Source organism: Daucus carota, chromosome 5 (genome assembly GCF_001625215.2).
Source record: "Daucus carota subsp. sativus chromosome 5, DH1 v3.0, whole genome shotgun sequence".
NCBI classification, from domain to species: Eukaryota; Viridiplantae; Streptophyta; class Magnoliopsida; order Apiales; family Apiaceae; genus Daucus; species Daucus carota.
The window spans coordinates 35692507-35836685 of record NC_030385.2 but is presented as its reverse complement, the minus strand read 5'-3'; the positions used below and the strand labels follow the sequence as shown (position 1 = coordinate 35836685).

At 34.3% G+C, this 144179-nt stretch overlaps 14 protein-coding genes and 4 long non-coding RNA genes across 27 annotated transcripts in view; 11 read left to right on the top strand and 7 right to left on the bottom strand.

Moving 5' to 3' along the window:
- The window catches only part of LOC108221671 (11S globulin seed storage protein Ana o 2.0101), a 1985-nt gene extending 4 nt beyond the window's left edge, over window positions 1–1981 (top strand). Inside the window, exons 1-4 of the mRNA XM_064094572.1 lie at window positions 1–553; window positions 659–882; window positions 959–1402; window positions 1487–1981. The exon at window positions 1–553 is cut by the window's left edge and continues 4 nt beyond it. Of these exons, the coding sequence (XP_063950642.1) occupies window positions 265–553; window positions 659–882; window positions 959–1402; window positions 1487–1891 (1362 nt within the window). The 5' untranslated portion in view covers window positions 1–264 and the 3' untranslated portion in view covers window positions 1892–1981. The remainder of the gene's footprint in view (window positions 554–658; window positions 883–958; window positions 1403–1486) is intronic.
- Window positions 1982–3015: 1034 nt separating this feature from the next.
- Window positions 3016–3920, bottom strand: LOC108222202 (uncharacterized). Its single transcript, XM_017396107.2, has 2 exons — window positions 3428–3920; window positions 3016–3351 (listed from the first exon to the last, which is right to left on the bottom strand). Exons 1-2 carry the CDS (start codon window positions 3644–3646, stop codon window positions 3172–3174), a joined length of 399 nt encoding a protein of 132 aa, XP_017251596.1. The 5' UTR covers window positions 3647–3920; the 3' UTR covers window positions 3016–3171.
- A 50-nt stretch (window positions 3921–3970) lies between these two features.
- LOC108222201 (11S globulin seed storage protein Ana o 2.0101) lies at window positions 3971–5849 on the top strand. The gene is made up of 4 exons (XM_017396106.2): window positions 3971–4409; window positions 4497–4738; window positions 4830–5258; window positions 5341–5849. Exons 1-4 carry the CDS (start codon window positions 4127–4129, stop codon window positions 5740–5742), a joined length of 1356 nt encoding a protein of 451 aa, XP_017251595.1. The 5' UTR covers window positions 3971–4126; the 3' UTR covers window positions 5743–5849.
- Window positions 5850–6791: 942 nt separating this feature from the next.
- LOC108223618 (pre-mRNA-splicing factor SLU7) lies at window positions 6792–11448 on the bottom strand. The gene is made up of 10 exons (XM_017397957.2): window positions 11181–11448; window positions 10668–10831; window positions 10463–10575; window positions 9303–9716; window positions 8950–9085; window positions 8546–8845; window positions 8234–8450; window positions 7490–7593; window positions 7174–7242; window positions 6792–7043 (listed from the first exon to the last, which is right to left on the bottom strand). Exons 1-10 carry the CDS (start codon window positions 11194–11196, stop codon window positions 6969–6971), a joined length of 1608 nt encoding a protein of 535 aa, XP_017253446.1. The 5' UTR covers window positions 11197–11448; the 3' UTR covers window positions 6792–6968.
- Window positions 11449–18077: 6629 nt separating this feature from the next.
- LOC108220609 (transcription factor MYB14) lies at window positions 18078–20052 on the bottom strand. Its single transcript, XM_017394417.2, has 3 exons — window positions 19765–20052; window positions 19548–19677; window positions 18078–18915 (listed from the first exon to the last, which is right to left on the bottom strand). The coding sequence occupies exons 1-3, from the start codon at window positions 19895–19897 to the stop codon at window positions 18414–18416; spliced, it is 765 nt and encodes a 254-aa protein (XP_017249906.1). The 5' UTR covers window positions 19898–20052; the 3' UTR covers window positions 18078–18413.
- A 34740-nt stretch (window positions 20053–54792) lies between these two features.
- LOC108219927 (actin-depolymerizing factor) lies at window positions 54793–58089 on the top strand. Its single transcript, XM_017393525.2, has 3 exons — window positions 54793–54986; window positions 56436–56701; window positions 57716–58089. The coding sequence occupies exons 1-3, from the start codon at window positions 54966–54968 to the stop codon at window positions 57864–57866; spliced, it is 438 nt and encodes a 145-aa protein (XP_017249014.1). The 5' UTR covers window positions 54793–54965; the 3' UTR covers window positions 57867–58089.
- A 2769-nt stretch (window positions 58090–60858) lies between these two features.
- LOC108221998 (ethylene-response factor C3) lies at window positions 60859–61941 on the bottom strand. The gene has a single exon (XM_017395873.2). The coding sequence runs from the start codon at window positions 61854–61856 to the stop codon at window positions 61200–61202; it is 657 nt and encodes a 218-aa protein (XP_017251362.1). The 5' UTR covers window positions 61857–61941; the 3' UTR covers window positions 60859–61199.
- A 7633-nt stretch (window positions 61942–69574) lies between these two features.
- On the bottom strand, window positions 69575–70302 carry LOC108222522 (ethylene-responsive transcription factor ERF096). The gene has a single exon (XM_017396438.2). It carries the CDS (start codon window positions 70153–70155, stop codon window positions 69757–69759), a length of 399 nt encoding a protein of 132 aa, XP_017251927.1. The 5' UTR covers window positions 70156–70302; the 3' UTR covers window positions 69575–69756.
- Window positions 70303–75911: 5609 nt separating this feature from the next.
- Window positions 75912–81467, bottom strand: LOC108220345 (dehydrodolichyl diphosphate synthase CPT3). 3 transcript variants are annotated; one of them, XM_017394084.2, is made up of 6 exons: window positions 81312–81467; window positions 80105–81019; window positions 79541–79993; window positions 77590–79338; window positions 77122–77488; window positions 75912–76243 (listed from the first exon to the last, which is right to left on the bottom strand). In XM_017394084.2, the coding sequence occupies exon 2, from the start codon at window positions 80987–80989 to the stop codon at window positions 80132–80134; it is 858 nt and encodes a 285-aa protein (XP_017249573.1). In that variant the 5' UTR covers window positions 80990–81019; window positions 81312–81467; the 3' UTR covers window positions 75912–76243; window positions 77122–77488; window positions 77590–79338; window positions 79541–79993; window positions 80105–80131. The 3 variants fall into 3 exon arrangements, with proteins under 3 accessions (XP_017249573.1, XP_063949482.1, XP_017249574.1); XM_064093412.1 differs by having other exon boundaries at window positions 77590–79993; XM_017394085.2 differs by having other exon boundaries at window positions 77590–79993; window positions 80124–81019.
- A 1027-nt stretch (window positions 81468–82494) lies between these two features.
- LOC108220967 (uncharacterized) lies at window positions 82495–90350 on the bottom strand. The gene is made up of 6 exons (XM_064092836.1): window positions 90214–90350; window positions 89814–89948; window positions 86530–86583; window positions 85196–85299; window positions 83496–83534; window positions 82495–82935 (listed from the first exon to the last, which is right to left on the bottom strand). The coding sequence occupies exons 2-6, from the start codon at window positions 89881–89883 to the stop codon at window positions 82795–82797; spliced, it is 408 nt and encodes a 135-aa protein (XP_063948906.1). The 5' UTR covers window positions 89884–89948; window positions 90214–90350; the 3' UTR covers window positions 82495–82794.
- A 1800-nt stretch (window positions 90351–92150) lies between these two features.
- LOC108222466 (RING-H2 finger protein ATL1) lies at window positions 92151–94020 on the top strand. Its single transcript, XM_017396387.2, has one exon. It carries the CDS (start codon window positions 92411–92413, stop codon window positions 93419–93421), a length of 1011 nt encoding a protein of 336 aa, XP_017251876.1. The 5' UTR covers window positions 92151–92410; the 3' UTR covers window positions 93422–94020.
- A 3032-nt stretch (window positions 94021–97052) lies between these two features.
- Window positions 97053–100386, top strand: LOC108223019 (uncharacterized). 2 transcript variants are annotated; one of them, XM_017397049.2, is made up of 5 exons: window positions 97053–97212; window positions 98527–98678; window positions 98936–99034; window positions 99119–99270; window positions 99852–100386. In XM_017397049.2, the coding sequence occupies exons 2-5, from the start codon at window positions 98529–98531 to the stop codon at window positions 100237–100239; spliced, it is 789 nt and encodes a 262-aa protein (XP_017252538.1). In that variant the 5' UTR covers window positions 97053–97212; window positions 98527–98528; the 3' UTR covers window positions 100240–100386. The 2 variants fall into 2 exon arrangements, with proteins under 2 accessions (XP_017252538.1, XP_063950675.1); XM_064094605.1 differs by having other exon boundaries at window positions 97075–97203.
- A 788-nt stretch (window positions 100387–101174) lies between these two features.
- LOC108223015 (protein TRIGALACTOSYLDIACYLGLYCEROL 1, chloroplastic) lies at window positions 101175–105648 on the top strand. The gene is made up of 3 exons (XM_017397046.2): window positions 101175–101347; window positions 103928–104114; window positions 104510–105648. Exons 2-3 carry the CDS (start codon window positions 104068–104070, stop codon window positions 105525–105527), a joined length of 1065 nt encoding a protein of 354 aa, XP_017252535.1. The 5' UTR covers window positions 101175–101347; window positions 103928–104067; the 3' UTR covers window positions 105528–105648.
- Window positions 105649–106398: 750 nt separating this feature from the next.
- LOC108223018 (uncharacterized) lies at window positions 106399–111987 on the top strand. 2 transcript variants are annotated; one of them, XR_010292040.1, is made up of 5 exons: window positions 106399–106798; window positions 107122–111000; window positions 111100–111146; window positions 111233–111345; window positions 111610–111987. It is a non-coding gene; the product is annotated as an uncharacterized LOC108223018 (long non-coding RNA). The 2 variants fall into 2 exon arrangements; XR_001807127.2 differs by having other exon boundaries at window positions 106399–111000.
- Window positions 111988–114345: 2358 nt separating this feature from the next.
- LOC108223016 (protein TRIGALACTOSYLDIACYLGLYCEROL 1, chloroplastic) lies at window positions 114346–115513 on the top strand (the record flags this gene model as incomplete). The annotated part of the gene is made up of 1 exon (XM_017397048.2): window positions 114346–115513. A coding segment is annotated over one exon (1047 nt), but the record flags the coding sequence as incomplete, so codon positions are not given.
- A 751-nt stretch (window positions 115514–116264) lies between these two features.
- LOC108222378 (uncharacterized) lies at window positions 116265–122786 on the top strand. Of its 4 annotated transcripts, none has more exons than XR_010292002.1 (6): window positions 116265–116664; window positions 116988–121347; window positions 121680–121748; window positions 121853–121899; window positions 122035–122148; window positions 122412–122786. It is a non-coding gene; the product is annotated as an uncharacterized LOC108222378 (long non-coding RNA). The 4 variants fall into 4 exon arrangements; XR_010292004.1 differs by having other exon boundaries at window positions 116265–117058; window positions 117159–121347; XR_010292003.1 differs by having other exon boundaries at window positions 116265–117205; window positions 117348–121347.
- Window positions 122787–134263: 11477 nt separating this feature from the next.
- On the top strand, window positions 134264–136037 carry LOC108222540 (uncharacterized). The gene is made up of 5 exons (XR_001806992.2): window positions 134264–134658; window positions 134989–135057; window positions 135157–135203; window positions 135283–135395; window positions 135660–136037. It is a non-coding gene; the product is annotated as an uncharacterized LOC108222540 (long non-coding RNA).
- Window positions 136038–136425: 388 nt separating this feature from the next.
- Window positions 136426–140618, top strand: LOC108224081 (uncharacterized). 3 transcript variants are annotated; one of them, XR_010292194.1, is made up of 3 exons: window positions 136685–137803; window positions 138984–139191; window positions 140288–140618. It is a non-coding gene; the product is annotated as an uncharacterized LOC108224081 (long non-coding RNA). The 3 variants fall into 3 exon arrangements; XR_010292193.1 differs by having other exon boundaries at window positions 136426–139158; XR_010292192.1 differs by having other exon boundaries at window positions 136426–139191.
- Window positions 140619–144179: the final 3561 nt, after the last annotated feature.

Sequence of the window (144179 nt, the reverse complement as noted above, 5' to 3'; positions counted from 1 at the left end):
ACTTGCATGCATTTTTGTAAGCTTCCTGTGGGAGTATTAAAAGGATAAGTACTGTAATTGATGCTAGCTTCATCAGCACTTGCTATGTGTAAAGAGCTTGTGCTCTGTATACATGCAGAATGCAACCTGTCCAGCATGCAGCCTATGATCTGTCATGTCCATGCACCCCTTTGGTCCTATAAATACCAAACGCCTTCTCTTCTCCACTTCACCTCAAAACAACACTAACAAATAGAGTTAGCTAGCTAGCTTCTTCTATTAGCCATGGCTCCTAAGTTGTCTTTGATTATCTTTACTTCTCTTCTGCTTCTCCATAGCTGCATTGCTTGGAGAAATGACTTGCAGGACCAACAAGACTGCAACTTTGAACGCCTGAATGCTCTAGAACCTACCTCCAGTATTGAGTCAGAAGGCGGCAGGACCGAGTTCTTTAACCCTGATCAAAAGCAGTTCAGGTGCGCTGGTGTGGCGTTTCTCAAACACACCATCCGACAAAAAGGCCTCTTTGTGCCCTCTTACGCAAATTCTGTACTCATGGTCTTTGTTGAACAAGGTAGTCTTGTTATATACTCATACATTGATGCATGTGTACATGTTCCTATAATTTTTGATAAATTGTACTAAGTACTAGATTAATAATTTGTATCTGCTGCTGCAGGCAAGGGAATTCTTGGACTTCTGCTGCCCGGTTGCTCCGAGACTTTCCAGTTACCTGATGATGGTGATTTGCACATGAGGGTACAAAGATTCAAGAAAGGCGATTTACTCATCATCCCAGCTGGAGTTTCACACTGGATTTACAACAATGGTGATCAGGAAATCCAGGCTGTTGTTATGTTTGACACCACCAACCGTGCAAATCAGCTTGACAACATTCCCCAGGTTAAATCAAGAACAAGACTTCAACATATCAATTCAACTACTGACTTATTACTGATTAATGTTTGCCCTGTTACAGAGATTTTTTATATTAGGAAATTCACAAGGACAGCAAGAACAAGGACAGCAAGAACAACCACTCATCCAACAATTCCAAGGGGACAGTGTCCTAAAAGGCTTTGATGTGAGGACTTTGGCGGATGCATTTAGGGTGAACCAAGAAGTGGCAAGTAAGCTTAAGGGCCAGAAGATCAAACAAGGTCACATTATTATAGTCGACAAGGAGCTTGAAGTCATAATACCCCAAAAGGAACAACAAGAAGAACAAAGCCAACAAGGGAGAGGGCAAGGCAACGGCTTGGAAGAAACCACCTGCTCGATGAGAATCAGGGAAAACCTTGATAAAATTGAGCGAGCAGATTTCTTCAATCCACAAGCCGGACACCTCATCTCCCTCAACAGCCACCATCTCCCCATCCTCGGGGACGTTAGACTTAGTGCTGAAAGAGGTTTTCTCCGCAAGGTGATTTCATAACTCCTGTTTTTTATTTCTTTGATAGCTGAACTCACATACGCTACTAACTACTGAGTTTACAATTTTGATCAGAATGCTATGGTGGCACCCCATTGGGTCTTGAATGCCCACACCATCATCTACCCGACGGATGGAGAAGCAAGAATCCAGATTGTAAACAACCAAGGCAAACAGGTGTTTGACGGGCGCCTAAAGAAAGGACAGATGGTGCTGGTGCCACAGAATTTCGCGGTGATGATCCAAGCAGGAAGTCAGGGATTCCGATGGGTGTCGTTCAAGACCAATGACAATGCCATGATGACTCCTATTGCAGGGAGGGGCTCAGTGTTCAGGGGACTACCAGTGAGTGTGTTGGCCAATATTCTCCAAATCTCAGAGGAGCAAGCATCGAATCTGAAATACAGCAATGCTGAGACTATTCTGTTCGCTCCACAACAACAATCTCGGGTTGAAGACTTAGTTAGAATGCTCATATAATGCTAGAAAATTCGGATTCGGATCCTTAAATGTAACATCATGCAAGACATAATACTTTTTAGTTTTGAATAAAACTACTAATGAAAAATTGATGAGAGTGTTCAGTTTTTCAGAAGTTGTCAATGTTTGTTGTTTAATTTAAAGTGTTGCAACACAGTTATTTTTGTTGGCTCTGCTATATATGCCTAGAATAAGAAAGACAATAAAATGGCACTTAATTGCCTTTTAGGCTATAAACTCTCTTTCAAACTACTAAACATAAATTTAAACCCCAACCAATACATTTAAAAATATTGGGAGGTTTGTGAGTCTCGAGAATGGATCCCGATGTGAGCCTTGACAACGTCTAGGTGGAGCCTGATGGACCGGGGTAGGCCTTAATGAGAAAGGGGTGGAGTAAAGTATCGGAGCTTGTTTAGAGCCACTCTGGGTCCTGTTCGTAGTCTTATTGAGGTTTTAGTGAGTCCGAGGTGGATTGAGTGAGATCGAAAGTGGATCCGTGATGACACCTAGGGATGGGTGATAACTAGGGGTTGGAATTTCGGGTAACAAGTCGTGTTCGTGTCAGCAATCGGATCGATTTCAGATCAAGCTAAAATCACTTAAAATTGAATAAAACTGAAAATTGAAGTTTTTAGAAATGAAATTCTAATTCCGGGTCATTTCGGGTCTATTTCGGATCAATCGGGTGATTTTCGGGTTAATTTCGGGTTTTGTCTCAATAAATCGGGTTGGGGGTTCAGGTCGTGTCTGATATTGCCGCCCATAACATATAATCCTAGTTTTTCGTGGTTTGTATTTAAGATTCGTATGTGATCATTAGCTTTTCTGTATATACACTCGAATACAAATACCGGTTGTGGGATCAGCATGGACCTCGAGATAACATAAATAATGTTTAAGTGAGATTTAGTAGGATAGAGATGGAGTTGGTAGAATCGAGGTTAGTAGAATCAAGATGGGTCTCGGTGAAACTCTACTGAATCTGGGTGGATTAAATTTGTATGATTTTTTCCCGTGAATAGAAACGCAATCAGTCTCTTCGTCTCTTGTAGAGTGTATGAATATTTTAGATAACGAAATTTTAGATCTAACGCTTCACTAAAGTAATAATACTGGGACTAAAAACTTTTACTTCAGCCAGATTATTATTATTACCGAACAGTCCATTTGAGACTGGTAACTAGAAAACATAACTGGCCCGGACTAAACATGTCAGTTAAACCCGAATTGACACAAACAAACAAAATAAAATAGAAAATCCCAACTTTGTGCTTCAACTAGGCCTCCTGATCGACTCCAGCACTGTTCCATTGCAGTTTCTCATACATGGCCCATTCCATAAGCACTTCTTCAACGTCCATCAATTCCATGTGTTCATCAGCAACTCTGCATGGCTCAGACACCCTCATGTAACATGGCTCCACCATTCTCAAAGCACTTGACTTTCCTTCAAATTCCTGTACACATGCAAAAACAGATTCAGGTCTTTCCTTAACAAGAATATCCTTATTAAATATACCTTCAAAACCTCACCTGATTTTCTGTTGAGATCAAGTCTTCTTCCATTAACTGGATGTTGACATTGTTGATAGAGCTTGAAAAGCTCTCCATCATAAGCTGAAGATCCATCATCCCCGAGATGAAATTCTCGTGGAAGCCTCTATAAGCTACTAAGGCAAGTTCTTGATTAAAATCGGTGAAATCCATATCGAGTGTTGGAAAGAAAGGCGGTGATATTGCTACAAATGTCATGAGTATGGAAACTCAAATGCAATATGAACCCATATCAAGAAACTCCCCTCATGCAAATCGTTTTCTTCTTTGCTTCTTCCAATTTTGTACCTATTCCTCTATGCAAGGCCACGTTTCACACTGATGCAAGCGGCTTTAATTAAAAGTTGCATGCAGTTTTGTATACCTTGGGCGCAGAGGATAAGGCCTAAAATTTCTTTTAAATAAAATGCGAAAAACAGGAAGATAAGTCTTCGAATTTCTGATACAAAAAATGGAAAATGGAGAAAGATAAGCATGGAGGGATGATGCTCATGTCATCGGAGACCATGTGTAAAGAAATTGTGCTTCATTCGCATGCAGAGTGCAACCTGGCATACATGCAACCTCTGATGTGTCAAGCCACAAGCACTATTTTGTGCTATAAATAAAGACATTTTCCTCTGGGAACTCCACCTCAACACAGAAGTAACAATTAGTGTTGGCTTCTTAGTACTAACCATGGGTTTTAAGTTGTGTCTGATATCCTTAATTTCTCTTATCTTTCTTCATGGATGCATTGCCACCAGGTTGCAGGACCAACAAGAATGCAATTTTGACCGTCTGACCGCTATGCAACCTGCCACCAGTATTGAAGCAGAGGGGGGTAAGACCGAGTTCTGGAGCCCGGATACTAAGCCGTTTAGGTGTGCTGGTGTGGCTTTCCTCAAACACACTATTCGACGTCAAGGCCTCCTTGTGCCTTCTTATGTTAACTCTGTGCTCATGGTCTTTGTCGAAGAAGGTACTGTAATAGAAATTCTTTTGTATGTGTGTCAATTTTTTGATAAATCATATGGATCAGATGATTAAATTTTATGTACTTTGCCAGGCAGGGGATTTTACGGAGTTGTGCTTCCCGGTTGTCCTGAGACTTTCCAATCACCTCAGGACCAAAAGGGCGAGAGAATGAGAGACAGGCATCAAAAGATCGAAAACTTCAAGAAGGGCGATGTGCTTATTTTCAAAGCTGGAATCACACACTGGATGTACAACAACGGTGATCAAGACATCAAACTTGTGGTCATGTTTGACACCACCAACAGAGCGAATCAGCTTGACAGTATTCCCCAAGTACGCGTATTTGTGTAAAATTTATACTTCATATTCATGGACTTATAACTAAACGGCCATATATACTAATTGATCACATCTACGGTCACAGAGATTTTATGTACTAGGAAATCCACAAGGACAAATGCAGGGACAGCAGCAACAACAACCCTTGATGCAGCAATTCCATGGGGACAGTATTCTCAAAGGCTTCGATGCAGAGTCTTTGTCAGCGGCATTCAAGGTGAACCAAGAGATGGGAAGGAGGGTTCGCGGAGAGAATGTCAAACAAGGCCACATCATCACAGTCCAGAAGGAGCTTCAAGTAGAAAGACCCCAAAAACAAAGCCAACCAGAAGATAGGCAAGACAACGGCATCGAAGAAACCAGCTGCTCTGAAAACCTCAGAATCAACATTGACAAGATGGACATAGCTGATATCTTCAACCCACAAGCTGGACAAATAACCTCTCTCAACAGCCACCATCTCCCCATCCTAAGCCAAGTCAAACTCAGCGCCGAAAGAGGCCTTCTCAGAAAGGTAATTACTAATTCATCTCAACTCCTAATAATATAAATTTTAAAATTAGTACACTGATCATTTGTGAATTCATAATGAGCAGAATGCTATGATGGCACCCCACTGGGTCTTAAACGCCCACACCATCATCTACTCGACGGATGGAGAGGCAAGAATCCAGATTGCAAACAACCAAGGGAAACAGGTGTTTGATGACCGGGTGCAGCAAGGACAGCTAGTGCTGGTGCCACAGAATTTCGCGGTGATGATCCAAGCAGGAAACCAGGGATTCCGATGGATTTCATTCAAGACAAATGACAATGCCATGATCACTCCAATTGCAGGCAGGAATTCAGTGTTCAGGGGGTTACCGGTGAGTATCTTGGCCAATATTCTGCAAATTTCAGAAGAGCAAGCATCAAAGCTCAAGTATAGCAACGCTGAGACTATTCTGTTCGTCCCCCCGCAACAACGTTCTCAGGGAGAAAGATTCACTAGCGCTTGAGAGAAGTCTTGAAGAGTTGTTTTGTGTTTTGTTTTGAATAAAGACATAAGCATGGTTGTGCTTATGATGTATCCGAGGTTAATACAGATAAGGGAGTTATATTTTTATCCTCGAACGTTAATTTGATGTTCTAATATGAACAACTTGAAACGAAAAAAATACTACGATTTAAGCTAGGATCAAAAATGAACTTTCAACAAACTTGCATGATCGAGCATTCATGCTACGGCCGCAGCGAGGGGTGAACACGGATTGGGTTGGCCGGATTGGGTTTGAATGGTTCGGTTTGTTCGGTCGAAATAAGGGGCGGGTTGGGTCAATTTGACAGGTTAATAGGTTTTTTTTCACCCCTAGCCGCAGCAAACGAACCAGAGCCGGGTCTGGTCTTTCCCGAACGGAGTCATAATTTTTCGACTCGAGCAGAATTTAACATTTTTCTTAAATAAATCAAATTGGTCCTTGGTTTCCAACTATGGAAGGCAATGTAACTCGATAATAAACGGAGTCGGACATGAATTTATTTCTAAATAATTCGAAATTAGATGAACTTAGTCAAGTTTAATATACTCAATTTTTTCGTTAATAATCTATAAATATCGTTTATTCAACCAATCATAATTCATTAAATATATAATCTTACAAGTAATTACAAATTAAATCTGATACTCATACTCAGTGCAACTGGATAACAAGTGGTTGGGTTTATTTTCTATCAGATAATAATTCAAATTTAATTCTTATTTATTCATATAATTTAGAATTCAAAATATACTCAAATTCATCTAAGCCATGTCTAGTTAAGACTGAACCAAACAAATAAAAACAGCAAGACTCAGAATCAATTAGTAACCAAACTAATCTTCAAGTTCAAGATCGTATTTGTTTAGCAAATATTAAGCAAACAAACAGAACCGAACTCATTTAAAGAAGCCAAACCCGAGATTGTGCAAAACAAACTTTTTAGCAGGCGAGGAAATGAAAAAAAAAAAAAAAAGATTATATACATATATATGGAAAAAAAACCAAAAGAAATATAGAGATGCATGCGGTTGAGAGAAATTCTAGAAAGATTAGATGTACAAAGTAGCTGCACTGTATATAGTTGCTTAACAATTAAACACAAAATAAAATCTGGAAGGCGAGTGGTTTTCATAACATGGGTTTTTATTTCTGTTTTCCCTCTCAGTACATCATAAACACCAGTTTCATAAACTGTCACACTGCAATCACATAAAGTTGTTCATTGGATCATCAGAATGGATCTTCTTCATCCTGTAGGCCTCCATATCCTCCTCAGTAACCTGTAAATAGCAAATATGTGAGGAATCATGACAGAATATAAAATTAATCAATTGGGAATTGTTCTCGTTTTTCATAAATAGAAGAAATACAACTTGACACGAGAAACAAAAGAGGGTGACGAATTCATACTTCATCATTCCACTTCACATTGTACTTGCGCTTCCTTTCATCTTTTTCTTCTCGCCTCCTGGCATCCTCCTGTAGAAAGTTCATTAGATTACTGTCAGTAAGATCATTCTAATCATATGACCACTACATACAAGACATAAAAGTTTAGTTATGAAGTCTCTGCAATAAGGGTTTACAAATATACAATGTTGGAAATTATTTGCGATTGTTCAGGTTCATCTTCAGGAATGTGAGTAACACATATGCAATTATAATTATATAGACAATACAAAGGGTATGATAATTATCATGTCACAAAGAAGTAAGCATATTATACCTTTTTGAGAGACTCTGATAATTTTGCTTGGTCTAGGACCAAATCATCTGGTATATCAGTTCCCCAAGTGGCAAATCGCTTCTCCTCAGCTGGGACATCTACCTCTGGTTGAACAAAACAATTTGTAAGTAAAAGTAATTTCAGTTGAAAAATGCAACTATAACAAATTCAAGTCAGCTTAGACACTGACGCATTACCAGATAAATACTCTGAAATAAAAAGAATGATCAATACTAAAACGTCCTAAAAGTAATAATGAAATCTTCAGAATTATTCACAAAAACCATTGTATAAACCAACTGATATGACGAACAGCAAAAAGCAACCCTCACATGAGAATAACTGAGGTAGCTGAGAGGCTAGAACTAAATCAACTGAAATGGATACTGCTTAGAAGATAGTTATACAAGACTTCTTAATCTCTCCATTCAGGGACATTCATGAACTGAGTTAAATTCAGATGGCAACTAATTGTTAACTAAATTTATACTTACAAGACTTCACCTTTACATTGAGCTCGTAAACTGAGAAGTTACGTACATTATAAAGCCTACCGCTTTGTTTATTTCCTAGAAAGGAGGGATATTAGTACCTATCATTTCCCAACACGAAGTGCTATAATATATGCACCAACTGAAGTGCTATAATTTTTACTTTTTGTTACAAAAGAAAATTACAAGCTGCATATAAACTTGGACAGCTGGCTTTATACGTGAGATATATAGGCTTGTACAAGATACTGACCTTCTGTAGCCTCTTTACGAGCAATATTGGCCTTCATGAGATCTGCTGCAGCTTCAGCAGCTTCAATTCCAGCTGCACCTGTACAATAGCTGTTTCGAATCGACTGTTTGCAGCACTTATATCCCCACTGGTGATTATTCCACCAGGAACCCCAAACAGTGGTATGGTTGTTGATGTAAACGTCTTCTTCATACTTGCTCTTTGGAAGGGCCATCTCCTGCATACATTATAAAGGTCTCAGAAATAAGACACAAACAAAAAAATATATCTTGCAATGTGATTTACAGATTAAACTATTAACATAAAACTAACCTGTCCTTTCACAATCCTACCAGCACGATCATATTCGACTTCTTTCTCACTTTGTCCTAGTAAGAGCTCCTTTGGAAGTGGATCTGCAGTAGCTGCATTACCATACTTCTCCATAATGGTATCCTTGACTTCAGATTTCAGCTTTTCTTTGTTTACTTTAAAATTTTTATACAACAGTTCGGCTTGTGATGGAGCTGCTTGCATGTGAACATCATTTCCTTTCTCAAAAGCCTCCCAAGCATGGATATTGAGCTGTTTGAACTCCAAAGCTTGACCACTTACTCTATTTTGATTATCACCCTATATTGCAAAGGCAACTTATAAGTAACATACACCGTAATAAAGTAACAAGGACTGAACTACGGAAGTAATAAAACTAATATGTCAAGTCCAAGTATACTCACAGCATAAAACTTCTCATTAGGATCCATATCTGGAAGAGGATCCTCACGCATGGATCGAGTCTTGGGATCATAGTGCGCAGAGTTAACATCCAGATTAAGAAGGTACTTAGCTGTATCTTCTCGAATACGGAGATTCCTGAAAACAATAAAAACTCATTGTAAGATCTTGAGTCAAAATAATAATAATAATTGTTGTTATTATTATTATAATATAATAACACTCATTGTAAGATCTTGAATCAAAATAATAATAATAATAATAATAATAACCAAAGAAATAATATATGGGCATGCAGTGCATGCTTTAGATTGCCAGGCAAAATTTAAATGGAAAAGTGAACGCGCAAACAAACCTGACAGTTCCAGTGCTTCCACCACCAGTGGTACGCACACGCTTCTCCACCTTAGCAAAATCCATCTGCTTACTTTCATCAACCTTTGCTTCGTCTACCCTCAAATCATCTTCATTCTCTTCATCATCGCTGACTCCGCCACTAACATCTTGGTTATTATTTTTCTCCTCTAATTTTTTAAGCTGCTGATCCTTCAAATATTTCTTTCTAGCCTCATCCCGAGCTTCATATCGTTCAATAACATGGGCATACGATGCTGCGTCATACCCGTTCCAGCGATCCCTTTTCCCATCATAATCAAGTTCAAAAGACTCTATTTTCTCGTCTGGGGCAATATTTTTGCTTGTCCATTTTGCTCCTAATTTGCGAGGCCTATCCATGCATGCCTTTGCATTATGTGTCATTGCTCCACAGCTGCAACAAGAAAATAGAAATTTAAAAAGACGTGTCAAAAAGTTAACAAAAATATTACTCCCTCCGTCCCCCTGAGTTGTATACATTGGGGGACGGGGACACGGCACGAACTTTAATGCTACTGTAAAGTGTAGTTGTGTAATTTATTTTTGAGATTTTTTTTTTCTGAATTAAAGTTTTCTGAATTAAAGTTTGGATGTTATATTTTTATTCAGAAAAAGAAAATCTCAAAAATAAGTTTAGGAACTATATTTTATAAGAGCATTGAAATGTGTGTCGAGCAGTTAAAAAGAAACGTATACAATTAAATGGGACAGAGGGAGTACTGGCAAGCATATAACTACTCGAGCCATGACAATACAAGTGCTCCCTAGTTTACCCTGATACAGACAATTAAGTGAACCATAACCTAATAGCAGACATGGCAGTTTCAAGAAGCCAAATTATATCAAGAACGACGAACTACGACACTTACCAGCACACACAGAACATGTATGCTTCATTTAACAACCCTAAAACAGCCTGCTACAGAAATGTTTTTTATAAACATATATGGAACAGATTGACAGTAAAGAAAGCCAAATCTGTCAGATATTAGGTTCTTGATGGTATCAGATCAATATAGAGGCATCAGGTAGAAGACAGGATGCTAACAAAACCAGAGAGAGAGAAGCTTGCAAATCTTACTCCACATTTTGAAACAAAGGATGCTAACAAAATCAGAGAGAGTAGGAGCTTTTACTTACTTCTCACATGCACCTTTCCTATACTTTTCAGCCTGAAATATTTTTGCTCCTCTGTCATACCAAGCTTTTGTATAATTCGGATCTGACTTCCATTTCCTTTGATGTTTCAAACTCTGAAGTACATTTTTTTTAAAAACACATTAAGTATTCTGCACTTCAATAGAAAAAATATATAGCTCAGAACATGAAGAGACAGATAACATACCGGTCTTTCAGCATTAAGATACCAAGGGGCAGAGGACATATACTGAGGAATATGAGGATTAATTTCTTTGCCATCCTCGTCCACCTCGGCAGGAGCAAGTCCAGCTTTACGTGCTTCTTCCAATTCCATCTGCTTCCTGTGATCCTCTCTGGACTTAAACGCCACTGCAAGAAAAATAGTGTAAAACACATCAATTCTATTACACACAGCAATCAAAAACATAAACAAACTCGACACAGTATTCACCCCAACAAGAACAAATCCAACTACATACAAGTTCAACAACCTGATCATCCATCTGACCCGATCAAAAACCTCGAACAAATTCACAAATTTAAACTTCCTAGTGATAAAATTCACAAACTTGACTCTGATAATTTTATATTCCATTAAACAATACTCCGCCAATTACAAATCCTGACTATCAACAACGCTATAAATATATAATTGGAAAAGCTAATTAGAGATATAAATAAGAAAATAAGTGAATAATATATGAGATTAGAGACATACTTGATGCGGTAGCCATTGTTCGCGAAACCCTAGAAACAGCAAAGCGTGAGGATTAGATCAATTCGATGCGGCCGCCTTCAATTTGATAAATTAATCTGGTCGAGGAGTTTTGGGGGATTGATCGGATATAAGAAAAACGAAATAGAAGATCTGAAATTCTAATGGACGTCTGATTATATCCCCGGGATACAGAGGCGGTATACGCTAAACTAGACCTCACGATGCTGCTGATGTTGGGTAATTTGGGTTTTCTTTCTTGGGGTAATATAGAATTTTTGTTCATTTATTTTTTATTTTTATTGATTAAATTGACTAATTTTTAATTAAAAATTACTATTTTATTATTTTTGAAAGGGTTTATCTAGTGTGTATGTGAAAAAAAAATTTACTCTTTCATTATTTTTGAAAGGGTTTGTGCGGTATGTATGTTTGGGAGGTTTTTATCGGTGTGGTGGTTGCACGGGTCCATCAATATAAACATATGACAGCCAATAAAAATGAGTCAAATTTATAAAATTCCGTGATTAGCATGTGTCTATGGACATACATTAGTAAAACCGATTTTGAAAAACTGAAAATTACATCTTAAAATAGATTAAAAGTTATTTCCGATGATATTTTTCTTTTCTTTTATTTTATCAATTGATAAATATTAATAATTTTCAGTCAAACTTTAGTCAATTTAACCGGCACAAAATCAAATGCAACTAAAAAGAGACGAAGGCGTACAAGCATATTTATTATAACTGTGATAAATGCAATCTGATTTTACTTGATACAGGTCGGTGAAATTACATTAGGACCCTCGCTAGTTTATTATTCTCTATAATAATTATTCCGTCACGTATTCCTTTTTTTTATTATTTTATGTTTAATTTTAATATATTTTTACTAAAAATAAAAAATCAATTAATTATAATAAAAGTCTAAACTAAGTTGATATCGAGAAATAGAACATATTTCTATTTCTGTTATAAACTCTAGGCTAGTTGATATTAGAGAATAGAATATGAAATATCAATAAGCCCAAATATAAGAGTTTAACGGGGAAGCCCATTTAAAATGATTTGAGATAAAGTGCACATATAAATAATTTTATGAAACAAGAACAATATCTTTGATCTTCGAAAACATTTCGCTAATCTTCACCTTTAACTGTAGGGGTGATCATCAAACCGCAAAAATCGCTCGCATGGTTTTTAAATTTTGTGGTGCGGTTGCGGTTTGAAATTTTGTCAAACCGCAAGGGCCGGTGCGAGTTGCGGTTTTGATTTTACAGAATGTGGTTAAAACCATACCGCACCGCATTTAATATTATATATATATATATATATATATATACTAATTATTTATATTATAGACATATATATTAATTTATCAACTAGACATTACCTATCAAGCTCATGTCTAAACCAGAGACACATTATGACATTACTCAACCCTACCTCTGCTAAGACATTTTACATTTTGTTAATCATGTTTATATTGAACAATAAATTCAAGCAGAAGGCCAGTGCCTCTGATCTGTTGTCTGGTGCTTCTGGTATGATTTTGTACTTATTTAGTGTCTGCAAATTTGCTTAAATGCAGTAGTTCAATTTATGTTAATTCATGATTTAAATTTAATTTTTTAACTTTTATTTTCTTCGAAGAATATTTGATTATTATCAAATTTTTAAAAACTATTTGAATGTATAAACCGCATAAACCGCACCGCAACCGCACCGCTTTTTTGTGATGCGGTTTACGTGGTTTTAACTCTTTGCGGTGCGGTTGCGGTTTGAGAAATTGACAAAACTGCACACACGGTTTGGTTTGCAGTTTTAGCCAAAAACCGCACCGCCCGCACCGTGATCACCCCTACCTTTAAGGTGAACTATCTATATAAGTATCTGACATGAACTTATATTGTAACAAATACTTATTTAACAGAAAGACATGTTTTTAGTAAGTATCTGACATGAACGTATATGATAACAAATATTTATTTAACAGAAAGACATGTTTTTAGTTATTTATATGATATGATTGTAGTTTGTTTTATGATTATAATGTATAGTCATAGACTCATAGTCCTATATCATTCTCATTTCATTTCATTATCATATTTTTCATTACTCAACACGTATTTTAAAACGTATATAAAATATAATTTCATAATTTATTTTCAAATAAAAATTTGCACATCATATTTTTATATAGAAAAAATTCAAAATAATTTTCCAACTATATCTTATAAAAATACTTAAATACGTGTTGATTCCGGTCCCCAACATAAACAATTAAGTGATGGGGGAAAACCTAAACAATTAGTTGATCATATATTTAGATTTAAGATGGATATAACCATGCTGCATCACGCAACCAACTTCAATAAAAACAACTGATTAAAGCTAGTAAAATTTGAATACAATTGTTGCTATTTTAAAAATTATATTAGAACAATGATTATATTACATGACTAAAATTATTATGTCACCAAGTTTTACGTAACATTGATCTTTGTCATTTTAACTTCAGCAATAATAAGCTGTATTTTGACTCATCCCAACAAAATATAATCACCCAGGCTGTTATAGTCAGCCGTCTATGCGGAATGCATATACAATACAGTAATAAATTATGCAAGTATGTGCACACACGCCAGTATATTCCTCGTATTCTCGGTAACAATGATTAAAATACACTATGCGAAGTGTATGTATCCGGACTTCATAAAAGAAATTACAGTTTGAACGGTATCTTACGAGTCAAATAATATGAATATTTTTACTTCGTGACATTTTATTAATAAAAATAGAATATTTAAAATTCTCTTCTAATAATGATCATATCCTGATTCAAAATTTGGATCACTGAGTAAGCACTATATATTGTTCCCAATTTATTTTAATTTTAAAACAATAAGTTTATTATTTATATAGTTTAGTTTATAAGATTTAAATTAATTTAGCATATTAACACTATCTGATTAATTATAATATATGACCAATAATAATAATAATATTTATATTTGAAAACAAAATTTATAATAATAAGAAAGACATTCATTCAAATTTAAAAAAGCGTACGTTAAATGTATAAATAAAAATTACAACATGCCAAAACGAACGAGAACGATACAGATGAACAAAAACTTTGGATTAGTAGGACATATTATATATGCTTTCTTCAACGTAATCAAAATATTATACATATTATGTTGGAATCCTTGAAGGCTCTATCTTTGTCCTCGTTTTGATGATTTTAAGATGTTGAATTCTGTCATCAGAATTCTTGGATGTAATTAGAATAATTAAAAATATCAGACCCAAAAATTTGATTATTTAACTGATGAAAATATATGATTTTTCATAAATTTTGAAATCGGTGAATATATATACATATATATATATATATACATATATATATATATATATATATATATATATATATGAGTGAGGTTCCAGAGAAAACCTACGTATGAAGAAAACTGAGAAAACCAGTATTAATTACGTACATTGTACGGTATTCCTTTTTTAAATGCAATCAGAATATATCCAAAATAGAAGGACAATCTTTGACAAAATCTTGTGAATATTTGCATATCTTTTATTTATGGCATTTCCAAAATTCTATTTTCTAGTATCAATTAATGTGACATACATTTCCAAAAATCAATCAATTACCATAAATTTTTGCACATATCATAATGAATATACTAACTTCTAATAAAGCACTTACCGGAATCAATTAAATTATAAATTTAGAAAACATAAGCTTTTACTAAATGTCATACTAATAAATACATTAAGATTCCATTATAGATTTTATTAATATTCTATCAAGTGTCATATGAGTGTTATTAAGATTCTACTAAGTAATTCGCTAATGACATTAGATTTCTGCTATTTAATATTCAATATATTTATTATATATTAAATTCTATTATATGATTCTTTTTTTTTGATGAATATTATATGATTCTTTAATTATATATTAAAATTGTAATAAGATTCTATTAACAATATAAAATTATTATAAGTTTCTAAATCATGTGGATGAGTTTATTTTATAGATACATTAAGATTCTAATAAAAACTTTCATAAGATGATTCGTTAGAACAATGGTTAAAGATTCGTTAGGAAAACAGGCAGAACACACTAAAAAAAATCTTGTATTATATATAATCAAACTAAAATTTGTGATAAAACTTTTAGCAGAATCTTAGTTTATATATTCAATAAGTTTGATAATAAAATTAATAATTAAAATAAATTAAATCACAAAATTAATAAAATTAGCTATAATTTATAATATGTTATATGTTAAACACTTAATAGAATCTTAATATTCTTAATATATATAGAAGATTCTCTAAAATATTTTATTATTTTTAGTAATAAATATTTGTATCGTGCAAGATTCTTTTTGAATATTTAATTTTTTTTATACAAATTATTCACCCTATAATATTCTTTGACTCTTCAAATATTTTCAAATTAATATTATTTTGAAGAATTACAAACTAATTAATGTTAAAGAATCCTAATTCAAAAATTATAATAATATTTAAAAGAACACTTCAAGAAACTTTCAAATGTTAAACGAATACTTAGTTCCCACTAGATTTCTCAAATATTTATTATTAGAAATAATAAAATATTTTAGAGAATCTTCAATATATATATTAATAATGTTAAGATTCTATTAAGTGTTTGACTTATAACATAATTAATAACGTTAAGATTCTATTACATTAATAATGTTAAGATTCTATTAAGTGTTTGATCTATAGCATAATTTAAATTTTAACTAATTTTATTAGTTTGATGATTTAATTTAATTTAATTATTAAGTTTATTATTAAACTTATTTAATAAATAAACTAAGATTCTGCTAAAGGTTTTATTATGAATTTTGATAGTTTGATTATATATGATACAAATATTTTTTTAATGTGTTCTACATGTGTTCCTAACGAATCTCTAACCATTGTTTTCACGAATCTTCTTATAATTTTTTTATTGGAATTTTAATGTATTTATAAAATATATTCATTCACATGATTTAGATACTTATGGTAATTTTATATTGTTAGTGTAATGTTATTATAATTTTAATAATATTGTTAAATATCTCCGATACGAGATTCTCCAATATATTCTATCATTCTAAATCAAGAATTTTTTTTAAATATGTATATACAAGATTCTCTGAGATATTCTGTTACAAATATTATATGTTAAATGTAAAGTAGTATTTTTTTAAGAAATATTTTCAAGGTGAATCTTTTAAAATTTGAAATTTGAAATTTGAAATTTGAAATTCGAATTGAATATACATTAAATGATTGATTGATTAAGATATGAAGAATCTATTTAAAGCTGGTATTAATGTGTGATTGATTTGTGATAAAACTTTTAGCAGAATCTTAGTTTATATATTCAATAAGTTTGATAATAAAATTAATAATTAAAATAAATTAAATCACAAAATTAATAAAATTAGCTATAATTTATAATATGTTATATGTTAAACACTTAATAGAATCTTAATATTCTTAATATATATAGAAGATTCTCTAAAATATTTTATTATTTTTAGTAATAAATATTTGTATCGTGCAAGATTCTTTTTGAATATTTAATTTTTTTTTATACAAATTATTCACCCTATAATATTCTTTGACTCTTCAAATATTTTCAAATTAATATTATTTTGAAGAATTACAAACTAATTAATGTTAAAGAATCCTAATTCAAAAATTATAATAATATTTAAAAGAACACTTCAAGAAACTTTCAAATGTTAAACGAATACTTAGTTCCCACTAGATTTTTCAAATATTTATTATTAGAAATAATAAAATATTTTAGAGAATCTTCAATATATATATTAATAATGTTAAGATTCTATTAAGTGTTTGACTTATAACATAATTAATAACGTTAAGATTCTATTACATTAATAATGTTAAGATTCTATTAAGTGTTTGATCTATAGCATAATTTAAATTTTAACTAATTTTATTAGTTTGATGATTTAATTTAATTTAATTATTAAGTTTATTATTAAACTTATTTAATAAATAAACTAAGATTCTGCTAAAGGTTTTATTATGAATTTTGATAGTTTGATTATATATGATACAAATATTTTTTTAATGTGTTCTACATGTGTTCCTAACGAATCTCTAACCATTGTTTTCACGAATCTTCTTATAATTTTTTTATTGGAATTTTAATGTATTTATAAAATATATTCATTCACATGATTTAGATACTTATGGTAATTTTATATTGTTAGTGTAATGTTATTATAATTTTAATAATATTGTTAAATATCTCCGATACGAGATTCTCCAATATATTCTATCATTCTAAATCAAGAATTTTTTTTAAATATGTATATACAAGATTCTCTGAGATATTCTGTTACAAATATTATATGTTAAATGTAAAGTAGTATTTTTTTAAGAAATATTTTCAAGGTGAATCTTTTAAAATTTGAAATTTGAAATTTGAAATTTGAAATTCGAATTGAATATACATTAAATGATTGATTGATTAAGATATGAAGAATCTATTTAAAGCTGGTATTAATGTGTGATTGATTTGGGATATATTTATGTTACAAAATTGCCCTGTATACGCTAGATTTGATTGACATGATTAATTATTACAATACAGTATATTATTAAATACGCATACGTGATCAACGGTGATTAGCAGGGTTTCTCGGTTTTCTTGATAAGCTGAGTTTTCTTAGGATCCTCCGCCTATATATATATATGTATGTATGAGAATTTTCAACTTAATCCACTACTAGAGCGCATTTTGTACAGCAATGATGTGAGGTCGGTGAAACAAATATGAACTTGCATGTGCTTGAATTATATTAAAATAGAAAATATATATAAACTTTAATTTTCACAAGTACTTATTATTTACGTGTATACAAATATATCAACGGAATTATTTGAGAAAAACAAGGCCAAATTACATGAGTATATATACAAATGTATGAGCACTTTTTTTTTGCTTAACGCCCGAGGCTTGCTTAATTAGATTGTATTGGTCTTTATCTACATTGGAATGTTGTACACTACACACCAAAACGGTAAGCCTATGGCTAGTAATAATCGGTAACAAGAAAAATAGAAAACCAGAAATATAATCACCTATGATTTCCAAAGTCGCTATTTAACTCCCATTACTCATCTACTCTAAAACGGCCGGAACATCTTTCATTTAAAATTCCGGTAGCGGCCCAGATGAATTTGTTAACATATCGTACCAGAAATTGTCCATGATATCCCTGTTCATGTGATCATTATCGAATTCCGGGAATTGAAGATGGAAGTCATCACCGTTAAATCCACTCGTAGCTGTACCACCATTATCCGCTAGAAACTCACTTGTGTCGCTGGAGTTCTCGCTCGAAAATACTTCGGACCAGAATGAATCATCGACTTCGAGAAAATCGGTCAAGGGTTCAGCACTCGTGTTATCTTCAGCACTACTGGTGGTCATTGATGATTGTTGTTGAGGGGAATTTTGCTGGGAAATATCATCCTTAACTTGAAATCTCGAAGGGGAGGTAAATTTCAGATCACTTGATTGTTCTGCATTATGGGATGTTGGGGCAGTAGTTTTTGGAACTTTGTTGATTCTCTTTTTTAGATGAGTGTGCCACACATTTTTAATCTCATTGTCTGTTCGTCCTGGTAAGCTTGCTGCAATTGCAGACCATCTGCATATCCAAGATAAAATATGATTAGTATATGTAAAATCAAATCAAACACATCCGGTATATATGAATTCTGACTTGTAAATATGGGCGAATTTTACCGAACTCGTAAAAGATCTGATTTCACATACATGTGGTATTTTTATACTACCACTGAAAATAATTGAATATACATCATGGAGGATCAATTTTTCAAAAGTTGTATCCATTCAGTCCCACTTGCCTTTGAAAATTTTAAAACTAGGGAAATTTGAGTGCCACCTTTTTGTGATGTCTTTGGTAACAAATTGAAAATTCTTACAATAATTACTCCCTCCGTCCCCTTTTATATGTCCATTTTGCTTTTCGAGGAGTCAAATTGATCAATTTTTGATTAAACATTACAAATTATCTATTTATTATTTTTAAAATCTGAAAGTTACATATTAAAGTAGACTAAATATACTTTCTAATGGTATAATTTTTAATATTTTTCACAATTATCTGATACATGTAAAATTCAGTCAAAATTCAGTCAATTTGACTGGTCAAAATCAAAATGAACATGTAAAAGGGGACGGAGGGAGTACAAATCTAGAAGCACAAGTCAATACAAGTCTCCTCGTATCTGTGCGTAAGTAGAGTTGTGTACACACCTGTTTCCAAGAACTTCATGCAAGTTGATGATAGTTTCCTCCTCCTCTTGACTGAAATTTCCTCGTTTTATGTCCGGCCGCAGATAATTTGTCCACCGAAGCCTACAACTCTTCCCGCATCTTAACAAACCTGATGATCAATATATCAAAAAATCAATAACCCGTGTATTGTAAAAGAAATGGCCAAGTATAGAGAAAAGTGAGCTTAATTAATTACCAGCTTGTTTAGGAAGAGCTCGCCAATTGTCATGGCCATGAAGAGTGACATGATTGATAAGAATCTGATCTTCGTCTCGAGTCCATGGACCTTTCTTCAGTCCCATCTTCTCGCAACAAGGAGCTCTCACCATTCTGAATATAGTTGTTTAGTTACTTTGTTGGTATGAAAATATATGAGTTGCGAAGAGAAGTGATGAGTTAAAAGCTTGAAATGAGATTGGGGAATAAGAATGTGGGTCGGTTTATATATAGATGAATAGAGAAGGGGGCAAGTGGTCCATTTCATAATACGCCAAGAAAAAAGAATGGGATTATAAATTTCAAAACACATGCACACTAGCGTCCGTCATTTCGAGGCAAGTTCAAACAGGTGAGCGAGCTGGAAAAGTCTACAATCTGACGTTGCTTTGCCAGTCAAACCAAACGTGTGTTTTTACTGGCTGGGAAGGGCAGTTCTCCCCTCGTGTACATGTTAGAGTCAAGATGGTTTATAGCTATTGCAATAATTTAGTGAAAAAAAGAGATTTGTGTTATTAAAATAAATTTTTTATTCCAGTGAGTTGATTTAAAATAATATTAAATGATCTATACTTAGTCAATTTTCAACCATCTTATAGATGAAATGAAACAAAAATTATTAAATTTGCTATTCTATCCATTCCCCCTTAATGCCTACGTGACAATTATAATTTTATCTTTTAACACCAAATATAACATCTTGTTTTTTTGCAACCAAGTCTAACATTTCATCAGAGTGTTTATTTTTTCATGGTTGTTATATTATAGATATGGTATCTCCGTTAGTTATATTATAGATATGGTATCTCCGTTAGTACCTAAATTATAAGATAAAATTATTACATTACATATAGTACAATAACTACATAAAAACATCTCCAATCGTGTTGGCCGAAAATGATTGGCTAAATTGAATATCTAAGATATTTGTAAAATTTACCGAACTTGTAACACATTTTATCTTGATGGTGATGACTATATTGATTGACTATATACTTATTATTTCAAATTATTATAAATATAATATATCATTTTAACTCAGGTCTAGAAGTCGATGATTAATCACCGATTAATCTATGTTCTGTAGCTCACTTAACTAATTAAATTTTCAATTAGTCCCGGATCAATTCAATTAATTTCCAATTAATTATTGTTCAATTACTTCACCGACAAAGTACGATTCCCGCTTTTCACCGCACTGTATTTTAATGATAATAAATAATGTACAATCTTACTATACTTGGCCAAACATAATTAACAAAGTAGATTAACTATATTTTTAGAGAAACGTAATGGCCGAAGTGAACAAAAATGTATATATTATCTATATTTTTGTTTATAATATTATTTATTAAATTTTAACTACATATATTTCCGAGGGGTGGAGATGCTATAACAACTTTAAATATGTCGCAATCCTAATTATGTCAATATTATAGTACCCATATGTACTCCGAATACTTTCAGTTAAAATTATAATCCCATTGCTATTCTGATAGTAAAATATTCAGTTACTCAGCATTCTCCGTATATTAGTTTCTTTAATGGTCAAAGAAAGAAGCCAATGCACTTGCCAAATTACAATAAACAAAAGGTGGTATCACGGACTGCAGCTTTATGGAGTATGCAATTTGAAGATTGATTTCACACGGGATGACAGGAATGACATTGTACACAGGAGAAATATATAAATGCGAAAACTTTTAACAAGGCAGAGAGAGTCAACATGGATTGACTGTGGTCATAATGTAATGCTCAAAAGCAACCCCGTTGTAATTGAGTTAAACATACTCCTCCTTACAAGTTGACGACAGAAGCTTGAGGCTGGTTGTATTTAAAGATTACAAAATGGAGGTGAACTATGTGTGGATGCGCGGCGGGTCTCACCGTAACTAGACGGAGGCTTAATCATTGTCGAGATATTAAAAAAATAATCCAAATTGTGTGTATTTCGAATTTAATTAATACCATTAAGGGGATGGTTGATTATTGAGCGTAAAAAATTAATATGTGATACAGAATGATTTTATCTCTAATAGTGTAAGATAAATAATTCATGTTAAAATTTCTCATTTACTCTAAAAAATATGTTATATCTGTAATTTATATTTTGTTTTATTAGTGTTGAATATCAGCCTAAGAAACCTTAGTCATACTCATGCATAACACTCACTTGTCCCGTTCTAACTCACGGGCCCATGTCAATTAATTTTTGGTATAGTTTGATGCGCTGTGATTCGTTATATATTGAGTCTAAACTCTAAAGCTTCTTGAAATTTACATGAACTTAGGTGATCAATTATGTGTTATTAAAAATAAATAAAATAGCCTAGACTTCGAGAATATTTGAATTCAACGTGGTAACCTAGCTTTTCGATAATTTCAAAATTCAATGGGTTAGAGCGTTAGAGGAGGTCTTTTTATGGATCTTATACTTATATTTAACACTTACCTCACTCTAAATAATGGGTTGAATAGTGGATTATGGGCGCCCATCTTTGAGGTATAAATTGCCTTCGTGTCCATTTTAAATTGTGAGAATATTGGGAGTGACTAGAGATGGCAATCGTTTCGTTCGTTTCGTGTATTTTCGTGTTTCGTGTACTCGAAGGTAAAATCCGTATCCATCCGTTATTGATTTCGTGTACCTAATTTGAAACCCGTATCCGATCTAAAACGTTTCGTGTACTTTTCGTGTATATTATATATAAAAATATTAATATAATTTTAATCAAAAAATAGTTTTAATATATATTCTTATATATAATTTTATTAAATATGAATGGTATATTTATGCTTGCATACAATCTTCTAAAAATTTGTTAATGTATCTCTGATATATATTTGCATATACATATATATATATATATATATATATATATATATATATATATATATATTACACAATTTTTTATATAATATATTATAACATATATATAATAAAAATTATGTACAAATATTTCGTGTACCCAAAATGAAAACCCATATCCGACACGAAATCTATCGTGTAATTTCGTGTTCGTGTTTCGTGTATCAAAAATCGAAACCCATATCCATTTTTTTCGTGTCGTTTCGTTTCGTGTTACGTGTTTCGTAACACGTGTACGTGTCAAATTGCCGGGCCTAGGGGTGGCAGGGGCTCGAACCCGAGACCTCCCGCAAACCTGGCTCTGGTATACCATGCAGAGAACTATTTCATCTAAAATCTTAAGGTGTTAGAGAAGGCCTTTATAGATCTTCTACTTATATTTAACATTTATAATTATAAATCATGCAAACTAAATAAGGGGTCGTTTGGTTCACGAGACGGTATGGGTTTGGAATCAGGAATCGGGTTAAGCTAGTATGGGGTTGAGGAATCATTCTTGATATCTTGTGTTTGGTTTAATACTGGAATGAAAATAAATAATTTATGTACTGGAATGAAAATAAATAATTAGTAATAACTAATATTACTAATTAATAGTAAATAAAAATAAGTATAACTTATTTCAGATTAAAAAAATATCATATTTAATTTATGTGTTTTGAGATTGTATTTAACTTTATAAATAAAAATGAATTAATAAAATTTTCATTTGATACCTCATACCCCTCTCTCATACCCACCTCCCCCCTAAGGTATCAAATCTGATTCCAGGTGGGTTTGAGGTATGGGTATCAGATTATAAAAATAGACAACCAAACACCAAGTATGGGTTTGGAATGAACAAAACCCATACCTGATACCAGAATCAGCTGAACCAAACGACCCCTAAGGTCTTTCTATTTTGTACGATAATAATAATATATAAAGATGATTGTCGAAATCAGAAATTAAAACTAATCGATTGATTTATCGATTCAGGATTTATTAGATATTTATTGGAGACTTTTGATCAAATCAGAATGTATCCAGTAAAATGATAAAATATATTTTAATTAATAATTAAAAATTTTTTAACAAATCGAAAATATTTAAAAAATTGTGCATAAATAAAAAGTAACCTAGTGACCGGGTTTGGACTTCATTTGAATTAACTACTTAATTCAATTATACAAACTGAAATATAATTCAAGGGTCAGTACTACTGTTACTGCAGCTGCAATACATACGACAACAAACCAGAGATGAAAAAGAATATCCAGTCCACCTCCAAAAATAAAACACTGAAAATTATAATATTCAAACATAGTCGCTTCTCGCTAGCTAGTTGCTATCTAGAACACATCGACTTCAGCAACTTGCAAATTTATTTGTAATTAGTGACCTGTCCAAGAGTTTGTAGAAATTACAATACTACGATATAACCATATAGTAAGCATAAGCAGGCTACAAGTTCTATGGATACAAGAAAATATTACTACTATAACTAATCAATTAGTAGTCTTTTAAGTGCACGCTTGCAGTGAAAATATTTCTCGTAGTATATTAATAAGGTCGTACCTGCTCTGCAATATTATTTGAATGTTGAAATATATAGTGTCCGTTTATTCGGTCAAAATAATATTATAGCATTAGAAAGTATAACTTCTGGCCAAGAAAATATTAAAAACTGAACTTGTAACTTTGCTTTTGGGTAAATAAGTTTCTAAGCTCACTTTGGAGTTTCAGATACGAGCTCTTATAAAAAGAATTAATTTTTTGCAACTATCCTTTGTCCCTAGGTCTCTCTGATCCGATAATTAATATTCAAAAAAAATCTTGGGATTTAATTCTCCATGATCCGACAATATATTTTAGCAAAAATAAATAAATAAAAAACTGATATTTTCTGATATTCTGATAATTACAAGAAGCTAACAATTCTCAACATTGCGCAGACATATATCCCTATCCGGCTATCCCCAAGCACCACATCCACAAGGAATGTAATATAATATATTTAATGCGCAAATATAACATGTGCATAAAAACCTAATTATTTATGCTGATTGTCAAATTTTGTAAATGATTTGCCACTACTTTCTACATAGCTTTCCATTATCTAATAATGATAATCTTGTAAGTGAAGTGTATTGAGACAATGTTTTGCAAAGGTCTGAGCTCATCAAGCTTGCTAATGCCTGCTTTACTTTGGAGATTTTGTGTGCCAAGAAGAAAAAAAGGAGGTGTACGATAGGGTCTCCCACTGCGATGAATCATCTATCATGCAAAAGGATAGCAGGATCTTACCGACATGGTCAACCAGATACGAATAACCCCACCTCTTATTTTCCGCTTCTGTTTTTATTGCTCGACTACTCTTAAAAATCTCCTTGTTTATACAGATAAACTGCGCCTCGCCTGAAGTGCTGGCTCAGTGGCTGGGCTCGACATAACTGTCCAGTATTAATACTCCAAAAGATATGCTCATTTGAATACTTGTTGGTTTCACACAACCTATTGTGATAGACCCACCTGGTGGGCCGGCTGTCGATGTATTCGAGGCGTAGAGTCAAGGGCAAATAAGTCCTTACAAAAGTCAGTGAGGGTAAAGGAGTAATTGAGCAGAGAACAGAGCTAGAAAGGGGAAAAGAGAGCACAGTAGGGTATCATCTGGGAATTGAATTATCTTGTTAGACGGGAGAGTCTGGCCTCTCGAAAGCCAGTGTTTACTTGTTTTGCTTTGTATTTCTATTCCCAGTACTATTATTAAGTAATATTCAGCAGAGTTTGTCTTGCATCTTGAGTAGTGTATTACAAGTGGTATCAGAGCCCTAGATCTATGGGGCCTCCGACGGTGACACAGCGTCTTGAGCAGTTGGAAGCTACGGCGGCGGAGAGTGAGGCTACTATGGCAGATCTGGTAGCTAAAGCGGTCGAAACCGCGGTGACGTCGATGAAACAAGCGTTGACTGAGATTTTGTTGGAGGGTCAAGCCATGGCGGCTAAGAAACAAGGCGATGAGTTGGAAGCCCTGTCGATGCGGTTAGAGGGGCGCATAAATCGTGCTCGGGAGCAACAAGAACACATGTTGAACATGCTCAGATCTGATCAACTTAAGTTTTACGCCGAGTTGAAGGCTCTAGACTCGGGGTTGAAGGCTAGTCGTGGTGAACTCGGAGGTAAGGGCGAAGGGGAGGATACCCCTTTAATGTCGACGGTGGGTCATCTTGCAAGTAGATCTGGCCAGATTCCGATAGGGGCTGAGGGCGGCAGTACAATGGGTCCTGTTGGGGGTAAGGGTTCTGGTGGTGGACCCGGAAATTGGCGCTACAGGAAACTGGACATGCCCATCTTTGATGGTACAGACCCTGATGGCTGGATCTTAAGGGTGGAAAGATATTTTACGTTTTACCGACTCAATGAAGAGGAAATGTTAGAGGACGTGGCGGTTGCTTTGGAGGGCGATGCTTTGAGGTGGTACCAGTGGGAGCAGAAACGAAGGCCTATCAGGCTCTGGGCAGATTTAAAGACATTCTTGCTCCGACAGTTCAGGCCCACGGAAGGAGGGTCGTTATATGAGCAATGGCTGGCCACGAGTCAAACGTCCACGGTAGGGGAGTATAAGAGGCGTTTTATTGAAACAGCAGCTCCATTGGAGCGAATTTCTGAACAGATTTTGCTGGGACAGTTCTTAAACGGGCTGAAGGAAGAAGTGAGGGTGGAGGTGAGGTTATTGAACCCGGTGAATTTGGAGCAAGCTATGGAACTTGCTGTTCGCGTGGAGGAGAAACAAAAAGCCTTGTCCACTCGAAAGCAGAGTTTAAGCACCATCAAAACCATATCTCCCCGTACGTACAGCAAAGGCAGCCAGTTTGGTTCAGTGTATTCGCAATTGCCCCCAACCAGCCCCACGACACACAAGAGTTGGGGATCAACACCTTCGGAGTCGCAAGCCTCAGTGTACTCGCCAAAATCTACCAGTAATAGTAATGTCACAAAGGTGCCTACAGAATTTCGGAGACTCACGGAGAAAGAGTTACAAGAGAAGAAGAGCAAGGGAATTTGTTTTCGGTGTGATGATAAGTGGACGATGGGCCACAGGTGTAGGCGAAAAGAATTGAGTGTTATTTTGATTGATGACGAGGAAGATGGCACAGATGAAGGCAGCACCGAACCCCCTTTGTCGCCAACAGAGGAATTGACTACCGAAGTGTCCCTGAATTCGGTAGTTGGGCTGTCGAACCCCAAAACAATGAAGATTCGAGGAACAATAGATGGTGCGGAAGTCATTGTCATGATTGACCCCGGTGCCACTCATAATTTTGTGGCATTATCGGTAGTGCAACGTTTGGGATTGACCGTGGAAGATTCAGGGGGTTTTGGAGTGTCCTTGGGGAATGGCGAGACGATTAAAGGAAGGGGCATTTGTAGGGGAGTTAACTTGGCACTAGAGGGTAAATTGATGTTGTGCGAAGATTTCTTACCACTGGAATTAGGAACATCCGATGTGATCTTAGGGGTGCAATGGTTGGAGACCTTGGGGCCGGTCACAACCAATTGAAAGACTCAAGTTATGAGGTTCCAACTACATGGCAGCCCAGTCATTTTAACAGGAGATTTGTCCCTAACAAGAGCCAAGGTGTCCTTGAAAACAATGTTGAAGAGCTTAAGGAAGGAGGGGCAGGGGTATTTAGTAGAATGTAATAGGCTGGACATGGTGCACTCACAGGAGGCATGCCAGATAGGGCAAATTCCCAGCAGTCTGGTGAATACGGTCCAACAATATAGTGAAGTATTTGCTGAACCAGCAGGGTTACCACCTAAGCGTGGCCACGAGCACTCCATTACACTAAAAGTAGGCAGCAATCCGGTTGGAGTTAGACCATACCGATACCCACAATGTCAGAAAGATGAAATCGAGAAACTCATAAAGGAAATGTTAGCCGCGGGTATTATTCAGCCATCCAAAAGCTCGTTCTCCAGCCCCGTTTTACTTGTGAAGAAGAAAGATGGATCTTGGCGCTTTTGTGTGGACTATCGGGCACTTAATAAGGAGACCATTCCTGATAAGTATCCTATCCCCATCATTGAGGAGTTAATTTGTAACATCTGGGATTATCCGTGTAATTATTTGAATGATTAATGAATATTATATGAATTTTATATGAATTTCTGTGAATTAATTGGTTCCTGTTCTATTAATTTAGTTATGTATTTTTGATTAAATTTGTGGAATATCAATTTTTATATGTTCAGTACAAAATATAGTTTATTTAGATATTTTCATATCGATTTATGTATTGTCAGATGATTTTATATTGGATTTACGGATTTAATTATGTATATTTCAATTAATTATTAATTATTTGGATTCTTCGAAAACCGTCAACCTACAACGGTACCGAGATTTTACTTCCCGAAAATTTCAACAAAATTCACCTTTAGCTTAATTTGACCATTCCGGACACTTTTCATGTTTTGACTTTTTCGATCCGGAGTACAGTTTGTTCTGGAGCCGGTCCGGCGGAGTTTTCGGTATTCGATAATTATCTGTTTGTCTCGATAAACGCGAAACTAGATATTTATGTTCATCCTTATCTTGTAATAATGACAGTGGGACCCGCATACTAATGACCGATTAAAAAGCCCCGTCTTGATGATTATCTCGAAAACCGGTACCGATTGGACCCGTTTTATTAGTATAAAGCTATTAAACATTGTATATTCATGCCATATATGATCAAAAGGGGTACTAATTATTCATAAGTATAAATATTCTTAACCGTACTTTATTTCATTACGAAAATCATAAAACTAGTTAAAACCGAGAAATTCCCGAGAGAGTTCTTCGTGTTCTTGAGATTCAAACGAGGATTTGGACGCGTTATCGGACTCGGATTTTGGCGTTCAAGGACTCAAATTGAAGGTTTTAACAAGTAGAATCATAATCCAACATCAGAATCAGTGCAGAATCATCAGGTGGGTTTGGATTTTGAGTTTTAAATTCGAATTAAATAAGCTTAAATTAGGGCTTTTTGATTTTGAAGTGGTTTATGTGTTTTGATGATTGTATGTTGTAGATAATGTTCTCCTGGTCATTTTGGTATATCATATGCTTGATTTGGAGTTCAATAACGTGTTCAATTTGAGGTTTAATCTTCGAAATTAGGAATTAGGGTTTATGAGTTCATATGAATAATTTTAATTCGATTTGGGAGTTTATTATATGGTGAATCTGGGTTGATTTTGAAGTCACCAACACGTTTAGGCTGTTGAAAGGAGTCGATTTCAGTATAGCATCGTGGTGGAGGAGGTCGAATCCGACCTCATCGGAATCTGGAAACAATCTCGCCGGCGGCGAGATTGTTCTTGATTTTTCCGGTCGATCCCGGCTGTGTCTGGTGAATTTGATTGCATGGATTAGTTGTGGAGGCTGAGTACTCCATATCTGCATCAGTTGGAGGCTGTTGGTGGCCGGAATCGCCACCTCCGGCGAAGTCAGGGGCGGCGACTGCAAATTTGCAGTTTAGCCCCTGAACTTTTGGAGGTGGTGAAGTCTAGCCACCCAAGTTGTATTTCTGTCATTTTAAACCCTGGAGTTTTCAAAGTTTGCAAATCAAACCTTGAACTTTTAAAATCTTTTAAAAGTTTTATTTATTTAATTTTAATTTCGAAAATCATTTATTTTAATTTCAAAAATTGTTTTTAATTATTTATTAATTCAAAAATAATTCTGATTTAATTTGTTAATTAATTTTAATTAATAATTAATTATTATAATTAGTCAATTAATTTAATTATTAATTGATTAATTGTTTTAATTAATTATTAATTGATTTTAATTGATTTATTAATTAGATTTAATTATTTTAAATAATCTTAAATGATTTTAAAATTCTGAAAAATAGTTTCGAGCTTTAAAATATTATTCTAAAATATGATTGAAGCTCGTTAATTGTTTTCAAATGATTTCGGACGTGATTTCGAGTATCCAAAATTGATTATTTATTTATAAAATGATTCTTTGACCCGTTTTAATTCCGAAAAATGTTTAAAAATTCTTAATAAATACCAGAAAAGTCTGTTTGACTTCAAACCTCTTTTGAAAAATATATTTTATTAAATATTTTATGTGATATGAGCTATGTGCTATCTGATTGATATGTTATGTGTTTACGTGATTGATATAAAATTGTGTTTGACATATCTTTTGATCCGTAAATCGGATTTGGGTGAAACGAAGGGTAGATAGAAGCTCGTTTCGAATAAAGGATGATAAGAATAGTATGAGATCATATATTGATAAAGAATTGTTGTGATTAGCAGAAGAAGCGAGACGTAGGAAGGGAAAGCAAGTGGTGATAGAGTAGTATAGCGAGCAAGCGTAGTTGAAACTTGAGATCAGCTATATAAGGCAAGTTCCCTCAGACTTTCCTTCAATTATATGTTGTATCTGTTGTGATTATTTAGTGAACTTTCTGATGAAGTCCTGTGACCTATTGAATTATCGCATGGATTATTTATCCTATTGATTCTTGAACCTTCAACCAAATTTCTTGAACTATTTTATGGATTATTTATCCTATTGATTCTTGAACCTTCAACCAGATTTCTTGAACTATATTATGGATTACTTACCTTATTGATTCTTGAACCTTTGACCGATTCTTTGATACCTGCTACGAAACTTATTTCAATTGTAAACCTTCCATCTTTAAAACTTCTAAATGATTACCATAACAACCTAATTTCATTTCAAAAATATACCCTCGATACCTCAACCAGTTATCAATCACTTTTATTTCAGACCGTAACCAGTTGAACGACCCCAAATAACATCTGTTATGACATATAACTTACAGTTGATTGATTCTTTCCATAAACTCCAGTTTCTTGGTCTTAACAGCATTCATTTATACTTGGATTCTTTTTGTGAACCTAGAACCCTCCTTCATGTAAACACGAAACTTTGACGTGCTTTGCCATCCTATAAGGCAATCTCTGATTCTTTGCTAAAACCATGAAGATAATTCTCATTTCTCCTTTGAGATCCATTTGAGACACTTTGAATAGTAGTTGCTTCTGCTTCAAAAATTTATTTATGATATTGATGTTCTTATTTTATTGAATAATATTGTTGATCATCTTGATTGTGATAGAATTGGATAGTTTTCTAAACTTGGACCAGATGAATGGTCAGACCAGATGAGTGGTCACTTTAGGCCAATGTGTGCCTTGGATCCAATAAACGAGCATGGTGGGACCTGCTCGGGGTTAGTGTCTGACTGATCAGCAGCCTAACCTTTGATTTTTAAAAATAAATTTAATATCCAATTCTAATCAATGTTCTAAAAACAAATCTTGGTATTGAGATTGATTCCTTGAGCCACTGGTTTCCTTCAGCTTATGATTAATATTTTAAATTGATATTGTTATACTTGCTGAGCTGGTTAGCTCACTCTTGCGGTATTTTATGTTCTTTCCAGTGAAGGCAGAGAAAGTTGGTAACGATGACCCTCAGGCTAGTAGTAAGGTCAGGATTCCAGGCTAGGAGATGAAGAGAGCTATCAGCAGCACCTGGCTTTTCATATATGTACTAGTTTGAATAACGAGACACAAATGACGTGTAAGCTTGTAAGATTTAAGTTTTTATTTTGGGATTTGGGTTTGTAATAATTAAAGTTGTGTTGTGGCTTGTTTTATACTTTAACCTGTTGCGATCCAAGGACAGTGAAGGGTCACTATATATATTATATCATTAATTACAGGTTTATGTTGAGATGTGGACCCCAAACTTCTGACCCGGGTTTGGAGGGCGCCACAGGTTGGTATCAGAGCGACAGGTTTTAAGTCAATGAAACAAGCCTAGATGGTTAGGTTGGGTAGAGGTTTAGGATTAGAAATGAGTGATAGATAGATAGAACGTGAGAGGTGAGTATTAGTGAGAAGTAGGCTCTTGTGCTATCAGGAATTCTTATAGGTGTTCTGTTATATTGATTTGCAGATATTTATGATGTCCGACCCTATCATTCCTCCATATTCACAACATTCAGACACCACAGTTAATGGACCCTCACCTCCTCAGAGACCTGAGCTTCGCCAGCCTGTTTCACCCTCTTTAGAGGATGTGTTGGCCGCAGCAGCAGTTGTTCCATCCAGAAAGATACCCTCGACTTATCATGCTAGGCCTTTTATACGTGGACCCCCACCCAGTACCCTTAGTTCCACCCGAGGTTCTTCTATCCACACTTCTTTCCGTCCTGCATCAGACCCTGTTCCTTATCATGAGTTTGAGGCGATGAGGATGGAGCGTCAGTACTTACTTGGGCAGGTCAGAGAGATGGAGCGTATCATACAGATGATGGACCCTAGTAGAGCTGAACGAGAGCTGAGGCAGAGGATTGTGGATGTAAGAATGAATGCGATGGCAAAGCTTAATATCGTGGCTGAGGGTTATGGTGACTTAGCAGACTGGGCTATTTGGATAATGAAAGAGTTGGACACATTTGGAGGTCCTACTTTTCCTGGGAGCTAAATGATAGTAGTTGTAGAGCGGAGGTGCCAGGTACATTAGTGTGTAGGGTGTAGTATGTATCAGGTCAGCAGATTTTGACATGTATGTATATAGACTAGCGGAGCTGACTAGATGACGGGTATGTGGTTGTGGTTGTCAGCAGATTTTGACATGTATATATAGACTAACCGAGCTGACTAGGTGATAGCCTTGTTGTTGCTGTTGTTGTACTTTACTTTTGACGAAGCGCTTGACGCTTGTATCTCCAGCACTGACTTATATATATCAGCATCTTGTATTTACAGTCTTGTCCTTTACTTTATCGCACTTGCTTTACTTTACTTTACTTTCAGTACCAATCATAAACTCTTGTGATAATATTGAACCCTTTTCTTTTATTGCTCTACATTCTGTAAAGAAGCATGCAATTTATTTAGTTAAACAATCTCAAAAATGTTTTCAAAAATGTATAATTCTGTTTTCTCAAAAACTTTTTATAAAAAAGAGAATTTGATTTAAAACGACTAAGTGAATTGTTTCTTCTTTACAGAATGCCTCCAACAAGACATACTCGTGCCAACAGTGATCCTGAAGGCACCAACAGTATCAATGATAACAATGATAACCAGAATGTCAACATAGGCCCAGTAGATCCTGCTGTGGCCCAACTAATTCAAATTTTGGCACAACAAACTGCTCATCTTACCCGACAACAGCAACATCAAGAGAATCCTAGGGTAACTTTTAAAACTTTTCAGGCAGTTAATCCTCCAGAGTTTAAGGGCTCAGCAGATCCCATTGCAGCCCAAACATGGTTAAAAGAAATGGAAAAGTGTTTTGAATTAGTTCCAGCAAGTGAAGATCAGAAAACAAAGTTTGCTAGTCATTACTTAAAGAATGAAGCAACGTATTGGTGGGAATCTGTGAAGAATATGGAAGGCACAGTTAAGATTACTTGGGAGAGGTTTAAGGAACTGTTCTTAGAAAAGTATTTTCCTAGGTTTCTTCAAGATCAAATGGAGTTGAACTTTTTAGAGCTGAAACAAGGAAATATGTCTGTGGTTGAATATGAGAATAAGTTTGCGGAATTGGCTAGGTTTGTGCCAACCTATGTAGAGACCGATAGGCAGAAAGCGAAGAGGTTCCAGCAAGGTCTGAAACCTTGGATTAGGAGCAAGTTAGCTATTTTGCAATTGGAGACTTATGCGGCAGTGGTTGAGAAGGCAATGATTGCGGAGGCTGAAAATGAGTTGTTTCAGAAGTCTAAAGAGGATAAGAAGAGAAAGCCAGACAATAGAGAAGGGCCATCCCATCAGGGGAGGTTCCAGAAGAAAGGGAAATTTCAAGCAGGAAGGAGTTCTAATTTTAAGAAACAGAATATAGGCAGTAGTGGACAAGGTGGTCATTTCATTATGGGAAATCAGGCTAATCAGCAGAGGTCTTCTATACCAGAATGCCAGATATGTGGCAAGAGACATGGAGGAGTGTGTAACAAGCCGAACATAGTGTGCTTTAAGTGCAACCAGAAAGGACATTATTCTAGAGAATGTCAGAACCCATCAGCGATAAGAGATCAGGGGAATAAGAGCTCGACAAGTAAAGCTCCAGCTATAGGATATGCATGTTTCAAATGTGGGAAGCAGGGACATATGGCTAGGGATTGCAAAACATCAGCTCCAGTTAGTAATGCACTTAGAATCATGGGAACTGTTCCAGAAGTGAATGAGCCTCCTAGGGCAAGAGTTTTTGATATGTCAGTGAAGGATGCTATTCAGGATGCCGATGTTGTGGCAGGTACGCTTAACGTAAACTCTTTAAATGCTAAGGTGTTAATTGATTCCGGAGCCACTAGATCATTTATTTCTCAAGCTTTTGTTGATAAGTTGAATTGTCCGGTTGAATTGTTGAATGAGGCTATGAATGTAGAGCTAGCTAATCAGGATCGTATTTCCGTTAATCAAGTTTGTCCTAATTGTGAAGTTGAGATTTTAGGAAGTAAATTTTGCGCTGACTTGATACCTTTCAAGTTGGGGGAATTTGATGTAATCTTAGGGATGGACTGGTTGTCTAAACATAGTGCGCAGATAGATTGTAAAAATAAGAAGGTAATGCTAAAGGCACCAGACGATAAGATAATAACGTTTAGAGGACAAAAGCAAGTGAAGAAGTTCTTAACCATGATGCAAGCAAAAAGGATGTTACGTCAAGGATGCGAAGCCTATATTGCTTATGTAATTGATAAAGGTCAGGAACCCGTAAAATTTGAAAATATTCCTGTAGTGAATGAATTTCCAGACGTGTTTCCGGATGAGTTACCAGGACTTCCCCCAGATAGAGAGATAGAATTTGCAATTGACTTAGCACCTGGAACGGAGCCAATATCCAAAGCCCCGTATAGGATGGCACCAGTAGAGATGAAAGAATTGGCAAAACAATTACAAGAGTTATTGGAAAAAGGAGTGATTAGACCTAGTGTATCCCCATGGGGAGCACCAGTGTTGTTTGTAAAGAAGAAAGATGGAAGTATGAGGTTATGCATAGATTACAGAGAGCTTAATAAGCTTACTATCAAGAATAGATATCCTTTACCCCGTATTGACGACTTGTTTGACCAGTTGAAAGGAGCAGAATATTTTTCTAAGATTGACCTTAGGTCAGGATACCATCAGCTCAAAATCAAATCTGAGGACATACCTAAGACAGCTTTTAGAACAAGGTACGGTCATTATGAATTTTTAGTGATCGCTTTTGGATTAACGAATGCACCAGCAGCTTTTATGGATTTAATGAATAGAGTCTTTAAGAAGTATTTGGACAAGTTTGTGATTGTTTTTATAGATGATATTCTGATATATTCTAAGACAGCTGAGGAGCATGCGGAACATTTAAGAACAGCCTTAGAGATACTAAGAAAGGAGAAGTTATATGCAAAGTTTTCTAAATGTGAATTTTGGCTACAAGAAGTTCAATTTCTAGGACACATAGTGAGTCGTGAGGGAATCAAGGTAGATCCAGCAAAGATTGAAGCTATAATGAATTGGGAAAGACCAAAGACCCCCACGGAGATCAGGAGTTTCTTGGGGTTAGCAGGTTATTATAGAAGGTTTGTACAGGATTTCTCAAGAATTGCAACCCCACTGACTAAGTTAACTAGAAAGAATGAAAAGTTCATATGGAATGAGAAGTGTGAGGAAAGTTTTCAGGAGTTGAAGAAGAGATTAGTGTCAGCACCAGTATTGTCCCTTCCAGATGATCAAGGAAATTTTGTGATTTATAGTGATGCCTCTTATAAAGGATTAGGATGTGTATTGATGCAGCATGATAAAGTTATTGCATATGCCTCTAGACAACTTAAACCTCATGAACAAAAGTACCCCACTCATGACCTGGAGTTGGCAGCTATTGTATTTGCATTAAAAATATGGAGACATTATTTGTACGGAGAAAAATGTGAGATTTATACAGATCATAAAAGTTTGAAGTATATCTTTACCCAGAAGGAGCTTAACATGAGACAAAGGAGATGGCTAGAGTTGATTAAGGATTATGATTGTACGATTAAGTATCATCCAGGAAAAGCCAACGTTGTAGCAGATGCTTTAAGTAGAAAGGAGAGGTTAAACGTATTGACTGTGCCAGAGGAGTTATATAGAGAGTTTCAGAAGTTGGAAATCGAGGTAAGAATTCATGAACCAACAAAGATGGCGGTGTATACCATGACCTTTCAACCAGAGCTATTAGAAAAGATTAAGAAGTGCCAGGAAGAGGTAATGGATCAGGATGTAAACAAGTTAGTAGGAGAAGAGTTATGTACACAGAAAGAAGATCAAGGGATTTTTAGATTTTCTTCCAGGATATGGATTCCCCCGGTGACAGAGTTAAAGAATGATATATTGCAGGAAGCACACAATTCCAAATATTCAATTCATCCAGGCAGCACTAAGATGTATAGAGATTTAAAGAAGAACTATTGGTGGCCAGACATGAAAAGAGAGATTGCAGAATGGGTGAGTAAATGCTATACGTGTCAAAGAGTGAAAGCAGAACACCAAAGACCAAGTGGATTATTGCAACCTTTAGAGATTCCAGAATGGAAGTGGGAACATATTGCTATGGATTTTATTGTAGGATTACCAAGGACCAAAGCAAACCATGATGCCATTTGGGTGATAGTGGACAGATTAACCAAGTCAGCTCATTTTCTTCCGATCAATGAGAGATTCTCTTTGGATAAATTAGTTCATATGTACTTGAAAGAGATTGTAGTTCGTCATGGAGTCCCCGTATCCATTGTATCAGATAGAGATCCACGATTTAATTCAAGATTTTGGAAAAGTTTTCAAGAATGCTTGGGCACCAAATTGAATATGAGTACGGCATATCATCCACAAACCGACGGCCAAAGTGAGAGAACTATTCAGACGATCGAGGACATGTTACGTGTTTGCACAATCGATTTCAAAGGCAGTTGGGACGAACATCTACCTTTAGTGGAGTTTGCATATAATAATAGTTATCATGCAAGTATTGGGATGCCTCCTTATGAAGCTCTTTACGGACGCAAATGTCGATCGCCAGTATATTGGGATGAAGTTGGAGAACGCAAGATACTTGGACCGGAATTAGTACAACAAACAAAGGAAGTCGTTGAAATTATTCAGAAACGACTAATTGCAGCACAGAGTCGTCAACGAAATTATGCAGATCAATTCCGGAAGAACGTAGAATTTGAAGACGGAGAAGCAGTGTTACTGAAGGTGTCACCATGGAAAGGATTGTCCAGATTCGGAAAGAAAGGCAAGCTAAGTCCCCGATACGTGGGGCCATTTGAAATCTTGAGGCGTGTAGGTAAAGTAGCATACGAATTGGCGTTACCCCCGCAAATGGAGCACATTCATAACGTCTTTCATGTATCGATGCTTAAGAAGTATAATCCAGATTCGAAACATGTGATAGAGTATGAGCCGGTAGAACTCGAGGCAGATTTATCGTATGTAGAAAGGCCAGTGGAAATTTTAGATAGAAAAGAGAAGGTGTTAAGAAACAAGGTAGTTAAGTTAGTAAGAGTATTGTGGAGAAACCCAAAAGTTGAAGAGTCAACCTGGGAATTAGAAAGTGATATGCGTGAGAAGTACCCTCATTTGTTCACCTAAGTGATTCTGAGGACAGAATCCTTTTAAGGGGGGAAGGATGTAACATCTGGGATTATCCGTGTAATTATTTGAATGATTAATGAATATTATATGAATTTTATATGAATTTCTGTGAATTAATTGGTTCCTGTTCTATTAATTTAGTTATGTATTTTTGATTAAATTTGTGGAATATCAATTTTTATATGTTCAGTACAAAATATAGTTTATTTAGATATTTTCATATCGATTTATGTATTGTCAGATGATTTTATATTGGATTTACGGATTTAATTATGTATATTTCAATTAATTATTAATTATTTGGATTCTTCGAAAACCGTCAACCTACAACGGTACCGAGATTTTACTTCCCGAAAATTTCAACAAAATTCACCTTTAGCTTAATTTGACCATTCCGGACACTTTTCATGTTTTGACTTTTTCGATCCGGAGTACAGTTTGTTCTGGAGCCGGTCCGGCGGAGTTTTCGGTATTCGATAATTATCTGTTTGTCTCGATAAACGCGAAACTAGATATTTATGTTCATCCTTATCTTGTAATAATGACAGTGGGACCCGCATACTAATGACCGATTAAAAAGCCCCGTCTTGATGATTATCTCGAAAACCGGTACCGATTGGACCCGTTTTATTAGTATAAAGCTATTAAACATTGTATTTTCATGCCATATATGATCCAAAGGGGTACTAATTATTCATAAGTATAAATATTCTTAACCGTACTTTATTTCATTACGAAAATCATAAAACTAGTTAAAACCGAGAAATTCCCGAGAGAGTTCTTCGTGTTCTTGAGATTCAAACGAGGATTTGGACGCGTTATCGGACTCGGATTTTGGCGTTCAAGGACTCAAATTGAAGGTTTTAACAAGTAGAATCATAATCCAACATCAGAATCAGTGCAGAATCATCAGGTGGGTTTGGATTTTGAGTTTTAAATTCGAATTAAATAAGCTTAAATTAGGGCTTTTTGATTTTGAAGTGGTTTATGTGTTTTGATGATTGTATGTTGTAGATAATGTTCTCCTGGTCATTTTGGTATATCATATGCTTGATTTGGAGTTCAATAACGTGTTCAATTTGAGGTTTAATCTTCGAAATTAGGAATTAGGGTTTATGAGTTCATATGAATAATTTTAATTCGATTTGGGAGTTTATTATATGGTGAATCTGGGTTGATTTTGAAGTCACCAACACGTTTAGGCTGTTGAAAGGAGTCGATTTCAGTATAGCATCGTGGTGGAGGAGGTCGAATCCGACCTCATCGGAATCTGGAAACAATCTCGCCGGCGGCGAGATTGTTCTTGATTTTTCCGGTCGATCCCGGCTGTGTCTGGTGAATTTGATTGCATGGATTAGTTGTGGAGGCTGAGTACTCCATATCTGCATCAGTTGGAGGCTGTTGGTGGCCGGAATCGCCACCTCCGGCGAAGTCAGGGGCGGCGACTGCAAATTTGCAGTTTAGCCCCTGAACTTTTGGAGGTGGTGAAGTCTAGCCACCCAAGTTGTATTTCTGTCATTTTAAACCCTGGAGTTTTCAAAGTTTGCAAATCAAACCTTGAACTTTTAAAATCTTTTAAAAGTTTTATTTATTTAATTTTAATTTCGAAAATCATTTATTTTAATTTCAAAAATTGTTTTTAATTATTTATTAATTCAAAAATAATTCTGATTTAATTTGTTAATTAATTTTAATTAATAATTAATTATTATAATTAGTCAATTAATTTAATTATTAATTGATTAATTGTTTTAATTAATTATTAATTGATTTTAATTGATTTATTAATTAGATTTAATTATTTTAAATAATCTTAAATGATTTTAAAATTCTGAAAAATAGTTTCGAGCTTTAAAATATTATTCTAAAATATGATTGAAGCTCGTTAATTGTTTTCAAATGATTTCGGACGTGATTTCGAGTATCCAAAATTGATTATTTATTTATAAAATGATTCTTTGACCCGTTTTAATTCCGAAAAATGTTTAAAAATTCTTAATAAATACCAGAAAAGTCTGTTTGACTTCAAACCTCTTTTGAAAAATATATTTTATTAAATATTTTATGTGATATGAGCTATGTGCTATCTGATTGATATGTTATGTGTTTACGTGATTGATATAAAATTGTGTTTGACATATCTTTTGATCCGTAAATCGGATTTGGGTGAAACGAAGGGTAGATAGAAGCTCGTTTCGAATAAAGGATGATAAGAATAGTATGAGATCATATATTGATAAAGAATTGTTGTGATTAGCAGAAGAAGCGAGACGTAGGAAGGGAAAGCAAGTGGTGATAGAGTAGTATAGCGAGCAAGCGTAGTTGAAACTTGAGATCAGCTATATAAGGCAAGTTCCCTCAGACTTTCCTTCAATTATATGTTGTATCTGTTGTGATTATTTAGTGAACTTTCTGATGAAGTCCTGTGACCTATTGAATTATCGCATGGATTATTTATCCTATTGATTCTTGAACCTTCAACCAAATTTCTTGAACTATTTTATGGATTATTTATCCTATTGATTCTTGAACCTTCAACCAGATTTCTTGAACTATATTATGGATTACTTACCTTATTGATTCTTGAACCTTTGACCGATTCTTTGATACCTGCTACGAAACTTATTTCAATTGTAAACCTTCCATCTTTAAAACTTCTAAATGATTACCATAACAACCTAATTTCATTTCAAAAATATACCCTCGATACCTCAACCAGTTATCAATCACTTTTATTTCAGACCGTAACCAGTTGAACGACCCCAAATAACATCTGTTATGACATATAACTTACAGTTGATTGATTCTTTCCATAAACTCCAGTTTCTTGGTCTTAACAGCATTCATTTATACTTGGATTCTTTTTGTGAACCTAGAACCCTCCTTCATGTAAACACGAAACTTTGACGTGCTTTGCCATCCTATAAGGCAATCTCTGATTCTTTGCTAAAACCATGAAGATAATTCTCATTTCTCCTTTGAGATCCATTTGAGACACTTTGAATAGTAGTTGCTTCTGCTTCAAAAATTTATTTATGATATTGATGTTCTTATTTTATTGAATAATATTGTTGATCATCTTGATTGTGATAGAATTGGATAGTTTTCTAAACTTGGACCAGATGAATGGTCAGACCAGATGAGTGGTCACTTTAGGCCAATGTGTGCCTTGGATCCAATAAACGAGCATGGTGGGACCTGCTCGGGGTTAGTGTCTGACTGATCAGCAGCCTAACCTTTGATTTTTAAAAATAAATTTAATATCCAATTCTAATCAATGTTCTAAAAACAAATCTTGGTATTGAGATTGATTCCTTGAGCCACTGGTTTCCTTCAGCTTATGATTAATATTTTAAATTGATATTGTTATACTTGCTGAGCTGGTTAGCTCACTCTTGCGGTATTTTATGTTCTTTCCAGTGAAGGCAGAGAAAGTTGGTAACGATGACCCTCAGGCTAGTAGTAAGGTCAGGATTCCAGGCTAGGAGATGAAGAGAGCTATCAGCAGCACCTGGCTTTTCATATATGTACTAGTTTGAATAACGAGACACAAATGACGTGTAAGCTTGTAAGATTTAAGTTTTTATTTTGGGATTTGGGTTTGTAATAATTAAAGTTGTGTTGTGGCTTGTTTTATACTTTAACCTGTTGCGATCCAAGGACAGTGAAGGGTCACTATATATATTATATCATTAATTACAGGTTTATGTTGAGATGTGGACCCCAAACTTCTGACCCGGGTTTGGAGGGCGCCACATAATTGATGAATTACACGGGGCCAAATTCTTCACTAAATTGGATTTGAAAGCGGGTTATCATCAAATCTTAGTGAAAGATGAGGATGTGCACAAAACGGCTTTTCGCACTCACGATGGCCACTACGAGTTTTTGGTCATGCCGTTTGGCCTTATGAATGCACCGGCAACATTTCAATCACTTATGAATGATGTATTCCGTCCCTACTTGCGGAAATTTGTGTTAGTCTTTTTTGACGACATTTTGATTTATAGCAAGACGGAGCAGTCCCATGTGGAGCATGTGCAGCAGGTCTTGGGCACTCTAGCTGATCACAAATTATACGCCAATTTCAAAAAGTGTGCGTTCGGGCAAGCCAACATCTCGTATTTAGGCCATCTGATTTCCGAAGAGGGAGTGAAAATGGATCCTGATAAGGTGCAAGCTATTGTAGAGTGGCCACAACCAACTAATTTGCGGGAGTTGAGGGGGTTTTTAGGCCTGACCGGGTATTACCGGAAGTTTGTGGCACATTATGCGCAGATTGCCTCGCCACTAACACAACAGCTCAGAAAAGATAGTTTTGGATGGACAGGGGAGGCTACTGAGGCATTTGAACAGCTAAAAAAGACCATGATTAACCCCCCAGTTCTGGTCCTTTCTGATTTTCAGCAAGATTTTGTGGTAGAAGCAGATGCTTCGGGGTATGGGCTGGGTGCAGTGCTAATGCAGGGGAATAAACCAGTGGCGTTTTTTAGCAAGTTGTTGGGTTTACAAGCGCGGCAGAAGTCCGTCTATGAGAAGGAATTGATGGCTATTTGCCTTGCGGTCATAAAATGGAAACACTACCTCCTGGGGCGTCGATTTGTGGTCAGAACAGATCAGCAAAGCTTGCGATATCTGTTGCAGCAGAGGGAGATTAACCCAGATTATCAGAAATGGGTGCGGAAGTTGTTGGGTTTTAATTTTGAAGTGCAGTTCAAACCGGGGGTCGCAAATCGCGTAGCCGACGCCTTATCCAGGAAGCAGAATGGAGAAGTGGAATTAGGGGAATTGATTTCGGTTAGTCAGATTGATTGGAAGAAATTAAATGAGGAGATTTCAGGCAGCTCAGAGTTGCAACAAATTAAAAAGTGTTTGGAACTCCAAGGAGCTGAATATGCAGGTTTTCGGTTACAGGATGGGGAGCTCTGGTACAAAGAACGAAGGGTTATTCCGAAGACTTCTTCCTTTATACCGTTATTGTTGACACATAATCATGATTCAGTAGTGGGTGGACATGCCGGGGAAGTCAAAACATACCTCCGGTTAGCTGCAGAATGGTATTGGTCGGGTATGCGAAAGACAGTTAGTAATTATGTGCGGCACTGCAGTGTTTGTCAGCAGCAAAAGGCCTTACAGCGATCTCCAGCTGGTCTCTTGCAACCACTGCCCATTCCGTCACAAGTGTGGGAAGACGTCACGATGGATTTCGTGGAAGGGTTACCGTTATCAAAGGGAGTCGATTCGATACTGGTGGTGGTAGACAGATTTTCGAAATATGGACATTTCATTGGATTGAGACATCCATTCACTGCGGCGACAGTTGCAGATAGGTTCATGCGGGAAGTGGTAAGGTTGCATGGGTTTCCTTCATCAATTGTATCTGACCGAGATCGGGTGTTTTTGAGTCACTTCTGGCAAGAGCTATTTCGTATCCATGGCACTACATTGAAAAGGAGCACCTCGTATCACCCACAAACAGATGGGCAGTCGGAGATAGTGAACAAAGGGGTGGAGTCCTACCTGAGGTGTTTCATTGCAGGGAAGCCAAAGACGTGGGCACAGTGGCTTCCGTGGGCTGAGTACTCATATAACACAGCTCCGCATATGTCCACTAAGTTGAGCCCGTTCCAAGTACTGTACGGTCGAGAACCTCCCAGGTTGATGAAGGTTAGTGGAGGTCAGACACAAGTGGACAGCCTGGAGGAATGGCTCCAAGAACGAAATTCTGTACTTGAGGATTTGCGTTTTAATTTGGTCCGAGCTCAACTTCGAATGAAACAGACTGCAGATGGCAAGCGAAGGGAGGAGCAATTTGATCCAGGAGAATGGGTGTATATTAAGTTACAGCCATACAGACAGATTTCCATTGCGAGACGTTCCAATGAGAAGTTGTCTGCACGCTTCTACGGGCCATTTGAGATCATTAAAAAGATTGGACAGGTTGCTTACAAGTTGGACTTGCCTCCAGATGCGAAAATCCATCCAGTTTTCCATGTTTCACAGTTAAAGAAACATGTAGGTGATGCACCTGTGATCCCCTCCATTCCACCACAATTGACTGCAGAATTGGAATTGCAAGTTGAGCCAGAAGCGGTGATCGCAGTTAGGAGGGTGTATGAGCAAGGAAGGGTAACTTTGGAAGTTCTGATTAAATGGGAAGGATTGTCACGTGAGGAGTCTACTTGGGAGGATGCTGAGCTACTTCATCAGAGGTTTCCGTTGTTTCACCTTGAGGACAAGGTGGGTCTTTGGGAGGCGGGAAATGTGATAGACCCACATGGTGGGCCGGCTGTCCAGATGTATTCGAGGCGTAGAGTCAAGGGCAAATAAGTCCTTACAAAAGTCAGTGAGGGTAAAGGAGTAATTGAGCAGAGAACAGAGCTAGAAAGGGGAAAAGAGAGCACAGTAGGGTATCATCTGGGAATTGAATTATCTTGTTAGACGGGAGAGTCTGGCCTCTCGAAAGCCAGTGTTTACTTGTTTTGCTTTGTATTTCTGTTCCCAGTACTATTATTAAGTAATATTTAGCAGAGTTTGTCTTGCATCTTGAGTAGTGTATTACACCTATGGTCAAATATATACTGTCGTACTATTAAAATTTGCAATATTCTTAATATAAACAATGTTTCACGGGCCATAAAGACGAAAAGTCTGGTTCAAAGATTCTCCTATTTTCTCGAGCAGTCAATTCTACTCTTTAGAGTAAGCCATTCATTTTTATACGATTTTTATTTTGTGATGTCCCTTCACCTTTATGCATTTCAAAAATAATAATTTTTAATAAAATATTAGAGCCGTTTGATTAGGCTTAAAATAAGTGACTTATTGCTTAAGATAAAGAAGTGGGTTATAAGTGATAAATTGGCTTCGACTTATAAGCTACCAGAAGTGTTTGGATACCGTGATTTATAAGTTACCAGAAGGTTTTTAACTGTTTGGATAACTAAATTTATAAGTTGGTATTAGTTTGGTATTTTGGTAATATAATAATTTGTTTCTTTTAAAAAATTAATTATAACTATAAAAGATCTTTTATTGTTAATACATAAAATATTTTACAAGTACAAAATTTTAAAAGATGCATTAAAAGAAAAAGAAAGTATAACCTTGGTCAATATATTAAATTATGTAAAAGAAAATTCTGTATAATTATGCCAACAGAATGCCTTCCATTGTAAAAACTATAATACAAGATATGCCGACAGATATATTTTCGGTACTACAAAAACTATGCAAGAACAGAAAAATTTTGTCATACATTTTGTAAAAATATAATAATACGAATTCAGGTATAATATATTTGCAAAAATCATTCAAGTTATATTTAGAATTTAATATACTGACCAGGAAAATATAATAGAAAAATTCAAATTATATTTAGAATCTGTCACCTATCTGGAATCAATAATGTCATAAGAAGCAGAAGTCGAGTCCTGAAAATAAGTTAGTTTCCTAACTTCTCTTGTTGGGCTTCTTTTGCTGGATTAAGCGTTTTTTTAAATTTGCCAAACGCACAGGCTAAAAGTGGAGGTGAGCAGGCTTTTAAGCCCATAAACCACTCTGCCAAACACTCGTATTATACTATCACATCCATACTTTTGTTGATTATCTTTATTTTATAACGACAAATCACTATTAGACTTAATGCTTTCTTTTACTATCTAAAATTTATTACTCCCTCCGTTCCTAAATAATAGTCGCTTTGACTTTTTGCACGTATTTTAAGGTGTAAAAAAAACATACTTCTACATATTATTTTTGAAATTTTCTTTTTCTGAATAAAAGTTTAACATCTCTATTTTTATTCAGAAAAAGAAAATTTTAAAAATAATATGTAGAAGTATGTTTTTTTTACACCTTAAAATACGTGCAAAAAGTCAAAGCGACTATTATTTAGGAACGGAGGGAGTATTAAATTATAAAATTTTACCATCACTTTATCTATTTTTCATCCTAACTATACTAATTTATTACCTACAGAATCATACCGTTAGCTGAAGTTTGCTCTTTGATCTCCGTGTTCCAAGTCAGCGTATTCGATTGGTTGAGACGACAGGGTGTGATTTACTCCCTCCTTCCCCTTAGTTATATACATCGGGAGACGGGAACGCGGCACGGACTTTAATACTCTTATTTTTAAGATTTTTCTTTTTTAAATAAAAGTTTGAATGATATATTTTTATTTAAAAAAAAATTTTAAGAACAAATTATAGAATTATATTATATTTTATAAAAATATTGAAGTGCGTGTAAACAATAAAAAAAATGTATAAAATTAAATAGGACAGAGCGAGTACTGGTGTAGGCTTATTTGGTGCCTATCGAGTTACGAGACGTTACATCAATAGTAGACCTTGCGTCATTTTGTACATGTATTCAAGTATTTTCATATCTGGTGTTTATGATCGTGGAACGTAAAACTCACGCCTTTGTGTTTTTTTATATAATTTTATAAATAAATATGACATTATTTACATTTACATGCAGATTCAATCATAATTTTAATTAAATATTTCTTCAGTTCCTCTAATAAAATATAAATAAATATTTATTTATATTTCTTTGGTCCCATCATACGTACTTTAAAGTATATATAATCTCTATAATTTCTTTTTGAACTTTTTCTAAATAATATTACAGTTTAGAAACATAAATATATTAATATTTTGTAGTATCCGCTAAAATCCAACACTAAATTTGTATGAGCGAGTGTCGCTATATCATGAACAATTAAATGCGAAGAATTGGGTTAGACACCGAAGAAAAAAAACAATGCAGAGAAGTCTATTTCTGATTATCCTTAATGACTACGAGAACTTAAGCTAGTAGATTCAGTGAACATAAAATTCAAACAAAGAATATTAGCAAGTTCAGTCTTTGTTGTACACACGGTCTCAACTTATGAACATTTATTTAAATTTCTGAAATCAAGTTTACACGGATGCATTTCAGGTTCAGGATTGCATGCATTTTTGATAGATTTAGAGAGAAAAACTGGAGAAAAGAAAAAGTGATATCATTTCTAACTAACTTGGAAGTTTGTTACAGACATAGACCACATATATACTACACAGAGTCAAAGCTAGTCAACTGCCACATTTGTACAGCTGTATACAGCTGATACAATCAACACCATACATAATATAACAGCTCAGTATTTATCTGTCCTTTCATTGCCTTGAATATACTTGCTTTATACTGTACTCTATTCATATTATCTAATACCACATTATAAACTTGAGCCTGCACAGCAGTCTCACTAGTGTCTTTATCAGCAATATTCCCCCCACAAGTTGGAGTTACACAAGGATTGTGTAAACCCAACTTGGAGCAGATAAACCAATGAGCAGTCCCTCCAAGAGCTTTAGTGAATATATCAGCCAGCTGGAATTTGGAAGCAATCTTCTGTGGCATGATGATCTTACTGTGTACCTTCTCTCTAACAAAATAACAATCCAGCTCTATGTGCTTAGTACGCGCATGCTGAACTGGATTCAAAGCTATATCAATGGCCGCCTGATTATCACAAAAGATTGAAACAACATAATCAGTAGAGATATTAAGATCAGCCAGTAAAGATTTCAACCACATAACTTCAGTTGTAACAGTAGCCAAGGCCCTATACTCAGCCTCTGTTGTGCTGAGAGAAGTGACACTTTGCTTCTTGGCTTGCCAAGAAATAAGTGCAGAACCAAGCTGCAAACAGTATCCTGTAACTGACCTTCCTGTGGAAGTACAACCCCCCCAATCACTGTCACAAAACCCTTGCAAAACAAGAGAATTATTGGACTGAAAAAACAGACCAAGACCTGCTGTACACTTCAAATATCTCAGCACCCGAAAAACAGCAGATAAATGTTTTTCTCTAGGTGCTTGCATGTACTGACTGAGTAAATGAACTGAGTAACTAATGTCAGGTCTAGTAAAAGTCAAATAGAGCATCTTGCCAACTAGACTTCTGTAAAGCAAAGGATTATCAATCAACCTCCCAGACTTGTCATTATCATACATTTTGACATGTTGATCCAAAGGTATGGATAAAGGTTTAGCATCTAATAGATTGGCAGATTGTAGCATATCCAGGATAAACTTCTTTTGACTGAGCATGATCCCATCAGAACTCCTAGAAACCTCCAACCCCAAATAATACTTGGCTTCTCCCAGATCTTTGATACTAAAGGCTGAGTGCAAAGCAGCCTTTAAAGTATCAATCAGACTAACATTGTTGCCAGTCAACAGGATATCATCTACATAAACCACTGCTAAAATATAACTGGACCCTTGCTTATGGATAAAAAGAGAATAGTCAGCTAAGGACTGATGAAAACCAAAATCAATAAGAAAGTCCTTAAGTTTGGTATTCCATTCTCTAGATGCTTGACGAAGCCCATATATCGACTTGACCAATCTACAAACCAAATTGGATATCCCAGAAACATTGTAACCCAAGGGAATGTCCATGTAAACCTCTTCATGGAGATTTCCATGTAGAAAGGCATTGTTAATGTCTAACTGAAAAACAGACCATCCTTTAATAGCTGTCACTGCAAAAACAGATTTAACAGTGACGCCCTTTGCCACAGGAGCAAACGTATCATGAAAATCAACACCTTCCTCTTGGGTGTACCCTTTTGCAACTAAACGTGCCTTAAAGCGCTCAACCTCTCCATTAGCATGATACTTGATCTTATAAACCCAACGACACCCTATAGTTTTCTTGCCAGGTGGCAAGGGAACTAAATCCCAAGTGTGATCGGCCTCCAAGGCATCCAATTCTTTATTCATGGCACTGACCCAATTAGGGTCCTTAACTGCCTGAGCAAAATTCTTAGGTTCTACTTGTTTAGAAATTTTGACAAGAAAGGCAGCATGATCTGGAGCCAAGGAATGAGTAGAAATATAATTCTGAATTGGATACTTGACAACATTGTTGGATGATGTGGGCACTACATAATCTGACCACCAAACAGGACGTGTAACAGCCCTAGTAGACTTTCTGGGAAGATCAACTGAGACATCATCAACCTCAGGAGTCAGATTGATCAAAGTGTCTAAATCAGGTGGAGATGTATTCCAGTCAGGAATGGAGTCAAGATGACCAGCTGATGAATTTTCTCCAGAGTGAACAGGAGAAGCACCATCTCCAGGTGAAACAGGAGATGAAGATCTATGTGTATTTTGAGGACTGGAAGTGAAAGACATATCAGCAGACATATCAGTAGACATATCAGTAGTCTCACCAGGCATGTCTGAAACTAAAGGCACATGTGGTGAAACAGGGAGATACAACCATTCTTGAACAAATGTAGCATCTGGAGACTGTGCCTTATCAATCTTAGACAAGAAAGGAAATGTTGTTTCATGAAAAACAACATGCCTAGATATAAACATTTGTTTTGTCTCCAAATTCAACAACTTGTATCCTTTATGATCAAAAGGATAACCCATAAAAACACATCTCAGTGCCCTGGGATCAAACTTATCAGTGTCATGTGTGGAGGCAAAACACAAGCACCCAAAAACCTTAAGCAAAGAATAATCTGGCACATCATTATAGAGACATTGAAAAGGAGTTTTGTAGTCAAGAATGGGACTAGGAAGTCTGTTGATAATATAAGAAGCTGTCAAGATGCACTCCCCCCAATACTTGATAGGTAAACCAGAATGAAATCTTAAAGATCGAGCAATATTCAAGATTTGCCTATGCTTCCTTTCCACTCTGCCATTCTGAGCAGGAGTGTTGACACAAGAAGCCTGCTGACATATGCCTTTGTCAAGCAAGTAAGAAACTAGAGTTTGATTAAAAAACTCTGTTCCATGATCACTTCTAAACGTTTTAACTGACTTGCCAAACTGTTGTTGGACATAAGAGAAAAAACGGAAGAGTTGAGCAGTAGCATGCTGTTTAGTTGGTAAAAGATAAGTCCAAACAGCTCTGGAGTGGTCATCCACTATGGTTAAAAAATACTTGCATCCAGTATGAGTCTCATGTCTGTAAGGGCCCCATAAGTCAACATGAATTAAGTCAAAGAGACCTGTGGCATGACTGGTGCTAACTGGAAAAGGCAAGTTGGTTTGTTTCGACAAAGGGTAAACTAGACATGCCTTTAGATTATCATCTACTAAGTGAGGTGCAACATGAGAGATTTTGTGCAAAACAGCAGTCGAGGCATGACCTAGTCTCATGTGCCACAGTGCACTATTAACTTGTTTCACACTGCTAGCAGACAGGGCTTTACAAGAGGTTGTTTTAGGAAGAAATATCCAAATGATAAAGACCATTGGTTAAAGACCCTGTAGCTGTTAAACCAACACTTGGTTTCATAAAAGTGCATTGATCCCCACAAAACTGAACACTACCCTGGTTGTCCTTAATCCACTTGGATACTGACAAAAGGTTATAGCTGAATCTAGGAACTAGTAAAACATTGAGCAACTTTAAATGTTCATGAATAACCACAGTGCCAGTGTGTGTAACAGGAAACAGTGTACCATCTGGTAAAGCAACAGTTATGTGACTAGACAGAGGTTGTATATCTAGGAAAAAATCTCTAGAACAACACATATGATCTGTTGCCCCTGTGTCAACCAACCAAGTGTATCTAGCTGTATCAGCTTTAACAAAATTGAGACTGGAAATACTGAGACTGGATCTAGCCATACCTGCTAGATGATCTTCAGGACTTGTCATGCCTTTATCTGTTCCAACAAACATGTTCATCATCTGTGTGAGCTGAGTAAGTTGCTGTTGCATCTGAGTAATGGAACCATCTGAAGTATCTGCATTAACATGATTAGCTTTAGAAGTAGCAGGAAAATTCTTGAAATGAGCAGAACCAGCAGATGTTTTCTCTCTTTTCTTCCAATTTGGCGGATAACCAATGAGTTTGTAACAATTTTCTCGTGTGTGACCTGTAAAGTTACAATAGGTACACTTAATGATTGGCTTGATGGAAGAAGTAGTTCCTGCAACTTGTTTAGAAGAGCTGTTTAACTTCTTCACCGGATCAGCAGACTGATTAGGTTCATTTGTGGAAGAGGCAAGATGAACCTGAGAATTAAGGATAGCAGCTGGAAATCCATGCCTAGCCTTTTCATCCTGTTTGACATATGAATATGCCTGAGAGAGAGTAGGAAGGGGATTCATCATAAGAATCTGGCCACGAATAGTGGTATTACTGTCATGTAATCCCATCAAAAACTGCAACAATTTACGTTTCTGTTCTCTCTCAACTGTGGTTTTGTGTGCACCACAAACACAATTCACAGATGGCTCAAGGACAGCATACTCATCCCAATATCCCTTGAGTTTATGGAAATAAACTTCTACAGATGTATTTCCTTGCTCCAAAGTGTGAATACTTCGCATCACCTGATAAATTCGATGGCCGTTAACACCAGAAAATCGCTCCTGTAACTCATACCAAACTTCTTTTGCAGATGTAACAAAATTAAGGCCATCACTAATATCCTCAGCCACAGAGTTCAAGATCCATGTGATAATCATATCGTTTACTCTCTCCCACTGTGCAAACAAAGGAGAATCTGTTTCTGGTTGAGGAAATGCGCCAGTAACCACAACAAACTTGTTACGAGCATTAAGAGCAATCTGCATTGAACGACTCCAAGGAGCATAATTCTCCGGTCCAATCAGTTTCTTAGCAATCAAAACAAGGCCTGGATGATCATTATTATGCAGAAACAACGGATGTGAATTGTTCTCAAACAAACTCCCCGTTGAATCAAAACATTGATCAGTACGATGTGTATCAGATGAAGTACCAGCTCCAGAAGGATTAGGATTAGGATTAGTACCTCGACCTTGCACAACATTTGCATAACTAAGAGGCAACATGACTGAGTTGTGAAATCTAGGGTTTCAATTCAGAATGAAAGCACAAATCGCAAACAAGTCTCAATTGCAAGCGAATTCTAATCACAGAGATTGAAAACAGGCAAAGTCGATCTCAATCGAACTTAAGCAATCTCTAATGATCTCAACAAAATCAATCGAAGCTTAACGAAACAACAATCCGTACAAAACAAGCAGAAAAACACAAATAGCAAACAAGGAATTGAAAGCACGAGAAGAAAGAACGAAGATACCGAGAAGAAAGACGATAAGAACAATCACAATCTATACAAATCAGCCATGGATGGCTCTGATACCATGATAGATTTAGAGAGAAAAACTGGAAAAAAGAAAAAGTGATATCATTTCTAACTAACTTGGAAGTTTGTTACAGACATAGACCACATATATACTACACAGAGTCAAACCTAGTCAACTGTCACATTTGTACAGCTGTATACAGCTGATACAATCAACACCATACAGAATATAACAGCTCAGTATTTATCTGTCCTTTCATTGCCTTGAATATACTTGCTTTATACTGTACTCTATTCATATTATCTAATACCACATTATAAACTTGAGCCTGCACAGCAGTCTCACTAGTGTCTTTATCAGCAATAATTTTTGTAATCTATATAGACACTCTAGTATATAGATTTATGAAGACCAGAGAAAAAAGACAGTACATTTTGTCAGCTCCTTAGAGTACTTCACTTACTTTAAAGAAACACATCTCTTTTTCCAGAAGAGTTAAATACATAGTGTGTACTTAAAGTATACTCTATGTGTATTTTGTGTACCTAAACTATCAATTGAACATATTGTGTACCCCAACTATTGAACATGTGTACCACCGTTAATTCCAGTTAACTCTCCTCTTCATGTATACATGCTTTTTTCCTTTCTTTTAGTTTTACTCCACTCCAGCTTCACGGGCTTTTGTGTATAGTGGAAGAAAAAAAAAATAGTTAAAGATGAAGAACATTGATTTTTGAAAAAAGTTTAGTTACTTAGGGGTGTACTCTCAGGATCATTATCCTGGAGCTACTTTATATTTTTTAATTAATTATTCTTAAATATTCAAATCTAAACTTTTTATAAAACATATTCAAATCTAAATATTCAGGCAAATTCAATTATTTAATTTATAAAAAATTAGTAAAATATTGAAATATATACAAAAAACTAATTTTTTTTATATAAAAACTCGTGCATGGCACAGTTAATAAGCTAGTATTTTTAATAACTTAATTGTATATTATAAAATATTAAGTACAAATGAAAATCACAATCTAAAATATACATATAAAAATTACATAAATAAAATTTTAAAAATTAATTACATAAACAATTAAGTGTATAGTATATAAGATGTTATATCAATTAAATAAATTTATAAGAAAATAAAATATTTTATTTCTCCACCGTTCACTTCATCCCCTCCATTGATTCTACTCGACCTATTGAGGGATGGGGATGCGGTACAAATTTTAATATTCTTGTAATTTATAATTTCATAATCTATTTTTCTTTAAAAAATTAAATAAAATTTTAAATATTATATTTTTATTCAGAAAAAAATTAAAAATAAATTATAGAACTATATTTTATAGGAGGATTAAAGTGCAGAGTAGTGAGAAAAAACATTGAGAATTGAATGGGATAGAAAGAATTATAAATTTTTTATATATAATATTATTTTCAGTTAATTGATTTAAATTAATCACATTAAAATAAATTTTAACTAAAGTTTAAAGAGCTCAGTGATCTACTGATCTCAAGACATGCAGCGAAAGAAAGGAAAAGTAGAGTAGACTTAACGGAGTTAGTAAAAACAAGACGGGAGCACGCACATTGCACATATTTATATAGTTCAGATACATAATATGTCCAATTGATACTTAAAGTACACAAAGTGCACATAGAACATACTTAAGTACACACTATGCATTTAACTCTTTCCAGAAATAAGTGAAATTATACTTTTCCACGGAAAAGTTGCATAAATGTGTTTTTTTTTCCTTTTGAAATGAGTGATTTATTTCTGTAAATAATGAATACTCCCCTTTGTTAGTGTATAATAGTTGCTTAAATTTTTTCACGCAATTTTAAGAGATTTGACCATACACTTATAAATATTATTTTTAAATTTTCTTTTTTGTAAATAAAAATATTAGTTTCATATTTTTATTCACAAAAAGAAGTTTTTGAAAAATAATATTTATTAATATGCGGTCAAAACTTTTAAACATGAAAAGAAAAATCAAGAGACTAATATATTAGAGGGAGTACTAAATATCTATTAAATACATAATACTAAAATACTATCTAACAAATGAATTTTTTATCCTTAAATAAGTTCGTCCTTATTTTCATAAAAAGACAAGGAGCCTGTTTGCTTGGGTTTAAAGTCCGGCTTTCAAATCAATTTTAATTTACTTTAAGCTGAAAAATGTATGTTTATGTAATAAGTCAGTAGTCGGCTTAGAGTCAAAAATAAGACAGAAACTGACCTAAAATCTGAAGTTAGTTTGAGTTATTTTTTTAGTGACTTAGTGCGTGTTTGTATTCAAGAAGCATGAGCTGCTTCTAGTTTCTGCTTTTTTTGACCAATTTGTGTAAATAAGTAAAAGCACTTGTAAAAAGCTGAGAATGCTAGTTTCTCTCTCAGAACTTCTGAAAACACTTTATTAACTTATTTATTTCTCACTTCTAGTCCACTTCTTTACTTTAAGTGCGAAATCACTTTTTTTTAAGTTTGCCCGAACAGCCCCTTATTTTTTTTGAACTTTTTTTAATAAAAATTAGTAAATTACTCACAAGTCATAAGTCACAAGTTACTCTAATAAATCATTTTTACTTTTATAATCATATTTTTGATGTCATTAATAAATTAAAATTACTTAAATAGACATTTTAAATTTCATGTTTATCACATAAATTATTTTAAGTCATAGATCACGCTAAGTCATAAGTTATAAATCAAGCCAAATAGGCTCAAGAAGTGAGCCCTATACGCCTCCAATATATTTTTTTTTCATCAAATCTCGCTGCATCATATTCATATTGCTCATTGTTAACACGCAAACAAACCGGTCCAATTTCATCAGGAATACGCTATTTATGTTCTTAAAGGCCTACAGGCTACGAGGACTGTCCGACATGAATCATCAAATTGACTAATTTTTAATCAAAAACAGACAATTATTATTGAAAATCAGATAATTGAAAAAGAACAGAGAGAATATAATTTATAAAAATATCAAAATGCGTGTTGGATAGTGAAAAAATAATTAAATGGTTACAAATTGAATATTTAAATTGAAATTATTCAGTATATCGGATTGCATAAAAAAAGATTATTCGAAAATCTGAATTCTAAGCAGATACTACCTCTGTCCCAGTCAATTGTATACGTTTCTTTTTCACTGCTCGACACGCTTTTTAAGGTTCTTATAAAACATAGTTCCACAACTTATTTTTAAGATTTTCTTTTTTTGTATAAAAATATAAATGTTATACTTTTATAAAAAAAAAAAAATCTTAAACGCGCCCCCGTCCCCCAATGTATACTATTGACCGGGACGGAGGGAGTAATTGATAGATATTGTGCAGATATTCCAAGTGATGACAACGGCACTTTACAGATAAACAAAAAGGGTGCTTCAATTTCACGCACCGCCCTTCCCTTAAATTTTTATTCTCTTCTACTCTTGCTATAATTTAACCGATTATCTTTCTTTTATATCGTCCCCTCTAAATTATTTATTTTAGATTTCTACTCTTTTCGGCATCAGACTCTACCATGTCTTTCAGATTCAGGCGGGTATGTAGTTACATGTACTTGTGTTATGTTTTCACACTTGTCGTCTGTTCTTTTGTTTATCAGCATCGTATAATATCTAGTGCTTGTGTTTCTATCTGCCTTGTTTGATTTAATTGATTCTTTCTTTAATCTGTTCTTTGTTCTTGGTAATTAGCATTTCTGGGGTTTAATTTATTTTGTTAATTTGATTCATGGCTTATCAGAAGAAGGGTTGTTAACTTTTGGGGCCCCTTCATCGAATTATACTTTGAGTTTGCCTGGAAAAGACTAGCTTGTTAATTCTACTTTGAGTGCAGTAACTAAAAATCATGATGATATGCGATGGGATTTGTTGAATTTCAAGTTCCCTTGAGAAAATCACGATTTGTTAACTTCCATGCCATTCTCAATATTTGATTTCTCATTTCTCTTCTGTTGAACTCAATTTTGGCACCCTTATGTTCGAATAAGATCTTTGTGTTGGAGGCTTAGTTGGATCCTCAGTATATTAGGTTAACATCCCTTCACTTGAAAGGCAATTTTGGAGCTCAAGAGTGGATCAATAAGAGCTAATCTTTGGGACAATAATCAGATATTTGAGAATATTTGTAATGTGTTCGAGTTAGGAAATTTGGACTCAAACCTCTCCTACCTCGTGCTATACAGTATAAAGTTACAAGTTCTGCTGAAACCTTTATGTTGTGTTTGGTTGGGGTGAATGGAATGGAATGGAATGATATGAGTGACAGTAAAAGGAAATAATAGGGGGTAGAAGGGAGGACTTGAAAAAAAATGAGTGGGTGCAAAATTTCAATGATGAGATTTGGGGAGAAAATTGGTATGATAGAGAAGGGAGCATTCCTTCAGAAAGTAGGGGGTATGATACTTCATTGAGCATGTCAAACATGTCTTTATGATTCTTTTTATAAATATTTTGTTACTGCTTTTCTTTTCCTGATAATGATTGATTACATGAATCTGAACTCACACACACAAATGCCTTCACCGATTATTGAACCCTTGACCTTTAAATTCCAGGTGGAAAGGGGTAATTAGGCTAAAGCCTTGCAGATGCATTTGGGCCGTGTTAGCTACTTTTGAATAGCATTAAAAATGTTACACCCTCCTGCTCCAAGTGATATTTAGGACCAAATTCATTCTCAGGATATTAAGTACTTAATTTGCTAAAAGTAATTTTTGTGTTAATACTTTATATAAATTATTTGCTTTGTATTATCTCTTTCATTAAAGGTTTTTTTTAAAATTTATTATAATCAATTATCAATTCCCTAAGCATTTCAAACAAAATTGTGTGCATATATATAGAGGACTGTGTTTAAATACAAACTTTCTATGTTACAAACTAAAATAACCTGCAGAATTCGATGTACCAGAAGTGATTTACATTTTTTTTTGGGTGTTTATGATACTTTATAGCCATCCATAACTCACTATACAGATTATTTCCAGGCAAATTCCTCTTCAGGCATGGGTGTTGCAGATCAGTGCAAAGATACGTTCTTGGAATTGCAGAGGAAGAAGGTCCATAGGTATGTGATTTTTATGATCGATGAGAAGAAAAATGAAGTGGTTGTTGAGAAGACTGGTGGGCCTGCTGAAAGCTATGATGATTTCACCTCCGCCTTGCCAGAAAATGATTGCCGATACGCTGTCTATGACTATGATTACGTGACCTCTGAGAATTGTCAAAAGAGCAAGATATTTTTCATGGCATGGTCAGATTTATATCATTGATTTCCTAATCTGTTTTACAATATCAAAACTTTTGTTGCTATCAAACACATCCACGTATCTGTTGACAGAAGGAAGAAGGACAATTAGATGATAATTGAAATGTTTCCTGCATGCGCATATGATACCTGAGATTAAAAGCCAAGTCACTTTACCCTCTAACACCTCTGACTTGGTCATCTTGCATTAATGCCACATGTCTATTTTTGTTTTGATTTTTTTTCTTTAGAATAGGATACAATTCGATGGTATTCTACTTGTTTTTCTATCTGATACCTATTTATCTAACTGACATCTTTTTCTTTAAGTATGGTTATAAGCATTAACGAATCACAACTCTTTCTTCCACGACACATCAGTTGTAGGTTGATCTGTTGCTAGTATATGTAGACAAGTTTGCAGCATATTTCTAATATTCTGTAGAGTGTAGTCCCTTGCCCGAGAAAAATCTCAATCCTCTTTTGTAGCACTATCTACAATATATTATTCTTTCATACCACAAGGCTTCTGAACTAAAAAAAAAAAAAATCAATGATAAATTTGATTTGAGTTGATGTGCAACAAAACCTTTAAGAGCATTTTTGTGGTATAGGGCTAAGAAAGAGGTAAAATTTTGTGACAAAACTGTATATCTCGTCTTTAGTATTTGACAAATTAAATGTTTAGTCTTCAATGTAATTAATAATATTTGAAAGTCTTAGCAGTTGAGTGATGCATGTCTGAATTTCTTTATCTGAGGAAATGACCAGGATTGACACAATTATGCTGTTCTAGATGTAAGCTTTGGATTTGGAAAATTTTTTTGTTTCTTTTTTTTATTAATAAAATTGTTCTATTTGTCATATTTAACAGTTGGCAATCAACTTTATAGGCTCTAATATTGTTTAATAAATATTGGAAACGTCCTGTGTTCGAGTGAACTTCTCTAACAATTACAGTTGCAGCATCATGAATTTCGATGTTTTGTTAATATAAGTTCCACATTCGTGTTTGAGCAGGTCTCCAGCCACCTCTCGCATTCGTTCCAAGATGCTCTATGCTACATCCAAAGAACGGTTTAGAAGGGAGATGGATGGTGTTCATTACGAGATACAAGCTACGGATCCAACAGAGATGGATCTTGAAGTGCTCAAAGACAGAGCTAACTGAAGTCTTTCAGTAAAATGTTCTTTCTTTCTTAAAAAAACATAATGTATTTCGTACACATAAGTCTTTCAGTCAGAGAGGATGATTAAAGGATCCAATCTAGCTTTGCTAGAGAAGTCCAGTTATATGATTCTTCTCCTGAGTGTACTAGTATACTCTAAAACCTGGTAACCTATGTATTAAACTTCATATGAAGTTTGGATATGTTTAAATTCTTGCTGGTGCACTTGTCAGAGTTCCCTCTATCCCTTCTGCATGTTAGATGCCAATTATCTCTCTAAATGTAATGCATTTAGACGGTCTTCTATCTGCATGCTTATTTAAGTATGGGTCCTGGTCCCCAATAATCCGCTGTTGGGATGTCTTATATAACCTACTGTTTCTGAGCCGTTGAATGAATATCGAGCGGTTAGAATAATGTTAACACGTCTAACGTTTTTTAACTGCTGGACCAGTACTTGTACGACGCTTAAAAAGTGCTGGACGGAGTATTTTACCCATTCAGCTGTTAAAAATCGCCGGACATGTTAACTATCAGAATTAGTTGGCCAGATATATCGTCCCTAGCAGTCGGCTGCAGGGGGCCAAAACCCTTCAAGTATAATATCTCTCCATACTAGAATTAGTAGGCGAGATAAATCGTCGCTAATAGTCGGTTACACTGCAGGGGACCAAGATCCTTTTAAGTATAATGTCTCTCCATATCAGAACTAGTAGGCGAGATAAATCGTCCCCAACAGTCGGCTACACTGTGGGGGAGCTAAACCTTTCAAGTATAATATCTCTCCATATTTTGGCATGCATATGTAAATACAAACTTAGATTGAATTTATCTTCTTGTTTATATTGTTATATGAAGTACTGGTTTATATTGTCATATGAAGTACGAGTAAGGGATACTTGAGAACTCTGAGAGTTGGGTCGAAATTTCTTAAACATCAAATTCAGCGTAGTCTTTGATCTTCAGACGGAGAACTAGAATTAGTGACTGCCTTCACATAAAAAGGTTTTATTTGTTAAAATTGATTTAAAAGTTCTTTTAATCAAATAAATGTATTTTTGTAAAGCACTCTTCTACCTAAAAAATTGTGGGTCAATTGTCAAATATCCTATATTCATATTATGCTTGTTTAATATATCGTATTCTTGTTCCTGGATAATCAGCTGGTGTTCATAAATCTAAATTCTTAAATACTCAATTCTTATATCCTAGGTTCTCGTTAGTGCACCGGTTGAGGTGACAGTCTTCAGAGACGGAGACGACCCTGGATTTAAAATGAGAAAGTTATGTTATGTTAAGCTTTACGTGTTGATCTATCTACAGGCACAGCACAGGTTGCTTAATTTTTGTTTTGTTTCTAGAGCTTGTTCTTGATCTCTTCACTGATTTAATTTTTTTTGAATCACTTTTTCGAGAAGAATAATTTAAAATAATTTATTCCAAATTTGAATTTTAAGCTCATTATGAGAATTCATTTCACATCGAAGAAACAAGAACAGTGACAGTCAGACATGATACCAATTGGGGGTGCTCGAAAATTATAGATTCAACCAAAATGAAAAATAAAAAGTATAAGAGAGAAATATACATAGGCCAAACATGTTCCCGGCAAATACCATTTCACAAAATTATTTATGAACAGAAGCTTCAATTATTGTGGACTACTAATCTACTAGTACTCGATAATCTTAAAAACAAGATGAAAACCATCAATTAATTCCAGGGGAAAATAAATTCAACCATCCTTGAACTTTACTTGTTTTATGATCTACGTCCTTGAACTATAAAAAAAAAAATACGATCCTTGAACTTTTTAATATTTATGATTCGGGTCCTTCTGTCCAAATAAAGTTAACGGACGTTAACTTTTGCTTAGGTGGCAGGAAATCTAAATAAATAATATATAATATATTATTAGAATTAAACATGTGGATGCTGACTCATAAGTTCATTTAACTAATTTAATTTAAATATGTAATATACATATAATACATATAAAAACATAATATACATATATGTTTCACAAAGAAAAAACAAGCATCGGGTAACTGGGTGTATAGTTAGGGTTTAAGTGAAATTGGGGCTGAATAAAAATCGCAGGTATTTAAGAGCTTAAAAATGTATATATGATATTCGTTTAATCTTCTTACTTCATCTCTTTCATTTATCTTCATTTTATTACTCTAATTTGCTTATTTCAGATGGAATCTGGTGTTCATCATGGTGGGCAGTTCACGACAAAGAATGGGATAAGATACTACAAAGGAGGTAAAACTGAATACATCTATGATCAAGCCGTAGATAATATATCAGTTGCTATGTGTGAAAAATTCATCAGTGCTGATCTTGGTTATAAGAATTTTAAATTTATTGGCTTAAGGATGGATCGTCATTTGATGGTAATGGATGTAAGTTGTTATGGAATGATGAAATAATACATGAGATGTGTGCAGATGCATTAATTAATGGTAGAATAAATATTTATGTTGAGAGAGTGATAGGATTGAGACTGATAATCACAATGATGCTGATGACAGTGAATATGATGAATGTGAAAGTGAGGAGAGTGAAAATGAAAGTATTGATATTGAGGATGAATATGACATACAATACAAAATTTTATTAAAGTGCCACATAATATCCATATAGCATCCAGCATTTTTCTTTTAATTTTATCAGCTGTCACCTAAGCAAAAGTTAACGTCCGTTAACTTTATTTGAACAGAAGGACCCAAATCAGAAATATTAAAAAGTTCAAGAACAGTATTTATTTTTTTTATAGTTCAAGGACGTAGATCATAAAACCAGTAAAATTCAAGGACGGTTGAATTTATTTTCCCTTAATTCCAGGCATTGACTTTGTTTTATTAGCATATTCTTGTGCATATCCCTACCCCTACTGTCACGAGACTTGCAAAGCGAGAAGAATATCAACCACGTGCCATCACGTGATGCTACCCGACAAGTACACTGCACAAAACTAGAAATAGAAGATAGAAAAAGAAATTTCTTTTAATAGAAAGAGGAGAAAATACAAGTCAAGAGAAGTATGAAAATTACTTGGCCTTGAATCAAGCAACCACAAGTATTACATTTTCAATAAAACCCTACATCAACATAATGAAAAACAAAGAGCATACGATACAAGCAGATTAACAAATAAAGATATACGAGAATATATGAACAAATTTACCGACCGGGTTCGGTGTTATCACCTCTTATCCCCCGTCAAGGCGCTACTCGTACTCTACCAGCCTATTGCAACAACAAGATCTCGAAAATCTCATACTTATCGATTTTCTAATAAATCTATGATCTCGATCAGAATTCCATCTTCACCAAAATCCACCGCTCAGAGATGAACCCAATAATTCCTCCAAATACTCGGCACCTAAATCTTCGAAAATCACAATATTTTCCGATTCTTCGATCTTTTGCTTACTTTTTCGGCTCACAGATTTTCTCCTCAACGAATGCTTTCTCTTCAAGGCCATCACCGGAGAACACCCTTCTTCAACTCCACACTTCATCTCTTTCAGCGACTCCTTAACTCTCTCCACCGGGAAATTAAGAATCGCCGTGGACCCTCTCATCGAAAGCGCCGCCTGATCATAAGCCATGGCCGCGGTCTCAGCATCATCGAACGTTCCAAGCCAAACCCGAACTCCATTTCTCGTCGAATCCCGAATTTCAGCAGCGAATTTTCCCCACGGGCGTCTCCGAACTCCCCTGTAGGCCTTTTCTTTCTTGACCTTTCCGCTTTTTGGACTCGAACTCACCTCTTCCTCTTTAATTTCGTCACAAAAATGCGGTGCTGCTGCGGTTTCGGATAAAATGTCGAAGAGTAACATTTCTTCGGAGTCATTAAAATCGAACGGGAGCGAGGAGAAGTTGAAATCGAGGCAGTTCGATTCGATGGATTCGAGAGGAGATCCTAAGGACGATTCCGGCGAGAAGTCCGGAGATGAGTATCTAGTGAAAGTAGAATTCATAGCTGATATCAAGTTGCGAATATAGTGAATATTTTTTTTTTTTTTTGCCAAAATTATAGTGAAGTTTTTGATTGTTGACAAAGTTTACGTGCACTGAACCCCTTTATAATGGATATATGGATTAGTATTATATTAGGGGTCGTTTGGTTGGAGAGGAGGTATGGGGTTGGAATGAGGAATCGGGTTAAGCTGGTATGGGTTTGATGTATCATATCTGATATCAGGTGTTTGGTTGAGTGATGGAATGAATATGGTTGAATTATAATATTTATGAGTTATTAATTGTAATTAATTTAAATTATTATTAAATTAATATTTATATATATATATATTTGAGTCATTAATTTCATTTTGTATTAATAATCTACATGAAATGATAAAAATAGTAATGAAAATAAAAGGAAAAGAGTTTGATTCCTGAAACTCATGTTTCATACCCACCTCCCCCCTTGGGTATGAAAATCTCATACTTTGTGGGTTTGAGGAATGGGTTTGAGGGAAGAAAATTTTCAACCAAACACCAAGTATGGGTTTGGAATGAACAAAACCCATACCTGATAACAGGAAAGCGCGAACCAAACGACCCCTTAGAGGGTTTGGGACAGTGGGGTCACTTGTTTGTGTTCTTCTAAGACAGGACCGCGCAAGTTGAAGGTAGGTTTTTACTGCACGTGGGTCAATGGACCCGGCGGCGGCTCGGGACCCACCAACATGCATTTTGTGACGTCATCACCTGTCTGAGTTAGGTCATGATTGTCCACGTGTCAAGTATTCAGCTATTTGCTGCAGCCTTGGAAGGGAACTCTTTTTACAAATTGACAGGTGGATAATAAGGTAAAATCACAGGGTGTTAATTAAACTGTTAAATGACCTTTGTCTTCCTGGGATAAACAAAATTAAACCAAAAATATAAACCAAAAAAAAAATATATTTTTATTAAGAAGTACTGATTCAATTAAGTTGCTAAGTTGTTGGTTAAATCCTCACGTGGAATGAAAAGGCAAGAGTCGTAAAGGTATTACGAATTTACGATTGCTGGTTTTCTAAAGAGTAATAACAAATTACAAGTAGTTTTGTAAATTTAAACTAGATATAAATTTGTGAAAGCTGATATTTGAAAAGGTTGTGCAGTTGCCCACGTGGATATACATATAAAATTGAAGGAAAGATCCTCAAAACTCAATCAATTTTAATATTAATATTTACACACAGAAAGTCGCAAACACATCAATTAAAAAGCGCAATTAGACTGATTTTGCACTTAAATATTCGAAACACACAGATTCATAGTACATGGTCTGGTTTCACTTTGTTTCATATAATAATCCGGTAAGTAAATGACGAAACTGATCTTATCTAAATTACGTAATCAACCAACTAACTAATTCTAGTGCACCCAGGGTGAATCTCGGAAAAGACACGGGGGACACGTGTCCCTTTTAATTTTTTTTTTTTACAAATTTTCATCATTATAAATTTTACAAAATTATAAATATAACGTCACAAAATTATAAAATATATAAGTATTTTTCGAAAATTTATTTGGTGCCCCCAACATTTGTGTGCTAGAACCGCCCCGGGTGCATGTCGTGAATAGCCAGCAAAACAAGAGAATTAGGTGATTAATTAACTACCAGTGCAAGTGAAGTGAAAAGTATGAGGTTTAACTTTAGGGAGTCAAAGAGCGTGCCTCTTTAGATTATTACATCTATGCAGTAAAGTTTATTTTACTTTTTGAATCTAATCGGGCAATTAAAAGCTATGTATTTAAATAATCTAGCTTTAATCATAAGTTGGCAGGTATTCAGCTGCAATAATAGACATGCCTCACTTGATTAAAACTGCAAATTTGAATTGAATGGAGAATAATAAGAAGTCAAGTTTGCCCCCACCGTTCACCCACTCTGGTCAAGTAGTAAATTAAATCCAGCGCATAATAATGGAGGTATAATTATTTAAAAAATATTATTTATCCTTCTAGATGTATTCAAAATAAATTTGGAAGTCAGTTTGTATCCATCAAGGAGTCGAAGGTTCTTTTCAGCAAAATAAAAAATGAAACTACTGAAGTTGAGAGATACTGGAATGTTCTAACACGGATAGGAAATCTACTATGCAAGTATACAATCTTGTATTTTCGACAGAAATGTTTTTGTAATTGATGTTTTTATATTTTTGCTTCTATATGGATGTAATTTGTTTATATATGTTCATCGTGATTTAAGTGAAAAATATTTCAAGCTTCCTGATGTAGATGGAAAATAGGACATATTGATGCTGAGGGAATATTATGGGTAAAATCTTATTGATTGGAGAACAAGAAAAGTTTATATGTTGCCCGCCGTATCTTTATAATTATATATTATATATTTTTATAAAACATAATTTACGTCTCAAAATTTTAGTCGTTTTAGTATTTCATACATAATTTGTGGTATAAAAATATATATTTTAATATATCATTTTAAAACTTTTTTAATATCAATATTTACGTTAATTTTTATTCAATGAAAAACTTAAAGTTATATGTACAGATATATTTTTTGTCGTCTCAAATTAAGTTTAGAAAATCAAAATGACTATTATTTTTTAATATTAAATTTGATATCGGTGAAGCACGAAAACAAAGAGGTGTATTTTGCACTCTTGTTACACACTTCCCTGTTATCCAAGTTTTGCAAATAGAAAAGAACCCTGCAAGAAAGTGAAATAAAACTTTTTTTTTTTTGAAACAAAAGTGAAAGCTGCAGAAAAGTTTTGCAAGAAAGTGAAATAAAACTTGATCTAAATTTTTAATTAAATTTACTGCAGAAAAAAAAAAGAGGCCACTTTCTTTGGGCCTAGAGGAATGGCATAGTGGGCCAAATATCGGGCCTTACTGTATTTTCAAGTCTGGCTGGTTGATAATAAACGTAGCATTATTTCTGGGTGAAAAAACCTTATAATCAATCGGTGAAAGTGACGGGGAACCTAGTATATTTGAAATCAAACTTACTTTTCGTCGTAAAAAAGTTCTAGTAGAAGTCAGAATCCCATGCTTAACAGAAAACTTGAATTTTGATATTTTTTCTAGGTTTTGACTATTTAATCTTTCCCTGTAGCTTTCACATATGGGTTTCGTAAAATAATACTACTCCCTTGTCTGATAGATAATTCGTAAACGTATTACAAATATGTTCTATACATGTTTAATTTTTTCGCAATTAGCATAATTAACTGATAGAAATTTTCAGCATGATAGAAATTTATTAAATTTTCAGTGTGATAAAATAAGTCTTTTTCTAGTTATTTCTTTAATTTATTAATTTTACCATGGACAAAGCATTCAATCGTTACTATTATTTTGTTAATTTCTATAAATGTGATGCATTATATATTGTTAACCTGTTTATTTTTTTTTTAATTAAGTTTATATATTGTAAAAATTCATATATATTATAACAAATTTCATGATCACGATAATCTTACCGCGCTCGTTAATCAATTTATTTGTTGACATGCAATTCAATAAATTTTTACGGTGGTGGTGTTAGGTAAAATGAGCGAATCAGGTGGTCTAAATTTAAACTCTAAACTTCTATCATCAAGAGAATAATTTTTCATTACAAGAGCTTTTACGTATACTCAGCTTTATCTCGTGTAGATGTGATTTAAAAGAGCTTTGAACGATGAAAATAATTGACGGAGACTGCTAAAGATTGTGAAAGGTAAAAAAAGTTAATTCAGGTTCTCTGTATTTGGCTGAGGAGCTACTTACAAGTGGCACTTGTTTATTCTACTACAGTAACAACTCAATCAGAAACATTGAAGCATGTGTGGAATAAGAAACATTTATAATTTTTATGAAACAAGTTGAGGGAAAACGAATACTATATAGATGCGTATGAATGTAAATTTACTAGCTACTCTATGTTATAGGGGGCATGTATCTTTTATTATGCGTCAAATGCGATGAATGTAATTATTTGCCGGGTTGAAGTGGAATGAACAATATTTATATACCAAAATTTTGCAAGAACATGATAAGATGATGCTTATATAAACTTTGATCAAGATTTGAGAGTGAAAGAGATCTTATAGCGGTGGCTATTGGGGATCTTATTGCGCACATTTTCACTTGGAGGGTGAAGTTAAACTGGTGCTGTGTTATGATAATAATTTTCAGAACATACGAGAGTCGGATTTGTAATATTAAAGAACGGATAATTAAGTTTTACTGTTTGATTTATCCGCTCATGTTCGGATTGTGGGTATTAAGATTCTATAAAATTTAGTACAGTGATTTGTACTTTAACAAGTTTGAATATTAAAGGAGGTGTTTTTACTCCGAATTTTAATAGATTATTAATAATTTATGAATTGTAATTAATTTAGTTTTATGTGGATTTTAGCGGATTTAAAGAAAAATATTGAGTGAAGTTAATAAAATTTAAGCATAAATTTTCAAAATCTCGTGGAATACGGGATAACTTTTAGAAAAATGAATTTAACAATCTCAATACATTTTTCTTTCTTTTAATAATAAATTTAACTACTAGCCGCCTCCTCTTTTCATCTCCGACGGGGCTTCCATCGGTTTCCGGTGGAAAGCCCCAAATCTTTTCGTTTGATTGCTAGTTTTTTATTGTTCTTGCTTTTTCATTGAGTTTCTTAATAAATCTCCATCTTCGGGGAAAGTTTTCTTAGATCTATATCACCGAAACTTTCGATTTTCGTTCTTATTCGTTTCGAGAGGCCTTTTTGGATTTGTGAGTGGATCGATTATCTCCTAAGTGTCGTGGTGCAGATCTAATTGTTTTAGTTTGTTTTGATTATAGTTTGATTTCTCTCCCCGGTGAGAGTGTGTGATTTTTCTCTCCTTTTGTGAGAGTAGTTTGGATTCATAGATAAAGCCAAGCCTTTCGGGAATTGCATTTGTGGTCGATAGCTCAAACGGAGTTTTTGGAAAAGATGGTGAACACAGAGCAAGGATCTATACATGTACCATCGTCAATTTCAACATCGCTTATTTGTCTCATCTTGGGTATGAAGACAGACATGTTAATTTTTTCTATGTTTGTTCGATTCGATCATTCTTGTAGATGCCGTATGGCCATTATTTATTGAATTATCTCCTTTTTTTCAAAAAAAAAAAAACAATCTCAATAAATTGCGGGACAAATTTGCAAGGGATTAATTGGTCGAATAGAAGCAAGTTTCACAAATAATAATTTCTTGAGTAACAATCTCAATGGAGGACGCCCAGACAGAAGATTGAAGATTTATGAGATAATCACACTGTCAATGATTTTGTTTAGGGGTGTTCGCGGTGCGGGCGGTGCGGTTTTTTCCTAAAACCGCGAACCAACCCGCGTATGCGGTTTGGGAAAATTCATAAATCGCAACCGCACCGCGTGGTATAAAAACCGCGTAAACCACACCACAAAATTGTGGCGCGGTGTGGTGCGGTTCATGCGGTTTGCGTGGTTTATAAATTCAAAAAAATTATATTTTTGCATGACAATATAAATATAATTTGAAATTATGTGCACTTTTAATTTTAGAGTACACACACTAATTTAGAGTTACTCATCAAAAGAAATATAAACTAAAATATGAGTATGATAATGACGAAGATGAAAAGTTTTCTAACACTAAAAAGTTGTTTTATAAAAAACAAATATAATTATAATAGTAAATTTGTCGTCTTAAAACTAACCTTAATTTGTATTATAAAATTATTAAAATTAAGTTGAGTAACTTGAACATATATATACACACATAGGAGATAACATTATAATAAATAATCTATCTATATAATATAAATATTTATAATTATATGTGATATATTTTTATATATTATAAAATAGCGGTGCGGTGCGGTTTGAACCGCGCTTGTATAATGTCAAACCGCAAACCGCACCGCACCGCGCGGTTTGTAAAAATTTCAACCCGCAATCGCATCACGAAAAAAAAAAAACCGCGTTTTGCGGTGTGATGCGGGTGGTTTATGCGGTGTGGGCGGCTTGATGAACACCCTTAATTTTGTTAAGGACTGGGAATCAGTTTGTTCCCGGGCTCTAGGTGCCCAGATTATGCTGGGCTTTTCCGGGCTTTTGTGCTCATCGGTGGTTCAAGTCCAAATTTTGGTGTCTATTTGTCCCCATTCCGATTTTTTAAATTAAACAAAAAGAATATGTTGTTGCTCAAAAAAAAAAAAAAATATGTTGTTTTTTATTTTTGAAACAGAAAAATGTTGTTATTCTGGATTTTCCAATAAAAATTACTGCAATTAAGTAAATACACTTACAATTAACGTGCAAAGAAAAATGTCAAGAATTTGGTCCATAGTGACCTGCACAGAAACATCTCGAACAGATGCACCTTCACTTTTAAGGACCATATTCTACATTAAACTATTATCAATATCATAATCATAAAAATTAGTGATTAAAATCACAAATAACTATATATTTTTTGTGTCTGTAATGATTAAATTTTCGATTTGTTTAATTATTTTATGATTCATCTAACTAATTTTTGTTCTCTAATTAAATTTGAATTACGTTTTTTACACAACGATCACCATTTGTAACATACAAAATACACTCCTAATGCCATGTATCAACATTTCATTTCTACTAAGCACCATTCTTGACCTCGGTAGGCATGTGAATTGAGATGCCAGGCCTAAATTATTTATGTAATTAAAGATAAATCGACCATTAACGTTACACATCTTGATGTGGACAAGTACAATAATTAACGTTCGATAATTATATACTATAAGCAACTGACAATATTCTGGACCTAGTGGAATGGTACCGAAAGTAGTACTCCTCCGTGCCACCCATTTCTTATCAAATGGGTTGGGCACGGAGGTTTAGGAATATGTATAAAGTAGTGGAAAAGAGGAAGAAAAGTGGGTAAAGTGGTGGGACCCATTGATTTTTAATGTATAAAAAGAAGATAGTGGAGTAAAAGTAGTGTGAAAAGGAAAGAAAAGTGGAGAAGTGGCGGACCCATTGACTATTTTTGGTAAGTTTTGAAATGTAAAGAATTGGGTGGGACACCCCAAAAAGGAAAGTGTAAAGAAATGGGTGGGACGAGAGTAGTATTAATACAGAAACTAGTTTAATCCAAAATATTATAGTATAACTTACATGACTAAAATCTTAACAATGAGGATTATAGTTTATATATAATCCTAATGTGAGTTCATCGTGTTCTTACGCATCGAACTTACGTCACGAGGCATTGTCACATGCTTACGATGGTAACTTTGCTCACTCAATTTTATTTAAAAATAATTGTTGACTAGGCCGGCCAAATATATTAAGAAATATTACGTAGTACTACATATACAAAAGATTAATAATTCATTCTCATATGGACATATAACGAGATAAGATTCAAACACATCATATTTTCGGATTATGTTTTTCTATGTTTTTCAATATAATTATAACAGAGTATTATTTAAGTACTAACTAATTGTAGAAACATCTCGAACAGAGTATTTATTAATTTTTTTAAAAATTATGATTGTAACGAGGGAATCTACAATTAGTTTAAAAATTACTATTAAAAGATAATATTCCTGATTCTCTTTTGGGAGCATATTGGTTCTGCAAAAGAAAAAGTCACTCTTTAGTCAATCCAATTATACTTTACGGAATTATTAAACAATATATTTTAAATATTTGTAACTAGACTTCTGTTAAGATTACCCAGAGAAATTCAACAGCAAAAGTATTCGAGCATATTATTATTATTTTAACATCATAAACATGTCAGACACAAGATCATCACGGCTGATCATCATATTCATCTATGGACAATCAAATCAGCAGCCTAAATTAACAAACAAAACAGCTACTACAATGCAGACTTGGAAAAAAAAATACTAAATTCCACCAATTTAATGTTTCTTGTACTCATCGAACTGAAGCAAATCCTCCAGCAGCTGATCATCCATGCACTCGAACTCAAAAACCTCCTTCCCTCTGCCACCGCTAGAAGACGCCGCCGCAGAGGATGACACGGTGGCAGCCGCAGAAGAGGAGCAGAGAGTAGGAGGATACTCATCAGGAAAATTCAGCACAGCCAATGCACCTCTCATTGAATACGCAGCTTTGTCATAAGCTCTCGCGGCCTCCTCTGCTGTCACAAATGTCCCCAGCCAGAGCCTCTGCCCCTGCTTCGTCGAATCGCGAATCTCCGCGGCGAATTTCCCCCAAGGCCTCCTCCTAACACCTCGATACCTCACCTCATCTTTCCCTTCTTTCAATTCCTTGCTTCCTCCTCTAGAATCCCCCATTGATTTATTTTAGGCTGCGAGTTTTGGTAAATATTATTTTGGCAACTTGTTGCATTTATACTAGGAGGGGGATGTCACTTGGAAAGCTCAGCATAGCACTCCCATGTAATATATGTGTGTGCAGTGGTCCATTCTGGTTCAATGGGGGGATTATTTAATGGCGTGCCTGAACTCAATCTACGGGTGTTGTTATTCTATTACATTGATTATTATGTAAAGTTTTCACTTTATACTTCTTGGTCACTTTTATAATAACGTGAAATCTCTGCAAATCTTAAATTACATGTACTCTGGGAAAACAAAAGGGGAGATATGACTCGGGGATTAGTTAACTAATTCAAGTCAATACGATACAAATGCGCGAATCAAACTGAATTGTTGAATGTGCGGAATAAGGATTAATCAGATGATTAATTGAATAATCGGAAATCTAATCAACTCAGCAAACTATGGAACAATGATTAATCAGAATTAGTTACCGAATTTAGCATGTAAACCACCATACATGTAGATGAGTAGATGATATGGGTAGATGTGTGATGTCACACCTCTGACAGCTTGTTTAATCAGCATGATTAAGATAACATATTACTTAAATACAGCGCTAATCTCCGAGCCTATGACACAGGGCCGTGGATAAAAGAAAGGGATTATAATAGGAAGGTCAAATTTGGGAGGTTATAATTACGATTAATTTACTAATCCATACATAAGCTGCCAATGTAAGCATGATTATGCTCTTCTTAGACTACGATGAAGACAGCTAAACATGTAATTAGTGGACGTAAGCGAGATTATGTCAGCGTTACACCGCAAGCAATGTCGTCACTGGTGTTTACTGTTTAGAGCCTGGATCAGCGAACAAGAGGATACAATCATGCGAGAATAAACTAATTGGAGTGATTCCTTTGGAATCGGAAGAACCGGTTAACAGATTCTCTTGGAACTTGAATTCATAATAGTATAAAATATTTTTTCCTGTTTATTTAATTTAAATTTTTTAGTATCCGGCGCTTTGTTAATTCAACTGAAGGAGGGAAAGGATCGAAGCAGGATCAAAACTGGATTTATCTCGGTACTCTACTCCACGTCTTTACAAATCATATGTCCTTAGATCTTCCCAGTTTTTTTTATAGAAATAATTAAGGATTCATTGTTCTTTATGCCGTGTATTTATGAACACAAGCACATGGTAACGACTATTCTTAACTAAATGAAATATATAATTGATGAAATTTTATACAAGATCACATTATTAATGAGATTAAAGTTAATAAAAATCTGTTAATAATCGGAAAATGATGGGTATTGTGTTTATATATATAAAAACACCCCTTTTTTTAAAAAAAAAATCGAAATAGGAATGCAACAAGTACTTTTAGGGGTTATCTACTAGACTACTACTACTGTAGTCCAAACACGCTTAACTTCGGAGTTTTGATGAGATCCGGTAGTACTCCCATAGGGTCACCATCTAGTACTACTCTAGTCCAAGCACGCTTAATTTCGGAGTTATGATGAGATCCGATCCGGTGCATTAGTGCTTATATTATCGCCCCCATTATAAATATATAAAATATATAAAATATATATATAGAGGAAAGTTATTTGGAGTCCTATAATTTGTTGGAGTCTTGGAGTCCCAATCCAGACCCTCCATTTTGATTTAGATCCAATGGATGATAGGATATTTGATTTAATTTTTTTATTTGTATATTTTATTTTTTGTACACACAAAGCCACGCTTTTTTGAGTAAGACTTGCATGCTGCTTAAGTCACGGGGCAGTTACAACTGCTCGAGCGTTTCAGGAGACGGCCAAGAAGAATTGTCCTGCACTAGTTCCTTCAATTTTTTTTCCTTTTCATCTTTTCGTTCTTTGATACTTAGCAGGCAATTTATATAACTCCTAAAGCAATCTGTGTTTTTCTCCATAACAAGTGTCTAATGTCATGCAGATTTTTTAATGCGTCTTTTGTCCATTTTAATTCATGTAAAGTTCCACAAGATTTTCCTTTATCAATAATTATGTGCGGGACTTGTTCAAGAACACTGTATTTTGCTCCCTTTGTAGTATTATTCCAGAGTAATTTTTTTTATGTTCTGCACATGTGTTTATGTGTTTCAGTAGAATAAGGTTTTTTTTTTTTTAAGTTCTACACATGTTGTTATGTGCTTCGGCAGAATATGTGTACTGCATTCTTGATTTCGATGTCGATAACATGTCATACGAGGTTCTATTCTTAACTTCCTTATCCTCATTCTTGTGATCCTAGTTGGCTATGCAGTAACTATTTGGTTATTTAGGAGCTGTTGGATCTTGAAGAGCGCATTGAAGATGTGAATACTGGAGTAAGCGAGTAAGTTATTTCGAATCATCTGAAGCAAAATAATAACCTTGTTGCATATGTCATGTACTGGTTGGCGATTTGTAAAATGAAGAAGCAGAACTATAAGAACACACACTTGTAATTGACAATTCATTTGAAAAGTCTTATATATTTGAATATGTTGCCCAACAAATGGGGTACAAATGCTACACAGACTCTTAAAGTCTTTATAATGCTTGAGGGTTTTAGTCTACGCAAGCTTACAATTAGATGAATCAATTCTTTCAGACTTGCGTATTCTACAACACAAATCAAGGTCATCTTTATGCCCAATTTTGCCGTGACTCAAAATGGTTGACCTCCCTTTCCCAAGAAGAGTGCTAAAGTTGCCTTAAAGCTCACCATTGTTTCTTTCCCTTATTCTTTCTCTTGCCACCAGTGCTACTGGCACCACCACCTCCAGGATTGCTTGCACCACCTTCGAGCGGCTACCAGCACGTGCATTAGGACTATCCGAATTACCATCAACAAAATTGTCAAACATGCCAGCTTGCACTGCATCCTGCAACCACTCAAAGTTCCAACAAAATAAATGAATCTCACTTAAAAGTTTGTCATAAGCTTGCATTATAAAGAATCATTGCATTAGGAATGTGACAAGTAAAACATGACCGAGGAACATTTATCATCGCATTAGGACATGAATGCAGGACATAGCAATCTTCTTTTTAAAATTCCCATAATCAGTCAATATCTTTGCAGCATCAGCTGCAGAACACAACCAATGCTTCAAAAGAATGTGTGGCACAAAAGAAAAATGCCCTAAGCAACATATGTAGGACAAATGCAGGATACGTGTCTCAACTTCTACTTCCAAAAATCACTAAATATATTAGCAACATCAAATGCAGAACAAACTTATGGTTCTATAAACTATTTTGCACAAACAATAAAAAGATTCGGCCTAAAAGGAACAAGCCTGAGTTCCCAAATTAAAAACTTGTCCACTCCTTACATGTGGTAAGAACAATAATAGTCTAACCATCAATGGACAGAAGTATGTCATGCACAAGTCTATCACGCGTCAACTCTATAACTTAAAAATAATTACATGAAAATCTACTTCATTAACACACACTCTGAAACTTCAACAGACAATAATATATATAACGCATAAGTTATCCAACATCTGCATTCAGAACACAAATAACCTAATAAATAAAAAAAATACCATACTACCAAGAAACCGTCCCGCTTCGTATTAATGTAGGACGCATTATCCAAATAGTATCAGTTTGGATTACAAACCTAGATTTAATGTATATGCTTGCAATGTCATGTGAAGCACACACACAAAGATTTATATTTTACATACGCCACCAAAAAATTAAGCAGCTCTTCCTCCAGGCAACTAACCAGTCAGTGAATTAAGTTTGTAGAGTCCCGCAGAATCACATAGTATGCAACTTCAGGATCAAACTAGACAAAGTGCAGGACCAAACAACAAAAGAACTAGATACTAGCATATTACACAGTTGCAGGACACATTAAAAATTGCAATCTTCGTTCCCAAAAATACACACCAAATGCAGAATCACATAAGATGCAACTTCCAGATCAAAATAGTAACAAAGTGCAGAACTCAACAACAAAACGCATTTAGATTTTAAAGAATGTATTACACAACATAAGATCCAAATTCCATCGAAACAATCATTATCCAAAAAGAGGACATGGTGTTGCAATATGTCGCGTAACAACGCACACAAACTTCTATTTCTAACAAAGCCTAAAAAAAAACATGAGAGGAGCCACGAATTAGAGCCGGAAAATGCAGGACAACCCATTCAATCGGGCTGTCGGAGAACATTAAATCAGTCTATTCAGCGCCCAGAAAAATGATATGCAAAGCAATTAAAGGACATAAGGAGGAGATAGTGGGCACACCCGAACTCATTTTCGAACAAAATCGATGCGTGCTGCAAACCCCTAACCAGTCGTTGAGTTACGTCTCTACCGTTCTGCAATTAGGGTTGATCACAGTGATAATTAGGGATTCTTTGGTAACGGTCGTACTACTCTCTTTCATCGGAGGATGTGGGATACATTTTTGAAGAAACGTGCGCGGAAGTGGCGTTCAAAATTGCTAAAAAATTGTCAGCAGTGTATTTTATCATTAAATCTTAGCCATAGGATTTTTTAAAATTTAACGGTGGATCTTAGGGACTCCAATTTCTTAAAAATAATGGTACCCCATGATCATAAGCCTATATATATATATATATAGGCTTATGATCAACCAATATTAAAATAAAAATTAGAAACCAATACAGGTTAGTGATATTCTCAGTACAATTTAGTGATATTCTCTTTAGGATTTAATGATATGTGTTGCAGAAGTTAGTGAAAACTTAATCTCCAGATATGTTCCAGCTTAGAATCTCCAGATCTGTTCACGTTTTCGATTCAGATGGTGGTGATAATGGTGGATATGGTGGAGGTGAAGGTGGAGATGGAGGAAAGATGATTGTAGCGGAGGTTTGGGCGGCTTGAAATAGGGGGTTGGAGCGTTGTCGGAATAGTGACGGCTCCACGTTTGAAGTTGAGTCGAGGTGGAGAAAGAAGTATGAACGGGGTTGAAGGAGGTTGAAACATCGATTAAGATGGGGCTGGTGAAGATGGAGGTGGAGGTTGTGTTGTTAGAGAAATAATGGAGGTGGAGGTGGAGATGGAGGTGGTGGTTATGGAGGGGACGGGCGGCATAGAGGTGGTAGTGGTTATGAAGGAGGCGACGACGGAGGTGGTGGCGGTGGAGGTGGGGTTTGGTGAAGATGGAGGTGGGTTTGGTGAAGATGGTGGTGGAGATGGAGTTGTTTAAGAATTTAGTGGTATTTGCTTTAGGATTTAGTGATATTTCAGTTTGGTTTTTAGTTTCTAGAATAAGGAGGTTTCTCTTGGAGTAAAACACACACTCTCTCTCCCTCTCTCTCTCTCTCTCTATATATATATATATATAAAATACTTAAAAGATCATACATACACATATTTTAATTCATCCATTATTTTTATAGGAATTTGCCAGTAATTTTCGCTTCTTTTGAGAAAGCCTATAATCAACTAGGTTTTTCCTATTACGTGTCATGAACACAAGGTCACAAGCTAATAATTATTTTTTAATTAGACAACATATTTTTATTTGTGAAAAAATTTATGTATAAAGAAAACCATCACTACTAATGACTGAACACTAAAAATTCACTAGAAAAATTGTTTAAAAATACAGAATGAACAAAATATTCTGGATTTGTTTCTAAGAAAAGCATTATATTTAAGATTTACTAAAATAATTAGCGTTCTTAAATTCCTCAGCAGATCAATATGACTTGCCGAGGTGTAGATAACTAACAACATCAAATCTCACTTCACATGTCTCAAACATTTCCAGTTTAACATAAACCCCAGTGTTTATCAAAATTTCTGCTTCCATCCCACCAAAGTCTGTTTAAAGACAGATACCACAAGTGATGACAAATGCATCCTTTCTAAGACAAAAATAGCTGAACAATCGATGTCAGATAATACAATGAATAGTGAATTACTGGAACTTAATTACTCATTGTAGCTGAACAATAGTGTCCTTTAGGCCATCGAGCAGACTAGAAACAAGATCTTAACAAAAGCAATTATCTCAACCACCAAAACCTTCAGGCCCTCACCGTTTATGATGGAACCTCACCTTCAGTAAAAATTCATCTTAACCTGTTTCAAGATATGGAGATGAACATTTACTCCTACAAAACATTCATACAATAGTACATAACATGGAAGAGAATGCAAAAAAAGCAGAACTGATCTTCAGCAAATCAATATCTGACATCATTCTCATAATATTAGCATGATTAATTTTTTTTATTGCAATAGTTAACCCAACTAAAAGTAGGCTGGTCAGTGATGGTAGCTATATCAACAATCCAAATAAGATGATTGTCCAGTGATTAACAGTATTAAATTTATAGAGTTAAGTTCTATGGAGTACATAAAAACATTGGAGTACAAAATCATAATTTTTTAGTTTAATCATAAATAGTATCTCTGATTATCCAAATTTATATATAACTTATCATTTATAAGTAGTATTAAACATAATAATCAAATAATCATCAATATCTTTCAACTTTAAAGAGCATTAAGATTATTGTTCTGCTTAAAAGTTATATTGCAGAACATAATGTCCTACGATTTATAAAGGTAATTGTTCTATCTTTTGATTACAATGTTTATGTTGTAGAACATAATCTGCAGGTTGTCGGATGTTTACAAATATTGTAGAACAAAAAAATTAAGATTTAAATGACTAGATTATATTGTATCAATCTTGTACTCCAATACTCCAATATTTTTTGTACTCCATAGAACTTGAATCTAAATTTATAATGTAACTTCGGTTTAAAACTGGGTAATAGTTCTGGCAACATAATACTCCTTCCATCCCAAATTACATGTCCCTTTCAGTTTTCGAGAAGCCAAATTGACCAATTTTTGACTAAATATTAAAAAATATTTATTTATTATTTTAGAAAATAGAAAGTTAAAAGGGACATGTATCAAGAAACGGAGAAAGTATATGAATAACTTACTAGAGCTGTATAATAGACGATGTACTCCTTGTAGTACTCTTACACGATGTTTCGCCTCTTGTGACTTGAACCACTGAAAAGAGATGAGAGAGGGGAAATAACAAAACTATTATCATACAGCTTTTTAACCGTCCGATGAGCAAATCAACAGCTGACATTCAGTGGTTTAAAAGCGCTGAACGGTGACATGCAGCGCTTTTAAAGCGCTGAAAGATTTGATTTTTGAATTTGTGATTATAATTGTCAAAATGCCGTTAGTACGTTCAACGGTGTTTTCCCGCTGAACGACGGGAATTCACAAAAAAAACCAACAGAAAAACCATCATATGTTGGGGACGTGTATCATCTACTGGATCATTAATTGGACCTGAAAAAGTAAATGCTAGTGATCAGTAAAAGCATCAAACAAACACACACACACACAAACACAAAACTATCTTTATGTTTAAGCAAGCCCAGTTCAAACACCTTTGCTAGTTGACTTTTCAACCTCGCAATAACAGCGGTCTGATCAGATGCAGAAAGTCATCCCATCCAGATATATATTTACTTCAATGGTAGGAGATGATTCCATGTAACAGATAGCATGGTGCCATGTCAAAACTTTAGCACCTTGACCATCAGGTTTGGCGGAAATACGTACCTCAACAATGCATTAGAAGAATCGAACTGAAAAGATATCTATTTCTTGCAAAAACTAGAGCCTAACACCCAAAGTGGCAATACATTCTGGTAATCAATAAAAACCCTGTAGATACTTGAACCCATCCTGACATTTACCATTAACTTAATGGTTGCAACAAAAGATAAATACTAAATATCACATGTTTTAGTATAGGCATATCTCATACTGTTTTGATTATCATTATTCACCACTGGAAACAAGACAGACTACAAGAGACCAAACAAATAAAAGAGATTAGCCTCTTATTTACAAGAGAATTCAATTTAACTAAACATATTTCCAAAAAATGACAAAATTAAGCATGAAAAAAAAGTAATATCTAATATATCAAAGTAGATGAACAGTGTTTTCTCCTGATAATTAAAAGTTTAATTATTGTTATAGGACCATTTGGGGAACATAGAAGTCATATGACGACCATACATAGTATCCAAGTGGTAATAAGACTGAAATATACCACAGCATAAACACTTCATACTCCAATCACAGACCATTTATAGAAGTACAGAAATTAATATATTACACATAAAATAATGTAGGACGGCAAGCTAATCCCCAGATGGATGTGACCAAAATGAGCAGAAAATTAGTTCAAAAAGTGGAGAAACACTTCAGTAATATTTATAGCTATAGATATTCTTGGCGAAACACAAGTAGAGTCCTTATGCAACCTTACTGAATCCAAATGTAAGTCCACGCGCAATGCTCCAAAGCATTAAACAAACAATTTAGTAAAACACAATTCTAACAACCTTAGAGAGAAACAGCCTAGAAAAAGAAATTTTTTGACTACCTTTTGTAAGGATCACCAAGCTGTCTTAACACCTGCACTTGTTCCATAGAAAATATGCAAAAGCTATATACCTTGTACTGCGGTCCAGAAATCCACATATACATTAATCACAGTCTTTTAATTTAATCGACTTTATCATAGTATAGATAAAACCATCATGTAAGGTAGGATAAAGAAGAAGGAAGACAAGACTGGGATTTGAACCTATGTCTGTGGGTTGCAAGAGTTTGAAAAAGCAGAAACTAAACAAATTGAGCAAAGTAATATTGTGCACATAATTTACATAGAAAATAAACATTTTTCAGAGTACTCCAAAGGTACTCCTGGTTACTCTATAGCTAGGCCACTGACTAGAACCACGAAGCCGAAGCAGGACCCAAGAACAAAACTGAAAAGCAGAACAACCCCTCCGGAATACTATAATTATGCTGTAGTATCTTTTGTGCATCTAAATATAGATTATGAGTGTATTCTTTGATTACCTTATCAAAATTCAAGGCCACTTAAATCACACAGCAACTCACTTTTTGTTAATTGTATTCACTCATGGATTGATTCGAATTAAATTATAAGGAATAAAAGAGACATCAGCAACAGTTGGAAGAACTTTCAGCCTCACAGAAAATCAGGAACACAGAGAGAACATATTACCTATTTTTAATTACACAAGGGCCGCTGCTCCTGATTTTCACTAAACATATTTTGCGCAAGGAATGCACAGAATCCATAATATATTCCTCTGTTCTAAAAGTCAGTGATTAATCACGATTAATCACCGATTAATCCCTGTTCCGTAGCTCGCCGAACTGATTAAATCTCCGATTAATCACCGATCAATCCGATTAATCCCCGATCAATTTAATTAATCCCCGATTAATCCTTGTTCCGCAACTTCACCGATTAAGTCCGATTCCCGCTTTTTACAACACTGATATATTCACAGTCTACTGACCTGCTGAAAAACAAATAAACTATCCTACACTCAAGTTTAATTATCTGTCATATTTGTAAAAAACTCAAAATGCTTGAACATACTACAAAGTATTTTACTCCCATACCCTTGCTTGACAGCAAACATACTGTAGTATAAACACAGGCACACACCAATGTGAGCAAAAACATACATAGTAGTTCTTAACACAAAGACATCATTGATTAAGATATTTCAAATGCAAAACCTACTGTTTATACATTTCAAATGCTAAACAGCTTTTTGTAATGCACTGGACACATAATTTAAATCCATCCAGATACAGGCTAAATCCATTCAGATACAATTTACATTGACTATATAACTCACTGTAAGGGAGAATCATATTTCATTCAAATGAGGCAACCAGGTTAGAAAATGGCCTGATACAAATAGGGGTATACAAGCAAGTTTGCGTTTATACCTGAAAGGCGAAAAATTTGCAAAAGTATTAGTTTATAAATGCTGACGAGTCACAAAGACATTATAATTAACAAATTATCTGATGTACAAGAAACTAAAGAAAATGGTGTACCATATAGCTTGGCATGCACCTGAATATTTATTGCTGCTTTAGTTTACCCTTCAAATATAAGTAGTTCCTCTGAAAGTCTATAATTGCCCATATCAAGTGCCTAAACCGAATCTCTGGCCAGAGCACTAAGGGAGAGTACAAAAGGGTAGATGAACTCTGCCACAAGAGGAAATTGCTTAACCGAGTCTCTCCCGCAGTGCGAACTATAATGTCGGGATCAGGTGTAACATACATATGTTTCTCAATATCTTTTAAATTAATAAAATGCTCTTCATGTCCCCTGTCATTACTGTTTAGTCCTAACAAGCCATATGGGCCAGAACCAGTCGATTCTAATGCACTTAATTCTTCCTTTCTCTCTTCACAGGATTCTCGAACAGCATGAAATATCTCATCAGTTGAGGTGTACGCGAAACAAATTGTTAGAACTGCTTTAGAATTGTCAGCCGTAGCAACCATAGCCCTCTCAGCTGCCAACCTAACAGGTTGGCTAAGGAGTTGAAGATTTCCAACAAACCGAACCTTAACCCCGTACTGGTTTACTAAGCTCTCCTGTTTAGTAAGCCCTTCAATTTTCTCCTGCAACAGATCCATGACCGCCTGAACTTCTTCCGGTCTTCTTTTAAAGTTATCGATGCTGAAGGCATAAACCGTCACATACTTGACACGAAACTCATAACAATATTTCAGCATGGACATAAGAGCGGAGAAACCAACCCTATGGCCAGCCCCTTCCATCAATTTATTCTTTTTGGCGAACCTTCTATTCCCATCCATGATAAAGCCAATGTGACTGGGAATTGGACCTCGAGAGAGCACCATAAATACGCATTTCCTCAAGAATGCTAAAAAGTAAGCAAAAAAGGCTGTTCGACGACTACTCATCCTAATTAACTTGTACAAGCTCAAAGACTCCTGTACACGAACAATAAAAGCTTCAAAATAAGGGAATACGAGAAGTATAAGAGCAATAATAGCTGAAATCGCGGATCGAATACAATTACAAGCAGTTCTAAGTTCCATCTTTGAGTTTGTTTATGTATATAATGAATAATCCAAAATAGAGATAGAATGATCAGAAATCACTTGTAATAGGGTTAGTATAAAGACTGAATCTTGAAATCAAATTAAGAGAGATGCAATTAGCAGCAACGAATAAAGATAGTAGAAAAGTGAAAAACAAGTAGAAAGCAATTGAAAAGCTTACCCAATTGGAGAGAATTGAGAGGAGTTGTGACCTGCCAAAACGTGTGATTAGGTTGGTTAGCAAAAAGAATTTTGAACCCTATTTTCCTGAATTTAGTTTTGGATTTCTCTCGGTTTCTACGGTTTTGGTTCTCCTCGCAGAAACAAAAATAATCTATTAAAATTCTAATTGAATAATCTCAATCAAATACATTCTCATGTATATAACAAAAGATTGAGTCAAATTAAACAAACTCTTTGCCAAATTTGTGTCTTTTTTAGAGTTTATTTTTCAAATTTAAAGGATAAAAATATATGTTTCATAATTTTTTAGATTTAAATATTAAAAGGATATTTTATATTCGTTATTTGATAATAAAGTGAGAATTGTTTCAGAAAATACAATATTAAGAATCAGTCAATTAATATCATGTGAGAAGAAAGTTTCAAATGAATCTTATTCTACCCTATTCTCTCTTTTCTCTCTATTCTTGAAGTAGCCGTCTCTATAATCTGAGGGGCTTCCATCGGTTTTTACCGGTGGAAAGCCCCAATCTTTTCTTCTTCTTAACAGTCTTTGTTCATCTTTTGCTTTTGTTCAATAAGTTCCCAATTTATTTGGGTTTTGTTTGGTCTCTCCTTGTGTGAGAGTTTGATTTTGATTTTATTTACTGTTCGTCATGTCCGGGTATCCAGATCTGCAGGATTTTGATGGTGTTGATTTTCATGGTGTTGATTCGGTGATGAAGGTTATTATGGTGATACATCTGTGGTCGATTGCTCAAAACAACAGTTGGAGGATTACAATATGTATATATCTTTTCAAAAAATCGTTTGGTTGCCTATCCAAGATGGAAGGATTCAACAACGATATTATTATACGTTTGTTCAATTTCGATCATGTATGTAGATGCCGTATGACTTTTTATTATTGAATTATCTTTCCTTGTTCAAAAAAAAAAAAATGAATCTTATTCTATACGTGTAACATGTATTTTTTTTTTTCGAGATAAGCCAAAAATTAGCCAAACAACCAATATGGGGCATTACTAAGCACACATGGTAAAATGATTAGTTCAATTATCAGCTTATATGAGTTTTATTTGTTTGGAATAAGAATTGCCATAGGTTATCAAAAAATTTTTAAATGATTTGTTTAATTATCAGCTAATCTGAGTTTTGTTTGTATGGAGTTAATTGGCATATTTATACTTAAGAAAACAATGCAGTATCTATTAAAGTAAACAATGTATATACAATGATAATTAAACATGCACTATCTATGGACAATGGTAGATACCATGATAGTACAAGCCTGAGAACATAAATGGTTCTTGGTACAATAATTTTTTTTCTTTTAATAGTCGAGCATCTCCTATACAACAGGTTTTATCATCGGTTAAGACGAAACATTCCTGTGGACAAAAATGATATAGGTTAAAATATACTACATGACAATGTTAAGTCTGAGTAAGATGAGGACAGCTGTATAGCCGGAGTTCCAGTCATTTGTTGGTTGACGAGTGAGATTGAGGTGGTGGCGGACTGGCTACACTGCTGGCCGACTGTTTTGGATCCTGGACTGGGATGGGATCAGTAGGCCTATTTGGAAGAACTTGATCAACTTCTTCTGACGGAATATCAAACTGCATTTTCCAAATAAAATTTTACATGAAGTGACAACAGAAAAGATTAATGACCGTCATTTTGAATATTTAGATTTTGAATATTGACACTGCGCTAAATATTCAACCCAACAGGGAAGTTAAACGACCAAGTAAAACCATTTTTCAATTAAGAGAGAAGGCTGAAAAAAATGAAGGAAAACTGCAATACTACAGCTGAATAAATTATAGACAAAAGATAAACAGAAAACTAGTTCCTTCAAAAAAGGCAATTGTTAATTGGTCAGTTACTTTAACATAATTTCCAAGGCAAAAAAAAAAAAAAACAAATGCCAAAGTCAATGGACAAACAATGGCAATCTTATAAGAATAAGAGGATGGGAAGACCGAGGTTCTTTTATGAATAAGAAATGTGGGAAGAGAACTGGAACCTTCATCAGACATGGGTGGGCAAAGCCAGTGCTTTAGGAAAGAATGGGATACAACCGAGCTATCCCAGGAAGAACTGAAGTATTAGGTTTGTTATTTTATTAATTGATTCAGTAGGTCTTTTGTTAATATCACAGTAAATAAAAACGCACCTTGTACCCACAGCCAGCTACACAAGCATGGAAGCAACTCTGCGCACGAACAAGAAGAGAACATCACCAGTCAAAAATAAGAGCTTAACTATATACTACAGACAACAACGCAATTAGGCTTCTGAAAGAATTACAACATGACAGTATATGTGAATACACCTTGTCACTTAAAGAATTAAAAAGTTCACCCACATACGACTACGTAGGTGATCAAATGAAGAGCATGCACAGGCATGTAACCTCCACTTCAGATGTTTATGCATCATTTCTTACAAAACCAAAACTTAAATGCTGAAAGCAAGTTCTACAATGAAGATCTAATCATCGTTATTATTAAAAAGTCATGCCAAAGTTGGATAGGTCTCCCCACAATTTTGGCAAGTTCAAAATTTGTTATCCAAAGATGAACCACATTAACATGAGCTCAAATGATATTTGCATAAGTAGAAGTAACATACTTTACATGTGCACAGTGCAGAAGATATAAAAATAAATTAAAATTTGCAGATTGTATGAACAGAAGCAACATAATGAAGAAAAAAAATTATGTTGCTCAATTATGTAATAACCACCACATAATTGTATTTTAAGTTATAAATGACAAGTAAAATGCGGAATAACTAGATAAAGCAAATTGGCGAAGTAACCACATGTGAAGTTCACATACATTACTACACAATGCAACTTGTCACAGCAGCATCATGACAGATTGACAGCATTAACAACCTCGGCATACTAGAACACAGTAATTTCCAATAAGGCTGCCTCATTCAGCATTTTATAACACAGTGGATTTTCCATAAGGCTGCCTCATTTCATTAGGATTCCGCTATCAAGTGATCTTTATGGTACATAAACAGTGTGACAAGAATGTAATGATGCCTAGTCATATTAGTCAGTATATTGAAACATACCTCATGCATATGCATACAAATTAGCTACTGAACTGGTAAAAATCTTAAACATGTTAGAATCAGTACAAAATTTGAAAGCAAAGTATCATTTGTTATCTATCCTATACTATTACAACTGGAATATAGTATTTGATTGGGTTGGTACTCTGGTTAAGAGGGGTTAAAAAAGAAGAATGACTGTTAGATCTTAAATTAAATAGATGATAGCCATTTGATCTAATACGAAGGAATCTAAGGAATATTCCTTTTTCCAAAGGTCCAAGATTCGAATTTTCGCCCACAACATATTATAAAAAATAATTATATCATTATTTCTAAAAATTCAAACAGTGTAGGGTTAGAATCTCATCAACCACATGATATTATTATAGTTATTATTTACGATCTCTTAACAATTATAATTTATTTTATTTCAACTCTCATAACAATTATAAGATTCCAATACTAATCCAACTTTAAAGTCATCCTATGTAAACAAGATTATATAATTTATTAGATTAATTATGTAATTATTTAAACAAATAATGAAATATTAAAGAAGATCCGTTCCTTGCACGGGTTATATAAGCTAGTATTGGTAATGTGTAAACGATTCACAGTTCACATACAACTCAAGCTTCCCCAGTGACTTTTTTTTTTTTAAATGAGAATAAATCTCAACGAGCAGATTCCCCAGTGACTTTAAGTTACCTAAGACGGGAAGAAATATATCTTCCCGACATTTGTAACAGAAATTAAGTAGGACAAATATGGAAAGACAGAAATCCAACTAAAGGCATACAAAACCTGAGATTGGATGGCTGCACCAGGAGAACGATCAATGTACGCACTCCATTGCTGGTCCTTTAAAACCGGGTCTTTGTAACATATCTCTTCACATGTTTCCAGGCCTATACAGAGAAACACAACTTTCTTATTGATTAATTGCACAATTGCCAACTTGCGGTTATAATTCGTAAGACGCTCTCTGTAATGTGTGAAGAAACTGCTGATCTCGCTAACTATGTAATGCAATAGCTATAAAGAGCAATAAGTAAATACTCTATTAATCCCCATGAATTTCTAAATTAGAGGCATATCATGTCATCAAGAGAATGCTTTAAACAGTTATATGCAGTTGATAGAAGACCCCGAAGCTAAAATTATAGAGGTTAAAAATGTATACGAGACTCGTGATGAAAAAACAGAGGGTAAAAGATCTCAGTTGAAAATTGTGCCTACCAAAGCCGTACTTTTATATATATATGTAGAGGGGCAGAATCAGGGGGTGCTAGCCTATGCATTAGCCCTGGCTGGCCTTCGTAAATCAGTATATATTGTTTTAGTCCAGCGGGAATTTTTAGATTTTGTCCTTCAAGTCGCATGTTGCTTTCAACCACAGCATTTAAATTAGTGGAATCTGTCTTTTGATTACCTATTTGGGAAATATAACATTTGTGTGTGCTTGTGGCTTTTGCACATGTTGCACAAACCACAGCCATAGCTCACTTTAAAGAGCAACGAAACATACTATTCTCAGGCACTACTGGGTAGTTACACATTGGAGGAAATTCCCGTAAACAAGATTAAAATGATCTAGCACATCAAGTAACCAGCATCCCTACTACATATGTGAAAAGAAGATACCCATTAACATTTGGCAGTAATAAATAGATGAAACATATGTCTGGCAAAAAAAAGAAGTAATTCCTCATTTAATGTGAGTTCTGCTTAAAATGTAGTTAAGTTTGTTCTATATTGACTGCTATGTTACCCGGACTCTTCATTTTGTCTCAAGTACCCGTGTCGGACACTCGACACTCGGACATTGGTATGGATACTCCGACACTTATTTTAAGCCAAAAACATATAAAATTTCAAATTATTGCAGAGTCTGACACTCCGACACGTATCCATGTTGGACACTATTGAGCCTAAGAATTCATACAGTTTCATGTCCAAAAATGCATATTATATTCTTTAAAATAATTACATTGTTAGAAACAAGGGTTACCCAGCAAAGTATGTGATCAAGGGATACATCCTTGACTATTATCTGACATTCAATTTGCATACAAAGCCGAATACAGAAAAAGCTTGAAAATCCAAAAAATAAGAAAGACAAAGCAAGGAAGACTTACATTCTTCCCATGTATCTCCATCAGCACCGCATCCTTTTTTACAAAATACCCTCCCTATAAACTCCAGAGAAGTATATAATCAGGCCAAAGCCATTAATGTAATCTTCTACATTACCAGTTGTGAATATCCAGATAACGATTACACTCAAACTGTAGCTGAAATACATTATAATTGTATGATCACTATCAAAAAAGTATAACGATTATGAAAGACCAGTCAATTCCATGGTTATGGATAACGATTAACGAACAGTCGAGTGTACAACAATGCATCGAGTTCACGTGGACCACAAGGGTGAATAGTCACTCAATTTATCATGGAAGTTGATATATTTTGTTATTCATTTAGATATATACATCCATACACGCTACAGAGAAGAACAATGTATAATGCTAGAGCAGTGATAACAAAATTAAAGTAAAAATGCATAACCGTTTATTGTACAATGTGATGAACTTAAAAATAAATTGTCACAAGTAATTTAAAAAAAAAACAGAAACCAAATTTTCGATCACTAAAAGAAGGGATAAGAAAAGATTTGAAAAACTGAGAGCTTTCTTTCAACTACCATTAAAGTTGCACCCCACCCCCCGCCGTGTGGGAAATCATTTAGCCAATCTGGCATCACATTACAGATATGAAAAACAGTCAATGATGAGGTATACACCAAAGGCAAAAAATTATATGATATTTGTCTAAATTTCAGACTTTTAAGTAACCCAACTAATAATACATGATAGAGTAGCCACTACTGTATACTGCATATTAAAACTTATCGAAACTGACTAGGCAAAATAAGCTTCTAATATCATAGACAAAGTTTAATATATACTCAGCTACTTTGTACAAAATACTTAGCTTCACAATGAGCAACGCACTTTACTCTTAGACTTAGCACTTCAGAACTTTTTTCCAGGTGGTAAAAAGGGGAAAACATGATTAATTTGAAGTACCATTTAAAAGAGAAACTAATCACCATCTGTGGTTCAAAGTACATATATTTTGCATTACACATTTACTTGAGGACTATTAATCACATGTTTTCTTGCCTTTTGTCTCTACTGCTGCAGTACCTCTTTTAATTGAAACCTTAATTATCTTCTAATTAAAGATGAAGAGCACTCTGAGGCAGCTAAAAATAACTTCCCTAATCTATATATACCAAAATCAGTTTTCAATACCCTAATCTATATATACTCTGCAGTAATCGCAAGTCTTGTCTGCCTTTTAGCCATGACAACCCAAACTGAACATACTCGGTATGTCCCCATGCAGAGGCGGATCTGGGAGGGGGTGTGTAGGAGGGGTCTCTGCCCCCTCAAGACTTTCAGGACTTTAGACAAATAGATACTTAAATATTTGCATACCATTTTGATATCTTCAGAAAAATAAGAGCGTATACTTCTGTAAAAGAGTAGATTTTTCACCTCCTCTCGCGGACACTCGAATATTGACATTTGTTCTGTATCCAATCTTTAAATGAGATGAAACACTTTGACCGACTCAAAGACCATGTACACTGGGATGCAAAAATAAAGGACCAAGAAAAAAGAAAATGAAATCTAAGAAGAGGAAGACAATCCTATTTCACGAAGTTCTGTGCTTAATGATTTTCAATTTCAGTTTTTGTTCCTGACTTTGAGTACCAATTTTTATAAATTTCAAGCTCGGCATGTGTCGTATCCCACACTAAGTACCCTGGTCTGAATAACAAAGGCCATGAGTGCAGGGTGGCCCGAGATTTGCAGGGTCATAGCCAAAATCAGTTTTCAATACCCTAATCTATATATACTCTGCCGTAATCGCAAGTCGTCCGCCTTTTAGCCATGACAACCCACACTGAACATACTCGGTATGTCCCCATGCAGAGGCGGATCTGGGAGGGTGGGTGTAGGAGGGGTCCCTGCCCCCTCAAGACTTTCAGGACTTTAGACAAATAGATACTTAAATATTTGCATACCATTATGATATCTTCAGAAAAATAAGAGCGTATACTTCTGTAAAAGAGTAGATTTTCACCTCCTCTCGCGGCACTCGAATATTGACATTTGTTCTGTATCCAATCTTTAAATGAGATTAAACACTTTGACCGACTCAAAGACCATTTACACTGGGATGCAAAAAGAAAGGACCAAGAAAATGAAATCTAAGAAGAGGAAGACAATCCTATTTCACAAAGTTCTGTGCTTAATGATTTTCAATTTCAGTTTTTGTTCCTGATTTTGATTACCAATTTTTATAAATTTCAAGCTCGGCATGTGTCGTATCCCACACTAAGTACCCTGGTCTGAATAACAAAGGCCATGAGTGCCAGGGTGGCCCGAGATTTGCAGGGTCATAGCCAAAATCAGTTTTCAATACCCTAATCTATATATACTCTCCGTAATCGCAAGTCTTGTCCGCCTTTTAGCCATGACAACCCAAACTGAACATACTCGGTATGTCCCCATGCAGAGGCGGATCTGGGAGGGGGTGTGTAGGAGAGGTCCCTGCCCCCCCCCCCCCCGGGCAGCCACCATAAGCAGTAGTGTTTGGTGTTTCTACAGATGAATGTCAGTCTGCTTAAGCCTGTGCCTGCAAACTGTTTGATACTTAACCTCATCCAAACCCTTGTGTTGTGTTTGGTGGGGGTGAACGAATTTGGAAGGAAATGAATGAAATTTGATAGGATATGGATAATTGTTTATATATTTCATTGTTTCCTCCATTTCATTTCTTAAACCTCTATGCTAGTGAACACACCCCAAATTGAGAAGGAATGCCCCATTCCTTCCTCTACTCAATTCCCTCTCAAATCTCATCATAACAATTTTACACTCACTCGATTTTTCAAAAACTTTCATCCCACCTCTATTATTTACATTTATATTTAGTCATTCCATCCTCCCCAACCAAACACAACATTGGAATATTAAGCTTTATAAACTCAAGCTTTCGGTTCATAATCTTTTCAATACATGTCCAAAAGATAACATCTTATGGTAAAACAAGACAAACACAAAACAGTACGGTGGTTTCGCAAACATTAATAAGAACTTATTCGTGGAAGTTGCTATAGGTGAACCACCAAGAAACTTGAGTTATAACAAATACATTTCTTTGATTTATATCCGGAATGACAATTCTATCAACATTATAAAGAAGAATCCCCAATGAATTGAGATAGCATTATAGCCCATATATAATCTTGCTAACAGACTTTAGTCATATAAATTCATTCAAATCTTCATTACACAACAACAATTACACAAGCATGCATCGCTGTAATAAAAACTCAACTTACAAGGAATCTGGGTAAGAGCAGCGAATTTTTGGGTGCATTGTTTTTCACAAGCGGGTGGTGCCCAATCCATCTTTTTTCTCCGCCTCAATTTCTACAAAACTCTGCAACTTTTTTTTTAAATGAAAAAAATTATACTCCCTCTGTTATGAATTAACAGCCGTTTAAGGTTTTTACACAATTCTTAAGAAAAAACAACTTTTCATGTGGACTGCAATTAATACTGAATAAATTCTCTTTCATACCCTTGTGTGGTTACTTGAATTAATGTGAAATTAAAGCATTGAATAGGGTCAATACAGGAAGTGGAAGCAGTGTTCGGTATTGAAAAATGAGAACGACTGTTATTAAATGACAAGTTAAGTTTTCTAAAACGTCCATTAAATCCAAACAGAGGGAGTACCGAATTGAAAATGAGGAAACAAGAAAATGGTAAGAGAAATGAGGGAAGGAGGAGAAGGGTGAATTTGGTATTGACTGAATATGCGACCTTTTCTCGGACACTGTCTATTTTGGTCGTATACCATTTCTGCAATTTTACAAGCATTCTGTCGGAGCATCTCTGAGCTTGAAAAAAATCACTTAGAGCATCTCCAACGCTAACATTGAAAACTGTTAGCTAAATGATGCTTAGCTAAAATTTTATTGAACATGTAGTGATTTTTGCTCCAATGGGGTTAGTTATAAGTATCAGCTATATTTAATATATTATCTTTTTACTTTTTTTGAATATATAATTAAAATACATTTAAATAAATTTGCTATGCATGAAAATCAATGTTGCATTGTATAAAACTATAACAAAATTATAACATTTTTATATTTATGTCAATATGTTAAAATAAACATTATAAAATAAAAAAATAATTATAACACTTAATAATATTACATAACATCATAACTTTATAAATTAAAAATATAAATAGTATATCTATATATAATATAATGATACACATATACATAATTTGTATATTATAATATTATGTATCTTAAACTTACTTGAAATATGTTAAGTTATATACTGATTATTAGAATTTTTTAAATGTAGGTAACAATAAAATCATATTTTTACACTTTTATTAAATAACATTTTTATTTATAAATTAAAAATTTAAATAATACATTTATACATATAGTAATTATGAACATATATAAATAATTTTTATATTATATTATTATTATAAATTTAAACTATAATTTAGATATTTTAAATTAAATATTGAAAAAAGATTCAAGTTAGTATGTTATATATTATAAATAAAAAATAATAAGATTTGGACTAAATAAAATAATATATGTGTGTGTGTGTATTCAATATAAGTAAAAATATACAAGTTAAATATATATCTTTTAGCTATATATATTCAATATTTTAAATTATATATTTAAAAAGTGATTTAAGATATTATATTATATGTTTTAAATAAAAATAAGAATTAAAAGAAGGCTTGGTTTAGACTACTGAGAAGATGTTTTCCAGGTGACGTGGATTGTTTTAGATGATGGCAGGAGGATCAACAAATGTGACGTCCCTTTTTTCGGTAGGTAAAATTATACCTAACAGGAGCCTGCGTTGGAGTAGTCATTTTTTTACACATTAGGTATAAGACAGTGACACGTAGATATTATAGCTAACAGTTGTATAGGGTTGGAGATGCTCTTATCACTTATTTTATAAAAGTAGTTGCCAAAAGAATATATTACCTCTTATTAATTTGACTAAAGTTGTTATTAATATATAATTTATTAGATTTAAAACTTTTTAATATAATAAAATATTATTTAAAATTATCTTTTAAAATGAACATATATAATATTAATAAATTAAGATTTAAAAACTAAAATAAATATGTGAAAAAGGTTAGAATTGTTATTCGGCCGGGCTTCCGCTTCTTAGGGAATCTGAAAAGAATTTTTTTTTGATTTCTTTTGTTATCTATATGTATAATTATTTTAAAAAAAAGTATAATTTTTATAATTGTGTTATTAAATTTAAACTTAATAAATGATAAATAATCAATCCCCAAACTAATTAATTAAAAATTACTTTCCCTCTATAAATAATTTCTTATTTATAAATGATAATTAATTTTTTTTAAGTTAAACATTCTCTTAGTTATTTTCCTGAACTTCAACTTATAAAGAACAAGTTAACTTAATTGTTTTTCTTTTTTTTTACCTCCCTTAGGAGTCGAACTTGTGACCAACAGCACAGGACATAAGTCCCCTCTTTTAACCGGCTGAACTTGTTAACTTAATTGTTTTCCGTTAAGTTTGGGAGTAGTATGCAACAGTTTCAACTTTCAAGCAACAATTTCCTTGGTTCAACCTGACCTTTCACTACTATTAAGCTCCCATCTCTATGTTTCTGCATTTGTTTACTCCAACACTAATGCTACCCCTTTTACTTTCATTTCTTTTGTCATTGTGTTGTTCACTAGACTCCCAACTCATTATTTATTGTTGCCACCCCTTCCCCACTCCCCTTTAATTCTTTTCCACTTCAAGATCTTGCAACTTCATAAGCCCAAGAATATACTACATTCTCATCATCAACCTTGTTCTCACCCTTCTAAATTTATTTCCCCATTCCATCTTTAATGAATCATGTACCATTTCACATTCATGAATCTCATGCTCATGCTCTTGCTCTTGTTTCAATCAAGAACCAACAAAATTCATCTTACCAAGCTTCTCTGCAGCCTCATGCAGGCAATGGGTTCCCAATACTAGCTCTTGGAGTTCTAGGAATTATGGCCACGGCTTTCGTGCTAGTAGGCTACTACATTTTTGTGAATAAATGCTGCTTAAATTGGCAACAAATCGACCCCTTGAGGCGCTTTTCTGTGGTACAGACACGAAGAAATCAGGATTTATTGATGGACTACTCTCCCTCGTGGCAGAGCCGGGGGCTAGACGACTTGTTGATCCGAGAAATTCCAACTTTTCAGTATAGTAAAAGCCAGGGTGATCTGATGAGCTTGTACAAATGCGTGGTTTGTTTAAATGAGTTTCAAGAACAAGATACCATAAGAATACTCCCTAGCTGCAAGCACGGCTTCCATTTGGACTGCATTGACATATGGCTTCAGAGCAATGACAATTGTCCACTCTGTAGATTAAGCATTTCAGGCGCTACACGATACCCGATTGACAGAATTGTTGCACCAACATCTTCACCTCAAGATCCCCGGCCTTTTGTCACTAGAGGTCTTGTGGGAAGTGATGAAGATTTTGTTGTTATTGAATTAAGTGGAGAGCAGAACAGAAATGAGCCGAGAATTCAGTATCATTCTCCGGGCAAAGTGCAGCAGAAGACTGTGAAGCTGAAGCCAAGAAAGTTTCATCATGCATCAATCATGGGAGATGAATGTTTTAATGTACGGGACAGCGATGATCAGTTCTCTGTACAACCTATTCGGAGATCTTTCTCCATGGACTCTGCAGCGGACCGACATATTTTTTTGTCGGTTGAAGAGATCTCAAGGCGGAATAGACACCAGACTGAGTTTAGAAACAATGAGGAATCCAGCAGTAGGGTCCGAAGACCCTTCTTCTCATTCGGACATGTAAGAGGATCAAAGAGTACAGTTCTTCCCATAGAATTCTAACTGTTGAACACATAATTTAACCCTTTTTTTACATCTCCGCTCTTTTTCATAACTCTGGTTTTCTCCCCTGGTTTAATTTCTTTTTTCCACATCTTTGTTAGTTTAAAGCTTGAGATTTGAGGATTAAACTTGTAATTTAGGATAGATTTTCACAAACAAGTGTGCTAGGAAGACTTTAAATTTTCTTTAGTACTTTCATGATTCTATCAAACACAAGAAGTGAGTTGGTCAACTTGAGTAGAGCTAAAAAGAAAAGATTGGCATGACTGGATAAATCATTACCACATAGCACCTAGGCTAGCTAAGTACCTTTCCTATGATTTCAAGTTCGTTAAATGAAAACGATTGTGATTTATGTTGTCAGTACCCGGTGCAAAAGGCTCCCGAAGGATCTTTGCCCGCAGCCTTATCCTTAGTTTTTCATAACAACTATAATTGTACTTGATGTGTTTTGCTTAATGTAATGTTGCCAGAGATAGGGCCATGATATAATAGATGGACCCTTGTTGTAATGAGTTATACTCATTAGAAGTCCCTGAAAATACCATTGAAGTCCATTTTTCTTGTAGCAATTATGTCGATGATGGTGATGAATAAGAACCAATATGATTTTGTTTTCAGCTATGATTATTGTTTCTGATTTTCAGTATGTCCCGAGTCCCCACCCTCACAAGCATCCATGCTTGAACCATACATCATTCTGGTTCCTCTCGATTTATTAGTTTGCAATTTTGTATAACATTTCAAATACGAATTTTGTTTAGAACGATTTAGAATTATAAAATATATAATTACTCGGTATAAATTAGGAGATGTTTCGGGTTCGAATTGAATTTGCTGATGTACCAAAAGATCTTGGTGTGCCGTTGACTTTGAAGGGTAAAGATTTTGAACCCCCATAAGTTTATAGATGAAGCTCCCATGTTTTAGCTTCTTGATAACTGTAATCTCCACAACTGGAGCATGTGCGTAAGATTAATGAATGAACGTTAATAATTTTATAGGGTACGGACTGAATAAAGTAGCAAAGCTTTTGGAAGAAATCGTGTTTCCCCAGCAATGACGGGGTATGTTTAGCCAAAGCACAGATTGCGGGTTGTCTACATGATTCTGATGATAATGCGTCTAGAAGTTTACTTAGTTTAAGCAGACATTGTGTCTCTTTGACTTTCCTTATATCTCAATTACTTATTCAGTAGCTGATTTCAGCTAGCAAGTCAGCATAAATTTTCTGCAGATAATCTTGATACTATTTGTAGAAATTGTGATATATTTGTCGAACTCGGGTTTAGTGCAGATACCAGATTGGGGTCAGATTAAGTGCAGCACCCCAGTCCTACGTCGAGAGAAGTGGAGAGTTCAGTTCAGCACATAAGTATTACTATCAATTAACAAATCATGATTTTTGAGGTCATGTGATGGGCTCGTGGATTATTCAAGTTGTTGTATTTGGGCTCAGTATATTTCGGTTTATTTCTGGAATTTTGAACTTAACCCGGTTTTGGAGAAAGGCTCGGGATCTTATCCGGATTGTCAGATAGTCGTCAGTTGACTTATTTTCGGAGCATTAGGCGGTTCTGATCACATTTTCAAAAATAATCCATTGCCGGTTTCCCACAGGTCACTATAAATATAGTTAATACAGTTATAAAAGAAACTCAACATTGTGTCACTCCATTCGGCTGCAGTTCAGTAGACATTTGGAGACATTCATTTAATAAATTTCCATACTGTTAAGAATTGTAGAACTCAATAACATTGTTATTTCCACTACCCGTCACTTTCAAGAAAGACCATTTCTACATATTTACTCAAAAAAAATTTGGTCAGGAATCTAAATTACAGCCAACCAACTTCAAATAGAACTTGAACGAGTTGTTCGTAGAGTAATAAGAAAGATGATTATAGAAAGAGAAGCCTTGGGTTTCAGGACTCCGCAGCACCCTTCTTTAGGCACTAATCACTGGGGCGGTGCTTCTCCTATGTTAGCTAGAAATGTGCCTAAGGAATCACTGGAACAAAGGTATGAGCAACTCAACACTACTAGAAAACGCGATGAAATTTTTCAGTCTCTGGATCACGAGTTTTTCAGAAGCATTAACATGTCTGCATATGGGGAAGCAGCTAAACGTGATCAGGCCTGTCCAACACCTAGAAGAAGAGGGCTCTTGTTCGAGTTGATATGGCCGCATAAAAACCACGGTTCTGCTAAGAAAAAGAGATGGTTTCGCAAATGGGATGCTAAGAAGAAGTGGCCTCAAGGCTGGTGATAGATCATGAAAAATTGAAAATGTGATGCGCACTATCTTCATTTTAAAGGCATTACAGCAAGGTCCAAGAATGTGTTTTCTTTAGAGAGGTGAAATTAGATTGATCTGTTTCATGTCAGGTTGTTTTTACATGAAATTATTACGGAACGGAACTGGTCACTTGTAACTGGCTCACTAGATCAGAAAACTGAGAAGGTTTTGTGTAACTTCATGTTCCCATTCGTCATCCACTCTGATTTATTCTTGTTCTTTGTCTTATTCCTGTTAGATCATTCTGTTAGATCATTGTCTAATGTTGTGTTTGGTTGGAGAGAATGGAATGGAATGGAATGAGATGAGTAAAAATACTTGAAATTAATAGAGATAGGAAGAAAATTTTGAAAAAAATTTGAAGGAGTGCAAAATTGCTATAATGAGATTTGAGAAAAAATTGAGTATAGGAGAGAATGGAGCATTCCATCTCAAATTGAAGGTGTGATAATTAGCATATGATGCAAGGAATGGAATGGAAGAAGGAATGAAATTTCTTAAAAATTGTCCACAAGATAGTTCATTTTTCATTCCATTCCTTCCGGAATCATTCACCCCAACCAAACACAACATAATTCCTTTACAAGATCATTATTCTCCGATTCAATTAATTCATAAAACAAAAAAAATCAAATTAACTAGAATTACAACTTCTCAATTCTTCTCAAAAAAACCCCATCTCAACCCCAAAATCTTTTTACTGTCGTGAAAGTAAAAATGAGAATTTCTTTTTTTGCATATAATAGAGATTATAGATATATTTTTAAATAAACATTTAATTGTATTTGGTTGAAGCATATTCCTATATATTTTTTCAGAATATAATACAACTGTAATTTTCTTAAAAAAAGTATTATTTCTTATAAATATCTTAAAATTTACTGATTGGAATTTTAGTTGAAACCTAAATTTGTGATACACAAGCATATATAAAATAAATCCCAATGAGATAAATATTTGTTCTTAATAAAAATAATACTAATAAATTAATATTCTTAAAATATAATTTAATATTTAGAACAACACTGATAAGTAACTTCGTATAAACTCCTCCGTCCGTCCCGGTGAATTGTATACGTTCACTGTTTGCAAGTACTCGATGTATAGTTTCATAACTTTTTTAAATTTTTTTTTTTTAAAATAAAAATTTAAATATCAAATTTTTATTCACAAAAATGATAATTTTAAAATATATTAGGAAATTTTACTTTAAACGAGTTTTAAGAAACCTGCGTATGCGGGAGTATATTCTACGGAAGAAATTATAATCAGGATTCCGAATGCGGGTGTGGGCTGTGGGAATAATCTGCGTCAAGACAGCGCACGTCTTTGTCTACGCGCTAACTAAAAAACATAATTGGATCCATTTTGCTATTTCTTGGAGCAAAAAGTGAAGCAGCAGTAAAGCAAAGGCTTCACTCATTTTCTAATCTCTACAGATCCCATTAGCTCTGCTCATCTACCCTTTTCAATCTTGTTATTGTAAGCCAAGTAAGCCATCCGTTTATGTCTCTCTCTATATTAACGTTTTATGTGTTATTGTTTACTGCAAATTCATGAAAAACTAATAATTCATGTGGGTGTATTGGGGGTTTCATTTTAGTGTTTATAGTGAAAATTTAGATTTTTTTTCTTTCTCTCTATGTGTCACATTTATATGAGTTCTTAGATGTATCTCTTTCTTGATCAGCATCTGTTTCTTGATAGGGAAGAAAAGAGAGATCTAACGTGAATGTATTATTATATGGGTGTTGATTGTTGTACTGGTTAGAGTTCCTTATATTTGTGAACTGGAAAATGTGAATTTGGTAATACAGTATACTGCCAGTTATTCTGAAAGATCTTGTACCCAATTTACATCTCCTTGGGCCCTACTGTCTTGAGTTGAAATGCCGGGGCCTCGAGATCTTATGAACTTAGTGTAGAAATTTAGTTGGAATATTGTCCTCCTAGGGATCCTTCCCTTAATCCTTAAGGAAAAGGGCTTTTGAGTAAGGGGGGAGTGTTGGGAAATATGTAACCTGAATAAGCTCACTACTAAGGACATAGGGTTAATATGAGAGTAAGATAGGTAATACATTCCATGTGCTGTAGCCTAGAAAGAAGATTCATTCTTCGCTCACTTGCTGCAGTGCACACTCGATTCATGGGTTCACGGGGGATTCTTGGGATGCTTGTTAAATGATTAATTCTGTAACTAGTCGATTGCTTAATCACTTAACTACCTTATAATGCAACAATTGTGTTCTCAAGTAATTATTATGTAAAATTTTAAGGACAGTGAACTATTTATTTGATTATTTAGGTTAAATGTAAAGGTAGCTCTTGAAATACATGCATAATATATATTTCTAATATTTTACTATTTGCCGAACCCCCCGCAGCCTAATCATCATATTCTTATATTTGCCGAATTCCTGTATCCCCGTACCAGCACCCCGCACCCTATGCTTCCTACGCTGTAGCTCTTGTTCCCGATTGCTTTTGAATGGCAAGGCACTTAAATTGATGCCAGATTGTTAGTTAAAAGAGTCTAGCCTTGTTTGCACATTGGTCCGTTTACTGAAGCAGTTGAGCTACAGATTTTTCTGAAGTCCTTAGATTTAATATTGTTTGGGTAGAAATTTTCTTTTCTTTTATCCAGCTTTAGAAAGCATTAAATTTTCTTAAATCAATGTAGTGCAACAATTGATCAGATATAAATATATTGCTGCATTACATTTGGACATTCTGTTTATATTATAGTGCTGTTTTAAAGCAAAAGGGACCATGTAAATATATCTGTTTTTCATGTTTGTGCCTCAGACATGTTTGATAATATGGGAAACCCGCCAGATGCACAGAAAATTCCCTTTGGGAATGCTTTCTCTGGTGCTGGTTCAGGGCTTATTAGAGGTGGACTGGGCGCTTATGGAGAGAAAATTTTAGGATCAAGTTCAGAGTACGTGCAAAGCAATGTAAGTAGCATGCTGTAATTAGAAGCATTATTTTGAATTCATCTAGTATCAAGTCAAATCGTTTCATTTTTTCAGAATCCTGCTTCGGGTTCTAGGGAAGGCAATTATTTTGTATGCAAAGTTGCTTCTAAAAATGTTTACTAATAAAGTAATTGTGGCTTGTGAGTATGATCTTTTGAAATATCTAGGATACATTTTCAACATTATTTTAAGATATGATCTTTGGACATATATCAACATTTGTTTTGTGTAAACAGATAAGTAGGTATTTCTCAGATCCCCAATACTACTTTCAAGTCAATGACCATTATGTGAGAAATAAATTGAAGGTCGTTCTATTTCCTTTCCTTCACAGAGTAAGTTTTATACAATTTCTTCCCCTTTTTTCTCTTTTAAAACAATTTAAACTTCGCTCATTCTTCTCTGTTCTGCTATATCAGGGTCATTGGACAAGAATTACTGAACCAGTTGGTGGTAGACTTTCTTACAAGCCCCCAATATATGATATTAATGCTCCAGATCTGTATATTCCATTCATGGCATTTGGTACCTACGTTGTTCTTGCGGGGTTCTCATTGGGTCTTCATGGAAAGTAAGTTTCAGAATGACCAAGTTCCTTCGTGTCATTAGATCAAATAATCAAGTTTCAGAATCACCAAGTTTTTTCATATGTCAATATATTAAATAATAATGGTTGGAGTCATTGTGTACTTATTGTAACAACTTACAACCTCAATATTTTATTTTTTGCTTACGGGTAAAGCTTTATTATCTTCCTATCTCTGAGCAACTACTCATTTTCTATTATTATTAATAAGATCACTATATAAATGTAGGATCATATCCTAGATTTCCTTTCTTGGAGCACCAAATACTACGAAGTTAGTATAAGACTATATTTCTCATCTTTTGTTCTTTACACGTCAATAAAACTTTACACGGGGGGAAAAATGCTTATTGCTTTCATATCTTGGCCTGCAGATAGTACATACATATTTGACAAATACTTACCATATAGTCCTGGTTTTACCATATGATGACTGCGTTTTTTTTTTGGGGGGGTGGGGTGGGGGGTGCACCGTATTTTTCATCATTGTTGGTCATTTTTGTACTTAGGAAAGATGTATGGTGAAACAAAACAGTTTGATTTGAATTCACTTCTTTTTTTAACAGGTTTACCCCCGAAGCTCTGAATTGGCTGTTTATCAAGGGTTTGGTAGGTTGGTTCTTGCAAGTTTCACTATTAAAGATGTCATTGTTTTCATTGGGTAGCGGTGAGGCACCTTTACTTGATATTGTCGCATATGCTGGATATACCTTTACGGGTATGTGTTTAGCTGTATTCGTGAAAATCGTGTGGAGCTATTCGTACTACTTTTTGATGCCATGGACGTGCTTATGCATGGGAATTTTCTTGGTAAAGACAATGAAGAGAGTCCTTTTTGCGGAGGTGAGGACATACGACTCAAGCAGGCACCACTACCTCCTGCTCTTCATAGCTTTAGCTCAACTCCCACTATATGTGTGGCTTGGCAACATCAGCCTGAACTGGTTATTTTGAGCGAGATGCCTTATTGTTGTAGTTAGCAACAGTTATAAGATTATAATTGATTCAGTCACTTAATGTGATCAAAACAGCGGATTCTCCATTGTTTGACAATTCATTATATGATATACAGAAATGTAACAGAGCATCTTCAGAACTCCATCTGATTATTAGCAGCAGCTTCTTGCTGCAATGGTATCTCTCTCGCTCTCTTTACAGGATATCGAGGGTTCGATCATTGTTAAAGACAAGACAGGTATGTTGAGCGTTCGAATTTGACGAAACAGGTGTGTGATCGTGTTTAATCATATAAAAAGTAAAAATAAAAACTCCCTTTTATTGTCATTGTATGTGAGTTTGGATAACCAAGCATTGAGAAGTTGAATGAATAGTGATAAAAATGAGATAAATTGAAATTTATTTCTGTTTTGCAACTTGCAACTTGGATTATGAAATTAAAAAAAAAACTCTTTCAATTGTAACATTTAGGTGTAAAAAATTTAAATAACTTTGATTTGTACTTTCCAACTCTTACAATTTTGTGTATTTTAATTTATTTTTTTATTATCATTTTGGTTACTAAATCACCATGTTTTCTGATCACTATTTCAAATTTCAACTGATAAAATAAAACTATTTCAGTCAATAAAATGGAATTTCACCAAATAAAATCATATCTCCATATATTCTTAAAAAAGAAAAATGAATAAATTTAAATATATATATAATTTGATAGTATCTCAACAATTTCACAGCGACTTTAGAAATATGGGTTGCTAGGACATGTTAAAAAAACATACAGGTTCTTCAGTTGGATAAATATCCAGCAGTCAAAATTAAAACAAATTTTAACGCTAAAAAAACGTTGAAGAGAAAAACATAAAAATAAATTTTTCCCCACTAAACCATACATACTTAAATTTTATTTTAATCCTGGCAGGATATTCCGATGTACCTCTGGGACCTAGACCCTAGAAATATTTACGTACATTCGTATCCTTGTAAAACCGTATATGAACTCGCACTATACTAAACTTGAGGAGAAAAGCTTGAACATTTACCCTTGTTTGTGGCAACCCAGATTCTAAAGCTTCAATCTTTAGCTCTCTCCGATGCTTTTCTGGTAAATTTTCATATCCTATCTATTCAATTCTTGTTCCTCATATGCTTTTTCACTTGTTATAAATCAAGATTTTGCTTTTTTACTTGTTAGCTTTTGCTAAATTGAGTTGGGGTTTGTCTCTGTTGAATGTTCATTTGTAGTGATGTTGATATTATATGTTTTTATGTATGCATATTTTCATTTATGCTCGAAAGTGGTAGTTAGTAATTGAGCGTGAATGCAAATTAAAGACTATGGTTATGTTTGTATATATGCTCAATTGCTAATTTTTCTTATGTGTAGTTCTGTAGTGGTGCTGTTATATGTTGAATCCGTACAAGTTAAAGATCTTAGCTGCACTATGTTAAACTAATTAGACCCAAAATGATACAGCAGTTTAGGGGTTTGTTTTGGTTAGAAATCAGGTTTAACCATTTTTTTGGCCCCGTGTTTAGGGTTTATGCCACTTGGAAGTAGGGTGTTTGGAGGGTGAGATATACCCAGACCTTACCCTATCCCTACTCTTAGGAGTAGAGATGTTGCATCCGGAAGACCCCCGTTTATTAAAAAGAATGTTGGAAATGATGGGAAAAAAACTTTGAACCCCTATTGTTGTTTCTTTACTAAACGATCATTTCTTAGTGGATGAAGCTGTTTTATGCCCCGAGTATATGAAGCGGAAGTCCTTAGATACGAATGATTTATAGAACACAATGACACCATCATTAGCATACGTGATTCTTGATGGCGAATGCATTTTCTGACTGTAGGAACCGGAAAATTGAATCATCACTGGCTATTGTATAATATTAGCTTCACAATCAAATCACCGAACACCTTTTAAGACGTAAGCTTAATTACCTTATATAACGATAATAAGATCTACATTTTTCAACATAAAATGAAAGAAAATATTTAAGTACGTTAGAAGTAATTATCATACCTTAAATAATATGCGTGATGTAAAAGCTCAACTTTAATATGTATATACATGCCTCAACTTTCACTTCACTTGTATGTGCCCAGTGTTGTGATTGTGAAAAGAGCGCCCGGCGTTCGCCTAGGCACAAAGAGCAACAAAGCGAACCCTTGGCGCCTCACTTATGCCGAGGCGAAGAACTTCAGTCAGGCTCGCGCTTCTGGCCTTGAAGCGCAAAGCGCGCCTAATTGCGAAATGATAGAAAACCCCGCTTTAGTGAAGCTAAGCGCACAATAATGTCATTAATGTTATTGGGTCTATTCTATGGCCCAAAAGTACTAACCCTAAACAAAAATAAGATTTATAAGCCCAAATAAAAAGGCTATTTCAGCTTCGAACGACATCAAAAAGGGAAACAAACAGGAGTCCACAAAGTGGAAGAACATGTTATTAGATGTCGAAGAAATGCAAATGGCTGTCCAAAAGTTCCATCAGAGCTGAAAAAAGAGATTGAAGAGTACATGGCTGGCAAGAAGCACCCAAAATCTGTGATCAGATTCAGAAGATTTAGAGGACATTGAAATTCTTCAAAAGAGCGTCAAAAAGACATCTGATACCTCAACTTCAATATTGCAAATGAAGGGGCTACTTGATTTATTGTTGAGGCTTCATCTTTAGAAAATGGTGCAAAAGCTTAAGGAAAAGACAAGGTTGGATGAAAAGGATAATCTTTAGAACAAATTAAGGGCCAGGGCGGGCTTGTACAACTTTGCAATATTGGTGTACGAAGCTGGTATTTCCATTAAGTGCAGTGAAATTTGATACTTTTGATACGACAATAGAGGCTATCGGACAAAATGGTTTACGAATGAAGCCATCAACATAAATGAGCCTTGTTGGAAGCCGGAAGCCTCTACCACTAATAATGTTGGAAGCCTAGAATTCAGCCTATAAAACTAAAAGTTTGATTTTAATGTTTTTAGGATGTTTTTCCCCCTCTAGAAGTATAATTTAATATATTATAAAGTACAAATCACATTATTTTTGCCCTAAATTGTGATTTAATATATTATGAATTATAAATTATATTTTAACCATATATAAATTTATATATAACCTAAAAAGTACTTATTATTTTATAAAATTGTAAAATGTGCAATTAACTTCAAAGAAGCGCACACCTTGCTTTTGTGCTTTGCGCCTAGGCTCCAGGGAGTTTTGCGCCTTGGTTCGCATAACGCTTTGTGTGCCAGAAAAAATCCCTCCTACTCTTCCCTCTAATACCTTGCCTTATGCCCTTATCCTCTTACACAAACAGCTTTTTCTATCTCCTTGATTATAACTCTATTAGTCTTGCTTCATCGTGTCTCTTGTTTTTCTCCCTTTTTCCCGGTTTCTCTCCTCCCTTGAGTGTTCTCTTTTTCTTCTTAAAGCCAAGTCTTACTAATTTTGCATTAATAAACTTAGATTAGTCATTTGAGCACCACCTGTGCTAGTTACCAATGCACATCTGTCCCTCTCTTTTCATTTCATTTAAGATAAAATAAAATAAAAACATTGACAGGGTATCTCATCACTATCTCCATGCATATATTAATTTGCTTGGTGGCCATGAGTTATAATATATTAATGATTCCAATCTTTTTTTAACATTGTAAACTTTTCACAATGCAATGGTACAGGGAAGATAGGGTATATCTTTTTAGTGCAAGTTGCTACACTTGACTTAATTACTTCAGCACGCCACAGCAATTTGTCCCTGTAAAAAGATTTTGAGCAGATCCAACTTATCTTCTCTGAGTTAAGCATCCAGCTGTCTGCCATGCAAGCAGCCTGCCTTCTTCAATCTGCTGGTCTTTTCCCCAAAAGGTTAATGCATATTCTCTCATGCTCCTCTTCTTATGTCTGTGTGTACAGTACACATACAAACACATAATAAAAGTTGTTACAGAATGCATATCCATTCATCTAGTGGCTATTTTTCATTTTTAGACCAAGTGGTCTTTATGCTGCTGTCGTTTGTCTTTCATGCTTGTGGAGGCTCCTCTTACCTTATCCATGTAATAATCCTTTGAACAGTTGAGAAAGGTATAAAAAAAAAGTGGCTTATTGTTGTTCAGACGATGAGGCAGCAATCATATGTTTTAGTTGATGATATATATTCTCTCTTATTTCCAATTTTTTTTTAGTGTAGTTCCATATCATCATGAACTTTAAGTTAATTAAGTGTGCTAAACTAATGAGTGTCTGATTGCTGTGCTCAGTGCTCACCGTGGAGGTACCTCTATCAAACAGGGTGGTTGGATAAAGTTAAAATCCCCCAAGTCACTGAGAGTAGGTGATACCAGAGGAATCCAAACCTGTAAACTTAATATTCCTCTTCGGCCAACAAGGTTATCTGCTATCTCCAACGCAGATGATGGAAAGCCTGCTTTATCTGTCGCTGAGGAACATATAATCACAAGCCAAACTTTACAGAATGAAGCAGATACATGGTTAAGTGGATGGTCACCCCCAAGGCACTTGTGGAGGGCATTATCAGTCTTTATTCTTGCAGGGCAGGTCATTATCAGGATTTTGAAGGGCAAAGTCCACTGGAAGAATACACTCCAGCAACTGGAAAGAGTCGGTCCAAAATCAGTTGGAGTCTGTTTGTTAACTGCTACTTTTGTTGGGATGGCCTTCGCTATCCAGTTTGTGAGAGAATTCACAAGACTAGGATTAAACAGATCTATTGGTGGTGTCTTGGCCCTTGCCTTTGCGAGGGAGTTGAGTCCTGTGATCACATCAATAGTCATTGCAGGGCGTATTGGCAGTGCATTTGCTGCAGAGCTGGGAACTATGCAAGTGTCAGAGCAAACCGACACACTAAGGGTTCTTGGTGCTAATCCTGTTGATTACATGGTGACCCCGAGAGTGATTGCTTCATGTATTACTCTGCCATTACTTACTCTACTGTGCTTTACAGTAGGAATGTCAGCAAGTGCTCTCCTCGCTGATGGTGTTTACGGGATCAGCATAAACATAATTTTGGATTCTGCTCGGAGAGCTCTCTCTTCGTGGGATATAATTAGTGCAATGCTCAAGTCCCTAGTTTTTGGCTTGATTATATCCATTGTTAGCTGCGGTTGGGGGATCACTACTTCAGAGGGTGCCAAAGGTGTTGGAGAATCAACGACTTCTGCTGTTGTAATTTCTCTCGTCGGTATCTTCGTTGCTGATTTTATCCTCTCTTATTTCTTCTTCCAGGGAGCAGGAAATTCATTAAGGAACGTTGTCTAAATCATGAAATATGTATTCTACTACAAAATTTGTGGTGTTTTACTTTTGTGAACTATTTTGAAGAATCCTGTAATGCATTTACAGCTAGAGAGTACATGACTTCTATTGGCATTTAGAGTTAGAGAGCATCTCCGACTCACTGTTATTTTAATTTACCATTTATTACACTGGAATGGTGTAAGAGATAAACTAGACCAAAATTAGCTTCCACCCAGAATTTTTTTTGTCAAATGAAACTCTTGCACTGACCGTAAAATGGAAAATAGATGGGTCTCGGTTCCTAACATATGTATGTTAGTAACATACGTTTAGTGGGGGAAAAAACACATATTATTAGTAATACTCAAAATCTAAAACTCGTAACAGAAAAGTGGGGAGGTTTTTATCCAAAGGGTCATGGGTTCGAACCTCACCAGCTTGCGGGCGTTCATCCAAGTTGAAGAGACTGCGGGATATTGATTTGAAGAAAGGAGTTCGGGTTCCAATCCGTGAGTATCGCAGGAAAGTTCCCACCCACCTGGTCTTATCACTCGGTTAGTCCAATTTACCTACATGTATTGGCTATGGAGCTAGTCGGCAGGTTCGTAGAAAATTCTAGGTAGGCAGGGTGTCCTGTAATACGCCTTTTGAAGAAAGTAAGGTGATTTTTAATTATTAAAATTAGAAAAAAAAAGCCGACGTTGCAAAACTGTGGGCCGTTGCAAAACTGTGGGCGGTTTTAATCTTGTGGGCGGTGTAAAACTGTGGGCGGTTTTAATCTTGACCATTCAAACAAAGCAAAAATAGACGTTCGAGATTTTTAGATACCATCGTCAATGGGCTATATAATGAAAGAGCGAACATAATCATGTTATTACAAAAAATTCTAGAGTTTAGAAGGAGTGAAGCTATTAAAAAAATTGCATCTGCAAACATTTTATGACCATATATCTTCTATCGTTTTTGTCAATATTTTACATATTTTTTAAGAATTACATACTTATATATATATATTCATTTTTTCTCTTTCTACTCGTCAGATTATCATGTCCTGATATATATCAGGACAAGTAATTTATGCTGAGAGATTGTAACGTGTTTTCATGTATATTCAGGCAAGTAATTTATACTTTCATGTATCAATGAGAGATCTAAAAACAAAAACGTTGCAATCACAAGAGTTGTACACACCGAGAAAGGGAATTCTACACACATACACATTCATGCCCATAGTTATTTACTCATGATATCAGATCATTATTATCATCTATGCGGTTGTTATAACAAATCTGGTATGTTTTTTTCTTAGTTATGTTATTCTTATAATCTCTACCTTATCTTATAATTCTAATTAGAAAAGTGTATTCTCTTTTAGTTACGAGATTTCAAGTTAATAATCTTGAATGAAAATAAACGTGTTAAAAAATATAAGTAAGAAGTTTAGATCTTATTCGATCTTGAAAGATCCATATATGCTTACAAAATCTCTAATTAAATTTTATAATTTAATCTCATTAGTTGTAATTATTTATTCTAAATGATATCAAATATTCACAGTTTCTGTATCATTTACAATTTTCTTATTAAATTCATCGTGGTGATAAAATAATTACAGGAAATAATGAAGAAAATGCTCCACAATAAATCCGTCCAAATTGCGGCGGTCCAGTATTACAACAAAACACGGTAACTTTGGGATACATATTGTTAATTAGTTTTTGTGTCGATCATTTCGCACATAAAAAATCTAACCCAATATATCAATGTTCTTCAACTACTATAATAGGTCTGAACTTAGCCGTACACCTGCGCAAGAGCTCGGTGGGTATTTTGGTAAATTTTATTATCCCGATGGATATTTTAATTGCACATTTATTTATATATAAATATAAATATTTATATTTATTTACATCCACATAGCAGCAAAAAATAATGATACAGAACTAGAAAATAATTGTATATTCTGGTGTATTAGGGCTAGGGGTACTGATGCGTTGCCATGCAAAATGATTGGGATGAAAGGGACCGCTAGTTACACATATTGCAGAGAGTTTATAATATTTGGTGTTGGCGAAGGATTATATGGAGCTGCTGATGCCGACAACTTCTTGTTGGGACTTCTCGAGTATCACATGGAATTTTTTATATGAATCCTCTTCTTTTAATATATTAATTTATTAGGAATCATGTATTATTTTTTAAGTAATGATTTAGGAGCACTGGAGATTTTTTGTAAGTCACTTCCCAAAGGAACCATTTTATTATTATTGTACATATGATTGTAATAAAATGATATTTTATAATTAAACTTTTGTTTAATTAAATAATGTTAATAGTTTAATAATCAAATTAAGTGATTAAAAATTATATAATGAACTTGGAATTTGAATATAGATAGAAATCGGGATCCAGGATTTTAAGAATTTGTCGGTGGGGTTATTTGGATTCATCTTTTGACAAAAAAATTCATATAAATTTTGAATATTAGATCAATAGGCAATGTTTGATAAGTGAAGAATACAACAAATAAGATACGTTACTTGTTTATATAGAAGAGTAGACTTAACCGTTATAAATTTATACGTTAATATCTATTGTTAATTAATATTATAATATTAATTATACTGTTGATATTATAACAGCAAGAGAAACTCAGATAATAAAAACACTTTGCATGATGTGTGTTCAATGCAAAGTGATGTTGCAACTTGCATGGTGTATAGTAATGGAGAAAGGATGATCAATTTGTTTGGTTTTTTTATAATTTAATTTGTTTGTTTTTTATTTTTATTGTATCAATGTGATTGTTTCCGTTTTTGTGAAAAAAGGGTCCTTTCAAATTTTTTGTCAAATACATTTTAATTTAATTAAATTTATATGAGGTACTGTACTCTTTTAATGAAAAAATAAAAATATTTGATTAAACTAAATTAAAGTATAAAATTATTAAAATTTGATTAAATAAAATAACCGCCCCACCTGCGAACCGGTCACGTCGGCCGGAGCCTGACTCGGGATTGGAATTCGGAAACTCCGTATCCATATTCAAGCAAGACACTACTCTATTCCAATTTTTTCCAAAAACCTTTCTTTTGGTCATAGCTCAATTCCAATCATATTGCCTTCGCCTAATATATATATCTAGTGTTTAAACTTTTTCAATCACTAGCCAATGTTCTCAAAAACCTTCTTTTGCAATGAATCAGGCTACTTTTGCAGACACTTTACATTCTAGCTTATGAGTTTGTAATCGTGTTTATCTGCAATGCAAAGATCTTTTTTAAATCAATTTTAAGAATATTGCTACCATGCTCAGCATTTCTTAAGTAACTCACAAGTTGGATCGACAACATGGCAATTTCAACTCCTTCATGGAACTAAGAACTGATCAGCAACAGACTTCGGTTGTTTGTATAGGACTTTCTGTTCTAATCTCATTCCCTGTACGTGACATGCTAATAATTGTTGAAATTCAAACAATTCATAAGTTTTGGTTTAGGATTAATTGTCATTAGCACGGTAAAGTGAGACAAAATAGTCCCATCTCAAGATTTGGTTTGGGATTACATAGTTACTTGTAGTGAAAATTAGAACAAGTCGGCCCGTAATAAACATAGCCTTGAGATTCTTTGAGTAGACGCTGATCCTGGACCAAAGACCAATGTGTTATTTCTCTGATTAATTACTTTGAATTTCACTGGTTTCCACATTTCACTGAGTTTAGAGACATGAGAATTATACTCGTAAACGATCCTAGCCGTGAATGAGAGTAGGAGCATAGTAATCTAGCAGTGGCTATGATTTAATAATTCTCAATATAAAAACTATAGTTAGTTGTAGTTTGTCATTTCTTTAGAAACTGATAAAAGTCGTTTTATAAGTTTCTCAATAGTTAGTGCCTGAGGAACTTACAATCACAAGCCAAACATAAAAATATGAAGCAGAAGTTGACAATGACACAATCCCGTATGAAACGGAAGCCTTGAAGTTCTACAATCAAATAACAGTCAGTTTTCTTTTGAATGGTATGTTTTGCTTTCTCTAAAATTAAACCATGGATCATTGTCTTTGTTGGATTCTTTTGATCTTTCTCTGTTTTCTGGTTGCCTTGATATATAATTCATAGAATCAAAACTATGACTGGTGGGTAAACACGTCTGATCCTGCCGACATGCTTCTTCTTCTGTGTCAACTTCAACACTAAGGAGACTGATTCTGCTTCCCCAGTGGAGTTGTTTATCCAATTGCTAGAAATTTTACTAAGAATACTTGATCCAACAATGCACCAATATAATTTATTCATGATACAGGTTCAGATTATATGTTGAATATATTATTTTTGAAAAAATGATATTGATTAATTTTGAAAATGTTGGACAGACTTAAATGGAAAAAACACCAAAACATATATTATTTTTAATATTCAAAATCCAAAACTCGCAACAGAAAAAGAGGGTGATTTTTACATGTTAAAATAAAAAACAACGGAAGTTACAAAACTGTGAGCGTTGCAAAACAATGGGCGGTTTTAATCTTGTGGGCGTGCAAAACTATGGGCGGTTTTAATCTTGTCCGTTCAGACAAAACAAAAACGAACGTCCTAGATCTTTAGATGGCATCTTCAATCGGGTATATAATGAAAGGGGAACATAAATTATTATATGCAAATTTCAGAGTTCACAAGGAGTGAGATATAAATTTTTTACATATAGACACTCAAGTACAAGCATTTTATTATCACATATCGTTTATTTAATTTTTCAATATTTTACATATTTGAAAGAGTTAGATTAAATATATTAATTTATTTTTTTCTCTCCATTGTCAGATGAACATGTTATAATATATATATCAAGGCAAGCAATTTTTACTCCCAAATGATGCGGAGAGATTTTTACGTACTGTTATACGGGCAAGTAAATTATACATCCATCACGATCCAATCACAAAAATTATACACACCCAGAAAGAGAAATTCTACACACATACATATGCGTCCCTCTAATTATTTAGGCATGATATCAAATCATGTTATTATTATCTATGCGGCCCTTGCAACAAATATGGTATGTTATTTTCTTTATTATCATATTCTTATAATCTCTACCTTTTGTTATAATTCTAATTAACATTGGTGATGTGTATTCTCTTTTAATTACGAGATTTCGTTTACATATTATTGAATGATAATAATGTATTCAAAAAATATAAATAGTAAATTAAGATGTTATTCAATCTTGAATGATCTTTTTTTTTTTTGAAGTCTCAATCTTGAATGATCTAGACAATATTGCTAATTATAATTTTATAATTTAATATCATTTTATCGTAATTATTTATTCAAAATGATATGAAATATTAAAATTTTCAATATCATTTAAATTCTTTCTTATTATATTTATCGTGTTAATAAAATAATTACAGGAAACAATGAAGATAATGCTCCAAAATAAACCTGCCCAATTACGCCGAAGCAGTGTTACCACAAAAGATGGTAATTTTTGGATACATATTATTACTAAATTAATTTTATTTGTCATCATTCCACAGATAATAAATTTAACCCAATGTTTTTATTCGACTAATGTAATAGGTTTGGAATCAGCTCAACACATGCGCAATATCTCGGTGACTATTCTGGTAAATTTTACTATCCTAACGAATGTTTTAATTTTTAATTACATATTTATTTATATATGAATATTTATATTCAATTACATCCACAGAGCAAACACTTCAACCGTGCAGTGGAGTTGCGCAACCATCATTTGATGGCTTCTTCCTCCCAACCTGGATGTGGAGATTGATGATGAAAATCAACTATCATGATTCGGATGCGGTATGCTACTTTATAATTTACAGTTAACTTATAGGATACCAATAAAAATAAAATTTTCCTTTCTTTTTTACCAAGTTTAATAAAGTATAGCAGTACTCAAATATTTTGTCAAGTCTTGCATTCAAACAGGAAGTTACAACAAAACAAATACGTTTATATTTAAACTAAGAACTTTTCTTAAATCTTTTTCAAGTTTGCAAGTACTGTATGTGAAGCCATTATTCATATTAACCATTATTTCGATTATTATGTCTTCTGTTGAAGGTATATATATGTGCTCACGCATGTCAAAGAGATGACATTAACTCATTCAGAACATGCTAAGATGAAGCTGTTGAAGAAAAGAAGCACCATCTTCAGGATCAGAGGGAAGTATATTTAAACAAAAAAATGGGGAATGGATTGGAGCAGCAGCAGGAACATAATCATATAGAAGAATCAGAAAATGCAGAGACCAGTGGCCTTTGGGATCGACTTTTATATTTAAACTAAATGTATCTTTCTTAATCCGCACCTCTTAATGTACAATTGTATATAAGAATGTAAGAAAACTATCAGATGTTGAAGTTGCATTGTTAATATACATTAGTTTGCTACACACACATTGTAATGATATTGTATCAAATGGATGGTTTTTTAGTACTTTAGTCCAAATCAAGTTTGTTAGTGGATCAAATTCACTTTCATGTGCTAAATACTGAAACGACAAAACCACAAGAGGATCCGCTTGGACATCCTCAGGATCCTACTAATAGATGGATATACAAGGATTAGTTATATGAAGTTTGATCTCATTCGACTAGATAACTACACAACTGAATCAGAAAACGAAAAAAGGTCTGTGATTTTTGAAAAAGGTTCTTGTCCTTGGTTCTCCTTACGTGGAGCTTATCAATTGAACAACCACATAACCCTTGATGTACCGCTATAAGTTTGCTCTCTCATTAATACACAATACGTGTGATTCAAAATCATTATATGCGTGTTAAGTCCCTCACAAGGCTTTGGTGTTGATGAATATTAAACCAGTTCCAGTTACTAATCACCATCGTCAAATGTCAAATATTTAGCGCCCTTCCAAGTCAGCAGCAAAAGCCAAATACTATCCCGATCTCATTTGCAGTTTATATACTTATCTCAGGATTGCATTGTCTCAGTATACATGGTAGGCGCATATAATAGATGCTTCATTGTATTGCATTGCTGCCTACACCTGATTCATATTCTTGTCTGTTTTTGCAATTAATCAGAGATCAAATTTTATTCTGAGGCATAGCTTTGTTACCTCCGTATCCATTTTTAAACAAGATGCTACTCTGATCCAATTTTTTCCAGAAGTCTTTATTTTGGTCGTAGCTCCATTTCCAATTATATTGGGGCTGTTTGTTTGACAGAAGCAGAAGCTGTGGCTTCTGTTTCTTTTGACCCGTTTATGTAAATAAGAAGAAGCACTTTTAAGAAGATGAGAATGTTAGCTACAGTCTACTTCTTTTCCAAACACAACGGTCCCATTGTCTGCTACAGTCTTTTAACTTTTTTTACTCACCGGCCAATATTCCGAAAAACCTGCTTTTGAAATTGATAAGGCTAGTTTTGCCTACACTTAATATACCTGTTTGAGCTTATAGTATCTTTAAGAGCAAGTCCAATAGGTTACCTATCTCATTACTTATTAATAATATATAATAATGAATCCTAGTGAGTCTTAGTGATTTAGGTAATCTACTTTTAGTGTCAACTCCAATAACAATCCCTATATTTGTTCTCTTAAGATTATTTTAATAATAATTTTGAGAGAGAGAATGGGAAAAGGAGGGAAAAAACAAAGAAAGAAGGAGAGAGATGATTATTTTATTTATAAATATTAAATAGGTAATGGCTAGGGGTTACTTATAAATAGGTAATGGCTAGGAGAATTAAGGTTGTGCTAGTGATTTATGATAGCACTAGGATAGTGTTGAAGTGCATTTTTATTGACACATTACTTAAATGTGAGTTTAGGACATCATATAGGTAACCTATTGGACTTGCTCTAATGGTAAGCCCAAATCCCATAATTTTGGGGTCCCCCATATGCGTGACACTATACAAAAACTGGTTTTATTGAGAAAATGGATGAGTTTTGTCAACCTTTTAAGTAATAAAATATTTATTTAAAACAATAAAAAATTATACAAAAAAGTTATAAAAACTACAAAATGAAACCAGGAACTGGCTAAGAGTATCTCCAACCATACAAACTCCTTGGCTAAAATGTGAGTTGGCATTCCAAATATAAACTTTAGCCAACCCGTTGAAAAAATCATACTCCAACCACGTGAACCTGTTGTCTATAATTTTAGCCAACCTCTTATGATGACTATATTTGTCGAACCTCTACAGGTCTGTAAGAAATCTGTAGGATGATTGCACATCATTTATTACCATATTAAACTGATATATTCTATTTTAACAAACTAAAATATTAATAACATTCTATTTTTAAATTATAGCCAACCACTATAGCCAATACCATTAAAGTACAAGTCTTACAGGTTCAGCAAATATTACATAATGTCTTACAGGTTCAATTTAGCCAACGATTATAGCCAACACCGTTGGAGATGCTCTAAGAGCAGCTTGAGCAGCTCCATTTAATTACTTTGTTAGAGCATCTCCAACGGTGTTGGCTATAATCGTTGGCTAAATTGCATCTGTAAGACATTATGTAAAATTTGCCGAACCTGTAAGACATTGTACTTCAATGGTATTGGCTATATTTTAAAAATAGTATGTTATTAATATTTGAGTTCATGCTTGCGGAGGCTCCTCTTACCTTACCCATGTAATAATCCTTTGAACAGTTGACAAAGGTATAAAGAAAAGTGGCTTTTTATTGTTCAGACAATGAGGCAGCAATCATATGTTTTAGTTGATAGATATTCTCTCTTACTCTAGTCTTTCAATTTTTTTAGTGTAGTTCCATATCATCATGAACTTTAAGTTAATTAAGTGTGCTAAACTAATGAGTGTCTGATTGCTGTGCTCAGTGCTCACCGTGGAGGTACCTCTATCAAACAGGGTGGTTGGATAAAGTTAAAATCCCCCAAGTCACTGAGAGTAGGTGATACCAGAGGAATCCAAACCTGTAAACTTAATATTCCTCTTCGGCCAACAAGGTTATCTGCAATCTCCAACGCAGATGATGGAAAGCCTGCTTTATCTGTCGCTGAGGAACATATAATCACAAGCCAAACTTTACAGAATGAAGCAGATACATGGTTAAGTGGATGGTCACCCCCAAGGCACTTGTGGAGGGCATTATCAGTCTTTATTCTTGCAGGGCAGGTCATTATCAGGATTTTGAAGGGCAAAGTCCACTGGAAGAATACACTCCAGCAACTGGAAAGAGTCGGTCCAAAATCAGTTGGAGTCTGTTTGTTAACTGCTACTTTTGTTGGGATGGCCTTCGCTATCCAGTTTGTGAGAGAATTCACAAGACTAGGATTAAACAGATCTATTGGTGGTGTCTTGGCCCTTGCCTTTGCGAGGGAGTTGAGTCCTGTGATCACATCAATAGTCATTGCAGGGCGTATTGGCAGTGCATTTGCTGCAGAGCTGGGAACTATGCAAGTGTCAGAGCAAACCGACACACTAAGGGTTCTTGGTGCTAATCCTGTTGATTACATGGTGACCCCGAGAGTGATTGCTTCATGTATTACTCTGCCATTACTTACTCTACTGTGCTTTACAGTAGGAATGTCAGCAAGTGCTCTCCTCGCTGATGGTGTTTACGGGATCAGCATAAACATAATTTTGGATTCTGCTCGGAGAGCTCTCTCTTCGTGGGATATAATTAGTGCAATGCTCAAGTCCCTAGTTTTTGGCTTGATTATATCCATTGTTAGCTGCGGTTGGGGGATCACTACTTCAGAGGGTGCCAAAGGTGTTGGAGAATCAACGACTTCTGCTGTTGTAATTTCTCTCGTCGGTATCTTCGTTGCTGATTTTATCCTCTCTTATTTCTTCTTCCAGGGAGCAGGAAATTCATTAAGGAACGTTGTCTAAATCATGAAATATGTATTCTACTACAAAATTTGTGGTGTTTTACTTTTGTGAACTATTTTGAAGAATCCTGTAATGCATTTACAGCTAGAGAGTACATGACTTCTATTGGCATTTAGAGTTAGAGAGCATCTCCGACTCACTGTTATTTTAATTTACCATTTATTACACTGGAATGGTGTAAGAGATAAACTAGACCAAAATTAGCTTCCACCCAGAATTTTTTTTGTCAAATGAAACTCTTGCACTGACCGTAAAATGGAAAATAGATGGGTCTCGGTTCCTAACATATGTATGTTAGTAACATACGTTTAGTGGGGGAAAAAACACATATTATTAGTAATACTCAAAATCTAAAACTCGTAACAGAAAAGTGGGGAGGTTTTTATCCAAAGGGTCATGGGTTCGAACCTCACCAGCTTGCGGGCGTTCATCCAAGTTGAAGAGACTGCGGGATATTGATTTGAAGAAAGGAGTTCGGGTTCCAATCCGTGAGTATCGCAGGAAAGTTCCCACCCACCTGGTCTTATCACTCGGTTAGTCCAATTTACCTACATGTATTGGCTATGGAGCTAGTCGGCAGGTTCGTAGAAAATTCTAGGTAGGCAGGGTGTCCTGTAATACGCCTTTTGAAGAAAGTAAGGTGATTTTTAATTATTAAAATTAGAAAAAAAAAAGCCGACGTTGCAAAACTGTGGGCCGTTGCAAAACTGTGGGCGGTTTTAATCTTGTGGGCGGTGTAAAACTGTGGGCGGTTTTAATCTTGACCATTCAAACAAAGCAAAAATAGACGTTCGAGATTTTTAGATACCATCGTCAATGGGCTATATAATGAAAGAGCGAACATAATCATGTTATTACAAAAAATTCTAGAGTTTAGAAGGAGTGAAGCTATTAAAAAAATTGCATCTGCAAACATTTTATGACCATATATCTTCTATCGTTTTTGTCAATATTTTACATATTTTTTAAGAATTACATACTTATATATATATATTCATTTTTTCTCTTTCTACTCGTCAGATTATCATGTCCTGATATATATCAGGACAAGTAATTTATGCTGAGAGATTGTAACGTGTTTTCATGTATATTCAGGCAAGTAATTTATACTTTCATGTATCAATGAGAGATCTAAAAACAAAAACGTTGCAATCACAAGAGTTGTACACACCGAGAAAGGGAATTCTACACACATACACATTCATGCCCATAGTTATTTACTCATGATATCAGATCATTATTATCATCTATGCGGTTGTTATAACAAATCTGGTATGTTTTTTTCTTAGTTATGTTATTCTTATAATCTCTACCTTATCTTATAATTCTAATTAGAAAAGTGTATTCTCTTTTAGTTACGAGATTTCAAGTTAATAATCTTGAATGAAAATAAACGTGTTAAAAAATATAAGTAAGAAGTTTAGATCTTATTCGATCTTGAAAGATCCATATATGCTTACAAAATCTCTAATTAAATTTTATAATTTAATCTCATTAGTTGTAATTATTTATTCTAAATGATATCAAATATTCACAGTTTCTGTATCATTTACAATTTTCTTATTAAATTCATCGTGGTGATAAAATAATTACAGGAAATAATGAAGAAAATGCTCCACAATAAATCCGTCCAAATTGCGGCGGTCCAGTATTACAACAAAACACGGTAACTTTGGGATACATATTGTTAATTAGTTTTTGTGTCGATCATTTCGCACATAAAAAATCTAACCCAATATATCAATGTTCTTCAACTACTATAATAGGTCTGAACTTAGCCGTACACCTGCGCAAGAGCTCGGTGGGTATTTTGGTAAATTTTATTATCCCGATGGATATTTTAATTGCACATTTATTTATATATAAATATAAATATTTATATTTATTTACATCCACATAGCAGCAAAAAATAATGATACAGAACTAGAAAATAATTGTATATTCTGGTGTATTAGGGCTAGGGGTACTGATGCGTTGCCATGCAAAATGATTGGGATGAAAGGGACCGCTAGTTACAGGAAACTACTGGTTGGTAATGGTTGTGAATGAATATACAGAGGAGGGTACACATATCGCTAGGGCTGTAATTCGAGCCGAGCCGGGCGAGTTTCGAGCCGAGCCTAATTCGAGCCAACTTTAATCGAGCCGAGCCGAGCCGGCTCGATTAACTAATCGAGCCTAAATCTTTGCCCGAACTCGACTCGGTTAATTTCACGAGTCGAGTCGAGCCGGCTCGTTTAGCTAAACGAGCCGGTTTTAACGAGCCGAGCGAGCCAGCTCGTATAATTTTACACTTAATCGAGCCCAAACCTCTACCCGAACTCGACTCGTTTAATTTCACGAGTCGAGTCGAGCCGGCTCGTTTAATTAAACGAGCCGAAACCTTTACCCGAACTCGGCTCGTTTAACGAGTCGAGCCGAGCCGAGCCCACTTAAACGAGTTCGAGCCGGGCGAGCTCGCGAGCCGCCCGACTCGAATTACAGCCCTACATATCGCAGAGAGTGTATCATGTTTGGTGTTGGCGAAGGATTATATGGAGCTGCTAATGCTGACAACTTCTCCTTTTAATATATTAATTTGTTAGGAACTATGTATTATTTTTTAAGTAATGATTTGAGAGCACATGAGATTCTTTCTAAGTCACTTCCCACATTTTGGAGGAACCATTTTATTATTATTGTCATATATTTGTAATAAAATGATATTTTATAATTTAACTTTTATTTAATTAAATAATGTTAATAGTTTAATAATCAAATTAAGTGATTAAAAATTATATAATGAACTTGGAATTTGAACATGGATATAGAAATATGGATCCAAGATTTTGAGAATTTGTCGGTGGAGTTATTTGGATTCATCTTTTGACAAAAAAATTCATATAAATTTTGAATATTATGATCAATAGACAATGTGTGATAAGTGAAGAATACAGAAAATAAGATACGTTACTTGTTTATGTAAAAGAGTAAATTTAACCGTTATAAATTTATAAGTTAATATCTATTATTTATTAATATTATAACATTAATTATACTGTTAATATTATAACAGCAACAAAGACTCAAATAATAAAAACACTTTGCATGATGTCTGTTCAATGCAAAGTGATATGCTGCAACTTGCATGGTGTATAGTAATGGAGAAAAGATGATCAATTTGTTTGGTTTTTTATAATTTAATTTGTTTGTTTTTTTTTAATCTATTTTTATCGTATCGATGTGATTGTTTCCGTTTTTCTAAAAAAGAGTCCCTTCAAATTTTTTGTCAAATATATTTTTAATTAATTAAATTTATATGAGGTATTGTACTCTTTTACTGAAAAAAATAAAAAAATTGATTAAACTAAATCAAAGTATAAAATTACTTAAATTTGATTAAATAAAAAAACTGCCCACGATCACGCCGATTGGCCGGAGCCCGACTCGGGATCGGAATTCGGAACTCCCATATCCATATTCAAGCAAGACACTACTCTGATCCAATTTTTTCCAAATACCTTTCTTTTGGTCATAGCTCAATTCCAATCATATTGCCTGCGCCTAATATATATATCTAGTCTTTAAACTTTTTCAGTCACTAGCCAATGTTCTCAAAAACCTGCTTTTTCAATTAATCAGGCTACTTGTCCAGACACTTTACATTCCTGTTTGAGCTGAGCTCCAGTTCCAAAATCTTCGTCATGTCATGGAAACTTTAGTTTATGAGTTTGTAATCGTGTTTATCTGCAATGCGAAGATCCTCTTTAAATCAATTTTAAGAATGTTGCTACTTGCTACCATGTTCAGCAGTTCTTAAGTAAGTCACAAGTTGGATCGACAACATGGCAATTTTAACTCTTTCATGGAACTAAGAACTGATCAGCAACAGACTTCGGTTGTTTGTATTCGCTTGGTATAGGACTTTCTGTTTTAATCTCATTCCCTGTGACGTGCTAATAATTGTTGAAATTCGGACAATTCAAAAGTTTTGGTTTAGGATTTAAACAATCCTAGCCGTGAATGAGAGTACCAAGCATAATAATCAAGCAGTGGCTTTGATTTAAAAATTCTCAATATAAAAAACTAGTTAGTTGTAGTTTGTCATTTCTTCAGAAACTGATAACAGTCATTCATTCTATAAGTTTCTCAAAAGTTTCTTACTAATAGTTAAGGCCTGAGGAACATACAATTACAAGCCAAACATTGTTGGGCAGCGCAACACCCGTTAACTCCGCATTAGTATGATATTGTCCGCTCTGGGCCGTGGCCAAGCCCGCACGGATTTGCTTTCGAGCTCCTCCCAAAAGACCTCAAACTAATAGAGTTCTTTGGCTGCTTATATTCAAGATAAATCTTCTTTATTTTTCCGATGTGGGACTTGGGTTGAACCCACTCAACAATCTCCCCTCAATCCAAGAACCACTAATCTTGTGACCCTTATACCGCCGCTACTCATCGGTTCATCATCTTGCGGGACACGTCGTCCAACCACCGTTGTCGGAAAGACTTTCGACACAAGCCGTCCAAGACCTCCAATCGTAGTTCTCGAGAGCCTCCCCACATCACACAACTGCATCCCACAACCCCAAGATCAACTTCTTAACCTCGCTCTGATACCACTTGTTGGGCCGCGCAACACTCGTTAACTCCGCATTAGTATGATATTGTCCGCTCTGGGCCGTGGCCAAGCCCGCACGGATTTTCTTTCGGGCTCCTCCCAAAAGGCCCCATACTAATGGAGTTCTTTGGCAGCTTATATTCAAGATAAATCTTCTTTATCTTTCCGATGTGGGACTTGGGTTGAACCCACCCAACAAACATTACAATATGAAGCAGAAGTTGACAATGATACAATCATGTATGAAACTGAAGCCTTGAAGTTCTACAATCAAGTAACAGTCAGCTTTCTTTTGAATGTTATGTTTTGCTTTCTCTAAAATTAAACCATGGATCATTGTCTTCGTTGGATTCTTTTGATCTTTCTCTGTTTTCCGGTTGCCTTAACTTATAATTCATAGAATCGAAACTATGAACTGGTGAAGCCGGGTTTTGCTACACATCCGATCCTGCCAACATGCTTCTTCTTCCCTGTCAACTTCAAGGCTACGGAGACTAATTCTGCTTCTTCAGTTGAATTGTTTATCCAACTGCTAGAAATTATACTGAGAATATTTGATCTAACAATGCACCAATATATTTATACATGATACCGATTCATAAAATATGTTGGATATTTTATTTTGAAAAAAATGACATTGATTAATTTTGAAAATGTTGGAAAGATTTAAATGGAAAAAACAACAAAACATATATTATTTTAATACTCAATATCTAAAACTCGCAATAGAAAAAGAGGGTGATTTTTAATTGTTAAAATAAAAACATCGGGGGTTGCAAAACTGTGAGCGTTGCAAAACTACGGACGGTTTTAATCTTGTGGGCGTGCAAAACTGTGGGCGGTTTTAATCTTGTCCGTTCAACAAAGCAAAAACGAACGTCCCAGATCCTTAGATGGCATTTTCAATCGGGTATATAATGAAAGGGGAACAAAAATTATTATACACAAATTTCAGAGTTCACAAGGAGTGAAGTTATAATTTTTTTTGCATATAGACACTCAAGTACAAGTATTTTATTATCATATATCTTTTATTTGATTTTTCAATATTTTACATATTTGAAAGAGTTAGGTTACATACATAGATTCATTTTTTTTTCTCTTTAGTGTCAGATGAACATGTTGTAATATATATGAAGGCAATCGATTTATATACTCCCAATTGATGCTTGAGAGATTTTTACGTGTTGTCATACGAGCAAGTAAATTATACTTCCATGATGATCCGATCACAAAAATTATACACACCCACCCAGAAAGAGAAATTCTACACAAATATATATAGGTGTCTACGATTATTTACTCAAGATATCAAATCATGTTATTATTATCTACACGGCACTTGCAACAATATGGTATGTTATTTTCTTCATGATTGTATTCTTATAATCTCTGCTTTTAGTTATAATTCTAATTAACACTCGTGATTTAGTGTATTCTCTTTTAATTACGAGATTTCGTTTAAATATTCTTCAATGATAATAAATGTGTTCAAACAATTGTAAATAATGAGTTGAGATGTTATTCGATCTTGAATGATCTAGATATGTTGACATTATTGTTAATTAAAATTTTATAATTTAATCTCATTTATTGTAATTATTTATTCAAAATGATATCAAATATTAAAATTTTCAATATCATTTACATTCTTTCTTATATTTATCGTGTTAATAAATAATTACAGGAAACAATGAAGATAATGCTCCAAAATAAATCCGCCCAGTTGCGACGACCAGTGTTATCACAAAAGATGGTAATTTTTGGATACATATTATAACTAAATTAGTTTTATGTGTCAACATTCCACGGATAATAAATCTAACCCAATGTTTCAATATTCTTTGACTAATGTAACAGGTCTGGATTCAGCTCAACACATGCTCAATAGCTTGGTGGCTATTCTGGTAAATTTTACCATCCTAACGGATGTTTTAATTGCATATTTATTTATATATACATATTTATATTTTTTACATCCACACAGCAAATCTACGGATGTTTTAATTGCATATTTATTTATATTTTTTACATCCACACAGCAAAGCCTTCAACCATGTTGTTGAGTTGCCCAACAATCAATTGATGGCTTCTTCTTCCTCCCAACCTGGATGTGGAGATTGATGATGAAAATCAACTATCATGATTCAGATGCGGTATGCTACTTTATAATTTATAGTTAATTTATAGGATACCAATAAAAATAAAGTTTTCCTTTCTTTTTTACCAAGTTTAATAAAGTATAGCAGTACTCAAATATTTTATCAAGTCTTGCATTCAAACAGGAAGTTACAACAAAACAAATACGTTTATATTTGAGCTAGAACTTTTCTTAAATCTGTTTCAAGTTTGCAAGTACTGTATGTGAAGCCATTATTCATATTAATCATTATTTCGTTTATTATGTCTTCTGTTGAAGGTGTATATATGTGCTCACGCATGTCAAAGAGATGACATTAAGTCATCCAGAACATGTTAAGATGAAGCTGTTGAAAAAAAAGCACCATCTTCAGGATCGGAGGGAAGTATAATTTAAAAAAAAATGGGGATCAGATGGGAGCAGCAGCAGGAACATAATCATATAGAAGAATCAGAAAATGCAGAGACCGGTGGCCTTTGGGATCGATTTTTATATTTAAGCTAAATGTATCTTTCTTAATCCGCACCTCTTAATGTACAATTGTACATAAGAATGTAAGAAAATTGTCAGATGTTGAAGTTGCATTGTTAATATACATCAGTTTGCTACATACGCATTGTAATGAAATTGTATCAAATGGATGGTTTTGCAGTACTTCATTCCGAATCAAGTTTGTTAGTCGATCAAATTCACTTTCATGTGCTAAATTCTAAAACGGCAAAACCACAAGAGGATCCGCTTGGACATCCTCAGGATCCTACTAAGTAGATGGATATACGAGGATTAGTTTAATCATGTTTGATCTCATTTGACTAGAACACAACTGAATCAGAAAACGTAAAAAGATCTGTGATTTTTGAAAAAGGTTCTTGTCCTTGGTTCTCCTTACGTGGAACTTATCAATTGAACTACCACATAACCCTTGATGTACCGCTATAAGTTTGCTCTCTCATTAATACACAATACGTGTGATTCAAAATCATTATATGCGTGTTAAGTCCCTCACAAGGTTTTGGTGTTGATGAATATTAAACCAGTTCCAGTTACTAATCACCATCGTCAAATGTCAAATATTTAGCACCCGTCCAAGTCAGCAGCAAATGCCAAATGCTATCCCGATCTCATTTGCAGATTATATACTTGTCTCAAGATTGCATTGTCTCAGTATACATTGTGGGCGCATATAATAGATGCTTCATTGTATTGCCTTGCTGCCTGTACCTGATTCATGTTCTTGTCTGTTTTTGCAATTAATCAGAGATCAATTTTATTCTGAGGCATAGCTTTGTTACCTCCATATCCATTTTTAAACAAGATGCTACTCTAATCCAATTTTTTCCAGAAGTCTTTATTTTGGTCATAGTTCCATTCCAATTATATTGTATGTGCCTGAAATATATGCTCCAGTCTTTTAACTTTTTTTACTCACTGGCCAATGTTCCGAAAAACCTGCTTTTGCCTGACAAAAAAAAAGAAAAAGAAAAACCTGCTTTTGAAATTAATCAGGCTACTTTTGCCTACACTTTTAATATTCCCGTCTGAGCTTATAGCATTTGTAATGGTAAGCCTAAATCCCCTAATTTTGGAGTCCCATTTGAGTGACACAATACAAAAACTGGTTTTATCGAGAAAATGGACGAGTTTTGTCCACCTTTTAAGTAATAAAATATTGATTTTAAACAATTAAAGTTATACAAAAAACTAATAAAAAGTACACAATGAAATCAGGAACCGGCAAGAGCAACTCCACTACTACTAGGAGTCCAATTGCTATCCTCGGGACTCCCAAAATGACTCGCCATTTATTTTACAAAAAAATTGCATTGGATAGGATCTGAATAAAGCGGTCAGTCCATCTCGGTGGTCACTATCCATTTCATTATTTCGTGATGTTTTATATTTTTCAATTAAATTTCTCCCTACTTGTTTACTTTTTATCGACAACTTTCTCACTTAGCGTTGTATGAAATTGGTCATCTTTTTTATTTTTGTAAACCCGCTTTCTCATTAGTTGACATTAGATGAGGTAGAATGGAAGTACGCTTGAGCATTGTGGATGCTCTAGGCGGGAGAGTTGGGATTGCCCAACTTTTGCCTTTTCTTCCAATCATCGAATTTTGATCAGAATCATTTTCACAAATTATAATGCAGGAGTCGGGTAGACATTGGAGCTGCTCTTAGCTCCAGTTCCAAATTCATGTCATGGAAACTCTAGTTTATGAATTTGGATTGTGTTAATCTCAGTGCACAGATTTCTAACGGTCTGTTTGGTAACCAGGATTTCATTTGAAATTTTGAATTTGATCAAATAACTTGTTTGGATATTTCAATTTGGATTTCATTTGAAATTCATACATTCAAATATTAATATAAACTTGAGAATTTTAAATGACAACTCAAATCCTTTTATTTGAATTCCATCATAAAAATGAAATACATGTTTCCAAAGAGCCTCTTATAGATTTTAAAATTTCGCTCCCATGCTCAGCAGTTCATAAGTATATCCCAAGTTAGATCGTCAACATAGCAGCTTCAAATTCCCCCTGGAACTGGAACTAAGAGTTGACCAGCATTCTTAGACTTCAGCTGTTTGCACCCTAACACCCTTATAGGATTTCCTGTTCAAATCTCATGTCCTGTGATGTGCTAATAATTGTTGAAATTCGGACAATTAATAAGTTTTGGTTTAGGATTTAATTGTCACTTGAACTGTAAAGTTAGAACAAATAGTCTCATCCCAAGATTTTGGTACGGGATTAAATAAATAGTAGTGTAAATTAGAACAAATTAGCCCGCAAGACCACTTTATTTTTTTTCTGGTTAATTACTTTGAATTCTCTGGTTTCCCCCTTCACTGTATATAGAGAGACTAGAATCGGGATCTTTACGGCATTGTTTATAGCCGCAAGACTTTAAACAGAGACAATCAAATGATCTAAGCTTTTACGATAATGAGAATACTGTCAATTTCTTTGCTTTGTATTCATGTAATCTCGTTTCAAATTAGGTTACTCAAATCCTCTGGTGTAGAAGATTATGAGTTTATGATCAGTTAAACTTTGAATAAATCCTTTAACTAAAATAAATGAAGACCTGCCTATGCCTGAATCATTATCTTGTCTACTTTTCCAAAGTATCAAGACCAACTTTTAATGAGCCATGTATTCATTTTTAAATCATACTACTCTGAAGCAATCACTTTGGTTATTGCTCACTTCCAATCATAACGCCTCCACATAATTATCTTGGCCATATAATCTTAAATCTTGGTTATGGCTCTGTATCCCTTCTTTGCACATCAACTACGGTTTTCTGGTTATCTAACTTAATAAAATCAAACCAAAGCAAGCAAGCACACCATAAATCAACCAAATCACACATCTTTTACAGATATACTTGGAGTCCTCAGCATAAATATTCCATCATTCTACTATAAAAAATTAAACTCAAATGGCTAAACAAACAAAATTCAGCAGCATTTGAATCAATACTATATGTCAAATATGAAGATCATGTAGCCACAGAGTAGCTACAGAACATAACACAAAATTTGACAACAAACAATCTAGCACAACTTTTGAGCTCAACAAGCTTGGCTTATTTGTTTTTCACTTGTCAAGCCTTCGAATGTGCCTCACCCATAAATCGACCAAATTTAAAATTCAAAACAAGGAAAAAGGCGATGAAAGATAAAAGGATCAAATTTGTGGTGTTTTACTTTTGTGAACTATTTTGAAGAATCCTGTAATGCATTTTACAGCTAGAGAGTACATGACGTCTATTGGCATTTAGAGTTAGAGAGCATCTCGGACTCACTGTTATTTTAATTTACCATTTATTTACACCGGAATGGTGTAAGAGATAAACTAGACCAAAATAATTGTTTTTGTCAAAGGAAACTCTTGCGCTGACTGACCATAGAATAGATGGGTCTCGGTCCGTGACATATGTATGCTATTAACATACGTTTAGCGGGGAAAAAAAACACTTATTATTAGTAATACTCAAAATCTAAAACTCGTAACAGAACAGTAGGTAGACTTTAATCAAAGGTCACGTGTTCGAACTTCACCAGCTCGCGGGCGTTCACCTGAGTTGAAAAGACAGTGGGATGATTTGAAGAAAGGGGACGGGTTCCAATCCGTGGGAAGTTCCCATCCACTGGGTCTTATCACTCGGTTAGTCTGATTTATCTACATGTGTTGGCTATGGAGCAAAAACGGACGTTCCAGATTTTTAGATACCATCTTCAATGGGCTATATAATGAAAGAGTGAACATAATCATGTTATCACAAAAAATTCTAGAGTTTAGAAGGAGTGAAGATATTAAAAAATTACTCTGCAAACATTTTATGACCATATATCTTCTATCGTTTTTGTCAATATTTTACATATTTGTTAAGAATTACATACTTATATATATTCATTTTTTTCGCTCTACTCGTCAGATTAACATGTCCTGATATATATATCAAGGCAAGTAATTTATGCTGAGAGATTTTAACGTGTTTTCATGTATATACGGTAAAGTAATTTATACTTCCATGTATTAATGAGAGATCTAAAAACAAAAACGTTGCAATCACAAAAGCTGTACACACCGAGAAAGGGGAATTCTGCACACATACACATGCATTCCCATAGTTATTTACTCATGATATCAGATCATCATTATCATCTATGCGGCTGTTATAATAGACCTGGTATGTTTTTTCTTGGTTATGTTGTTCTTATAATCACTACCTTTTATTATAATTCTAATTGGATAGGTGTATTCTCTTTTAACTACGAGATTTCAAGTAATAATCTTGAATGAAATATATGTGTTAAAAAATATAAATAAGAAGTTAAGATCTTATTCAATCTTGAATGATCCAGATATGCTTACAACATCTCTAATTAAATTTTATAATTTAATCTCATTTGTTGTAATTATTTATTCAAAATGATATCAAATATTCATATTTTCTGTATCGTTTAAAATTTTCTTATTAAATTCATCGTGGTAATAAAATAATTACAGGAAACAATGAAGATAATGCTCCAAAATAAATCCGTCCAAATTGCGGCGGTCCAGTATTATGACAAAACACGGTAACTTTGGGATACATATTGTTAATTAGTTTTTGTGTCGATCATTTCGCACATAATAAATCTAACCCAATATATCAATGTTCTTCAACTACTGTAATAGGTCCGAACTTAGCCGCACACCTGCGCAAGAGCTCGGTGGGTATTCTGGTAAACTTCACTATCCTGATGGATGTTTTAATTGCATATTTATTTATATATAAATATTTATATTTATTTACACCCACAGAGCAGCAGAAAATAATGATACAGAAGAACTAGAAAATAATTGTATATTCTGGTGTATTAGGGCTAAGGGTACTGATGCGTGGCCATGCAAAATGATTGGGATGAAAGGGACCGCTAGTTACACATATTGCAGAGAGTTTATAATGTTTGGTGTTGGCGAAGGATTATATGGAGCTGCTGATACTGACAACTTCATGTTGGGGACTTCTCAAGTATCAGTAAAGCATGGAACAGAAGGGTTTTTATATGAATCCTCTCCTTTCAATATATTAATTTGTTAGGAACTGTATATTATTTTTTAAGTAATGATTTAGGAGCCATATAGAAGATTCTCTGTAAGTCACTTCCCACATTTTGGAGGAACCAATTTTATTATTATTGTAATATATTTGTAATAAAATGATATTTTATAATTTAACTTTTGTTTAATTAAATAATGTTAATAGTTTAATAATCAAATTAAGTGATTAAAAATTATATAATGAACTTGGAATTTGAACATGGATATAGAAATATGAATCCAAGATTTTGAGAATTTGTCGGTGAGGTTATTTGGATTTGACAAAAAAATTCATATAAATTTTGAATATTATGATCAATAGGCAATGTTTGATAAGTGAAGAATACAGAAAATAAGATACGTTACTTGTTTATATAGAAGAGTAGATTTAACCGTTATAAATTTATACGTTAATATCTATTGTTAATTAATATTATAACATTAATTATACTATTGATATTATAACAAAACAGAGACTCAAATAATAAAAACACTTTGCATGATGTCTGTTCAATGCAAAGTGATGTTGCAACTTGCATGGTGTATAGTAAAGGAGAAAGGATGATCGATTTGTTTGGTTTTTTATAATTTTATTTGTTTGTTTTTCATCAATCTTTATTGTATCGATGTGATTGTTTCTGTTTTTCTCAAAAAAGGGTCCTTTCAAATTTTTTGTCAAATACATTTTTAATTGCTTAAATTTATATGAGGTATTGTACTCTTTTAATAAAAAAATACAAAAATTGATTAAACTAAATTAAAGTATAAAATTATTTAAGTTTGATTAAATGAAAAAACCGCCAAACCTGCGAACCGGTCACGCCGGCCAGAGCCCGACTCGGGATCGGAATTCGGAACCTCCATATCCATATTCAAGCAAGACACTACTCTGATCCAATTTTTTCCAAAAATCTTTCTTTTGGTCATAGCTCAATTCCAATCATATTGCCTGCGCCTAATATATATATACATATATATATATATACATATGGTTATATATATATATATATATATATACACTAAAATCCGCTTTTTAGATCAAATTTACTAAAGACTACTGCTTGACTTAATCTATTAATTAAATCTTCCTTTATAGGTAATGGATATCTAATCCATTCAATGACTTTGTTTAATGGCTTATAATTAATTACTAATCTAGGGACACCTCTTTCTTTTTCAGCATTTTTGTTAACATAAAATGCTGCACAAGACCAAGGAGACTTAAATATTTAAAAACTGAAATTAAATATAAGAGAATTGAAGATAATAAGTTCAGTCTAGATTTTAATGAATAAACTTTTTAGAACTAGTTCTTCAGTAAGCTCAAGGTCATCTATGTCTTCGATCCCTCCTATCCCAAATTTTATTAATCAGGAAGAACACAGTTATGAAAATATTAGTCAAGAATTAGGAAATTGGAATATTCCTAGTGTTAATCAAAACAAATTTATGAGTCAACGTTTACTGATAACTTTAAAACAAACTATAATGTTAAAACTGTTGAAAGAATTTATGCTATTAACAAAGAACATGAAAACTTTTCTCTCTTAGATAAAGAAATAATTAAAAAATATAGAAAAAAGGTTACAATTATATTCACATAGGATTAATTCAAGTCGCAGTAAAACCATTAACTATTAAAGGTATTAATTCTAGTATATTATTATGCCTGCGAGATGCGAGATTTTTAAACTATGTTCCTAGTATATTAGGAATAATGGAATCTAGCCTTCATAATGGACCAATCCATTTTAATTGCTTTCCTGACTTTACCTTAAGTCTTAATGATCCCCATCTATTAAAAGCTTTAACACTAAATATTAAAACTGCAGGAGAGATAACCCAAATGATTGAAGGGTCACAACCTTTAGCTTTAATATATAGAATCCATTATAAAACTATGAAAACAGATTTAAATATTCATTCTTTAAACAAAAGTCCTAAAGATAAAACTGTTTTAATTCAAGGAAGTACAAGTGAAGCTAATATTCAAGTTCCAAAAACAATCCTTTGGAAAGATATTAATCTCCCTAGTCAATGGATTTTAGAAAATGAAACACCCCAAAGACCAATAAATAATAATATAATAAATTTAGAGAATGTTAGACAATATTTAGATGGTACAGTTAGAATAAGTTTTGATAATCCAAATAGACCTCATTGAGTTTTGATAATGAGGTCAAAAACTATTATAATCCAAATCATTTGAATTCTTTAAAAGGGGAAGCAGTAACAATTATTACAAAAGTAAATAGAAAATTACTTTTACAAAAGTAAAAATTCGGGTGAAATGAATAGTGAAATTTACTGTTCATGAATAGTAAAATTGACTTTTCACTGTTTGTCTTCTTCTGCTTTATCACATGGCAAAAGGATCTTGTGAATCTTGGAATAACTGGCTGTTATATGGATCATTATTGTTTATTGAATTTTGACTGGAGCCTGTCTCTTCTTTGTCGGAGGCAACTTCTTCAATATTGCTTACTCTCGCATTAATTACTTGAATCAAGGATTTCAATTCATCATTAGATAATTTACTGACTGAATCAAAATCCAAAGATGTTGAAGGACCAGAAGGACTACTACAATGTTCCTTTTCTTTGGAAATAGCTTTACTGATTTGAATTGGAGGGAATTCCTTCTGTACTTGACCAACAATCCGATTTACATCAAACTTATCCCACCATTTAATGAAAAATGTTCTGGAGACATGACTAATCTGACTATGTTGACTGATTATTGCTTCCGACTGCATTGTGGAAACAATTGTTGACTGAACTGGAGTCTTCAGGTTATATTGCCATTTTAAAATCCAAGGGATTTTATATTTACTACAAAATTGAAGCAATATTAGGATACCTTCAGATTTAGGGTTTACTTTTTGTTTACTGAAATGGGTTACTTGGGCTTTAAGTTGATCTGGAATAATGGCATCGGAAGGGCCAAATCTAGACCACCAAAGGGTAAACCATAAAGGAATCTGACTTTTGAATTTATGATCAAATTGAATAAACCAGGAATGACTAAAAGTCTGATTCTGGTATAAAAATACTTTACTCCATGCTTCAATGTAATCATAATAACAGAAATGGTTATTTTCTACTAAATGAAGATCAGAAGGATGATCACAGAATTCTGTTTGAGAAATAATCTGTTTAATATACAAAGAATGATACAAGACTTTGGTATCATCTTTTCTGTCTAAAATGGGCTTGATTACTATGGAATCAGTTTGAATTAAAATGTCTTTATAATAGGATAATGACTTATATGGAGCAAATGGAATAAAATGCCAACCCGCAGGAAAGAACTGGGCAGCAAGTTTTACTGGATTATTTTTTGGTTCCATGAAATGTTCCACAAAAAATAAGTTTACCTCGAAATTAACAATGTAATCTGAAGTAGAACTATATTGACTAAATATGGGCTTTTGGGATATTTTACTAGCAGCATTTGAAGGCCCAAAAGGGTCAAAAGCTGGAGGTTTACTAGCTAAGACTGAATTAAAAGGCCTAGGGACTTGGCCCAAAACCTGATATCTGTTTACTATGTCCACTGCATGGACTGGGTTTACTGGATGGGGAACAATCGCTCCTCTGACAGAACTAGCATTACTAACTGAAGAAGATTTTCCTCTTCCTCTTGAATTACTGCCGCCTCTAACACTCATTTTGACTCTCCTGTTTGTAAAAACTCTCTGGTTAGGAAATCAGGGATAGAATTTTCACTTCCTTTAATATACTCAATATCAAAATCAAAAATACTCAATAAAGCTTGCCATCGAGCAAAAATTTGTTTAGAAGCTATATTTTCAACATCTTTTTCTAAAATATATTTTGCTGACTTACAGTCTATTCTTACTAAGAATTTTTGATTTAAAATATCATTTTGGAATTTATTAATACATAAAACTAAGCTTAAAATCTCTTTTTTAATAGTTGAATAACTCTTCTGAGTAATATTCCAAGCACCTGAATGAAAACAAACAATTTGTTCACGGGAAGTAGGAGTTAACTTTTGTTTGAGGATTCCTCCAAATCCAATTTCAGAGGCATCTGTTTCAACAATTTTGAAGGCTAGAGGATTTGAAATACCAAGACAGGGTAAAGTTTTAACATATTTTTTAATATCTTGGACTATAGAAGTATGAATTGAAGTCCAAGGGGAAGGGTTACTTTGTAAACGTTCAAATAAGGGTTTGCACTGTTTCCTCAAATCTTTATAAAATTCTCCTATGTAATTAAGAGACCCTAAAAACCTTTGGAGTTGGGTTTTGTCTAGAATTTCATCTGGGAATTTATCTGCAAACTCAATAGCTCTGTCAATGGGTTTAATATGACCATATTGAATATTATGACCAAGAAATCTAACTTTGGTTTGGAATAGCGAGCATTTACTGGGAGAAAGAACTAATCCATTGGTTTTGACCGTTTTGAAAAAAGAATTCAAATGTTTCCAATGTTCTTCAATTGAATTAGAATAAATAAGAACATCATCAATATAAACAATTGTGAAATGGCTGAACTGGTTTAGAATATCATTCATGATATTTTGGAATTCACTAGGGGCATTCTTAAGACCAAATGGCATAACACACCATTCAAATGACCAAAAGGGGTGGTAAATGCTGTTTTATACCTATCTTCCTCAGCTATTTGAATTTGCCAAAATCCGCTTTTTAGATCAAATTTACTAAAGACTACTGCTTGACTTAATCTATTAATTAAATCTTTCTTTATAGGTAATGGATATCTAATCCATTCAATGACTTTGTTTAATGGCTTATAATTAATTACTAATCTAGGGACACCTCTTTCTTTTTCAACATTTTTGTTAACATAAAATGCTGCACAAGACCAAGGGGACTTACTTTTCGTGATTAATCCTTTTTTTAATAAATCATTTATTTCTTGTTTACATAGTTCCATCTGTTCATGACTCATCTTTGGAATAGCGAGCATTTACTGGGAGAAAGAACTAATCCATTGGTTTTCACCGTTTTGAAAAAAGAATTCAAATGTTTCCAATGTTCTTCAATTGAATTGGAATAAATAAGAACATCATCAATATAAACAATTGTGAAATGGCTGAACTGGTTTAGAATATCATTCATGATATTTTGGAATTCACTAGGGGCATTCTTAAGACCAAATGGCATAACACACCATTCAAAAAGACCAAAAGGGGTGGTAAATGCTGTTTTATACCTATCTTCCTCAGCTATATATATATATATATATATATATATATATATATATATAATCCTTAAACTTTTTCAGTCACTAGCCAATGTTCTCAGAAACCTGCTTTTGCAATAAATCAGGCTACTTGTGCAGACACTTTACATTCTAGCTTATGAGTTTGTAATCGTGTTTATCTGAAATGCAAAGATTTTTTTAAATCAATTCTATGAATGTTGCTACCATGCTCAGCAGTTCTTAAGTAACTCACAAGTTGGATCGACAACATGGCAATTTTAACTCCTTCGTGGAACTAATTAAGCACTGATCAACAACAGACTTCGGTTGTTTGTACGCTTGGTTTAGGACTTTCTGTTCTAATCTCATTCCCTGTGACATGCTAATAATTGTTGAAATTCAGACAATCCACAAGTTTTGGTTTAGGATTTAAACAATCCTAGCCGTGAATGAGAGTACCGAGCATAGTAATCAGGCAGTGGCTTTGATTTAATAATTCTCAATATAAGAAACTAGTTAGTTGTAGTTTGTCATTTCTTCAGAAACTGATAACAGTCATTTTATAAGTTTCTCAAAAGTTTCTTACTAATAGTTAGTGCCTGAGGAACATACAATTACAAGCCAAACATTACAATATGAAGCAGAAGTTGACAATGATACAATCATGTATGAAACTGAAGCCTTGAAGTTCTACAATCAAATAACAGTCAGTTTTCTTTTGAATGTTATGTTTTTCTTTCACTAAAATTAAACCATGGATCGTCTTTGTTGGATGCTTTTGATATTTCTCTGTTTTCTGGTTGCCTTAACTATAATTCATGGAATGGAAACTATGAACTGGTGAAGCCTAATTCAAGGCTACGAAGACTAATTCTGCTTCTTTAGTGGAATTGTTCATCCAACTGCTAGAAATTATACTGAGAATATTTGATCTAACAATGCACCAATATATTTATACATGATACCGGTTCATAAAATATGTTGGATATTTTATTTTGGAAAAAATGACATTGATTAATTTTGAAAATGTTGGAAAGATTTAAATGGAAAAAACAACAAAACATATATTATTTTAATACTCAATATCTAAAACTCGCAATAGAAAAAGAGGGTGATTTTTTATTGTTATAATAAAAACATCGGGGGTTGCAAAACTGTGAGCGTTGCAAAACTACGGACGGTTTTAATCCTGTGGGCGTGCAAAACTGTGGGCGGTTTTAATCTTGTCCGTTCAAACAAAGCAAAAACGAACGTCCCAGATCTTTAGATGGCTTTTTTAATCGGGTATATAATGAAAGGGGAACAGAAATTATTGTACACAAATCTCAGAGTTCACAAGGAGTGAAGTTATAAGTTTTTTTGCATATAGACACTCAAGCACAAGCATTTTATTATCATATATCTTTTATTTGAATTTTCAGTATTTTACATATTTGAAAAGTTAGATTACAAACATAGATTCATTTTTTTTTCTCTTTAGTGTCAGATGAACATGTTGTAATATAAATGAAGGCAATCAATTTATATACTCTCAATTGATGCTTGAGAGATTTTTACGTGTTGTCATACGAGCAAGTAAATTATACTTCCATGATGATCCAATCACAAAAATTATACACACCCACCCAGAAAGAGAAATTCTGCACAAATACATATGGGTGTCTACGGTTATTTACTCAAGATATCAAATCATGTTATTATTATCTACACGGCCCTTACAACAATATGGTATGTTATCATTATTGTATTATTATAATCTTTACCTTTTGTTATAATTCTAATTAACACTCGTGATTTAGTGTATTCTCTTTTAATTACGAGATTTCGTTTAAATATTCTTCAATGATAATAAATGTGTTCAAACAATTATAAATAATGAGTTAAGATGTTATTCGATCTTGAATGATCAAGATATGTTGACATAATTGTTAAGTTAAAATTTTATAGTTTAATCTCATTTATTGTAATTATTTATTCAAAATGATATCAAATATAAAAATTTTCAGTATCGTTTACATTCTTTCTTATTATATTTATCATGTTAATAAATAATTACAGGAAACAATGAAGATAATGCTCCAAAATAAATCCGCCCAGTTGCGACGACCAGTGTTATCACAAAAGATGGTAATTTTTGGATACATATTATTACTAGATTAGTTTTATGTGTCAACATTCCGCGGATAATAGATCTAACTTTTTAATATTCTTCGACTAATGTAACAGGTCTGGATTCAGCTCAACACATGCTCAATAGCTTGTTGGCTATTCTGGTAAATTTTACTATCCAAACGGATGTTTTAATTGCATATTTATTTTATATAAGTATTTATATTTTTTACATCCACACAGCAAAGCCTTCAACCATGCTGTGGAGTTGCCCAACAACCAATTGATGGCTTCTTCTTCTCGCAACCTGGCTGTGGAGACTGGTGGTGAAAATCAACTATCATGACTCATATGCGGTATGATACTTTATAATTTACAGTTAATTTATAAGATATTAATAAAAAATAAAGTGTTCCTTTCTTTGTTACCAAGTTTAATGAGGTATGCAGTACTCAAATACTTCGTCTAAGTCTTCCATTCAAACAGGAAGTTACAACAATACAAATACGTTTATATTTGAGCTAGAACGTTTCTAAAATCTATTTCAAGTTTGCAAGTACTGTATGTGAAGCCATTATTCATATTAACCATTATTTCAATTATTATGTCTTCTGTTGAAGGTATATATATGTGCTCACGCATGTCAAAGAGATGACATGAACTCATTCAGAACCTGTTAAGATGAAGCTGTTGAAAAGAAAAAAGCACCATCTTCAGGATCTGAGGGAAGTATATTTAAACAAAAAAATGGGGAATGGATTGGAGCAGCAGCAGGAACATAATCATATAAAAGAATCAGAGAATGCAGAGACCGGTGCCCTTTGGGATCGACTTTTATATTTAAACTAAATGTATCTTTCTTTATCCGCGCCTCTTATAATTAATGTACATAAGAATGTAAGAAAACTGTTAGATGTTGAAGTTGCATTATTAATATACATTAATTTGCTACATACGCATTGTAATGAAATTGTATCAAATGGATGGTTTTTTTAGTACTTCAGTCCAAATCAAGTTTGTTAGTAGATCAAATTCACTTTCATGTGCTAAATTCTAAAACGACAAAACCACAAGAGCATCCGCTTGGACATCCTCAGGATCCTACTAAGTAGATGGATATACGAGGATTAGTTTATCAAGTTTGATCTCATTTGACTAGATAACTACACATCTGAATCAGAAAACGTAAAAAGATCTGTGATTTTTGAAAAAGGTTCTTGTCTTTGGCTCTCCTTATGTGGAACTTATCAATTGAACTACCACATAACCCTTGATGTACCGCTATAGGTTTGTTCTCTCACTAATACACAATACGTGTAATTCAAAATCATTATATGCGTGTTAAGTCCCTCACAAGGCTTTGGTGTTGATGAATATTTGTGATAATCCGGATTTTTCGAAATATTTTATTTTATGATTTTCTAAAAGATGAGGAATAAAATTTTTATATTTTATTTCCAGTCCAGTGAAATATCGAGAATTTTATTATTTGAAATATTATGTGGATAGTATTTTCAGGTGTAGCTTGAAAAGTTTTTTTTGCAATTATATGATTTAAGTGTGGTACATGTTAAATGTGCTTCTTATTTGGTTATTTTGTTTGTGTGAGCAATTAGTTCAGAATTTTGAATTATTGTATCTTTTTTAATAAATCAAATTTATCCTTTGATTTTGAAATCAAAGCTTGTTTTATTTGAGCCTAATGATTTAATCCGATTTAAATTACTAAAATATACAAACATTAGTATTTCTATATTTCTGTCGGATTCAGAAATATTTGAAAGTTGCAGATAATTGTATTAATTATTTGTTAATTAACAATGATTTTGAGCATTATTTGTAAAAGTAGAGAAAGGTTGTAAAAATATTATATTTGCAATTATTCTGTATTCGGGATAATTAAAATTTTTATAAACTTTTATGTTTAAATTTGGAAGATATTTTTAGCCCCAAATTGTTAAAATAGCTTATTTATTGAATTGTGGGTGTGAATTTTGTTAAAATATAAATAGTTCTATTTAGAAAACAAATAGAGGATATACACACAGCAATTGAAATTGGGGGAGCAACAGAGTTTGGGAATTAGGGATTGGGGTGCAGAGATGGTTACGCGCGCGAAAACAAGTAATCAACTCTCGATTCTTGTCAACTTCTTTTGGTATCTCCCTATCTATTTATATAAATACACCTATATACTTGATTGTGTTGGTTCGTTTGGGCTTGTAATCAGGGGTGGTGTGGTTGAATCGGTGATGGCGGTGATTTGTTTCGCCGCTGATAGAGGTGAGCGGAGGGAGCTGTTGCGTAGGGTGAGCTTGGGGTGTATAGAGGGGAATAGATGGAGCTACTACAGAGGGCTGCGGAAGATTGTGTGCGTGTGTCCTGTTGTGTGGGTGGTGTGTATAACTGCCCTGTACAGGTGTACTAGTTTATGTGTGTAAATAGTTACTTTGTGTGTAAACAAAGCAGGGGGTTGGGAGAGGCTGCTGGTACGTGGCTGTGATGTTTGTACAGGTGTGTATAACAGCCTAAAGGTATGTGTTGTCGCTTCTGTGTGTGTTCTAGTAGGCTGTGTGATTTATGTGGGTGTAAATACCGTGTAGGTTTGTCGGAGGTGTTAGCAGGGCAGGTGCGGGTGTTAATTGAAATTGAATAAGAAGGCTGATCTAAGGCTATTGATTAGGCAGTCTATGGGACTGGTGTGATGGAAACTGATGGAAGGAGGGTTAGATGGAGAAGAGAGTGTATGAGATTGAAAATATGGGTACGAGTATGCTGATAATGTTTTTGGGGTGGTATTTTAAGAGTTTAAGTAGTGAATTAAAGATTTAGAATTATTCATACTTGACTTAGAAAGTTTTGGCCGTCGCTGGTCTATTTTGCAGTATAATTCTGGGTTAATTGAGTTCAGTTATGTGCTTAATCTTTATGTAATAATGTGCTACTTGAAGTCTAGATCAAGTACGAAAAAGAATTTCGAAATTTCATTAAACGAGCTAAAAGAGAGGTATGTTTTAGTGCGAGGTGCGCAGAAAATTCTGGGCAGGTTTGTCCTGTTCCAGGCCCTGTTTTGCTACCTTTAACTTGGTATTTACTTATGAAAATTTTAATGGAGTTTGATATTGGAGTCTGGAATGTGCTGTTAAAATTTTATACAATCAGACCAATTTTTCTATTTATTAAAAATCTTAGCGTCGGGCTGGTTTTGCAAGACAGTTTCTGGTGCCTAATTGGCATACCTGTTTTACTGCTTTAAGCTTGGAGTTTCTTTCTGAAAATTTTACTGTAGGTTGGAATAATGTGTAGGAGTGTCTCATAAAAATTTCGTATTATATCGATAAATTTTCAATTTATTAAAAATCATAGAGTAAGGGCTATTTAAACTATTTGCTCTAGTTTTCTTTCTTTGTTGGTGCATAATATGAAGTTATACTTGATTAATTGCATACGATTGATTATTAATTGATTGGCTCAGTTGGCCTTGTATATCTTATTAAATGTATTTTGTGTATAGTGAACAAGCAATCGTGCGGAAAGATTTTCTTATGTGTTTACTGCAAGTCAAGACATCTTTTTATATTATAATTCATGTGTTGGAAATAGTATTGGCTGGTTGTTGGTATTGAAAACAGGTGGATAAGCCTATAAACAGAGGAGATGTTGCCGAATTTTTATTAGAAATTAAGGTGTTTATTTATTACTAAATAATTGATACTTGATGGCAGTATATTCTATTTGAACTGGAATATCTATCGATTGTTTATTGATTATGTGATTATGTGTTGACTGATCCAATGTGTATATATTGCTATGTGGATATCTGTATATATTCATGTTTATTATATATGGATATGCGAAGGGTAGATGTTCGTGATTCTTATAATATTTAGAATCAGCTAGTTCTTCTAATCCGAAGACTTAGATATTATCCTACTATCGTGTAGAATAATCAAGACGTGTGTATCGAGAATGTTCATTATTAATTTGATGGTGTTGCAACTTGAAGCAAGAAATATCTGAGAAGACAAGACGTAGAAAGAATATTGTCGGAAGCTACTTAGAAAGATATGGTTGTGCAATGTAGTGCTATTAGAATCGTGGCTAGACATCGGAGTCGAGGCAAGTAATTCTAACTTTCTCTTGCAATTAGAGGCAAGTATTTCTATTCTTCTCTTTTATTTAAAGAGCAAGTACTTCTATCTATCTTTCCCTTGCAGTTAGCAAGTATTTCTATTCTCAACTTGTAATTACTGCAAGTAATTCTATTCTGCATTTATACTGAAAGGGCAAGCATTGTTATCTTTCTCGTGTGATTAAAGATAAGTTAAATATTTCTATTGTTATATCTGCAGTTGACATATATTATGTTCTTGATAGCTGAGATAGCTACTTGGTTACATTGAGTTATATGGTGGTGATTTGAAATAAGAAAAGAAGAGTTTTTGAATAAATATATATATGGTTGCGAAAGAAATAAATACATATGGTGAAGGGCTAGTGAATAGCCGGGGCTAGTGAATAGCCGGGGCTAGTGAATAGCCGGGGCTAGTGAATAGCCAATCAGAAAAGCGAGCAAGATGCCTATTGTGTATACCAATAATTGTCACCGGGAGGACTTTATGTCCGAGGCCCGGGGCACCAATAATTGTCACCGGGAGGACTTTATGTCCGGGGCCCGGGGCACCAATAATTGTCACCGGGAGGACTTTATGTCCGGGGCCCGGGACACCAATAATGGTCACCGGGAGGATGTTATGTCCGGGGCCCGGGATAAGGATTCTATTGTCTTGGGAACTGTAAAAGTTAGCGTAAGAGGCTAGTAAACCTAGTCCAGCTGTTGAGGCCAATTAGATGCCTAGTGGGTACCCTAGTGTCGTTACCGGTGGGACTTAGATCCAGTGTCCGGAATGATCCGTCGTCGGTGGGACTTAGATCCAGTGCCCGAGACGGAGGACTTTACGTGGCTGATCACCCGTATTGTCAGATGAGTTGAAAGGAAGTTAATAATTAAATATTCTTATAAATGGACTATATTCTGATAAAAGAATAGTTTGGACCCATTGTAATCGAAATTTTTATAAAAAAGGGTGGCAGTATGTAATTGAACTTCAATTAATTTGAGGGGAACCTAGAACTGAATCTCTGTTACAAATATTTGATTTAATTCAGATAGTATGGCATTGTTAAAAATTTAGTGTTATACTTGCTGAGCATTGCTCACTCTTGCTATTATTTCTAACCCTTGCAGCTAAGGATTAAGGTGGTCACCTGGGTAAGCTGCGCGTAAGAGTAATGCTAGGCGAGACTGCTAGGGAGGTGGCTGCGAGACTAGTATGGTTAGAGTTGAATTATTTCAATTCAGTTGTAGATGGTTTTTATTTATTGGTTATCAGTTATCCTTCTTACCGAAGTTTAGCTGATAACGTAGTTTAAGTTGTAAAAAGATTTTATAGTTTGGGTTCTGGTTTCAATGCTGTAACCTATTTGCGATCCTGTTGTTAGGGGGTCAAAGTGATTTTGATTTAAATCTCTTTTAAAAATCCAGATTTTGAAATATATGTTTTACCTTCTTCCGGAAATACAGGTTTAAATTGATTTTTGTCCACGTGGCACCAGATCCAGACCCCCGGATCTGAGGGATGTCACAATATTAAACCAGTTCCAGTTACTAATCACCATCGTCAAATGTCAAATATTTAGCGCCCTTCCAAGTCAGCAGCAAAAGCCAAATACTATCCCGATCTCATTTGCAGTTTATATACTTGTCTCAGGATTGCATTGTCTCAGTATACAAGGTAGGCGCATATAATAGATGCTTCATTGTATTGCATTGCTGCCTACACCTGATTCATATTCTTGTCTGTCTTTGCAATTAATCGGAGATCAAATTTTATTCTGAGCCATAGCTTTGTTATCTCCGTATCCATTTTTAAACAAGATGCTACTCTGATCCAATTTTTTCCAGAAGTCTTTATTTTGGTCATAGCTCCATTCCAATTATATTGTCTGTGCCTGAAATATGCTCCAGTCTTTAAACTTTTTTTACTCACTGGCTAATGTTCCAAAAAACCTGCTTTTGAAATTAATCAGGCTAGTTTTGCCTACACTTTTTTTGAAGAAAAGGAGATAATTCAATAAATAATAGCCATACAGCATCTACAAGAATGATCGAGTCGAACAAACATAGAAAAAATTAACATGCCAGTCTTCATACCCAAGATGAGACAATAAGCGATGTTGAAATTGACGATGGTACATGTATAGATCCTTGCTCTGTGTTCACCATCTTTTCCAAAAACTCCGTTTGAGCTATCAACCACAAAAGCAATTCCCGGAAGGCTTTATCGATGAATCCAAACCACTCTCACAAAAGGAGAGAAAAATCACACACTCTCACCAGGGAGAGAAAACAAACTATAATCAAAACAAACCAAAACAATTAGATCTGCACCACGACGCTTAGGAGATAATCGATCCACTCACAAATCCAAAAAGGCCTCTGGAAGCGAATAAGAACGAAAATTGAAAGTTTCGGTGATATAGATCTAAGAAAACTTTCCCCGAAGAAGGAGATTTATTAAGAAAATCAATGAAAAAGCAAGAACAATCAAATAACTAGCAATCAAACGGAAAGATTTGGGGCTTTCCACCCCCGTCGAAGATGAAAAGAGGAAGGCGGTTAGAGAGAAAAGAGAAAAAGAAAACCGCAAAATTTTACCTACACTTAATATTCCTGTTTGAGCTTATAGTATCTTTAATGGTAAGCCCAAATCCCCTAATTTTGGGGTCCCATTTGCGTGACACAATACAAAAACTGGTTTTATCGAGAAAATGAACGAGTTTAAATAAAATACTTCCATTACCCATTATATAGGACATTTTATTTTTACACGTAACTTTAAGTGTTTTGACCCTATAGTATATATTAATATTTTTGTAATTTTCTTTTTCCGAATAAAAGTATAACATAAATATTTTTATTCAGAACAAGAAAATTTAAAAATTCTAATATTAAACATGTGGTCAAACCTTCTAAAAATACATGTAAAAAGTCAAACGTCCTATTTAATGGATGGGAGTATTGAATTTAAGCAATTAAAGTTATACAAAAAACTAATAAAATTGTACACAATGGACGGGAGTATTGAATTTAAACAAATTAAAGTTATACAAAAAAAGTAAAAAACTAATAAAAATGTACACAATGAAATCAGGAACCGGCCAAGAGCAACTCCACTAGGAGTCCAATTGCTATCCTCGGGACTCCCAAAATGACTTGCCACCTGCTCACTCCATCCCAAATTAAATGAGCTCGTTGACTTCAGGCACGCACTTTAAAATCCATTGACCGCATAGCTACATTACTTATTTTTAAAATTTTATTTTTGCAAATAAAAATTTAAATATGAAATTTTCATTTACAAAAGAAAAATTAAAAAAAAAAATTCGGAACAAGACAGTCAATGCACCTTAAGTTATGTGCCTAAAGTTAACTGGCTCATCTAATTTGAGATGGAGGGAGTATTTTATAAAAAAAATTACATTGGATAGGATCTGAATAAAGCAAAGCGGTCAGTTCATCTCGGTGGTCACTAGGGGAGAGCACGGTGCGGATCGGTGCGGTTTTAGGGTAAAACCGCAACCGGAACCGCAAGTGTTCGGTTTTTAAAATTGAAAACCGCAACCGCAACCGAACCGTCGGATCGGTTTCGGTTTCAAAAAACCTCGGTTCGGTTTCAAACGGTTCGGTTTCAGTTTTAGAACCGCAATAAATAAAAATAAGAAACATACTTTCAAATTAAATTAGTAGATAACTTATGTTGGTTCGATATATACTTCAAATTTAATAACGAACCACATTATTATATTATCGGATTTAAACAAGATCATATTACAAATGAAACTTATATATTATGTGGGGATCATGATGGAAGTAGATTAGCGACTCAATTGTAGTGATACTAAAAGAAAGTGCTCGGTGGAAGAACTAGTTCGGATAAAACAATTTTAACGAAACAACCTCAGCACATTTCAACCCCACTTCCTAGTAACCTCCCCCGTCTCATTTTACTTTGTTCATCACATTTATATGTTATATATAAATATTTATATAAATTATGTGTAATATACATATATATAAATATAAATAATATTTATTTTAATAATCGGTTCGGTTCGGGTTTTTGCGGTTCGGTTTTGGCCTAAAACCGGAACCGCAACCGTTATAATCGGTTCGGTTTTTAAATTTTCGGTTTCGGATCGGTTCGGTTTTAGGCGGTTCGGTTTTTATCGGTTTTCACCGGTTTCGGTTACGGTTTCGGTTTCAATTCGGTTTTTTGCTCACCCCTAGTGGTCACTATCCATTTCATTATTTTGTGATGTTTTATACTCCCTTCGTCTCTTTTTAGTTGTCACCTTTGAGTTTGTACCGGTCAAATTGACCAAAATTTATTAATATTTTATCAAGTGAAAAAATAAAAAAAAATATGTCACCGAAAATAACTTTTAATCTACTTTAAGATGTAATTTTAAGTTTTTTAAAATAATAAAAGAGTGACTTATAATCTTTGGTCAAAATTTAGTCAATTTGACCAACAAAAATAGAAATGTAACAACTAAAAAGGGACGGAGGGAGTATTTTTCAATTAAATTTCTCCATACTTGTTTACTTTTCATCGACAACTTTCTCTACTTAGCATTGCATGAAATTGATCCTTTTTTTACGGTCTTTCTGATGTGTGCCTAAGGGTACACAATAATCACTAAATTCTATAGAAATGGTCTATTCTGATTGTTGGATTTGATGTGAATGCAAAGGGGCCATTATCATTTATTATTCATCCACCAATCAAAAGAAGCTATTTTTATTGGAGTTAGGGACTATTGTATGCTCTTGAGCACACCATAGAAAATCCTTTTTTTTTTTATTTTTGTAAACCCATTTCCTCGTTAGTTGACATTAGATGAGGTAGAATGGAAGTACGCTTGAGCATTGTGGATGCTCTAGGCGGGAGTGTTGGGATTGCCCAACTTTCGCCTTTGCTTCCAATCATCGAATTTTGATCAGAATCATTTTCACAAATTATAATGCAGGAGTTGGGTAGGCATTGGAGCTGCTCTTCGCTCCAGTTCCGAATTCT

What these genes read in the sequence shown, in the direction of transcription:
- LOC108221998 (XM_017395873.2), bottom strand. Translation starts at nt 61,856, where the DNA reads ATGAATTCTACTTTCACTAGATACTCATCTCCGGACTTCTCGCCGGAA.
- LOC108223015 (XM_017397046.2), top strand. Translation starts at nt 104,068, where the DNA reads ATGCAAGCAGCCTGCCTTCTTCAATCTGCTGGTCTTTTCCCCAAAAG. An exon ending in GCTGGTCTTTTCCCCAAAAG is followed by an intron (nt 104,115 to 104,509) that starts GTTAATGCATAT and finishes TGCTGTGCTCAG; the next exon opens with TGCTCACCGTGGAGGTACCT.
- LOC108222202 (XM_017396107.2), bottom strand. Translation starts at nt 3,646, where the DNA reads ATGACATTTGTAGCAATATCACCGCCTTTCTTTCCAACACTCGATATG. An exon ending in TGATCTCAACAGAAAATCAG is followed by an intron (nt 3,352 to 3,427) that starts GTGAGGTTTTGA and finishes GCATGTGTACAG; the next exon opens with GAATTTGAAGGAAAGTCAAG.
- LOC108222466 (XM_017396387.2), top strand. Translation starts at nt 92,411, where the DNA reads ATGAATCATGTACCATTTCACATTCATGAATCTCATGCTCATGCTCTT.
- LOC108219927 (XM_017393525.2), top strand. Translation starts at nt 54,966, where the DNA reads ATGTCTTTCAGATTCAGGCGG. An exon ending in TGTCTTTCAGATTCAGGCGG is followed by an intron (nt 54,987 to 56,435) that starts GTATGTAGTTAC and finishes GATTATTTCCAG; the next exon opens with GCAAATTCCTCTTCAGGCAT. An exon ending in AAGATATTTTTCATGGCATG is followed by an intron (nt 56,702 to 57,715) that starts GTCAGATTTATA and finishes GTGTTTGAGCAG; the next exon opens with GTCTCCAGCCACCTCTCGCA.
- LOC108223019 (XM_017397049.2), top strand. Translation starts at nt 98,529, where the DNA reads ATGTTTGATAATATGGGAAACCCGCCAGATGCACAGAAAATTCCCTTT. An exon ending in CAGAGTACGTGCAAAGCAAT is followed by an intron (nt 98,679 to 98,935) that starts GTAAGTAGCATG and finishes TTGTGTAAACAG; the next exon opens with ATAAGTAGGTATTTCTCAGA. An exon ending in TATTTCCTTTCCTTCACAGA is followed by an intron (nt 99,035 to 99,118) that starts GTAAGTTTTATA and finishes CTGCTATATCAG; the next exon opens with GGTCATTGGACAAGAATTAC.
- LOC108222201 (XM_017396106.2), top strand. Translation starts at nt 4,127, where the DNA reads ATGGGTTTTAAGTTGTGTCTGATATCCTTAATTTCTCTTATCTTTCTT. An exon ending in CATGGTCTTTGTCGAAGAAG is followed by an intron (nt 4,410 to 4,496) that starts GTACTGTAATAG and finishes GTACTTTGCCAG; the next exon opens with GCAGGGGATTTTACGGAGTT. An exon ending in AAAGAGGCCTTCTCAGAAAG is followed by an intron (nt 5,259 to 5,340) that starts GTAATTACTAAT and finishes CATAATGAGCAG; the next exon opens with AATGCTATGATGGCACCCCA.
- LOC108220967 (XM_064092836.1), bottom strand. Translation starts at nt 89,883, where the DNA reads ATGGATTGGGCACCACCCGCTTGTGAAAAACAATGCACCCAAAAATTC. An exon ending in GTGCAGCCATCCAATCTCAG is followed by an intron (nt 83,535 to 85,195) that starts GTTTTGTATGCC and finishes GTTCGTGCGCAG; the next exon opens with AGTTGCTTCCATGCTTGTGT. An exon ending in TAGCTGGCTGTGGGTACAAG is followed by an intron (nt 82,936 to 83,495) that starts GTGCGTTTTTAT and finishes TGGAAAATGCAG; the next exon opens with TTTGATATTCCGTCAGAAGA.
- LOC108222522 (XM_017396438.2), bottom strand. Translation starts at nt 70,155, where the DNA reads ATGGGGGATTCTAGAGGAGGAAGCAAGGAATTGAAAGAAGGGAAAGAT.
- LOC108223618 (XM_017397957.2), bottom strand. An exon ending in GTAGGATTGTGAAAGGACAG is followed by an intron (nt 8,451 to 8,545) that starts GTTAGTTTTATG and finishes TAATGTATGCAG; the next exon opens with GAGATGGCCCTTCCAAAGAG. An exon ending in ATGTGAAGTGGAATGATGAA is followed by an intron (nt 7,044 to 7,173) that starts GTATGAATTCGT and finishes TGCTATTTACAG; the next exon opens with GTTACTGAGGAGGATATGGA.
- LOC108220345 (XM_064093412.1), bottom strand. Translation starts at nt 80,989, where the DNA reads ATGAGTAGTCGTCGAACAGCCTTTTTTGCTTACTTTTTAGCATTCTTG.
- LOC108220609 (XM_017394417.2), bottom strand. Translation starts at nt 19,897, where the DNA reads ATGGTGAGAGCTCCTTGTTGCGAGAAGATGGGACTGAAGAAAGGTCCA. An exon ending in AGCTCTTCCTAAACAAGCTG is followed by an intron (nt 19,678 to 19,764) that starts GTAATTAATTAA and finishes ATTGATCATCAG; the next exon opens with GTTTGTTAAGATGCGGGAAG. An exon ending in CATGAAGTTCTTGGAAACAG is followed by an intron (nt 18,916 to 19,547) that starts GTGTGTACACAA and finishes TTGGATATGCAG; the next exon opens with ATGGTCTGCAATTGCAGCAA.